The sequence below is a fragment of the Clytia hemisphaerica genome, unplaced genomic scaffold (genome assembly GCF_902728285.1).
Source record: "Clytia hemisphaerica strain Z4C2 unplaced genomic scaffold, Clytia hemisphaerica genome assembly, whole genome shotgun sequence".
NCBI lineage: Eukaryota > Metazoa > Cnidaria > Hydrozoa > Leptothecata > Clytiidae > Clytia > Clytia hemisphaerica.
This window is the reverse complement of record NW_027104031.1, coordinates 285,844-428,929: the sequence shown is the minus strand read 5'-3', so window position 1 is coordinate 428,929 and position 143,086 is coordinate 285,844. Positions and strand designations below refer to the sequence as shown.

The 143,086-nt window shown below is 34.7% G+C and overlaps 10 protein-coding genes across 10 annotated transcripts; 4 read left to right on the top strand and 6 right to left on the bottom strand.

The window, feature by feature from the left end:
* The first annotated feature begins 751 nt into the window (after positions 1-751).
* LOC136811673 (uncharacterized) lies at positions 752-10,473 on the top strand. The gene is made up of 4 exons (XM_067068300.1): positions 752-860; positions 8,372-8,539; positions 8,952-9,629; positions 10,154-10,473. The coding sequence occupies exons 1-4, from the start codon at positions 809-811 to the stop codon at positions 10,423-10,425; spliced, it is 1,170 nt and encodes a 389-aa protein (XP_066924401.1). The 5' UTR covers positions 752-808; the 3' UTR covers positions 10,426-10,473.
* LOC136811691 (cytochrome P450 4V2-like) lies at positions 6,115-7,659 on the bottom strand (the record flags this gene model as incomplete). Its single annotated transcript, XM_067068318.1, is given in 1 exon segment — positions 6,115-7,659. A coding segment is annotated over 1 exon segment (1,517 nt), but the record flags the coding sequence as incomplete, so codon positions are not given.
* A 5,211-nt stretch (positions 10,474-15,684) lies between the features above and the next one.
* On the bottom strand, positions 15,685-49,641 carry LOC136811689 (uncharacterized). The gene is made up of 33 exons (XM_067068316.1): positions 49,389-49,641; positions 48,647-48,743; positions 48,067-48,133; positions 47,378-47,418; positions 46,802-46,888; positions 41,008-41,099; positions 40,428-40,496; positions 40,188-40,267; positions 39,761-39,867; positions 39,387-39,439; positions 39,144-39,207; positions 38,779-38,869; positions 37,720-37,799; positions 37,132-37,199; positions 36,640-36,750; positions 36,223-36,316; positions 35,596-35,715; positions 35,064-35,149; positions 34,517-34,700; positions 34,087-34,147; positions 32,715-32,844; positions 32,392-32,477; positions 32,098-32,213; positions 31,694-31,795; positions 31,022-31,150; positions 30,561-30,622; positions 29,553-29,654; positions 28,500-28,685; positions 28,137-28,219; positions 27,161-27,244; positions 17,309-17,414; positions 16,764-16,905; positions 15,685-16,370 (listed from the first exon to the last, which is right to left on the bottom strand). Exons 1-33 carry the CDS (start codon positions 49,598-49,600, stop codon positions 15,852-15,854), a joined length of 3,711 nt encoding a protein of 1,236 aa, XP_066924417.1. The 5' UTR covers positions 49,601-49,641; the 3' UTR covers positions 15,685-15,851.
* On the bottom strand, positions 22,783-26,318 carry LOC136811690 (uncharacterized). Its single transcript, XM_067068317.1, has 2 exons — positions 24,734-26,318; positions 22,783-24,509 (listed from the first exon to the last, which is right to left on the bottom strand). Exons 1-2 carry the CDS (start codon positions 26,297-26,299, stop codon positions 22,902-22,904), a joined length of 3,174 nt encoding a protein of 1,057 aa, XP_066924418.1. The 5' UTR covers positions 26,300-26,318; the 3' UTR covers positions 22,783-22,901.
* Positions 49,642-57,307: 7,666 nt separating the features above from the next.
* On the top strand, positions 57,308-73,020 carry LOC136811687 (autophagy-related protein 16-1-like). Its single transcript, XM_067068315.1, has 21 exons — positions 57,308-57,475; positions 63,904-63,983; positions 64,411-64,448; positions 64,759-64,855; positions 65,107-65,180; positions 65,363-65,453; positions 65,784-65,873; positions 66,130-66,200; positions 66,440-66,508; positions 66,737-66,836; positions 67,043-67,151; positions 67,556-67,626; positions 67,945-68,016; positions 68,263-68,386; positions 68,985-69,045; positions 69,200-69,253; positions 69,522-69,586; positions 69,877-69,961; positions 70,364-70,411; positions 70,662-70,760; positions 71,356-73,020. Exons 1-21 carry the CDS (start codon positions 57,376-57,378, stop codon positions 71,447-71,449), a joined length of 1,692 nt encoding a protein of 563 aa, XP_066924416.1. The 5' UTR covers positions 57,308-57,375; the 3' UTR covers positions 71,450-73,020.
* A 2,677-nt stretch (positions 73,021-75,697) lies between these two features.
* Positions 75,698-105,566, bottom strand: LOC136811686 (mediator of RNA polymerase II transcription subunit 12-like). The gene is made up of 44 exons (XM_067068314.1): positions 105,301-105,566; positions 102,667-102,729; positions 102,444-102,488; positions 101,963-102,067; positions 101,576-101,659; positions 101,290-101,376; positions 100,772-100,847; positions 100,345-100,508; positions 99,965-100,078; positions 99,596-99,744; positions 98,937-99,198; positions 98,387-98,486; positions 98,009-98,133; positions 97,527-97,661; positions 97,080-97,182; positions 94,593-94,828; positions 93,960-94,065; positions 93,150-93,322; positions 92,528-92,700; positions 91,989-92,136; positions 91,139-91,344; positions 90,780-90,876; positions 89,778-89,908; positions 89,127-89,243; positions 88,547-88,691; positions 87,820-87,958; positions 87,187-87,384; positions 86,537-86,641; positions 85,511-85,674; positions 85,054-85,152; positions 84,473-84,544; positions 83,487-83,683; positions 82,801-82,933; positions 82,264-82,332; positions 81,680-81,955; positions 80,998-81,174; positions 80,354-80,600; positions 79,780-80,003; positions 78,858-79,435; positions 78,260-78,512; positions 77,767-77,842; positions 77,329-77,445; positions 76,470-76,604; positions 75,698-76,071 (listed from the first exon to the last, which is right to left on the bottom strand). The coding sequence occupies exons 1-44, from the start codon at positions 105,394-105,396 to the stop codon at positions 75,797-75,799; spliced, it is 6,774 nt and encodes a 2,257-aa protein (XP_066924415.1). The 5' UTR covers positions 105,397-105,566; the 3' UTR covers positions 75,698-75,796.
* Positions 105,567-106,951: 1,385 nt separating this feature from the next.
* LOC136811685 (tetraspanin-6-like) lies at positions 106,952-115,644 on the top strand. The gene is made up of 7 exons (XM_067068313.1): positions 106,952-107,150; positions 110,324-110,515; positions 110,705-110,779; positions 112,191-112,259; positions 112,813-113,046; positions 113,573-113,656; positions 114,708-115,644. The coding sequence occupies exons 1-7, from the start codon at positions 107,091-107,093 to the stop codon at positions 114,774-114,776; spliced, it is 783 nt and encodes a 260-aa protein (XP_066924414.1). The 5' UTR covers positions 106,952-107,090; the 3' UTR covers positions 114,777-115,644.
* A 960-nt stretch (positions 115,645-116,604) lies between these two features.
* On the top strand, positions 116,605-118,961 carry LOC136811669 (uncharacterized). The gene is made up of 4 exons (XM_067068297.1): positions 116,605-116,683; positions 117,031-117,334; positions 117,573-117,627; positions 118,510-118,961. Exons 2-4 carry the CDS (start codon positions 117,041-117,043, stop codon positions 118,959-118,961), a joined length of 801 nt encoding a protein of 266 aa, XP_066924398.1. The 5' UTR covers positions 116,605-116,683; positions 117,031-117,040.
* Positions 118,962-122,562: 3,601 nt separating this feature from the next.
* On the bottom strand, positions 122,563-128,710 carry LOC136811684 (non-structural maintenance of chromosomes element 3 homolog). The gene is made up of 6 exons (XM_067068312.1): positions 128,650-128,710; positions 127,605-127,684; positions 127,083-127,128; positions 126,645-126,704; positions 123,984-124,098; positions 122,563-123,084 (listed from the first exon to the last, which is right to left on the bottom strand). The coding sequence occupies exons 2-6, from the start codon at positions 127,663-127,665 to the stop codon at positions 122,980-122,982; spliced, it is 387 nt and encodes a 128-aa protein (XP_066924413.1). The 5' UTR covers positions 127,666-127,684; positions 128,650-128,710; the 3' UTR covers positions 122,563-122,979.
* Positions 128,711-129,453: 743 nt separating this feature from the next.
* LOC136811683 (non-structural maintenance of chromosomes element 3 homolog) lies at positions 129,454-140,292 on the bottom strand. The gene is made up of 6 exons (XM_067068311.1): positions 140,132-140,292; positions 133,587-133,672; positions 130,909-130,960; positions 130,680-130,743; positions 130,242-130,321; positions 129,454-129,615 (listed from the first exon to the last, which is right to left on the bottom strand). The coding sequence occupies exons 1-6, from the start codon at positions 140,153-140,155 to the stop codon at positions 129,493-129,495; spliced, it is 429 nt and encodes a 142-aa protein (XP_066924412.1). The 5' UTR covers positions 140,156-140,292; the 3' UTR covers positions 129,454-129,492.
* Positions 140,293-143,086: the final 2,794 nt, after the last annotated feature.

Here is a 143,086-nt window from a genome sequence, read left to right as displayed (position 1 = left end):
GATTGGTTTTAATGAAATCAATATAAAGATTAAGAATTTATGAGTAAAATGAGAATTATAAAGAGTTTCGCATTCCTAATTAGAAATAGGGATTGAGCCGGAACAGAATATGATGTGGAGATTTTCATCCTTTCATGTTTGACCAAAGATTGAATTTTGAGTCGAAGTGCATTGAAGTATAGTTCAATTATTGAGTAGATTGTTGATTTTGGAATCGGATAATGCAAGCAACCCAGAATCATTTGCACCGCTTTTTGATTTTATTAATTGAAGTATGAGTGAGCACTATCGAAATCATGAGAAAGAGGATGACAGAACTTGGTTCGAGTTCACGGACAATTGTTATTGCTAAAGCTCCTTAGGTTGACTGGATATGTGACAACTAGATGAGAATCTTATTACTTCTTACCGTCGTTTTGTATAAGATTCCCCTTTCCGTACTAAGATTCTTGTCACTTTTCCGGAACATTTCCGCTATTTTTCCTGGGATAACCAGCATGAAATTGGAAAAGGTCTGTTTCTAAAGGAACGGAAAATCTTATTGTGTTTGGCCACGAAACTACCTAACTTTCTGAAGCTTATATATATTTCAACTACCAGAAGTCCTGGTCTTTTTCCGCTAGAAAAGTGGCAAAGGAATCTTAGTGCGGAAAAAATAATCTTATACAAAACGATGGTACTACACAAATTCAATTCCAGCTAACTCCGATTCTCTGACTTTGCTTTACTCCTTGATATTTGTTTTAGAGAGAAGAATACTATAAGAAACTTTTCGGAGATTTGGTGTCCACGTTGGACGGAAGGGAGAATGCTAAAAATGGATTGTTTGATGTTAATACTTCTGGCTATTTTTACACCAGGTAAGATTTTTTTATAAATGTTTAATCTATTTCTAACCTAAATTTCTGGCGGGTTATTTCCTCATTCACTTTACCAAATGAAAATACCCGGCAGCCTTTGCAAACGTACATCCCTGAGCATGAAAATTACAAATTTCTTAGATGTTTCCCAGTTTTGGATAAACCATCTACACTACCGCGGGCGTCAAGAGAGTTTGCGTGACAAATAAAATTACAGATATGTTATGACGCGTGATAATGTGTCGTAATTACATACTTAACTAGAGAGAAAAAATCCACTTTCAATAATCTATTTAACATCGATTTTCCTCTTCTCCAAAATTTGAAAATTGATGATTGCAGTATATTGCAATTACAGTAGCGTAGACACAAAATTTGCGTTAGGGGGGCCCACATGTTCAGTATAAAGGAGGACCCACCATTGTTTAGCCCAACGGCCCCCCCGGTGCCTTTCCTTGTATTTTCGTTACTAGTCTCCACGTCGCCAAGGGTTGATAGGTGTGAAGAAAATCGTAGGAATAAAATGAAGCTGAAAATTCCAATGAGGATAGAGCTCAGGTTGTCTTGTTGAATTTGGAAGTTATAGTATTTTTTGGTAAAAAAAATCCAAATATTTCCTTTCCAAATGACGAGTTCGTTTTTCCAATGGGGATTAGTTTTGAGTTTGAAGACAAATTTACGACGAGTCTTTGATAGAAGCGTATTACGGTCAAACATTTCACGACACGTTGTCGCCCATTTTCAGTCTTTTGTAACAAAAAAAAACTTAAATTCTCATGACACGCGACCCTAGCACACGTAATGGAAAACAGTAAAGGGCTAATAAAACGAGCCGGGAAGTATCTTATCCATTTGGTGGACTAACTTTCTTGGGGTTTTTCTTGAACCTTATGGTAATAAGAATATTTTAAGCTTCTGGGCCACCTGGATTTCTCACCTGGGTATCCATAATGGCGGATTTTTGGTCATGTGACCCCCGTAGGCAAAACTGAAAATTCTTCCAACCCAAATATAGGCATATCATATATCAATCGATCGGAAATTTGATACTGGTTAATTTTGAGATACAAAGTTGGGTCTGAAAACTTTCCTATCTCGAGATATAAATCACTTTCGTTTTCTCAGGTTTGGCTGCAGTTGTAGGCGGGCTTTCATGGAGTGAGGCAATTCTTTTAGTCATATCTCAAGAAATATGCTTTTAAACATATCAAAATTTTATGTGCTCCTAGAAAAGGCATTAAAAATTGTTTGTGCAAATTTTCAAAAATTTTGCAGTAAAAATGTGTATTTTACAGACCAGAGTACAATTTTCTTACCGTCGAATAAAAGATCTTTTTCTCTCAAAATTGGTCTTTTTGTCTGAAATGAATTAGTGAAATGATGCTTAATAAGGTTTAGAGCCACTCGATTCTTCATATTATACTCAGAGAGGTACCCGGGGAATATATAAGGGCTAAGTGTGTCTGGTCAGCACTTTATAAGTATGATTTACGGTAAGACATGATCCCGAAAACGGTGAAATTTCCAAATAATTAATGAAAAATTCTCTCATTGCATCTCGACATTAAACGCGAACCTTCTGTTCTTTAGATTGATTAATGCAAAGAATTATGAATAATGTAAATTGTTACAGTGTGTATTTTACAGACAGGATTTAAGTGCTTCTAGGAGCTTGTCTTGTTCTAAAACGCTTTAGATTACTACAGAAATACCCGAACTTCAGAATTTACTGAGTTAATCCGTCAAAATTCGCCAATTCCTTAATCTTTATTGTTCATGCATGAAACGAGATTTAGAGGGCTTAGAATCTGTGTTGTCTGTAGGACCAAAAAACGTCGGCATAATATGGCTTCGAGAGGCGATAATCCTAGGCGATTGTAGGAAGCCTAGTGATGGAGCCATATTTGTGAACCTGCTTGGATCTATTCTGGTTACTGTTACAATTATAAGAGGCGTATAATGTTCCAATGCATCATTGTATATCCGCTTTAACTACATGAATGCAACACAAAGCCTTCAGCTAGTTGAAGAAGTCAGACTGTAGGAATTTTAACTTAAAGCGCTTTAAAGAAGTTATTGCCATATAAAATAATGGTTTAAGCTACATGTCCAAAATATCCCCGTTTTCTTACAAAAATCTAAGTATAATATTAAGAAATCTTGATTTTAAAATTCTTATTTGTTTTGGACATGGCTTGCTGATGGTGATCCCATTTTCCTTTCCCCTCATGAGGTTTTAAAGTTTTAGAATAATCTGGTCTCTGTGGCTTTGTCAGAACATTAACAAACGACTGGACATCCTTCTCCTTCGTAAGCACTGCTAGCTTCGTTGCCGCCTCGTTAAAACATAAAATGAAACAATAGGTTTTGATGATCTACCTTGGGAATACCTTGCTAACAACGTCAAAACTTACACAAAGTCCATGTTGTTCTACTCTTCTCCAGTCTTTTATCTATATCATAACAAAGATAACAGATGCGAAATCATCGTCATTTTTCAAAACTCCGATGAAATAATATCGAGTATATAGGATTGAGAGTATAGGATTCAAATTATGATATTCTTATGACACAGGCTCACAACTTTGGAATACTTTTTTTTTTCAAGTCAATAAAAAAACTAATAGCGCGTCGTCGTGCAAACGTCACGATTATTACTTCTCTCATTTGAGATTCCTTGGAGTTTTTACAAGATACTTCACTAATTGGTCATTTAAAGTGATATAGATGACGCTTTCTTTAAAAGTAATAAGATTCTTTTATTACATCTTAACGAACAACCAAATCAAATATGAGCTTGTAAAAACTCAGCTTGTCCCTCTCATTTGACCGAAATTCAATCCCACAATCCTTTTTAGTTTTAATTCAAGAGTCGTGAAATTTATTACTTTTTCTTTGTAACTGAGTGTAATTTGCGTGCAAGCATAATTGACGCAAAGGTTGACGGGATTGAATTTCGGTCAAACAGAAAAATCAATGTCTATTTTTAGATTCGCTACGGTATGCTATTGGAATGACAAAAGTGATTCAAAAGTATACACGCAGTTGAAATTCTCCATTTCAGCGTATAAAAAAAATTGAAAATAATTATTTTGTGACTTGAGAGTAACTAGCTGTATGCACAGCGTCGCACGCTGCGTGTCCCAATCCAGCAAATCACTATACATCTAAAAAAAACCCAACGGAAGAAACAGGCTCGGATACAGAGGGAGGCTATAACCAATGGAGGAGAGCGCACTTTATTATCGTATTACCTTATATGGAAACTAATTACTCTTCATGGATAAGATAGCCTACCTCCTGTATCCGACCCTGAAGAAAGATAGCTGCTGATTGATGATAAGATTTTGATTTTATAAAAGAAAGGAGAAAAAAGTTCAACGCCATGAAGAGGAGGCTTTGTAGAGCTTTGTTAGATTTTCGAAAACTTTTTATAAAACGTTGTAAACACACACGTTTTAGCATATTAATATATAGATTTTCAAACTATCAAGCTATCTATCAATCATTTTACCTAAGTAATTCAACGAAATAGCATTGTGACGGAATATCAACGGGTTTTTTATACCAATTTAAAAATACGGGCGGCAACGAAGCTCGCTTCAAAGACACAATGGAAGATAGACGTCCAGTTATGATTTATCCCATGTGAAGGCGCAGTAGTGTACCAAGTATTGACCGTCGTCTAGGAGATCAGGACTAACTCCAACTCGGTGCTGTGTTTCACTTAATGAAAAGTAAATGCTACTTTGCTAGGACCAACCCATACCATGAGATGGTCGTAGGGTGGACAGAAACTCTACAGGCCGTTCAGTGACTGTGCGAAAAATCTGTGCTAGTGTCTAGCAAGCTTGCAAGAAATAAAAACATTGGGGCTTTGTTCTTTTTTAGGAAAATAATTCAAAGTCTGACGTCTGGCGCATACAAAGCTATCATGGCTTAGTGGTCTCAAAGCCAGACTAATTTCACCAAAAATTTTATGCTTATGTAGCCACGCAGTTCTGGAAGTTCTAAGCACTTCTCGAAGTCTCAAAGACAGGCTAGACTATCTTCAATAATAAAGATATAGGAATTAGAGGATCTTGACGGATTTTACTCAGTAAAATTCTCCAGCTCGGGTTTTTCCGTGGTAAGTCTAAACATTTTAGGCCAATATAACCACCTAGAAGCACTTAATTCTGGTCTGTAAAATACACACAGCGATTTACATGTATTCTTGATTCTTTGCATGTGTCAAACTAAAGAATAAGGTTCAACTTTGTTTAATGTCGAGATACAATGAGAGACTTTGTCAAATATTTGAGTAACAGCTTGTAAGTTTTACCGTTTTTTGGATCAAATCTTACCAAAAAAACATGCTTGTAAAGTGCTGACCAGACACACTTAGCCCTTATATATTCCCCAGGTACCTCTCTGAGTATAATATGAGGAATTGAGTGGCTCTAAACCTTATTAAGCATCATTTCACTAATTCATTTCAGACAAAAAGACCAATTTTGAGAGAAAAAGATCTTTTATTCGACGGTAAGAAAATTGTACTCTGGTCTGTAAAATACACATTTTTACTGCAAAATTTTTGAAAATTTGCACAAACAATTTTTAATGCCTTTTCTAGGAGCACATAAAGTTTTGATATGTTTAAAAGCATATTTCTTGAGATATGACTAAAAGAATTGCCTCACTCCATGAAAGCCCGCCTACAACTGCAGCCAAACCTGAGAAAACGAAAGTGATTTATATCTCGAGATAGGAAAGTTTTCAGACCCAACTTTGTATCTCAAAATTAACCAGTATCAAATTTCCGATCGATTGATATATGATATGCCTATATTTGGGTTGGAAGAATTTTCAGTTTTGCCTACGGGGGTCACATGACCAAAAATCCGCCATTATGGATACCCAGGTGAGAAATCCAGGTGGCCCAGAAGCTTAAAATATTCTTATTACCATAAGGTTCAAGAAAAACCCCAAGAAAGTTAGTCCACCAAATGGATAAGATACTTCCCGGCTCGTACCTGTATATAAGGCGTTTTGGATGCGAGGCGTATCAGTGAAACTGGGGAGAGAAGTAGGCGGGTTTACTTTCGGTCAGTAAATTTACCTTTGGGCGCCAATCGTATCAGTCACTCTCACCCTGTAATGTCAACCTGATCCTAAATGTCTAAATATAGTGAAAATTCCAAATCCATAAGTGTAAAAGAGAGACTGTTATAAACTTTTGGTCTTCCAGCAACTAGGTAATATCATAAAAAATCATAAATTCCTTGGTTTCATTTCAATCTGAAGTCCTTCCTCATTCATCACTCCATGAATAACTCCAATAGTCTCCAATAAATCCTCCGCTCGCTGCTTGGCCACAATCTCGAAATTCAATAACAAATGATACAGGGTGCATTTCATCTCCATCATTGCAAAACGCTGACCTATGCAGTTTCTTGGTCCAGCTGAAAACGGTATAAAAGCGAACGGGTTCCAGTCGTGCTCGGGAGAAGCAAATCTTTCGGGTTTGAAAACCATCGGATCTGACCAGTTGTTTGGGTCACGCTGCATAGCTAATATGCAGATACTAAAAGTGGTTCCTTTAGGGAATTTCCAGGAATCAAAAACCATTTCTTCTTCGATTTCTCGGCTAACGATTGGTGCTGATGGGTGAATCCTCAATGTCTCCTTGATTACACATTCGACATACTTTAACTCCTTAACCAACTCATGTAGAGGGAGATTCAATTTTTCAACGTTTTTGACCTCCTCAAAAGCTTTTTGTTGGATTTCCGGATGTGAGCCAATCATGAAGAGACACCAACTAAGAGCTGTGGCTACTGTATCATAACCTGCGAACATAAAACCTTGCGTCTCGTTCAATACATCTTCGACATTTACTTCACCATTTTGTAATGATTTTAACAATCTATCTAACAAAATAATTTGCTTTTCATCTGACATGGGTTTCTCCTTTAGCTGCTCAATACGCTTCTCTATGATATTGGTACCAAACTTCTTCACGAAATCTAACGTCTCGTAAAATTCTTGACCGACTGGTGTGAACTGGAATGTTGTTTTATACCATTGCCAAGGGCGATCGTTGCGGTTTACAAGAATGACCAATAGGCGATCTATAGCTTTTAAGAATCTGAAAATGTTTGCTTGGTGTTCGCCTGGTGAATCCTTAACGGTTTCATTGTTTGCAACATCCAAAGCGATATCGATGAAGTCATTTTCCACACCCATGGATGTTTCCAATATGACACCGAGAGAGTAGGTTTTCATGACTTTAAACGCATTGAATGAATCTGGTTGTTTTTTCAAAGCTTTAACCAGGATTTGCGAATGTTTCGCCATAGTTGGTAGAAACTCTGTTAAAATGTTGAAATGAAATGAAGGCGTTAACAACTTTCTACGCCTTCTCCAAAACGCCCCAGTACTTGTGAATAAGTTCAATCCAAGCCAGTCATCAAACACCCAGTAATTAGAAGACTTTGTAAGAACTTTATTACTGGACATAATGGATTCGAATAGTTTAACATCCTTGCATAAAACATTCGGTCGAAGTCCGATCCAGAGAGCTGTGATTGGAGAACGGTCTAACCAATCCAAGCAAAGATGATGAAATTCGTTAGCTGTGAAGCCAATCACAGACGGTATATGTCCAAGAATGGGATATATTTGAAGTGGTATATTAGATATATGGCTCCACCGGCGTGTAACGTGCAACCAATAAAATTTCAATACCAGATATGCGAATAAGCCAAATGCAACCAGTTCAAATATCATACTTATTTTCTTTTAATTTTTTGGTAATTTTTTTAGCTGAAAAATATGAAAAAATAGATTATGAATACAGTGCACAGAAATGCCTAAAGATTTTTATTGACCTGAAACCAATAGATGGGAATTATATTGTGTTAGTTAACATAACAGCTCGAACTTGCACAAATTGCAAAAAAAAAAGGCAACTTGTTTTAAACCAACAAACACAAACTTTAAGAATATTAGTCAAATATTTTGTCATACAACAACTTCAATAGAAACATAAACACGGAATTTTATCATAAGATTTTAAAGATTTACATAAGAGCAAACCCAACAGTAATTTAGAAGGTTTGTGCTTTGACCACCAGCTTACCTGGGCTAGTTCGAATTAGCCCCGGGGAAAATAGGAAAATAGTTCCTCACAAAACCTAACTTACTTTACTCTCTACTTTCTGATTTCCAGACAATTCTATCTACGCCCAGCTGACACACAACGTTGTTTCAACGTTAATCTAACGTTAAATGGACGTTAAGAACATTAAATTGACGTTGAAAAAACCTTGTGTGCCAGCTGGGCGTTTTCTTAAAAGCTACCTGGTTATTCATATCTTAAACATATGCATACAAAAGAAATTCAAAATAGACAACTGTGAAGAATAAAGATTTTCATAATTTTCTTCCCCATATTTTTGATAAAAACCCTAGGAATCATGCAGCTATCTCGTATGAGGTATCTTAATTTCTCCTTTGTTACTTTTCAGCAAATGGTATGGGCAACGAATGGACACTTTGGGGTCCTTGGGGACCTTTCGACGCAACTTGTGGTCCACAGACAAGATTTCGATTGAGAAAATGTATCATTAAAATTCCATGGGACGAATGTATAGGAGATTCAATGTCGACACAAGTTATCAACAATATTCCATGCCGTAAGTAAAATCCGCAACTTTCAATTGGTAATCGAAGGAAGTCCTCCCTAGTACCCCTGAAGTTGAGGAAACGTGGAATATTGATCTGCGCTCGATATAGTAATAAACGCTTTTGCCTTGTCGGGGTTGGAGATTGTCGGGTATGTGCGGATTGAATCTCCAAAACGCTGACCTTTGCTTTATGGGGACTAAATTTTTGGTAAAAACGTGACTCTCAAAGAATCAATTTTGACCTTTTCTCTTCTTGATTTTTCGAGCCCCTAAAGAGACGGAAAATGTTAAAGAAAAACTTCACAAACACAGTACGTTTTCTAGCCTGGGTACCCCAGGGCGGGGGATATTTAAACTGCTATAAAATTAAAGCAAGAAATTCCATGACTTAATGACATCTACTTATTCTGTACTCGTTTAGCGACGACTGCTGTTCAAACCTCTTCACAAAAAGTTAAACCGTCAGAAGTCATCAGTGTCCCTCGACCTTTTACAGGTACAACAGCGGATCCCGTATTCAAAACAGAAGAGATCAAAACAACATTTAGACCTAGGACTACTTCAACAAAAACAACCCTAGAAACATCAACAACATTTGAAATCGTCGTACAAAAAACAGAAAGCAGCACAGTATCAATTACACCCTCGACTACTTCAACAAAAACAACCCCACAAAAATCAACAAGAGAATCAACGACTACAAACATGAGAAACAAGAGAAGCACTCTACCAACAACATTATCACTAATTACATCTACAGAAAGCCAATCAACGGAAACCAATTATCAAGATAAAGATATTTCAACGGAACAATTTCGAACTCTGATAACCACAAAAACGACAGTTCCATCAACAACTAAAATACAAACTTCGACTCCGACGGCTTCCACCGGTACTAGTACCCCAGCCAAACCTACTAAAGTTAAAACTCAACCAACAATCCGACCTTCGATTGAATCAACTGAGTGGTTTACATGGTCTTCCTGGAGTGAAAACAAAGGAAAACCTTGTGGCACATTGTTTAGAAGGCGTCACAGAGTCTGCAAGAAACCATGTGAAGAAGTACAAGAACAAGCAACGTTCAAACCTTGCAAAAAAGGTAAAACAGAAATTATTTATTCTCTGGATACACTCGAGTTAGTCAAGCAGAGGTAGAAGTAACCTTTTCAATAATGGGTCTATTATCTCCAGCTATAATCTGCAGCTTTATTTAAAATTTGAATGAAGAAAATTTTAAATGGGGCAAAAAATCGATGAGAAGTGGTATGTATCACTTGGTATATTTGAAAGGCTTTGCTATTACATATCGTCCCTCACATGACAAAAGGTTCAATCTCAAAATAAGTGTCTTGGAAAATTGGAAATCTTGTAATCCTGTTCTGCCTTTGAGATTGGCCTTTTTGTCATATGAAAACATCGACTATTCCTCTATATGAAAAAAGGGCAATCTCAATCTCAAAGATGACCACCACAGTAAAACTCTAAATTTCGTAAGGTATTAATTTTGAGATTAAACCTTAAGTCATGTGAGGGACGATATCCCTGTTGAAAGTCAAGGTTCCAGATCAAGAATTTGAATCTCTGGTATACGACGACCTTTCTTAAATTTCATTTGTCTTTCAGTTATCACTCAAAAGTTCAAGATCATTGAGCGAATCGTTTATCAAGATGAAATATCCGCAAGCAAGAAGATCAATGTTTGGTCTTTTATCCAATGTAAAATGAAATGTCAATTTGAGCCTTCGTGTAGGCAAGTCGCTATAAACAGATTAAAAGACTCTTCATGGGATTGTTATTTTATGAGAACTAAAAATGGGAACTATGGTATTGAAACATGGCGGAGAAAGAGAGCCTTCGATAATCCGGTGAAAGTGTTCACTAAAGTATTCAGGTGACAAAGGAGAACTAGAGAACAGAGATCATTCCAATGAGCCTTTTAACAATGTACTTCAAGAAACCAAAAGATGTACTTTTTTTAGCAATCGAAAGGATTTCATAGAAAAGTTGCGGTTGACGGTTTGCAATCGTTGAGTTTAAGGGCTAAAGTTGAAACTCTTGGATAGGAAATAAAGTCACTGACCGTATTATTTCCCATCTGAAACGCATCATTCACAAAAACGCCATGTTCATAATGAAATCCATCGCAAGATTTTCGAAAAATATGCTGTGTAAAAAAAACATGAAATTCAATTCTTTATTTTAAAAGTGGCGCTAATATCTAACGGCTCCATTTTTTTCTTGCTTGAGAAAGTTGAAGATCTTTCCAAACTCAATGACTGGCAACTTCCAACGAATTCGTACGTCCGAATTATTCACTCCATTGTCTTTCGTATCAATGTAAGGTTTTTTATTGTGATTCAGCAAGAGCAATAATTTTCATCTTCTATCCTCGATAGTGTGTCCCAAAAAAAGCTTATATAAAGTAAAATTATCAAAATTTATCATTTTAACTGGGCTTAGAATGGTTGAAATAAGAAGATGACAATTCTCTGTTCAATCAATAGAAATTCAATTCCCAAGATAATTTAACAGTTTTTGGAGATAAAATTTCGCAAAAATCATTAGGATTTTACTTTATATAAAATTTTATGGGACACACAGTATATCAGCAGACCAAGACAACTCTCACATTTTAGTGAGAGGCTAAACGCAACCTCTACTCTCGGGTACCTAATAGCCGTCCCCCTCGCTAATTAATTTTTCGAAAATTTTCCACCCAGGAGTCCTGGGTGGAAAATGTTTGAAAAGGAGGCTAATACAGCAGAATTAAGACAAAAAAGGGAACTTTCAAAAACATTTTCCCAAAAATTAATAAGCGGGGGGGTAGGAATAAGAATGTCCAGGACATTTTTATTCCAACCCCCCCGCTTATTAAATTTTGAAATTTTTTCCAACCCCCCTGCTTATTCCAACCCCCCCCCGGCTATTAGGTACCCGAGAGTAGTCATATAATGTCATGAGAGTATCGGTACACTTTAAATGTCGCGAATACACTACGAGATGCGAGGTTGGCTAAACTTTTCACATCTATAAACTTTGTTTGAGGGGACTGATAGCGAAAATACAAATCAAATCAAATCATGAAGAACGGTGAAGAAGATAGTGCTCAATAACAAGTAGAGCTAAATCATTTCATATATTTCTCTTCAAATATTAAAAAACAAACATTACACAGTGTTTCACGCACGAGGCGATCATCAGATGTGGATAAAAATTTTTCTACGAACAAATTCTACTTGTAGAAATCGAAATACCTAGTCCCAAAGGGAATATCTAAAATAAAGCGCTAAAATATAAAACATAATAGGATAGTGATTACATAATGTACATGATTAAAAAGTTGAAAAGGTGCAAATAAAAGCTATTTGTCCGGAGGGACTGGTTTATAGTTCTTTAGAATGAATCTGTTTGTATGCCTGCATTTAGAGACTAATTCAGTTTTTTTGTTCACTAGTTTGCGTTTGGAAGTGATAATGTGAAATTTTTCTGCCAAACAAAGGTTGCACGTTTTTGTTCCATTTTTGTAGGATGCAGCTTGATCAATAATTTCCCAGGAGAGAATTGGGTCAGTAACGCCTGATCTTTTTAAATCCCAATAGTAGTTTGAGAGCTGGGTGTGGCTTGTAGCATAAATCAGTCCCTCCGGACAAATAGCTTTTATTTGCACCTTTTCAACTTTTTAATCATGTACATTATGTAATCACTATCCTATTATGTTTTATATTTTAGCGCTTTATTTTAGATATTCCCTTTGGGACTAGGTATTTCGATTTCTACAAGTAGAATTTGTTCGTAGAAAAATTTTTATCCACATCTGATGATCGCCTCGTGCGTGAAACACTGTGTAATGTTTGTTTTTTAATATTTGAAGAGAAATATATGAAGCGAAAATACAAAGAAAATTTTCGTTTTAAATGAATCGACGACGGGCTCGAAAACACATTATGGGAGTCCTTTTGCGAAGAATTTAAGATATTCTTACATGAAATTTCACCGCAAGGAAATGCCTCTCATAGTCATATAGTTTTGACGGGAATTTTCTTGATTTGGTTTAGATGCAGTCTAAAAATGTCATGTAAAATTCATTACCAGTCTCCTTCAAGACCAATCGCGCAGCTGAGGGTTGATATGTGTATTATGTACGAACAATAATGTAACATCAAAATTATTTACATGAAAACAAACTGTTTATTTATTTTCATAGTTTTCATTTGTTTAGTGTTTTATGTACAAATTTTAAATTTTACTCATTTAAAACGAAAATTAATAAATGTTATTGAAAAAAAAACCATCTACATGCAATTGAAAAATTATAATCAACAATTTGCTTTTTTATAACACGAAATACTTTAGAAGCTGAAAAATACCCCAAACTGTTTAGAGTTTTGGTATCAAATCAAAATGGGGGGTATCAATTCCAAATTTAAAGACACTGAGATATAATCGATTCTGATATAATTACTAGTACTAACCAACCACTGAAATATTCTTTGCGTGTTTTTCACAAGACCGATATCCGCTTTCTTTAGCTCCATTGGTATAAATCACTCCAAACATACCACTAACATACGCAGCATGCTTTAATAACCACAAGTAATCAAAAACGGATCAACGTAAACACCTTCCGGTTGTTTCTCTCTTAAATCCAAAAGTTCGTTCTTCATACTCAAATAATCCATAGGTACATGAAAACTCACCAAATTCGAAAAGCACCCAACACATAAAATAGTTCGATCTTTAGATATTTCAACCAAGTCCATAAAATAGAAATCCATACCGTTCCGTTCTTTCCCTTGGTCTCGACACATGATACAGCCTTTAAGAGCAACGCTGACTTCCCCAATACACACATAGAAATACTCTGAAACAGTATCTGTAAACGGACAGCCCGGCTTTTTCAATTTCCGGACGGAACGGCGGTTCATGATTTCAAGAGCCATTCTAAACATACATTGTTTCGTTTCAACTGGAGTCTCAAGGGTGCAATTCACGTAATGCCGCCCGTGCCGCCCTTGTAAATGATATAAAGGCGCTTTGAAGCTTTTAGGTTTATTATTGGTCAAATCAATGTTGATCCTCTTCTTGACAGCTTTGGGTTGGATGGAGACACGTCTGCTTTGGTAGCGTTTCGAACTATTTTCACCGACGCCGTCCGATGATTTGTGTTTGTCGGATTTTTTATCATGGCGATCGTGACTGTAATGCGCTATGCTCGGCATAATGTAATGTCAGTACCTGACTATTTCGAAGATGTGCAAATAACAATGTATCTGGTTTTCGAGGTACTTTTAGGCAGGTACTGGCTATACCTGAATGATGTTAACACAAAACCAATGGAAATTGTCAGAAAACTTCTTGAGAATATCCCTTCTTGACGCTGTCTTTTTTACTACACACGCAAAACTTTAAATTCCAAAGAAACAAAAACGAAGTGTCTATAAAATTCGATTATCGAGGTATTTAAAATTCCTGTCATCCAAAAAGATTTAACCGTAGATAAACCACATCATGCAATTAAACACAATCTCAAAAATAAAGTTATTTTTGTTATTCCAAATACAGGATAATGTCATCAACTTTCATATAATACTTTTCTAATACCTTCAGTTACGATCACTATAATACTACCCAAATCTTTTATCATCAATGTTTTTTAAATCGTCACTGTGACGCTTTAGCGTTAATATTTTTACAGAAAACCACATTGGAGGAGAGCAATTTCTCCATGAAGTGATACCATATTTGCTAGTTCTGCGCTCCTTCACGTATGTTTCCGCTTGATTTGTTAGTAAACACGATATAAAAAAACCACATTTTTAAGTGGTCATCTGCTTAAAGAAAACAGGCGTGCTGTTTTAAGTGCTGTGTTTTTTATTTGGATTCTCATTACTATTGCCCTGGCAACAACAAGTATATCGTGCACGCAATTAATGGGATGCTCGATATGTAAGCATAATCAAAGTAGAAACCGGGAAGTTTCAAAGCATTAAGTTTCAAGCCCGAAGACGCTAGATTTCAAAAAATGTAATCCTTCAAAACAAAGGAACACTATATACAATCCGTCGTCATGATTTACGGCACGTTCTATGCGTGTTTTGGATGGGAAATAAGTGGCTTCAATTTCTCTTGCCTGAGAAGGGTTAAAGTTTCTCTTCGGGCTTGAAACTCAATGTTTCAAAACATCCGAATTCAAGTTATGCCAAGAGGCATCATGGTATTATCACTCCGAAATGAAAAACTCTACATTCAAGATTCTTTCCAATAAAAAGCAAACCTTGAATTACTTAAGTTCTTCCCTTGAGTAGAATTACATGAGAAAAAAGTCAATGTAATAGTAAGAATCTTACAGAAATCAATCAATTTCAAAGTGTTCTTATAGTGGCGTCAAAAATTACGATATCTTTGAATTCCGAGTTATAAGAGTTGTACTATTTTTAGATTGCCTTGTATGTCTAAACATGCCAGAAAATTAAAAATAATGAAATTATCGAATCATGAAAAATGAAATTCTATGTGAGTTAAACCTGTCGGTCAGGAAAGGAAGAAGTTCGAATCAAACGAGATGAGTTTTGTTACAACGACGTGAATAAAATAGTTCTTCTCTTGTTCAAAATAAACAGATCATAAATAACATCTAAAAACTATAAAAAATATCAAATGTGTTTGTATAAAGGTAAGGCCTCCTACGAGCCTATATTATGATACTAATAAACTGTAACACCCCCTTCTCACAGATCCACTGGGACCCCTTCCTATTGGAAAAATTTGCCAAAATATGGTCCCCGTTGGAATTTGTCCTCCAATTCTTGTCTCCACTGAAAATAATCAAATACAACAATCCTCATTGCAAAATATTTACAATTTTTCCCATTCTCACTGAACTTTCTGACTTAAAAACAAAATAATTGAAATCCCCAGCCATAAATAATATGGGAATATCGATCCCTTCGAGTTTCACTTCAGTCCGATAATTTTATCCCCACTGGCCGAAAAAATCCTACCGGGTCTGTGAGAAGGGGGTAAACTATACGTATAGCTGCAAAAATAACGTGGTGATAAGGTCTAAATTAATAACGTAAGGTCAGAGGGGAGTGTAAATTAGAGATTCAAGCTGGGTAACAAGCTATTGTAGGTTAAAAAAAAAACCATTTCCTGAGCTTGCAATAAGCTTCTTCGAGCTTGCAACATATGATCTTGAAAGGGTCTACTGTCTAGTTTAGATGTAGCAGGATGTACGGAAAGTCTCAAAAACGCATCAAAAACGAACGAAAGATCCTGGTATAAAATCAGGAGCGAGGGGGAATACAAGCCAACAATTTCTCTATTCAATAACACACGAATCAATATGCTTATTAACTTTTAGGTTATCCAATCCTTCCAAGTCTTTTTGACAAATGGGACAATTTTTCTTTCGTTTCTTCTGAGCACTATTAGACAAATTCTTGTTTGACATCATGGTGAAAATACTCTCTTGTTTACGAGGGCGTTTGTTTGGCGGTGTTTGGGTGGATGATAGGGCACGTTTGATCGCCCTCGAAGGAGTTTTGTTAGTTTCAGTTTCACCAGAGATGGGAGTATTTTCATTATTGTTCAATTCAGGCGTTTGTTTGTGAGATGATTTTGAATCTTTGTTTGATTCAGAAAGTTTACTATCGCAATTTGTTGAATTGGAACTATTTGGAATAGATGTATCGTCCTTGGTGTTAGAACACGTATTCTGTTTCAGTTTTGAAGTGCTGCCAAAGAACTTGTGTAATGTGACAGGTTTTGAAAGAGCTTTGTGACGTGCTTTCTTGTCGACGGGTGTGATTGGCTCCGTTGATGCGTTCGGATTGAATACCTGAAAAATTGAAAATATTTTGTTGATTCGAAATATGGGCTATAGGAAATGGGAGAACTCCAACAAAATCCATGTTAGTTAGGAATTTTAGGCAATGAAAAAAAGCAGTATGGAGGAAACAAGGCTTAAAAGTTTAAATATCTTTTTGAGGAGATTGCAATGAGGCGATGAGAGAGTGGAGTTAATTTGAACTGAATATTTGATTGAGGTTAACTCAAATCTAAACTCCCTCAAAAAAAAGGATGAGTGTATATGAAAATTCCTGGATATATACCCACTGGAATTAAAGGGACATAAAAGTACTGACGAACTTTGTAAACAAACTGTATGCAACGGGATACAAAATCAAAACAAATGTCACGTGTCGAATTAAAAAAATAAATTATTCCTTACCGTTCCTGCATTTCCGATTCTTTTCTGTTCCGTTAAATATTGTTCCGCTTCCGAAATCAAAGAATGCGGATACCGGAGTCCGACCAACCGTTGTCCGTTGTCTAGCTCGACACGGACTACCCTCAAATTCCGCAATTCACGACTAGATATAACGATAACATATAAAAATACTCGAAATACTCTCTTAGTCTGTCCTGCTAGTCATAAAGTTTCAGAACATATTGATTTATATTCTAAATTGAATTTGAATCCCGATCCCGATCCCGATCCCGATACACAGCGTCAATCCACAAATTCCTTTTCAAAAATGTACAGTGGAGTCTCCCTAACTCGAACAAAGAGAGGGAAGTGCAAATTTGATCGAGTTATGAAGAGTACGAGTTATAAAGGCTTGTTAATCGAAGGTGATCAGAATACTAAATAATTTTTGAGTTCCAGTTATAGAGGATTTCAGTTATAGGGGTTTGAAGAGTCGTCAAAATAAAAACTTTTATAATTTATCACTTCCTGGGATAGTTCAACTTTAAAAAACACTTGGCACTCACGGTAATTGTAAAGCATACGCGAATTTATTGACGGTCAATTCCAAAGCTGGTAGGATGGAGAGAATGCGACCAGTTATCAAGTGTACTTCACTGATCCTGGAACCGACTGAAAAAGATGAAAAGAAAAATGGTGATCAAACTTCCTAAGTTCTGAGGGAGAAAGGATACGATTGTTTTTCATAATAGCACACCATCATAATTATTACTCTTAACATTTGACCGAAATTCAATCCTACAATACTTTTCATCTTGATTCGTAATGCGTGCAAGTTATTACTTTTGTATTGTCAATTTAAGTGTAATTGACTTGCAACAGCAATTAATGCAAAGAGTGATGGGATAAAAACTCGGACAAACAGTAATTTTGATGTCTATTTTTAGAATCACTACGGTATGCTTTTCATTGAGTGGGTAACCCTCATTCAAGGGATGACACTTCATAGCACTTACATTAATGTACCATCATTGCGAATCTTAAGAAAGTTGAGAATACCAAAACTTTTAATGGCATAATTTTGACCAAACAATTAACCGTTTTTTCTCTTTCTACGTTTTTCAGTATTCGAACGTTTGAATTGAAGACAAATATATAAAAAAGCTTTCAAATAAAAAAGCATCTGACTTTACCATCATTTGTCATTACTTTAAAATAAAGAATTTCGTCATAGACCAAAAACGCTATCACAGTTTTGTGGTGCAAAAAAAATTGTTGCTTGAATCACAATGTTGTTAAAAATAACCCTCGGGTAGAAATTGGTCACTTTTCTTGAAGATTTCAACATTTATAATATATAAATTAAACTACAGTAGTGAATTATTGATTGCCGTGTTTGATAACAATTTTGAATTCCAAAACATCAATAAATATTTCATGAATGGTTTTTTTAGAGTAAAAGCAATATTTCTTTCAAAAAGGTTAGTTTGATTTTAATGTGTGATGAGGCTTTGAAGCAGGTTGTGAAATATGACGGAGAGTATCAAACAAAAACTGTTAGATTTAAAACCAAGACGTATCGATTCGACTAAATGTACTCAACAAAAATCCCTTTATGAGCAGATTCAAAGATCCAAACAAGCGAGACGCGATGACCAAGATAAACAATGGTTCAATCTTGGTAATGGCCAAACTTTCAACGATCCAATCAATGCTGCTGAATATCTCTTGGAAAGAGAATACGGCGATACTTTCCTTTTCAAAGCAGATTGTCATGATCCTGTCTTTATACCATCTGAATTCGTGTCCAAACAATATTTCAAAGATTCTCCTGTTCTGGATTTTGATATCGAAGAACAAGCAAGAAAAACCTTTGAGAATTTGAAACAAACTGAACCCAATCTTTGGTTTACAAAAGCACTTGAGGATTTTATCAAAACTCAAACCACTGGTGTTGACTTTAATGACAGAGACTTTGAAAAATGGAAGTTGAACTGTAAAGTTTTGTATCTGATGGTTAAAGAATTAAATGATGAAAATCTCAATTTATCATCAACAACTTCTGAACATTTCTTGGATAAATGTATTGATTTGTTAAATAACCGCACACCTAATTGTGATTTGAAAAGAAAACTCTCTGATAGGAAAGTCAAAGCCTTGGTAAATCAGAGCATCGAAAAGAATCCACCGACAGATCATCGCGTCCACTGGTTCTTTGGCTTACAATTATCAGAGCGCGGAGAAAAACTGGAAAGAGATTTCTTCGAAAAGCTTCTCGAGATAAAAACAAGTCCCGTCCTTAAAGAGACTGTCATTTTGAGCTCAATGGAGATCTTGACTCAAATTCCACGCAAAATGCACCAAGAATTTGACTATCTGATCATCTCCTACTCTAGGAAGTTAATTATAGGAATGGAGTTAAAAAGAAATTTGAACAGCAATACTGCTTTTGAACAGTTAATCAAGTATCAAGCTGTGTTTGAGGAAAGACTAGCTGATCAGCTTGGGAATGGATGGACATTTCACCCAGTTTTATGCGTCGAGAAGGATCAATTTTCATTTTCAAGTCGACATTACATAAACATGGACACTGATATCGAATCATGGCTAGAGAGAACTTTGAACCCATATCCAGAAGTTCAATATGGGTCTCCATTAAAGCTCCCTCTGGATCATATAAAGAGCTTGTTTCAAATTATAGTATTTACAGTTCACATATCGAAGAAAGACCAACTAAGACCAATCACTCCATCATATTGGAATGATTACGTCACAGAAGTGATCAACACCTTATCAACTGTTGACAACATTGTTTTCTATTCCTCAAATCAATTTCCTGTAATGACTAGCAATGATCCTAAGTATAATAATCTTTTAATCCTAGGGGGATTTGGTACAGGAAAAACATTCCTTCTCAAAGAAAAAGCCATCATGCTGAGTGAACAACCTGAATACCAAGGTCGTATTTTGTATATAGTTCAAATGGAGAGCACTTTACTTCACTGTGAGATGAAATCAGAACTTGAACCTTACGGTATAACCGTTGTCCCAAACAAATACTTGACAATTTTCGAGGAAAGATATGAGAAATGTTGGGTATTTTATGATTCTGATTCTGACGATGATGCAGAATACATTAAATATGTCGGTGATGAGGTAATGTAATGAGATTTACGAGTTCGAATGTACCTAACTTTCTCTCTTTCACTTTCTCGCTATACAGTCGATAACGCAGAAACAAAAAATAAATGCTGTTTCAATCTTAGAATGTTACAACTGTGAATACTTTAATCGGATTAAATTTAGCGAGATTAAATTTCGCGAGCGAAAAATATCGCGAAATTTTTCTGGATTTAATTTCGCGAGTCAGAGTTTTGAAAAATTTCGCGTGGATTTAATTTCGCGAAGAAGCTTGAAAACAGCTGAAAAATACCCATTTTTGCCACAAATGGTGACTTTAGACTGGTTTCTCAGCCAAAAATGCGATTTTCAAAATTTTGTGGTGGATTTAATTTCGCGAGTCAGGAATCTCATGCGTTTTCACGAGTTTTAATTTCGCGAAAATGGCAAATATTTGCGAAATCGCGAAATTTAATCTCGCGAAAGTTAATCCGATTAAAGTAGTTTTTCCAAAAGTATTTTCTTTTCGTCAAAGCATAAGATTTTTTCCCGACTATAAAAATGCTCTTTTTTTGTTGTGGTTCTTTTTGTTTCGGGTGCGGATCTATAAACAGGAGATTTTCCATTCTTTCATCTAGCTTTGATAAATTGCGCCTTGCCTTGCTTCATATATAGATTTTCTTTATTCAAAACTATTCTGAGTATATACATGATTGAGTTTTAAGTTGTCAAATAAGAGTGTTTTGATCTTTTCATGAGCATTCGAATCGTTTTCGAATGTTTTGATGTTGATTTCACCAAAATACAGGAAGTGAAATCAAAACAAAACATAGAGAAAGACAAATGGAGAGAGAAAGTTGTTATTTTTCAAGTTGACGATAAACCAGTTATCACACTTTCACTTGTACAATATTGGATATATTTTTCTCGTTTTCTCTTAGTTTTCTATATTTTCTTCGCCTAAAGGCTCGGAAAATATGACGAAAATTCTGAACTCGAAAAATATATCCCATATTGTACTCTGTACCGTGCGATACCTATTACTTATTTATGTTTATAGGGTGACGAAGATGAGTTTTTCAGAGCTGTCTTCATCGATGAATGGGACAAAGAGAATGAAACAATTATTGACGACCAACGTACAATGCTACAGAAGATTCTATCACAGAGCCGTATTTGTTGGCTAGCTCCTGACATACAATATCAAGGGGAATTGAAAGAAGAAAATCCAAAATTTAATATGATAACTTCTATTTTCGACGGTTATTTCAATTTTACTGTCATCAATCTATGTGCAAACCTCAGAAATACAAAAGAAATAGTAAAAACGTCGAAATCGATAGCTGAACAGCAAATCTACAAATATATCGAAGGATTGTCGGAGCCACCAGCGAATTTCCCAAACGGTTGTAGTCCAATATACGTAGACTCGATCGAAGAAGCTTTAGACAAAGAGAAGTTATGCAATGAAAGTAAAGGGATTCTAGTACTCTCAAACAATCCTTTTAATCGTAATCGCTTTAAATCGTCACAATCCAGAGCCGTTTCGTTATCAGGACCGGAAAATACTTACGAATCGCTAAAGAAAGGTTGCGTGGTTACTGCCATGCCATTTGAAGCGGCAGGCTTTGAATGGCCAGTTGTGATTTATGAAAAAGATAAAACACAAATAGAAAACGAATGTAATCTAGTTTTAAGATGCACAACTAAACTTTATATTGTAAATGGTAAGAAGAGCCCGGATAATATGAGCTACAGTTACATTGAAACTATGAAATTACTAGCTCATAATGTGGAAAACGAGCCACCTGGAGGGACATTCTTACTACATTTCAAAAATTATACCAAGATGTTGATACGTGATCATCTTAAGTTTTATGGAGATCGCCATTGGCTGGAGGAGATATTACCAGTCTTGAAAGAAACTCTGGAAAATATGGCACATATAGATGAACAAACAATAATGACACAAAAAGATTTCTTATTGATCAAAAACTTCTTGGTGCTTATACTACAAGACGCTTTAAAGCGAGCAGGTGTTGAATTACTATCAGAAGTTCACGAATCAATAACTTTAAACATCTACTATTTCGAAAAGGAATTTATCAAACATTCTTTCATCACTAACTTTCAAAATGGTTTATATTTTGAAAAACATTTTAATTTCAATCGGTTTTACGGACGCGATTTATCGGATGTCAGCAATTTTTAGCAACCCAGCAAAAATATATTGACCTATGCACCAGGTACAATCGCAAGGTTTTGGCCAATTTTTTTTTATATTTATGACGTAATCTTTTATACGGAAACACCTGAAAAACACCGGGCGTTTGCCACCAGTTTTGAATTTAAGTAATGAAACTGGTTGCAAACGCCCGGTATTTTTTGTGTGTTTTCGTATAAAATAACATTCCATAAATATCAAGAATTAATGAGAATCAATCGTGGCTGAATTTAGAATTTTAAAAACATCATCCAGGAAAATCTGTAATAAAATCGTTGAATAAATAAACTCACAAATTCACACGCAGTTCCGACTCAATTTATCATAACACCTAATTGTAGCTATTCTTGTGTGATTAATTGTAGGGGAAGGGGTCATTTTACAATTTTTGGAAAAAATCACCCCCATATCACTTTATGATGACCCTCCCATCTTATTATCTTTATTATCGAAGTGCCAAAATTGGCCATTTTCCTAGGGATTTTTAGCAAAATCAGGTCAATAGCACTTAATTATGACCCCCCCCCCATTTTGTTGATTTTTATCTGGAGTACCCAGCCCCTGCTTATTCCACCCCCTACAATTAAAAACACAAGAGTATTTCGGAAAAACTCCAGCCCAGATCCAAATATTTAAAGTCTTTGAAAAACACCCAAGGTAGTTATCCCAGGGAACGATTGTGAAAATCTTCAGCTGAATTAGACAGAAAGTCAATCAGTTATTTATTACTTGAGTAAAGAAGATACTGTTTACTCAAGATCAAGACAAGACAAGCTAGTAGAAAATGTAGATAATCTAGCCATATTTTCATTAAGTTATCCTTCATCGTGCTCGTTAACATACGAATCATTTTCCTCCGTCGCTGTTCCATTTAAAAATGGAAGATTGATATACTTTTCAAAGACGAAATACGTCGATTGTGAGACGGAGCTATAACGGTGAATAAAGTCAAGTCGCATATCTTCTATGATAGCCTCGCTCCTTTCATGGATCTCGTTAATATCCAATCCTTGCACCCGCAAATGAGACTCGATAATGTAAATGAAAAAAATTTCAACCAACTGAAAAATAACGTACTTTGATAAGGTTTTAGTTTCAATCTGACACGAGATATTATTGAAAACAATGCGTGTAAGGTTTTCAAAATCACCCTCTAACCCCAATTCGTCTGTATCACCTTCTCCGTCCATTAGGTCGATTATGTATTTAGCGATGCACATTTTTAGTGATACTAAAAACACACAGTCGTATTTCAAAGGTGACAGAAAACGAAAAGGAGACGGCATTAATGTTGCAAGTAATGAAGTCTTTCTATATAATTGCGTTAAAATGTAACCCAAGTCTTTTAAGGGTGAATTCGAAGAGAGAGAATTTTTATTTAGGAATTCCTTTTGAAGTATTCGCAATTCCAGAGCAATTTGCGTTTCAGTTTTTATTATTTCACCACTGGTTATAAAAAATATGAGGAACTTTTCAAGTGATCTTAATATTTCCTCCTTTGTTAATAAAAGGCATTCAGTACGAGTGAAGTTAGCCAGTGTTTCTTGTAAAACATCTGAAAGCTCATAGAGTCTTTCCCGTTCTTTACCATCCCAAAAATAATCAATAATCAATTTTCGAGTATGCTTTTTGAAGAGTAGCAAAAATTTATTATCGGAGTCATCATTTCTAGTATCGACCATCTTCATGATATCATTGTAAGGGAATGTTTGGTTTTTGGTACTCGGATGAGATTGCCCGGTCACGATGAAGAGTCTTGTCGTGCATCTCATAACTAGATTGCATTCATGATTTTCTACACCTATTTGTTGGTTTTCATCAAACTTATAAACAACAGTATGCCATTCAAAACCGGTCACCAATTGTGGGGCAGTTATCAATACGTTTCCTTGTCGCAAATATTCGACAGGATTTCTACTTCGAAAATCATTCTTCCCAAAATGAAAGAACTTGACATTGGTTATTGTTTGAAGCGATTCAAGGGTACTAACTATCACCAAAATCCCTCTATCTGGATTACCAAGACGTGCTAGAAAAACTGCCTCCTCAATAGATTCTGGATAAGCTGGCTGGCAACCGTTTGGGAAATTTGGTGCTGGTGGTAGTAATCCGTTAGTGTATCTATACAATGTCTCTTCAGCAATCAATTGAGATTTGTTTACAACTTCTTTTGAGTTTCTTAAATTAGTGGATAAGATAAGTTTCTCAAAATCACCCAAATGATCCAGTATTTTGAAATCCGGGTCATTTATTTTTTCTTGGAATTCTGCACCAGGAGCTATCCAACAAAGGTGGCTTTTAAAAAGAAGAGTGTTCATGATAGTTCCAGGTAATCCCATCTCAAGCAGCATTTGTTTGGAGCTCCATTCGTCAAAAAAAATGCACTTATATTTACCCTTAACAATCCGCCGCTTCAGATTTTCCTAAAGAAAATGAAAGAAAGTTTCAATACAATACTTTGTGTAGATGATAAACGAAATCCTTGATTCAATGACTTAGTAGCTTTAGAAAAGGATAAAGAGATAAATGAGGGATCAATAAAACAACCTTTTGACTTTGTCACAGGATATAATAAACTTGTTGGTCGATAATTTTGCATTTCCCTTCTTATCAAACAGCTAAACTGAAAAAGATTTATTGCATTTACCATTTTCGGTTTGGAATATCGGACTAATCCATCAAGCTCTTGTTGCTTTACTGGAAAGACCGTGATGCCTTCATGTCCAAGTTCTAAACTTCGTTCGTGGTATAGCAAACCATGGCCAGAACACACCATGTATAGAACACTGTTTTTAAATTCAGCTTTTTTACTCAGCAAAATGGCTTTTTCTTGGAGGAGAAATGTTTTTCCTGATCCAAATCCCCCTAGAATTAATAGTTTATTATACTTGGGATCATTGCTAGTCATTACAGGAAGTTGATTTGAGGAGTAGAAAACAATGTTGTCAACGGTTGATAAGGTGTTGATCACTTCTGTGACGTAATCATCCCAATAAGATGTAGTGATTGGTCTCAGTTGGTCTTTCTTCGATATGTGAACTGTAAATACTATGATTTGAAGGAGATATTTCATGTGAACAAGAGGGCGCTTTAATGGCACTTCAAGGTATCGGTTCGTAGTCTTCTCCAGCCATGATTCGATATCAGTGTCCGCTATGTTTATATAATGTCGACTTGAACATGAAAATTGATCCTTCTCGACGCATAAAACTGGGTGAAATGTCCATCCATTCCCAAGCTGATCAGCTAGTCGTTCCTCAAACACAGCTTGATACTTGATTAACTGTTCAAAAGCAGTATTGCTGTTCAAATTTCTTTTTAACTCCATTCCTATGATTAACTTCCTAGAGTAGGAGATGATCAGATAGTCAAATTCTTGGTGCATTTTGCGTGGAATGTGAGTCAAGATCTCCATTGAGCTCAGAATGACAATGTCTTTAAGGACGGGACTTGTTTTTATCTCGAGAAGCTTTTCGAAGAAATCTCTTTCCAGTTTTTCTCCACGCTCAGATAATTGTAAGTCAAAGAACCAGTGGACGCGAGGATCTGTCGGTGGATTCTTTTCGATGCTCTGATTTACCAAGGCTTTGACTTTCCTATCAGTGAGTTTTCTTTTCAAATCAGAATAAGGTGTGCAGTTATATAACAAATCAATACATTTATCCAAGAAATGTTCAGAAGTTGTTGATGATAAATTGAGATTTTCATCATTTAATTCTTTAACCATTAGATACAAAACTTTACAGTTCAACTTCCATTTTTCAAAGTCTTTATCATTAAAGACAGCACCAGTGGTTTGAGTTTTGATAAAATCCTCAAGTGCTTTTGTAAACCAAAGATTAGGTTCATTTTGTTTCAAATTCTCCAAGGTTATTCTTGCTTGCTCTTCGATATCAAAATCCAGAACAGGAGAGTCTTTGAAATATTGTTTGGACATGAATTCAGATGGTATAAAGACAGGATCATGACAATCTGCTTTGAAAAGGAAAGTATCACCGTATTCTCTTTCCAAGAGATATTCAGCAGCATTGATTGGATCGTTAAAAGTTTGGCCATTACCAAGATTGAACCATTGTTTATCTTGGTGATCGCGTCTCGCTTGTTTGGATCTTTGAATCTGCTCATAAAGGGATTTTTGTTGAGTACATTTAGTTGAATCGATTCTTCTTGGTTTCAAATCTAACAGTTTTTGCTTGATATTCTTTCCAGACATTTTTACACTCCTGATGATACGAATCGTCGAAAAAGAATTTTCTGCATATTATTTTCTTTTCCATTGACTTAATGAAATATTCATAGGAATATATAATAAATTTTCAGGAAATTTAAATGATATTTGTCAGACGATATCAATAATCAATTACTATAGCTAGAGCTAGTAACCCTAGTAAATTTGGAAACATCTAATATTAATATCATTGCTAAGTTATTTGAATGAAAGATACCATAGTTGATGTCGTCTCGTAAAATCTTTTTTAAGAATAATCCTTATAAGCATTATAAAGTTATCAAAAAGCCAAATTCCGAGTTATCATCATGTTATCATCAAATTTCTTAGGAAGACTTATCGCAAATCAAGGAAAAATCACATCGATAAAAATGTGAAAAAACAAACACAGACATAGAATTAGCGATATTTTGAGGTTGAAAATCTTAATTCTTTTCGAATGTCTTTAAATATTCTGCCTGCTCCAAATCGATTAAACAATTTCATTTTGAGAAAAGTTATACATACTTATATTCGACCGGAGGCGGGTTTTTCACATTGGTCTTCTAATCTCGTTGTGGTTTTAGGCTCACTACTTTGACGGCCATTATTCTTTGATTTCGATATACATTTTTCGTTTCAAAATGAATAATTGAGCTTTATCTATTTAAATTAAAATGGCAGCGTTGCTACGATCGATTTTTTTATTGAAATGGCAGCGTTGTTACGATCGATTTTTTATCAAAATGGTAGCGTTGTTACGATCAATTTGCCGGCGGTCGTTTCAGTGTGATTTCCACACTGTGACTTAGTTATATATCTTCAATATACCCTTCACCTTTCTGTACCTTTAAAACCATGACTTACTGAAACAAGAGCCTTTATGTTTACAAGTTTCTCCGTGTATACAGTGTTCTTTTGTATTGTTGTATTGCTCGGTCCAACCTTCCTCTAAAAAGTTAAAAGATGAATCATTGACTACTTTAATGGGATAAATTTTCGCGAGGATTGGATTTCGCGGATTTGGGTCATCATCGAAATGAAGTCCCAATGGAAATTTAGAAAAGCCTTATCCGTGAAATTGTTTTTGAGCAAAGCTCAAAAAATGTGAAATAACTATTGTAATAATGTTTAAGCTGGGTGTCCACTAGGAAAAATAAATTCAGACAGATATCTGGAATTGAAAACCTATTGTTTTATTTGCGATAGGGCGAAAAAAAATAAGCGATGAAAAATGAAAACGTTTTCATTCTACATCGTTTATTATTTTCTACTTCGTCGTAAAAAAGAACAATAGATTTTTAATTCCAGACGTATGTCGGGATTTATTTTTTGTCAACAGGTATTTGCGACGAACTTATTTTCTTTCAGTGGACACCCAGCTTTACTGACTGACATCAAGCGTCAATAATGCGTATTTCAACAACCAATAAATATAATTTTGCAGTAAAAAGACACAAATTATCAAAAGATTTTCTCCCAATAATGCCATCCGCGAAATTTAATCCCGGTGAAAATTTATCCCATTAAAGAAACTGACAAAGGCCGGTAAACGAGCGACCGCCAATATGTCATCAGAGTTAAACAAAACATGCAACGAAGTCGACCGTGCTCATCACAATCGGTCTCAAGTTCAGTATTGTTGCAACATTGCAACTCGTAAGCCCCTTAAATATTGACCCTAAAAATTCGTTCTGGTTATAAAGGCAGGAAAATCGTTCCTAGGCACAGCATCAAAATTGAAAGAGAATCTTGTAGTCTGAAATTCTGTGACACACATACACCCTTTACAGACATTGTCTGATTCTAGCTCAAAAAGAGTTGAGAATAACATCTTACTTACCAGCTTGCTCAGGTTCAATTTTTTCGTATTTGGAAAACAAATCGTTTCGATCTTCTTCGAATTGTGACATCCCTGTGTTGGGTCTATCGAAAGAGATTATAGCGGTCAAAACCTCCTCCTCCCTTCCACTACCAGTTATGTTAAAATAATAACATGTTTCGTAGTTTTAGTTCGTGAAAGTATACTCAATACCAAAGGGGTAGTTCAAAAGAGTCGGTTCGTATATTATATAATAAATTCGTGCAATAATTGGCCGTAGGGACAAGGAAATACTTCAAAAAGACAATAGCCATAGGTAAAAGAAAAGGCTCATTTTGAAATTGTACAAAGCATAATAAAGACTTATAAAGCGAAATTTTTCACCTTGTAACTGTAAATAAATGTTGCATTCGTTGTTTCTGGATAGCCAAGAGATAGAGCTTCTTCCCATATTGTTCACGACGCGACCGATAAAACCCACTCTCCGTTTGGTCACTACCCTCGTTAGCTTTCAGTATGTTGCATGCTTTCTCGAACGGGTATCCGCGGTCTACTAGTAGTTTAACGTGCCTAAAATTCAAAAAATAGCCATTATTAGTAACAGATGTTGTTTATAAAGGTGCTTATTCCTCATGTAAAAGTCCAAAGACTTGCTAAAACTTGTTTTTAAAAGAAATGTACTATTTAAAAAAAAAATAGTACATTTCTTTTAAAAACAAGTTTTAGCAAGTCTTTGGACTTTTAAATGAGGAATTTCCATTTTTTTAAATCTATCTTAAAACACCCCTGTCTCACAGCCCTGGTGAAAATTTTTCCCACAGTTGGGATAAAATTTTCTATTGAAAACCCAATGGGGATGATAAAAATTATATTGTTCCTAAGTCGAAAAAATCCAGTGGGATGGTATTGGAGTGCAATTTTTTACATTGAATTTTGGATGGGAATGAATCAAAGTCAATTCCCAGGGTATTTTCTCACCGGGGACGAGATTTGGCCAAATTTTCCAGCGGGGCTGGGGTCCCAGCGGGTCTGTGACACAGGGATTTACATCAAAGCAAGGGGGGTTAATGGAATCTCCAATAGAAATTTAGATCCTTGCTATATTCAATATTGTCTATCTTAAAAGATTATCTAAATTAATGAACATAGATTTATTTTGGATTTTGAATTTTCTTTGAAAGCATATGTCATTAACGAAGGCAATGCATATGGAAAGACCGACGCGTGAAAAATGTATTAAGTTAGTGACGGTTGCTACTATTCTATTACATTGAGTTAGTGACGGTTGCTACTATTCTATTGCATTAGGTTAGTGGCGGTTGCTACTATTCTATTACATTAAGTTAGTGACGGTTGCTACTATTCTATTGCATTAGGTTAGTGACGGTTGCTACTATTCTATTACATTCTCATCCGTTTGTTAAATATCATTCATACCTTGTTATGGAAGCACCAAGATCTGTTTCTTTGAAAACAATTTTCGGTTCTTCACCAATGACAATGGAATTACCTTTCAAATCTGATACCCCATCATTATATCTGTAAATTATCAATGAATAGTTCCTGATGAGAAATCCAGGTGGCCCAGAAGCTTAAAATTTTCTTATTACCATAAAGAACAAGAAAAACACCAAGAAAGTTAGTCCAATGGATAAGATACTTCCCGGCTCGTACCTGTTTATAATATTGAGATTTTAGTAATCAAAATATCGTTCTTAAAACTTTAACATCATCTGTGATTGTGGATTATAAATACTCCATCTCCATTTCTCAAAGGGCTAAAGCAAAAGGAGCCCAATCAAAATTAATTTGTGTGTTCAGTCTCTGTCCCACAAAAAAAGGGATTCTGCAGAATACAGGGTTTCAGTCGGCTATAAATTCACCCACTTCTCACAACCCACTAGGACCCCTTCTCAATGGAAAAATTGGCCGGAATATCGTCCCGGTGGAAAATTATCCTCCGATTTTTGTTCCCGCTGAAAATAATAAAATAAACCAATCCTCAAAGCAAAATATTAGGCTATTTTACCATCCCCACTGAATTTTCAAATTGAAAACAAAAGAATTGAAATCCCCATCGAGTTTCAGTCCGTTATTTTTATCCCCACTGGCTGAAAAAAATCCAACTGGGTCTGTGAGAAGGGGATTATAAATATCACGTCATTGAAAAAGGATTTCATTTTTCACGTAGGGCGAATTTTTAAGAAAGAGAGATAATTAAAAATTCAGTAACTGCCACAAATTCATTGATGGGCTATTTCACGGTCGAAAAGAATCATGAGTAACTAGGACCGCCGCGCTCTGATAACGACTTTCTATTGGTCTAAAACGTTGGATGTTTTTGCGTCTAACCAATAGAAAACCGTTATGGGGGCACGATCAGTCCTGTTGATTAATTTCGAACCATGAAATGGCCTATAGTATTTAAAATGAGAGCCATTGTACCTTCCTTCTCGTTTAGCTAACTCTGTTGTTGCGTCCAGACATTGACAAAAATATGAGAAAATCTATGGAAAGGAACATAAAAAGTCAGAGGCGTGATGGTGTGTCACGTGACAACGTGATGCCGTTACTGTATAGGGTTCATACAGAAATCAATTAAACATTTCAGAGTTTTGCTGAGTTTTGGAGCAAATTAAATAGGGCTTAATTTTCATTGCCCAGTTCGGCCTCCTCATGATTGCTACGAAAGACTTTTTGGTATAGTAATAAGCCCTGCCCCGAATTCCTCTAATCAGCAAACTTTACAAGCAAAAAGAAATTGGAACTAACGCTAATTGCAACAATTATGATTTCAAAAATAAGACTTGATTTTAAAAGGATCAAGTTCCTTGAAAAGATACAGTTTTCGTACAAAAATATCACTCTGAGATTTATCAATGGCAAAAATATACTGGAAGCCTCACCAGGTTCTGTTTGTGTACTTGTAAACCAAGAATGCGATTAAGGAATTTCCCGACATCCTTTGCGTGTCTATCAGCCACTGAGAATCCAACACCTTTTGATTCCAATATCTCCATATCAACTAGACAATCCTAAAAAATAAAAAAACATCTTATTAGATTTTGACGGGAAAAATATAATAGCCGCATTCTTTTTCACCGTTCAACATATTAGATTCTGATTGAATGACTTTTTGTCGTAGAATCTGAAATATATGAAAACGAAAACGGTTTAAAACAGGCGCTTTAATTAGCAATTATTTCAAGTTCATTTTTTGATACGCAGGTAAATTTTCAAATTTTCATCAGGTAATACACAAAAGCTTAGAAATATTCTCCAATTTTCAATATTCTAATCAAGCGAGGAGTACAAACAATGGAATCTCTACTACTGCAAATGTCGCTATGGGTATGATTCCACTTCCCGAACTAAGATTCAACTGCTACTTTTCTGGCCGAAAAGACAAAGAATGCGGGTAGTTGAAAAATGAACTTCGGAAACTTAGGCCGTTTTCCCTACAAGATTTCCCGTACCTTTAGAAAAAACCCCTTCCAATTTTATCCCGGAAAATACTCCAGAAAAGTCAGTGGAACCTTAGTCCGGGAAGTGGACCTCAAACAATTGTAGCCACGTACCTTCAATACGTCATGGAAATTCTGCGTTGTCAGTTGACCTGAAATACCTCCTGTACAGCTATGTAATACTTTAGCCATTGAAATCCGTAAACACATTTCCCCCTAAAAAAGAGTAATCATACTTTTTATGACATAGTAAAGGCGCGCGCCACTCATGCTGACAAAGGAGAATTTACGTCCCGAGAGAGGGACTTTTATTTGAAAATGCTGTAAAAGCAAACGTAAAAGATACGTTAAACATTCTTAAAGAGTTCTAAGAGAAATTTAACAAATTGTCAATTTGATTGCAATAAAGCCCAATGTAAAGGATTATCGTGATGTTTTCAGATCTATCAGCTCAAATCTTCTTTTAGAGGTCTTGAATCTTCTAGAAAAAATACGTAAATGAAGGATTTTGCCACTACCTTAACGATGGCTTCATACATGGTTTTGAGAGCTTGACGACCGTAATTTGTATCAAAATTGAATTGCGTCAAATCAGCACCTGTGGCTGCTCGTCGATCGCCTTTTGTGATTGCACCTGTGTGAAAAGTTAAATTGTGCAATAAACTCACAGATATCTTCTATAAGACACTGGATAGAGCTACTCTTTTTTATACAAGTAAAATTGTGCAATAAACTCACAGATATCTTCAATAAAACACTAGATAGAGCTCCAAAATGTTTCAAGTTGGACGAATCGTTAAAAAAAGCCTTACCAAGTGATTGTAAACGCCTGGCGACAGCGGATGCAAAACGTCGTTCTCCACCGAGATTGGATGTTAACAATTTGTAAATTGGTCCACTGGAACAAGTAAGGTTGACAATGCAGTGAAAGACTGACAATTATAGTACTTCTATAATAATATCGTAGAACAGAGGTTTTTGGTATTTTCGAAAATTATGTATGTTCTATCGAAAATTTTCATACTCTTGGGAGTGTTAAGGCTGGTGGGTTGATTGTTCACATATCCAGGTGATTGTAATCCCCATTGTTTTTTAAAAATTGTTTTTAATCTGAAGAAAATGTGTATTTCTTTACCTTTTTTGATTTGAGCGATGCGATCTACCCAATTGTTGCACAGCTTTATCTGCACTCCATGGCAGCTCTGCAGTGATGTGCATACGGCGTCTCTTATTTCCCGCTCGAATGTCCGCGTGTAAAGATATACCTGAATATGAATTTATCAGAAACAATTATTAGCGACAATAAGGTCGCATTCAAATGTTCCGAGACGAAAGGAAGAGAAAATATTGGCTTATTTTGGTACTAACATCATATCCCTAACCAAACAAACTGCGTGCTTACTTTTGAGTTCTTTTTGATGGTATTAAAACACAAAAGCCTGGAGTGTTTAAAAATTGTGTGTAGTAAAGTTCGAATGCTGAAAAAAGTTCATCAAAACTTTAAGCCTTTAAAGATGTCGGTTTTCGGAGGTCCAGTCAGCAAAACTCGACAAACCAAATAGATTGGCTTTTCATGTTTTCATGTTCAGATTTTAACAAACTTAGATCTTTTATTTGTAGTAAGTAAGTCTGCGACCGCAGTCGGAGGCAACCCGAATGGCCTTCTTTCGATAGCTATCTACCCGAAGGTAGGGGAGGGCGCCACTCTTTCCCCCTTAATTTCTCCACTTACCCTTGATCCTTCTCATAATTACTGAGCATCAAGCAGAGAGGCATCAAGTACCATTTTGAGAATCTTTGGTATGACCCGACTGGGGGTTGAACCCACAACCTTGCGATCCGTAGCCGGATGCTCTACCACTGCACTACGGTCGCTTTATTTGTACTTTTTTTCAATCATTTAAAGTCTTCTAGACTGAAATTCCAGCGCAGCTAGGGCTCGTGCGAAGTTTTCATGATTTTTTTCTTCGGCACAGTATGATCTATACCGTAAAACTTATACGGGTCCTCTCTCAAGCCCGACGCTAAGAACTTATACTTTAATGGGATAAAATTTCGCGGGGATTAAATTTCACGGATTTCGCGGATTTGGGTGTCATCCGCGAAAATCCGCGAAATTAAGTCCCATTGGAAATTTGGAAGGGCCTCATCCGCGAAATATTTTTAAACAAAAATCAAAATATGTCAAATAAATACTATTTGAATGGTTACTTGCATCAAAGAAGCGCAAATAATGTGTTTTTCAACAACCAACATGCATGATTTGACAGTAGAAGTCACAAAATCGTGAAAATATTACCACCCAATAGTGCCAGACGCGAAATTAAGTCCCCGCGAAATTTTTGAATTTCGCGGATAGGCCCAACCGCGAAATTTAATCCCCGCGAAAGTTTATCCCATTAAAGTAGTCTCTTAGCCTAGCTTCATTTCGTTTCCGAGCTATACGGAACTAAAAAGAAGCGTAAGGAATGAAATGTTAATGTAAAAAGCTCGATGAAGATACAAACCTGTACTGGCAGCATCGGAAATGATTGCCACAATTTTTTTACCATTCATAAATGCGTTTCTCTGAATTGATATTATAAGGATAAAGCATTATCAAAAATCTCAAAATATATGCAGTGGAAACAAGATGGAATGTCATTTTTGATAGAAATCGAAAGAGATGGCGGTTATTTTCTCGTTGAAAATATAGAGTGGACAGTGTCACATCATCTGGTCGACTTCTTAATATGGCAATATATGAAAGCCAGACTACATAATTAACAACATTGGACTTTGTACAAATTCAGCTTCTTACACATTTCGCCCATTTCCTTTCAATAGTTCAATTGTCCTCAAAAAGTACTGAACAAATTATATCTTCACTGACAATCTAAGATCAAAATAACAAATCGAATTTTAGAAGATTCAAAAACAATTTCAAAAGATACATACCTCCTTAACGTTAATACTTTCGGTTGCCGCATGATTTGCACCTCCATTGCCACTTGCCGTAGAAGCACGTGCTATGTACTGTGGTTTGCATTTACGATCGTGGCGCCCTATAAAGCCTTTACGACCGGTCATTTCAGCGATGCAAGAGGGTCCGCCAAGCTGATCGATCAACTCGTCTAAAGGACTGAAGAAAAAAAAATTGAGTTGAAAATTTTGGGGATATCGTATTTTTTCTATTTAACGCCGTCCTTCAATAAACACCACCACTACCCAAACTAAAAATCAAGGTCGATGTCCTCTAAAATGCACCACACCCCAGAGAGCAACGTTTATTAGAGTTTCACTTTCGATAGATTCTTTACTCAGTAGAGAGCTATCAAAAGAGAGCAAATACTAGCTTCATATATTGAGGGCTGCAAAAACCAAAATTATAGAAGTAACCTTTTTCACACCAAGAGGTCTTTCAAGGTCAAAAATTTTTATTTTTGGTGATATACAAAGCTCAGCAACCAAAATACAAGAACGTGATAGCCAAAACCTATGATACCTATTTGGAAGGGAAATCTTCTCAACAATACCAATTAAGACTGTTTTGGCTTGCACAGACCAATCATCGGGGCGTGGTTCCTCTCCCTATAGTGAGAAATTTATAAGTATTAAAAATAGTCGAACGTGCGCAACGCACTGGGCTCAACTTTAGTATTTTTCCAACTAACTCAAAGGCCCGATAGTAGATGCTCAAATAATAGTGTGGAAGAACTCGCACCCACAGATATTCACTCAAGGAACAAGTGTGCAAAATTTCAGCCAAATCGGACCAATTTTGAGGTCTCCAGGCTGCCCCAAAGTTTTGGGACATACACACAGACAGACATTCTCAGATCCTAGCTGAAAAAACGTGATCATTATTGGGTAACTAACGAAAAAGAATCAGGGTTTGATTGGTGTCCGTAACAATGGTATTTTCAGAAAGTTTTTGTTTAATTGCAAAGAGAAAGGTAAACCTAAAATTTGGTCTAACTTTTTAAATTTGGTTCAGTTGTTCAAAGTTTTTTGTTTAAAAAATTAGAAAATCCAACCTGCACATGAACGATTGTTGGGAAGAATTGTGTTATAAATCTTCGTAAGATTTCTCTGGTCAGTGAGATAAAGGATGATAAGTTGCCTTCGTTCTGATCAAGTTCTGAATCCATACTCGCCTGATTTAGATAACAAAAGTACACAATGATTCTTAATGACAATCAATAAGAACACACAAGTAAATTAAACCGTATTTCCTCTATTTAGCGCCTATAAAGAGCGCTGTACCTCAATTCAGAAATACAAGTCGAGCGTAACTAGAAACACTTCTTTACTCCCTCCAAAGGTCCAATTTATCAATCTACCGAAGGGAGGGGGAGGATCAATGCCAAAGTCGTTATAAAGATTATTATTTCTACCGAGATATACCAATTATAGGATAGGAAATATTTATTCAGAAAATCTGTTTCCCAATGAAAATAATCCCAAACAAAAATAGAAGCTTAGAAGTGCAATTCATGATATGCACCATTGAAGAGTCTTCGGAGAAATTTTCCACCCAATACGTCACTTATAAAAATAGAAAAAGTGACGTATTGGGTGGAAATTTTTGAAAATTCTTGGAAGGCTCTCTCCAGTGTTGCAAATCATGAATAAGTGCAACTAACAACAACAATGCTACTAACCTCCCCAGTAGTTTGAAGGCCAATAACCACAGCATAACCATTTTCTAAAGCTTCCTTGGACTGTCTCGCAATCTCTGGTATCTTCATACTCATACTAAAAACAAAATGAAGATTTGATCTCTTGGACTCTAGACATTTAGAATCACGGTTTACGTCTGATATAATGAAATCTCTAAATCGGAAAGAAAAAAGAGCTTTTTGCATCGTCAAAATTCCTTATTTGTTGCAACGGCCATTATAGCCTTGTAAATGAAGATCTTTTCTGATTACTATCAAAAACCTAGGAATATGAACCTCAGCATGAGCAGAAAATAGGTGCCATCAACTTGAGTAAGTTTCGTTGTTTCGATTAGAATAATAGTTCATTAGAGATGAGAAAAAGTTCCTTGAAAATTAGAATGGCTGCTAAACACTGACCAGAGTTGTTTGAAGAAGCGTTGGTGACATCCCCAATATTGGATCCATATTCGTGTGTTGGTACTTCCCGTTCGACCCAAAGCCACTGTTAAACAACGTTTCAACTCTTTCCTAAAAATTATTGACCATAATTTGATTATGTTATAGGAAGTTCAACTTTCAAACAGTGTCAAAATTTTTCGAATTCGAGCATTTGTTATTTCCAAGTTTTTCCTCTTATTGGAGCAAAACCTTTAGAACAAACAAAAAGACCTGCTAAATCATATCACTTTGGGTCCGGTTGACCCAACAATATTTCAACTCTTTCAAGATAACTATTATTGAACATAACTTAATAATGTTACAAGCATTTTGCTAACAGCTATAATGTCAATGAATTCTTTCGTATTCGAGCATTTTTTCCTCTTAGAAGAGAGTTACTGATTCCTTTGAAATTCATATCAGAGAGCGAGTTGGCTATATAAAATCATTATTTCCACTAGTTGAACTTACCAGACATCAACTGCTTTATTGTAAACTTTGATTTGTTCATCCGTTAGTGAAGTTTCTACTGTTTGAAACTGAAAAAAGTTCAAATAAAAAAAAGATTTTCACGGTGAAGTAGATGAAACGATCCAATAGGTTTACTTAAAAAACTAATTATGTTTCTATATCTAGGCTATGTGTAAAATTTACTAAAAATAACTTGTTGATAACGAGGCCTAAAAAACATTGATAGAGTCAATGAAATTTCTGAATCGTTATGAATCATGGGAAGTCAGTGAGAATATCAATTATTATTAGGAATGATTAGAAATTTCCCTATGTAGATCAGGTATTTACAAAAATAATTCGAATAGACCTTTTCATAAATTACGTCACAAACATCACCTGTCTCGTTTTGAGATTATTGTCATGGTGATTAACTTCCAGCGGATTTTATTAAAACTACTTTCTATTCATTAAAAAATCATTTAATGTCTCAAGGGACATAATCACTATGCAAATTTTGTTTGAATACGAGGCATATTAGTCATTATTTTTTTCAAATAATTATAGCGGTTATTCCTTATTTTCAGACCCCCTTAGTGGTCACCATACCTCTGCATCATGGTATGAAAGACCACGTGATACATACATCCCAGAAGCCTTCATTTCCATTGATAACATTTCCAATGCACCTTGGGTAGAAAATAAGAGTAATGAAAATGATAACGGTACAGTGCAAAAAACTTCAGAGTTCAAGCACTCTTTCTAAGAAGAAATTCAAGGCTTTTGGCCTAAAGTAAAATGTAGCATTTTTTGGTTCCAATCTCTTTAAAAGTCTTTGTATTTGCATGACCTGGCAAAGGATCATATCTACAACTTTTTAACCCTGGCACTTTATTTACCATTATCGTTGCCGTTACCGAAAGATTTTGTCACATTAATCAAAAAATTACTTAGTTGCTATCAATAAAATAAACAACTTCAAGAAGGTTTTCAATAAAACCACAATATCATATTTCTTTCACTAGGTAGGGTAACTGTCACATATTTCTCGTGAAAGTGAGTCCAGTTCTATGTTCTTAGTCCACCATGCCGCTTTCTGTTTCGAAAGTTTGAATTTCAAAGCATTCAAATCTCGCTGTTGACAACCATAGTCACCTCTTTTCCTGGACACACTTCCATTTATATGAACAGCCTGATTTATTCAAACCATCAGAGAACAATGAATACACTCATTTTGTTTTATAAGCATACGGTAAATTTCGGCTGAAGCTCACTATGCTTAAGTAAAGCTCAATTTTGAGCCTCGACTATGCTTAACTATATGCTTGATAAAAAAATTATGAAGGGGGGGTAAAAAATTTCGCGCATTTTCCCCTATCTTTAATCTTGAGAGAAATGAAGACATTCTATTGTTTTCGAATGTTGTTGTTATTATAAGTTGTGTTATTTATAAGAGATGAAACAAAAATAAAATCACCAATTTTGTTTGTAATTCTCTTCTTCATTCTTCTGTTATTTTCTGAAGTTTTGGAAATTATGATTCTAAAAATTTCTTTGGCTGAGCCTCAAGGTATGCTTAGCATATGCTTAATTTTTCTGGAAATTTGAGCTTCAGTATGCTTATAAACGTTATGCTTATAAAACAAAATGAGTGTGGAACACACTTACCAAGACCTCGTTTAGTGAGTGAGTCCAGGAAACTTTCAAAAGAAGTGAAAGTGGAGCCCATTCCCCATAGACCTAAACGTTCCATGAAAGCCTAAACAGAAAAAATAAATTAATTAGATTATAGCTATGACTTATTATTTCAAATCAGAAATCTATCGTCATTTATTTTTATCATTCTATATTTATTTTTGTGATTTTTTTCTCCCTATCTTAGAATCTGGTGGACTGTTTTACAGCCTAGCAAGGCTAGTGAATTTACCAAGCTAAAATTCAATAAAAAATATTATTTTAATGACAATGACTGAAGATTTTTACTGAAATGGTTTGATTATTAATGATCAAGACAATGTGTAATATTTACAAACCATATTTTTGACATCTGTGACACCGGTAGCACTGCAGTATACCACTCTCGCTTTTGGTAACAGCCTGAATTAAGAAAAAGTATCCGAATTATGATAGGCTTTGGGAAAGCTAGGAGCTGAAATGTTATTAGAGACATTGCTATCAAAAAGGGGAAACACATTTCATCTGATTGGAGCATTACTTTACTTTGGCTTACTTTATTAAAAAGTTTTATTATGTGTAAAAATTATGAGTCGACTTGCCTTTGAATATTAGTTACAGCTACTGCTACTTTTGTACTCGATTTCTCTTTACCCTATAAGAAAGATAATGTCAAAACTCTAGAAAAACAAAAGTCGAAAAAGTACCAAGAAAAGTTGGGGCTTTGTATGGCGGAATTTAAAAAATCCGTTAACAAGTAAATCAATGCTAACTAACAAAAATCGGGAAACGGGCTGTAAGAGAGGTTATAAAGTTAGTTATGGCTTGTAGGAGCGATTCTCTTGCGAGTATATAGGAAAAGTTAGTGATACTGGTAAACGATGTTATTTTTAAATTTCATCTCTAAATTTCCCAAAACGGTTTCTTGTTATTATTATAAACCAAAAGATTTGACAAGCTAAATCCTTCCGCTTACAGGCATAAAATGTTTCGCTTTATGTGATTCGTCAAAGATTAGACATCCATCGAAGTCTTTTCCACACCATTCAATTAGTTGGTCCAGACGACATGTTTTCTTGGAATCTAAACAAAAAGTTTCAATTTGTAAAAAAATGAAGGCCATAGAAATAGAGATGCGAGATAGTGAAAATAGCTTAACCAATTCTTAATATTTATGGTGTAATCTTTTATACAGAAACACCCAAAAAACAACGGGTGTTTGCCACGAGTTTTCATTTTTTAAATTCAAAACTGGTGGCAAACACCCGTTGTTTTTCGGGTGTTTCCGTATTAAAGATTACGTCATAAATATCAAGAATTTGACTAATGATGAAAATCAAGATTCATCAACTGCTAGATTGATACCTATTTTATGTTGTAAATATTTGTTAAGCTTTCAATACCTTTTTGACTAGAGGAGACCAGGGTGGAGTAAGTCGAGAATACAACCCCTTCTTTGTACTCTGAAGATAATCCAAATGTCCTGAAAAAGAATAAAACCCTCAATATACAGTAAATAATACCTACTCCCCCAAAAAGATCTCACAATAAACCAGCAAAAAAGCTCATAAGAGAATGTAAAAACTATTGAGCCTATTACTTAGGATTAAATGGATAGAGAAGGAAGGAAGTAGCATAAATACTTTGTTTTTTGGTCTAATTGCTGACATCCATCAATGACCTTAACATAACATCCGATATCTCGCAAATCTCTAAAAGACAAATGTTTTTACGATTCTTTGAAACGCTACAGTGATAAAAAGAATAACAAATTCAAACAAGGAGTATAAGAAATCCAGGCATATGCTCAAGATGTATATCTGCTCTACCAAATGAGTATGCTGTTTCTAAAAACGATTGTCATGAGATAAACTGTGACTCAAGTACTTAATTAGGTGGCTCACTTTTGAAATAACGTTGTTCCACGCTATAGCCAGTATTTGTACCATTTGCTATGTATTGAGTGAACATTTAAATTCCTTAAAGGTTTTGTTTTTAAATAAGAGTGATATCGTTTGCTATCTTCAGTTTTATTTTGCAAGCTTTTTCACATTTGATTGACACGGATGTGGAGCAAGTTTGCTCAGAAAGAGGAAAAGAAAAACATTTTTTTGCTTGTATCAGAATAATATAGCAATAGGCAGACACTGTCCTGATATGAAATATGTGTCTGATATGAAATGGGAACACTTATGTAAAAGAAAACCTTTAAAATCAAAATACCTTTCAGCATCGTGTTTTAGATCACTTGAGATGCTGAACCAAATATGTTTTGTCCTCTTTCGACAAACATTATCCAATATTATACCAGCAATCTAATGAAGTATCAAATCAAATGAATCAAAGGTTTATAGCTAAATTTTTTAGATTTCAAGGTAGAAGTAGTTAAAAATGAAAAAGAGCAAAGAGTGTCAGACATTGTTATTATACCGTAAATCCTCGAATAAGCGCCCCACTTGAATAAGCGCCCTGCTCGAATAAGACCCCCCCCCCCCAACAACAACGAAACTACGCAGCTCATGTTGTGAGAATGCCTTCTGGTCGCTTGAGTAAATTGTTAATGTTTAATGATGATAAAAATTGCAAACGTGGTAGAATTTCTTTGACTCTACTCGATCAAGTAATTAAAAATGAGAATTGTTCGATTGAAAAGTTTTGTGGACTGGCTATTGCAAAGAAAAATGCAAGATAGACAGAGAGTCTTCTTAAAGGGCTCTCTGTCCTTATTTTCTAGGAATAGGAAATAGTAAAATTTTATATATATATATTAGTTAAAATAATATTATAAGCGCCCCGCTCGAATAAGCGCCCCCTTTGAATAAGTGCCCCCCTCCAGGGAGGGGCGCTTATTCGAATATTGTTATTGATTGAATAAGATATTGAGTAGATACTTGTGTCTTAAAAAGAAAGAAAGCGATTAAGAATAAAATGATAGAAATTGACAATTGGATTTTTCCAATTTTTCTTTTATTCATCCTTTTTTGAAAAATCAACCCTTTGAAACAGTTAAGTTTAAGCAGATTCCGAATTTATTGATATACGAATTTCTGAAATAAAAAAATAAGCGCCCCGCTTGAAAAAGCACCCCGCTTGAATAAGCGCCCCCCTTAGAGCCCGAAAAATTAAATAAGCGCCCGGGCGCTTATTCGAGGATTTACGGTATCTAAATAAAAATCTATTTTGAAACAGGACGTGAGTAATATCTTTCTACAAAAACCTAACCATCATTTCAACCATTTTTGACGATCATACTCTACAGACATAAATGGAACATTTACTTCACAAAAGTACATAGATACAAAACAAAAGAAGAAGGCGCAGATAGATAATAGACAATCAACATATCAAAGATACAAATAATTAAAAGAATGGCAAGATGAAGACAGAGCCTAGAGTCAGGTGTGGCATTGAGTAGCATTCTCTACTATACTCGCGAGTCAACCGTCATCTTTACTAGAAATAATACTGCAGACATTATTTCAAAGAAGGGGAAAAATTGTAGTTGAATAAAAGAGAGACACGGTTAGAAAAGTTGACCGAGAATCCGGGTCGGAGTCCCATGTTCATGCGGCCGCACGGAAAAGAAGAGAAAAAGAAGAAATAAAGCAAACAAACACTTTCAAAAAAAACAAGTGATACTTATATGGACATACCTAGTTATGCATTTATAATTGATATCTACGTGAGCATGACCTAAACAATCATTCAGAACACAAATAGTGACGATCTATTAAAATTAGTCGTTTGTTTCTTATAAAAAAACGTTTAGAAACCAAAATTTCATGCTCTTGAAATATTCTTTCATATTCAAGACTTTGTGAGCAAAAAAAACATCTATCTCATAAAAAAATTGAGTAATTTGACTAAGAACATTGATGTATGCTTATTATTTCATGCAAAAAATTAGAAAAAATTAATTATCCAATTTTTCACAAAGTCCAAAAGCCGTTTTTTGGCCCAAATTTGCCCAAAAACATTTTTTTTAGAAAATCGGGCTCCGTCACATTCAAGGGTTTATAGTTATGCATCTATGTGCAAAAAATCATAAAGAATGAAAGAGCCAATCTCGAGAAAAGCTAATACCTAAGTAATTGATAATGTGCTTATAAAAAAATAACGAATTTGGCCAGTTTTTCTATAAAAACACGCCAAGCAACCAAAATTTCCTGTCTAAACACACATATTCTTCAAAAGTAAGCCCTCAAGAGCAAAAAAAACATATATCTCATAAAAAAATTGAGTAATTTGACTAAGAACATTGATGTATGCTTATTAATAGTGGTTCTTATAGATAAACATGCGTTTTTTGAGCCAACTAATTTTTTTTGCAAAAGTCTGCTTAATCCATCTTTTACCTATGATGGTACCCTACTTTCATGCAAAAAATCAGAAAAAATTAATGATCCATTTTTTCACAAAGTCCAAAAAACCCGTTTTTTAGCCGTTTTTTGGCCCAAATTGGCCCAAAAAATTTTTTTTGAAAATCGGGCTCCGTCACATTTTGGCCACTACCATTTTGCACCTTTGTACCAAAAATCAAAAGATTCCTATGATTCAATCCCGAAAAAGTTGGTAACAGTCGAACGGACGGACGAACAAACGAACACAGGTTAATTTATAGGACCTCCACCCCACCGGGGTAGCAACAGTGTTTTAGAAGATGAGAGGTATTTTGAAGGGTCTAGCTTGCTTAAAGCTAATTTGTAAAAATGTATGAGGCTGTGTGCTGAAATTGCAAAATCAATGCCAAATATTTATTTTTTCATTAGATGTAGACATATTCGTTTCTATTTCTTTCTCGACACTCTCGGCGACGTCAAGGCGTTCTAAATTATATTTCTGCAAGCTTTTTATACTGTCAATCTGACTGTAAACTCTCTTATGAATAGGAGCGACAATAAATTTTTTACCAGTCTAAGGGTGAATAGCATATGAATTATTCCATTTCATCTCATCCGGCCTTAGAGGCTTCTTCTGTAATTGAATCAATTCAAGAAGCCTTTCCAATTTTCATGTTATTGTTGTCTTTTCTAATTTCGTTTGGATTGATTGGTTCAGGATTAATTATTGGTTCTCGTTTCATAGTTATGCTATGCTATTCATTTTTCTCTGATTAGAATTTAAGTTTAAACCCATACAGACATGAGAAAAAAAGGTTTCTAAAAGTAGAAAAACAATGTTGAAAACAATATTTATTAGACATGTTATACATCTAATTAAAATCTGTTTGCTTCTATACAATATTTTCATCAGATAATATTATTTAAACTAATTGATATTTTGATACATCATAAATAAAAGCCCAAAACACATTATTTTAATTTTTATTTCAATATTAATTTCATTTTCAGAATTGGAAAAATAAGACCTTGATAGCTTGACTTTACCAATTCTTATCAAAAAGGTAACGGAGAACTTAAATATTTTGTTACAAGGATTCAATTATGAATCTGATTACTTGTCTAAAGTTTATCATAATGGCCAATGTTTTGCCAACGCTGAAAGGTCATTATATACCTGAATATGTAAAAGCAGATTTGAATGCATTCACTGCAGTTGGGTTTTACTCTAACTGCACTAATGCTAGCCACAGAACAGCCATGAACCTTCAAGCTGAGGTTGTCCATAAGACACTGAATACATCTTTCACGAAATCAAATCTACTTAACTATACAGTGCTTGATGTCTGTAACAATACACAGTTATTGATCAAGTATTTGGTGGATGTTCTGCTGGATGAGAAATATATTTTACCATCAACAAAGAAATCGAATATCATAAATATTGCTGCTTATGTTCCAGAGGAAATGTCAAAATTGATTAAAGAAATTGTGAGTTTCACAAACACACCAAAAGTTTGCATGCCGTCGTATTGCGATAACAGAATGATACCAGAAGATCTTGAAACTGATGCTAAGTGGTTGCTGACACTTCTGGAGACATTCAAATGGGAGAAAGTCAATCTCTTATCCATTTTGATGATAAAAAACTATTTCCATACCACGCATACTTTGAAAAAACCTACAGCTTACTTGAATCTCAGGAAAGATTTTGCTTGACTGGAAAAGTGATCAATACAAGTTTGTATTGGGACGAGTCAGTTTACACGAGTAAATATGATATTCAATTTTACGACACGATCTATATTAAAGCATTGATTCCTTACTTAAGAGAGATTGAGCCAGATTCTGTAACGATTATTTTCGGTGATGAAACATTTATCAATACTGGTTTATTAAGTCGTATTACAACACCTGAATTTAGAAATTTGAAATTCATAGTTCACGAGTTTTCTCTTTTTTTACCAGAATATCCAGATACTTGGATCACTTTTACATCTTTCCACCGGCCTATCATGGATATCGATCCTTTGATGAGCTATTTTAACCATGCCTCATCATTGGTATCATCTTTAAGAGAAACAAAGCTTTACTACAGTATGTCAGATGATCAAACATTGAAAAAGTCTATTCAATTGATTGTTCATGGTTTCAGTTTTTCATATACACTTCCACTTTCTTCAAAAATATTTCATCAATATGGATTACCATTAAATTTAACCTTTTTTGAGATAAAAACTAAAGAGTTCCTTAAACATCACAAATACAAGGAAGTTAAATGCCCTGACATTACCTGCCCACCTAGCTACTTCAAACTTTATGGTGAAATTAAAAACACAACTTTTGATTTTCAACATGGATCATATTGCCTTATTTGTCCAAAAAACACAATCAAAAAAGACTTTGGTGATGGGCCTTGCAAACCATGTACTGGATTATTCAGCATTGACAATGGTAAACGTACAAAGTGTATTGATCCATACAGAAATGTATACCTGAAACATGGTCAACAACAAATCTACATTACTCTTGGACTAAGTTCAGTTGGAACTCTTTTATCATTCATCATTATGTTAATCTTTATTGCAAAGAAGGATACACCAACAGTTCGAGTTTCAGATTTTGCGCTCTCCATCATTCACTTATTGGCAATGTTTTTTACATTTATAGGAATTCTTTACACCTACTCAGAGTATCATATTAGATTTGAATTCAAATGCATTTTACGTAATCTAATTGTAACTATATTATACGCGTTGAATGTTGCATTTGTGTACACTAAATCAGAGAAATTGCTCAATGCTTTCTTATCAACAGTAAGGCTCACACAAAATGAGATGAGGCGAACAATAGCAACACAAGTTTTTATTGTTATCATATTCGTTTTGTCATTAAATGCAATATTATATCTGCTGTATTTCCAAACCCCTCCAAAATTTGAATTCTTCAAACAAACAGACAGTCTGGAGCGAGTTCATTACTGCAATACAGGAAATCATCAAAATATTTTAATAGCTATTTTAACACTTTCTCAAATGGTTTGTTTGGTGCAAGCTTTTAGGGGACGTCATTTGCCTGGCCCAATGAACAATGCTATGACAATGGTTTATGCTATTTTGATTACCACTATCACTTTTGGAATCAGCTTTCCAATCAATATTTTCCAAGGTCCAAAGGAGAAAGAATTTGTTCATATAATGGTTATTCTGGTAAATACTTTAACATTCCTATTATTCTTGTATGGGAAGAAAAGCTTTATAATCATTTTTCAGCCACACAAAAATACAAGAACCTACTTCAACCAAAAGCGTTTACTTGAAATGTCTACTAATAATGGATTCAGCAATAATTGAAAGCTTATAAAAAACATTGCTTAATGCTTATATTGGAAGTTTATCGGGCATGGATCATGAGATTTACATTTGGCTGGGTTTCAAGAGATTCTTCTTCAATCTTCAGGCCTTATTTAGATTACATTATGACGTATTCATACTATCAGTAATTTTAGTATACTATGATTTAAAACCTTAAGAAAACTATTTTATTTCAATCAATTATGACCTTATCAGAGTTAATGATTTTTCTAAACAAGAGATTTCTATTGTAATACCCCCAAAACAATCCCACAGTGCATCGCTTTTTTAGAAAAAGTGTTTCATATCACAATAGCGGTATACCTGTCTCCCTTTTCCAACTCCTGTTCCATCAGCCAGAAAAAATCCACTGCGTTTTCCGTCTGGTAGAATAAGTTGATGTCTTTGACACTAAAAATATATGACAGAAAAACTTATCTGATTATTCTGAGATAACATGTTTTTATTATGTTTTGTATGGTATAATGGAGATGGTCTTAAACCAGCCGAGGAATGGCAGCTAAAGCATGAAAGGCTTAGATTCAGCCTAAACATATCATAGATTTTTTTTTCTACTCAGTAATGCCTATTCCACTTTGCGACTTTTTTTGACGGACAAAAAATATGAAATTCTTTTAATATAGTAAGAAACTGGATACATTACGTTATATGGTACATAGAATACCCTGAATATGGGGAGATAGCAAGATACCAAGACCTACAGCCCATGTTTTTGGGCTCCAAACATTAAATCTTCATTTTAAAGTTTAATAAGAAAGTTATTTATTGGATTCTGTAAACCTGAAAAAAGCCTGGAAAAAGCCTATTTAAATCTTGGTATGACCTATGTAAACTCTACTGAAGCAAATACAACAAAACAACGCTTTTATTTATACTTACAGCATACAATATTCCTTCAAGCTGTAAGTCACTAAGTTTTCCTGAAAAAATGGGATTTGGATGGGTTTCAACTGTGATTCTTTGAACTAGATATATTAGAAAAGAGATCCCACTTCCAATGAGAGGTACAGACAGCATTAACTATCCTTGGATAGAGAAGTCACTACGCTTACCTGACTCTACCATCGTTTATCATAGTGGTGGTACCCGCGAACCCCTCACATGGCAAGAGCAAAGGTAAATTCATTACATTCATGTGCCATAGTATAATGGATGGGATGGAAAAATGTAAATAAGATTTACATCTACAATCGGCGCCAAAATATTTGGCACAAAAGTGGAATTCCCTCAAAACTTTAAAACCGCCAGTGATTTTTTTAAAAGTGCTTTGAAGTACAGTTTGGAAGTAGAGTTTTAACATTAGACTTAAGACTTAGGATCTTAGGGTCTCAGGATCTAAAAGCTCAAAAATGTTCCAATAAAGTTGAGAATATAGCCTGGGAGCCACTTAACCCCTCACAACTCGAAAAATCCAATGAAGCAAAGTGGAAGTACTGAAACTGCAATTCTCGCTAGACCTTTAAATTCTGAAAAACGTTAAAATACCCAAAATTGCAAATATATTTCAGCGCTGATTGTAGATATATAAAATTCAAATTATTGCTTGAATAATCATATGGAATGGATACCTTCTTTAAGTATTTCTTTTGGTAAACTGGCCTTTAAATCGTATGTAGATTGTGGAAGGGCTTGGGCCTAAAGAAAGTAGATGTAAAATGTTATAAAATGGGGAATCTGCACGTGAAAAAGGTTACTTTCCAGGATATTCAGACAAAGTAATTAGATGTTGTGTAATTAGCTTTTTCGAAAAGTTTAAACAACCCAATGGCAAGGAAGGAATATCTAAGCATGAGAAGCTTTCTGTATGGCTTTTGTCGTTTTTCACATTAGAATAAAGGTATTACAAATTCACACACAAGCTGATAATAAACAAGCTTTAAGAATTGAGAATGTCAACAAGATTAAAGAAGAAAAGGGAAATTATTTCTAACAAGAAAACTCAAAAGCGTAGTATTCAACATATACAGCTAATGCAACAATGTTTTAGCCTTTCTCTTTGTTAGGCTTTTTCCATTCACCATCATTCACATAGAAATAGGTACTCACACATAGTAAAAAAGCTTCAAAGGAAAATAAGAAAATAGATGAGATAAAAAAGAAAAGGGAATTTTCAAGAGGGAAAGTCCAAAAAGAATGTGCTTAACATACAGCCAGTGCACCAGCTTCAACAATACTTCCTGGATGACGTATACAATCTAAATCCTCTGGTAATGATGAACATTTATATTTCGAAAAAACTTCTTCACTGTAAAATGAAAGAAAATTTTTATTGCTAAGAAAATTTACTGATCATTACCTGATCTATAAATAGTAAGGTTTAATTTGGGTTCAGAAAAATTGTGGACAAAGAAAAATTTCTACTGATAAGGTATCTGTTAATATTGGTTGCGTCTCGAGAAGCTAGTACCATATGTAGTATGAATATAATTGAATTAAGGAATTGCTTTCTAAAAGCAAACAAAGAAAAGCAAATAAAACAGGTGGCAAGATTTTTCTCTTTCCCTATTTTCATTGTATTTCTACAATATACCTGAAGTCATAGTGGCAAAAAAAAAGAGATCTGGGAAACGCCAAAAGAGACTTAGTAAATTACCAAAATATTTTATCATAATTAGCATAATTACGCATAAATTAACATATTTTATGGATTACGGATTGAGCATCATGAATCGCTAGATCAAGCATCTTAGATTACACCAACCTTGAGTGATTAGTTTTTAAAGATTTCACTTTTCACGATACTGTATAAATTATTTGACTCAAATTCAAATTGAAATGAGCATGAATAAAAGAGATGCATATAATAATGGAATTATGCTTATGTAGATTTAAAAGTATTAAAATAAATTTATTTTGATAATTGCAATTTTTCAGTTAAAATAATAGTTACCTTTGAGATTCTTCAATGGCACTTGAAGCCATTTTGGAGACTTCTTGTTGTTCTTCTGTTTCAATGGGAACATGTTCTTGACTTTTGTTAACTATTTGATTTCCTTGTTTCTGTATTCTTGTGACAACTGCTTTCCCTCCAATGATTTTGACTTCAATATCACTAGACAAGATTTGATTTGGCTTGACACCAACACGTGGTTTGTTATTCATGACTTTTCTTTATATCATTTAAGATTGAATATTCTCTATACAAGAAAAAAGGACGATAATTTTATGCATATTAAAGAATATCCTCAGGTAATTATTGGGATCATTACCATCTTGAATTTTCTTAATTTTGATGCATGGAACAACAGTTTTGTGAGGTTGCTATGTTTCTTATACCGGGTGTAGTTTCTCTCTTTCGAGTTCTATGAATTTTTTAAAGAATGAATACCGGGTGACCCACGAAAAAGTTCGGACCTTTCTCGGCGTCTTGAGGCCGAACAAATGTCCCAAAGTGCTCGGAGTTTTGGTATTTAAAAAGTAGATATCCTAACTTAAAATTTGAGCTATCACTTTTTAAATTTGACCAACTAGTTCTCTACTTATGACCTTTTAAACTCAAAATTCACTTTTCGGAAAGTGTAAAAAACACGTAAAAAAGAGGTATTAAATTAATGCAATCAATTAGAAAATCACTTATAAATTGACTTATTTAACGAGTTTTATGACATTAATAATTATTAAAAACACCTTTGAAAGTAGTTTTTGTTTAAAACAAGACTAGTTTTTATCAAAATTGGCACTTTCAAGGAATTTTCTCAAAAACTGTATATCAAAAACGTCTAAAAATACCTAATTTGATACCCCTTTTTTACCTGTTTTTTACACTTTCCGAAAAGTGAATTTTGAGTTTAAAAGCTCATAACTAGGGAACTTGTGCGTCAAATTTAAAAAGTAATGGCTCGGATTTTAAGTTAGGATATCTACTTTCTAAATAATAAAACTCCAAGCACTTTGGGACATTTGTTCGGCCTCAAGAAGCCGAGAAACGTCCGAACTTTTTCGTGGGTCACCCGGTACTTTTCTATTTGAAAGAAGAAAGATGAATTGAATTTTATAGGTCATTTATCATATCTGGTTGATTAGATTATGCTATAAAGATGAATAAAAACAACCCTCGAACCCCACGAAAAAGGTCACCCCCTTACATAGGGTTAGCCCACCTGCAACTTCTCATCAGTCCACCCCCCCCCCCCACCTTAACCGCAACCACCCAAATTTGTAAAATCTTCAAATCCCCATCACCTCAAAAGTCAAACTGGAATCTTTTAAGTCCCAAGGACTACTGGAGAAAAAGAGACGAGAGAAAAAACGAACATTTAAAACTTAACTTGCAGAATACTTTACATGAAAATTTATCATATTTTAACAATAAAAGTAGGAAGGAAAGTATTTCAAGCTGAAATTCAAGAAATGAGCTTCCAATACAATAAAATGATAAATTTGTAACACAGGAAATGGGCAATTTTATGAATCCATTGTTATGGAAGGATTTACTGTTTTTAATAAAAAACTCACCGTAGCATCATTATCAACTCATCATCAGCATTCTGCGTATCAAAGGTCAACCAGGTTTATATTTTCCTTATCAACAGGAAAACAAAAGAAACTAACAACAAACCTAGCATCATTGACAGCTTAATTTTAAGAAACATTATTAAATTGGTTTTTATCAAAAAGCAAAAATCTATCCTTAAATCTCAAAGATTTTGATAAAACACATGAAAATCTCGGGAGCTTTTCACTAATTGAAAGTTACCCTAGAGAAATTTTATACTGAAATTAACTGATATTATATTACTGATATTATATACACTACTGAAAGTAGTGTATATAATATCCATCTATACTTTATTCCTTGAAATAGTATGAATCCTGAAAACTTGATAAAACTGTAACAAATATATCATGAAAACTTGACAAATATTGTTACATATCACTAATGTCACTTAAAAAGCTCCTACAATTTTTTTGTGTGATTGAACTCAATTCATATCACTACCATTCTTTTAATTCTGAATATGTATCATAAAAAACTTTGAAACACAGGTTAAAATCACTTTTCTGAAAGAAAATGTTGTGTTTTTATCAAGAGCTTGAATTCTACATACACAGTGGCCTGAGCACACTACCGCTATCTTCATAAGTAATTCCAACTAATTAACTGAATTATTTTTTAAGAGCTAATCGCAAATTTTGACATATTGACACATTTTTGTCACCATAAAGAGATTAAATCTGAAAATTTCAGAACCTAATGTCAACAAATGTCAATTTGGTAGCAAAAAACTTAATTTTGAGATATCCAATCCATTGTCTTATATTTGCGACTCTCTAAGTGCCTCAAAGTCAGTTTTTAGAAGGTCTTTTATTAAGAGTTGGTAAATGAATGGTAAAACTTTACCAAAAGCAAAAGGCTGCTATGTGTCCAGTTACATAGTGTCCCCCCTTTAGGAGATTCTGATTTTGCCCTGTCTTTTGAGGTATAAGGGAACATGAAAAATTTGAAATTTGATGGGGGAAAATAAAGAGGGGGGAAACCATAAATTTTGGAAATTTTGGATTGGGGAACTTTACTGATCTCAAGGTCTCGTAATATCTGTTTAAGCAATTAAATCAGCAAACCTTATATACTTGAACCAAACAAATCTTTCAATAAAACTCTATTTTCAAGCAGTTTCAAGGCTATATTTTCAAGCTTTCCAAAACTTTAAATTTGATTTAAGGCATTATGTTGACCATATAGGGGAACAGCAAAATTGTCAAATAACTGGGGCAAATAAAAAAAGAGGGGGGAATTGAGAAAAATTTGGATTTTTAGTAGGGGGAACCAACCCAGGAAGACACTATGAGTTAATTTAGCAACCATTTTGATGTGCTTGGTCCAAGAAATTTGGATTTCGCTTCATTGTATTGGTATTTATTAATTGTTATTATTTAGATATTGCAAATTTTTATTTATCTACCGGGTGCAGCAGAAAAAACTTTGGACGTTTGGCGAGCCACTGAGGCCGAACAAAGTCTTGTTTAGACTCAAAACCTTTTTACAAGAGGACATGCTAACTTAATTTTGGGTATACTTTTAAGTTTGGTCAAGAGTTGTCACGTATAAGCGTTTGAAGTTAAAATTCACTTTCGAAAAGGGAAAAACAGTAAAAAAGGGTATTAATTAAGCATTTTTTAGCGTTTCGATAGATTTTTTTCAATATTTCTAAAAACTGACTTTTACTACTAAGGTTGTAACGAGAACTGCTTTAAAAAATAATTAACAATTAATTATTCGTAAAGTCGTTAAATAAGTCAAATACGAGCTATTTTTTCATATTTGCATAAATTATAACTTTTTTACGTGTTTTTTACACTTTTCGAAAAGTGAATTTTGACTTCAAAAGCTATACTTGACACTCTGACCAAACTTAAAATTATACCGCAAAATTTAAGTTAGCATGTCCTCTTTCTAATAAAAGTGGTTTTGAGTCTAAACAAGACTTTGTTCGGCCTCAGTGGCTCGCCAAACGTCCAAAGTTTTTTCTGCTGCACCCGGTAAAGAAATTATTGATGGACAAAGTTTTACTTTTTGGATTAACAGTGTGGCTGAAACTTTGATATTTGAGGATTATGATTTTACCAGCTTTTTAGCGATTTTTGCCTTGCTAACCCAAATCTTGCAACCTCTTTACCTTATTAAAGGAAGATGGAAATTAGAGTTTTTCAGCGTTCCGAAAAAAACGCATAGCAGAAATTTTTTCATCTGCATAGGATTGATTTTTAATAACAAAATACATCTTTTGGTTAATGGTTTTTTTTCTGACGTTATTTCCTTGGAAGAATATTGATCAGTTTCGTTTCCCCTTGAGCGCGTGAAAAACTGATTAGCTCGAGCTCTCGCGCGGGCGAATAAAGATGAGGCGGTAATCTAGCGCCATTATTGGCACTACTTAGTCTTCTCCTTATTTTACGCCAAAGATAGAATGGTCCAAATGCGGGGGTGTTACAAGTGCTTGCGTGCAGCATAGGCTGCAAAGTCCAAATATACGTTTCCTATTATTTTTGTATGAAGAGTTAGGTCTATACTGAAGGAGAGAGCACTTTTTGTGCAATGCTGATGACTTCACATAATTTACATAGTTGCTTGGGAGAACGCGACAGCCTTAATAACTAATTACTCCAGCAGAAATTTTATTAATGATAGCGTCATCTTATCTTATTGATTTGTCTTTCACAACACATCAGTTTATACTTAGGAACAAGATCATTTGGCTGGGCCCAATTGATAGTTTGGTTTGTGTCTTCTGATGGACTCTAAATCTTTGAGAAAAAGTGTTTCACTTTGAGTCGGAAAAATCAAAAAAAATTACTTCATTTTCACACGATAACTAAACTCTGTGGTTCTTTTTTAACTGACTGCTTTGATTCTTCTATAAACAACATCCACTTCTCGCACAGTAAATGTCCCGGTGTAACCTGTACTTAAAAACAAATATTACGCACCTAAAAGCAGAGAGTCACAGCTGTATTCCTTTGGGCACACCCTGCGAACGCCCTAATCTCCAACTAGAAGTTATCTTGCGATCGCGGCGAGTGCCTTTTTCGATCCTGACTTAAGGCTATTTCTTTACATTTGCAGGTTGGATACAGGATTGCGCGATTGCTTAGATTGAGAAAAATTGAGGTTTTTGGTGGGAAAATGAAAAAAAAAGGTTCCAATTTTAGCTACCGACTGACCGACCAACCGACCCATTTTTCAAAGCTTCTAGGACACGAACCAAACAATCAATTTGGCCTGACCTTTATCAATTTTTTATTTGTTGGTTCTCTGGCTCATTTCAAGTTTTAATCAATTGTCTTGGGATCTTGAGCTTGATTCAGGTAACTCTCATCCTTGTTGCTGCGAATACATCCTGTAGATGACTGATCTTGTTTTACTGAAAGCTTGATTTCCTCCTAGTGTAGTGTGACTACCGTGAGTGGTCTTAAATCTAACAGCCCTGCCTAAATCCGATGGGGTCTTTCAAAGATACAAACTAAAATAAAAACAAACCTTTTGCTGTAATGCAATGAAGATACTAAAGTGGCAACTAAACTGAGAGATTTGATACACTGAACCCAATTGAACTAAATAACAATAATTGCTTAATACAAAACATAATTTTTTATTACAAAATTTAATATTTTAAACACGAGCAATCGATTCAGAATAATAATGGAGGTAATTATTTTTACAACTCACACTGTACCAAATGGAACAAATTTGAATGTGGAAAGTCTATACTATTTCTCGCGTTTGGACAAAGGAGGCATATGATCACATTAATAATTGAAATCTTGCTGAATCTTGACATTATAGTCATCTTGTTAGATGTTTTATTTCGATAGTTATTGCAATAGTTTATTGTTCAGGTCGATTTTTAACGTTTTTGAGCATTTTCCGAAAGTAACTTTTTTATTCAATTGAGCATAACTTTTGATCTAATGAATCGAATTCAATAAATGACCCATCAAAATTTAAGTCTATCTTTCTTCTTTCCAATGAAATAAGAATGGTTCTTTTAAAACTTTTAGATTTCGAGAAAATTAGTTTTAAAGAGAGAAACTTTTTTGTGGCGCACCCGGTACATACTAAGACGCCCCCGTCTTATACTCTTGTTTAATTTCTGATCTCGGAACATGAAAAACGCCCGTCCGCCCAATATCCACCCAATCAGCTTAAATTCACTTTAATTTGTCCTTTGACTTTCAAAAAATAGTATTTAAAAATTATGAATTTATAATAATTACAAAAAACAAAAAGTTTGATACATTAGTGAAATAATTCAATAAATTCCTAGTTTCAATTTTCAGTGGGCGTTTTTCTAGGGCTTCGTTTATCGCGCAATTTTTGCGTCACACAAACTTTTTCCGCCACTCGTAATAATTATGCATTGCCAAATTTGGTTCTCCATTGTCAAGACAGGATCGATGGTGACGTCACCTAAGCATAAAAAAGAAAGGATTCCATCAGGTTTATGCATATATTAATTTGCGAGATATTCTATTCGCCGCACGAGCGCATTTTTCGTAGACTAGTCGGAATACTTTCTTTTACTCGTGGGATTGATGGTAACTTTTCATCTTCGTTATTTTTAAAATGAAGCACAACCGAAAAAAAAAAAGAAACTTCAGAAAGTTGCGTATTTCCAGTGAGTAAACGATTCTGACAATTAACAAAATTGATGATGATGATTTTTTTCAGTCAGGCAAATGTCTCGTATTGGGGGTTCTAGGCTTGACCCTTAAGCCTACGCAAGATTGAATCGTTTGGGTAAACGAGACAAAACTTAAAAAAAGCTAGTGTTTTGAAGCGCTTCCGTGCGTTCGAAATATCACTGTTTGTGATGCACTGTTTCTTTAAAAATTTAATACCGTGAGATTGGGTAACTTGCATCAGTGGAGGCTAACATGCATAGCCCTCAAATGAAAGACCTGGCTGGTCATTAAAATACAACTACGCAGCTACGCTCGCAGCTCTACTCTACCATTTTTGTTTTGATTTAATTTTGTATTTTAATGACCAGCCAGGTCTTTCATTTGAGGGCTATGCATGTTAGCCTCCACTGATGCAAGTTACCCAATCTCAAAGTATTTTATCAAATATCTTGGGATTTCCAGGGTTTATTCTAGAGCTATTTGGGAGTAGAGAGCCTTTTACAGATCTTAAAAAGGTTTACTAATTCTTTAGATATAGTCAAAAGTTTAGACATTGGTGAAAACTTATTTCTCCAATCGAACATTAACACACGCATTTCCAAATTAGACACGCGTGCTGAAAACAAAGATGGCATCTTCAGTTACGATAACCAGAGACTGGGTAGAAAATGTTATCTAAAAGAGGTGAACATAAGGCAAAAAAAACATAAGGAGAGACTCCCTGTCAGAATAAGGTCCCAGACTATTTAGTGTCCTCCCACAATCCATCCGTAACTTCAAAAACTACTCCAAAACTAATTTTAAACATCAATTGGACCATTTTCTCAATACATTGTTAAGGAGTCTCGCTATCTCTACCGTGTTCCACCGTGAAAACGGTAGGTAAAAATGCGCACTTTAGTACTGTGGAAGGTTAGAGGAATGTAAACATTGCCAATTTTTTTCTTTCCTTTAAAGAGAATGTTTTAGAGATTTGAACATGATATCAATGATAATTTTATGAATCTCTCCTGAAAATTTCACAAAAATTCATCTGGAGGAAAAGAAGTTATGATTAAAAGGAGTTCTTTACCTACCGTTTCTCTGCTAGGTTTTCTTACGAGAACCGGAATTTTACCTACCGTTTTTTTACGCGGGAAAGAGCGGTCACTGAAATCAAAACAATGGAAAATTGTTTGGAACCGTGCGCAGTCGACACTCCTAAACGGTGTATTCACTACCGGGCGAGCCACTGACTGCTGCCAAATTACCTTCCTCTAAGGAGAGCTGATTCAAATAGCATCAAAGTCATGGTCCACCATCGGATTTCTCAAATTGGATGATTGAGACAAACAAAGAAGCCTTCAAAAAGTATCAAAAAGTAAAGTAACTTACTGGACTGCTAAAGCAAAAACTATTACAGGGCATCTCAATACAAGAGTCTTTTTAAAAAGAACCTAATATCATATCACATAAATACTTTGATTAAAGTAATATATCATGGAATATACCTGACTTTAGCCTTGTTTTGAGTACAATCATATCATACACCCAAATTCCCTCTCCCCTCAGACATCCCTCAGCCGTCCTCAGCCATCTTTTACACATGTTTTCAATCTTCCCGCCGAAGTTACGTCATAACAGGCAATATTACTTTCCGTGGTCACTTGAGCTAAATTTTTCTATATCAGAAGCGATACGCTTCATACAAAGTAAGTTTGACCAAGATTCGAAAAACAAAATCAAAACATAAACATGAAGAAGACAAATTAAAGATGGCGGCAGAGCTGCAAGGTTGGAGAAAAAATATTCTTCAGCAACTAGAGACTCGAAAAGCTGTTGAAATTCGCCCATTTCAAGAACTGATTGAATCCCGTAAGTTTATTTTTGTGTTAAAGCAACCTTGAAGATCAATCGTTAATATTTTCAATGGCTTTTAAATTTTCAGAATCAATCAGTTCTGGGGTTTTATAGACCTTTTGCTAGTCTAGACTAGACAAACACTTACTCTAGACTGCCGGGGCATGTTCGGGGCCCAAACACATGATGTTCAAGCCATGTTTGGGCCTAAAAAAGAGTATCTTTGTTGATGTTAGGGCCATATTTGAATAGTGTTATGGCGCAAAGGTGAAGACTAGGGCACGGTCTCAAATAAAAGTTGTGTTTGCGTCGTCCTCCGACCGACTCACTTTTTGTCTTAAAAATCCGACCCTTTTCTAGTCGGAAAGTCAGAAAATTTGTAGGATTTTGGCGGCAATCAAAAATATGTTCCATTCGGGTCGTCCGACCGACTGTTTATTTACAAGAAATCGTTGGGTTTTTTTGGGCGCTGCATGCTGTTCGCGGGTTCGGATAGGACCCTGCCGACGCACCGGACTTAACGAACACCGGACACGCGAAAGTCCGGTGTAAAATGAGAATTTTTTTTACCACCGGACTTAAGGAAGTCGGATGTCCGGTGTCAGAAAAGGATATTTTTTTCCCACCGGACAATAAAAAACACCGGACATGACCAGTTTGGTGCGTCCGGTGTTTCTTAATTTTTTGTTTCATAAATGTCCGGCGTCCAAAATTCCCTGTATGCAACACCGGACTGACACCGTACTTATTGCGTGCGGTGTAGCGAAACGATACTTTTTGCCACCGGACAAATACACCGGACAGTCCGGTGCGTCGGCAGGGTCCTGTTCGGATCTTTCCCATAATAGACCTTTTTTCAAAGAGGCCACCCTGTTGAATAATTATGTAGTCCAGCAGAAAAACAATGATAAAACCATGCATAATTATTACAATATGCATGATACAGTAATTATGCATGGCTCTATCATTGCTTTTATGGCTGGACTACATAATTATTCAACAGGACGTCCTCTTTGAAAAAAGGTCTATGGCAGGCACGTGCAAACGGAGCATGTCTTTGAATCATTATTTTTTGTTTACTTAACCCACACATTGAGTCCCATTCAAGTTTTTTCATGTACCCTTATTGAAATTTTCATGTCAAAATTCAGCAACGCGGTAGGGCCAATACCCTGGGGGCCAAAAATAAGGGCCGCTTTAAGGTTAACACATGTGCGCGCACATTTAGTTTGGCAAATTAAAGATGGCGGCATAAGATTCTGTTGATTGCTGACTTGATTCATCGGGATTTACTAGATCTTAAAAATCTGACAAGATTTACTACCGGCCAACCAACCGAACTGGATTTGAAGATGTTTTAGGACCCAAATGGAACATATTTTTGATTGTCGCCTTTTTAGATTTTTTTATTTTTTATATTAATTAAGGAATTTTGTAGATTCAGCTTAGCCAGCGTTTTGATCATCGAGTGTTTTTAAGATTTTTATCCCCAATTTTTCAAAGACTTTTTGCATTCAAAATTAAAAAGCGCTACGCAACTGCTTTTTGCGCGCTTGCAATATACAAAATAATCACATCACAGCTCGCGCGCTTGATGATTCTTGTCGCCTGAACAAACCTATGCTCAGAGCGCATTCTCCTGATGATTTTAGCACTGCCCAATCGCCTATATTCAGAGCGCGTTTTTCCAATGATTTAAGATGCCGAGCAACCGACAGACTCGCATTTTGGGTCTGGAAATAACGCAAACACAACTTATTGGTGACCCAGGCCTATTTCGATTGGCAATTCTGGAAAATGTAATAAAATTTAATGAAGCATTTAAAATCTATTTACAATCTATAATTTCAAAGACAAATTAAATAGTTTAATTTAATATTTAACCATAATGAAAAAGTTATATTTAATTTCTAATGTTAGAAATCTGGGGGTAGGTAATAAACTTGAGAAAAAAAGTGTTTAAAATTTCACCTAAGAGCATGAGGCTGGTAATGTCACCCAAATAGGTGAAAAATTTTGGAAAAAATAAAGTTTTGAATTTCACTTTTATTCCTGGATAATTCTTTTATTAATGACTTCAATTTTCAGAAAACATAAGTATCAGGGCTTAATCAAACTGGCTAGGTCCATAAATTTAACCTAGAGTAGTTATAATCAGACAAATTTGGCAAAAAACTCTTTGTAGTTTACACTTTATTTGAGATAAAATATGCATTATCTAATACTTGTCTTAGATTTCAGTTCATGGCTAATATATTAAGCTGCATTGAAAAGCAATTTTTACCCTCCAGTATGGCATATTTTTCAAATTCTGACACTTTTTTCAAAATAAAAATCTAAAATACAAAAAATTCCCATAAAGTTTGACTTCATGAAAAGAAAACTGGCTATGGTCAGGTAATTTCATTCTAGATTTGAAGGACTCATCACATAGCTTCCAAAAAACCAAAAGTTTGCTATATTTCAGTTAGCCAATAAAAATTAGAAAATGAAATTTGTTTTTGCAGACATAACTTTTTGTTAAATTTGATTTAAAACAGCAATAACATTAAATTGAGTTATTATTTGGCTTTTAATACTTTGCTGTACTTGAACCAAACTTAATCATTGAAATTTGTTGTCTTGAAAGGTCTTTGTAACTATGATTTCCTGAAAATTGAAGATTTATTTGTAAAAGAGAATCCAATCATACATAATTTTTTGTTAAAATCTAATCTTAAAAGTTAAGATTTGAGCTTGACATCAACTGTTGTACATTTTCATAATCATTAAATATGATTTTTACTTGAGAGTCACTAAACTTTTTCAATAGAAAGGGTTAAATGTATAATAATGCTGTGTTGCGGACATAAACTTTTCTTCTTAGGGTAGAACCATAGAACATTATACATCATTAATTAAAGATTTTGGAGTGTCTTTTTCTATTGCCAAAATTTAAGGAATATTATAGAGACTAAATCAATATAAAACCAAAAGATTTGGTTTGGTTTGATTTCAGTTTTATTACATGTTTTTCTTTGAAAAGAATAAAAGAAGACTTATCAATGATATTAGAACTTTCTCATATTTCTATAGAAGAACGACCCTCTAGAGGACACAAAAAATTAAAAAAACAAGGAAATGCATGGTTTTTACAAATGTTACTCTTTAGTATTGTCAAAGTGTTAGCATAACTGCTTAAGGGGGTCAAAAATCTGATAAAATACTTTAATAGTTATGTCCGCAACATACAATTTGACAGAATATGACTCTGTTTTGAACTATTGGAGCAATTCTAACCAGTCTGTAAGTGAATGTGTAGTAGATTATGTTGTGTGAACACTACACAATGAATTTAATATGCAAATTAATGCATGATTTATCCTTCATTCAAGCTCGCAGGCTCAGAACCATCATTTTCAAAGAAACAAAAAGTTATTTTTCTGTTAAAATTTTAATTTTGGACCTCAACTTGGCATCAGAGTATTTGTTTTTTATTTCTAATAGCCTAAGCATTACTTCCATATAATAAAACATCATGCCAGCTTGCAAATACACTTTATCAGCAACATTTTAGATGAAATAGTTATGTCCGCAACATGAAATACATAGATATGAGGTGAAAAAACTGAAATCTTGCCAATGGAAAATTATCAGACTTTTTTCTGGTTTTAACCAACTTATAATGACCTCAAATGCAATAATTTGTCAAAGAAACCTAAAAATGGTGTTTGGGGGCTGAGAAAACTTCATGATTTGTTGCGGACATAACTTTTTGTTGCGGACATAACTAATTTTTGGAGAAACCTATTTGTTTCCACCGTTCCCACAAATAGCCTTTGGGACTTCAAATTTGTATAAAATGACCCCAAAGATGACCCTTGATATAGAAAAATGATTCAGTTGAGTAAAAATAACTCCTTTGAAAATTTAAAGGATAAAATAATGTGCAGACATAACTCAAAATTGTGAACGGAAATCGTACCCTGTTCACTTCAAAATCGAATATTTTTCAATGAAGGACAACTGGTATTTTAGTGTTACTTGGTTTGGTTCTCTAATGGATGGGAAGGGTTAAAAATCAAATAACTATAGATATTAACACTTCCACTTCTCTAGCAAATCAATTGTGTGCGGACATAACTTTGTGAACGAAAAAAGTTATGTCCACAACTTTTTGCATTTATTCTGGGAAAAACTTCATTTTGAAAAATCTTTTTGTAGATTTTGTTTTTCATATCCCTTGGCTGTAATAAAAAGAAAAATTAAGTATGATCAGACATGATTGGCCTAGATTATTAAATAATGAACTTAGACAATTTGCTAAAAACCTCATTTTCCGTTCACATTCTGATGTAAAAAGCTGTCCTGAAAAAATTGTGTACTTTGTAAAGTGAAAAAAATGACTGTTTAAGCTTGCCAGTATCAAGACTGATAAAAAACATCAGCTGGTATCATTATTGCATGCACCTAGATTTTTCACTGGAGCCTTAAAGTTGAAAAGTTAAAAAAAACGGAAAATGGGTGACATTCATTAGCAGACTCATGCTCCTAAATCAAAATGATAATTAAAATCTTATTAGATTTTATTAGATTTTAAATATTTTTTTTGGTTTGTAGTGTATGTTCAATAGTTTGTAGTTCAATTTATAGGGGTATTCCAATAGTAAGTAGTCTAATTCCAAAGCTGATTCATTTCCAGTATAAAGATACATAGAATTAAAAGTGGATATCAGACAGTTACAAGATAAACAGAAAAATTAAACTGAAAAGTCAAAAGTTCAGTGCTCGAACGCTTGGTTGCCAGAAACCGCTTGCAAAAGACAAATAAAATCCAGTCTAACAAGTTGCAAAAACTAAAGAACTTTTATTTAAAAAGAAACACAGACATTGTCAATCAGTGTCAATTCTCAATTTTCACAAGCACACTGAAAAATAATCATTAATCATTTTTGACGTCAATTTACTCAAAAACTTAAGAATAAATTTACTAAATAAAATGGGTCTGTACTTTACACGGGCTTCAATTTTCGGGCACAAATTAAGCGACCTGAACACGACCCAAACTCCAGGATGGAAACAAGCTAGCTGTGATATCTGGTGAAATTTGGGAACCCTAGCCCAGGGTATTTCCAAGCACTTTTGTAAAGAAAAAAATGTTTATTAAGGTAAATACACATTGTTTTTTTTTAAGAAACTAGTTTTACCAAGCAGCCTCAATGTTTCTTAAGAAATCGGCCTTTTTGAGCCTTAATAAATGTTTTTTAGATGTTTCTAAACTTTTTGACATAATCAGCCTATTTTTCATGCAAAGAAAAAAAAAATACTTACGATTGGAAGGTTCTTAAAAAAACCGAATTAAAAAATGTTATTATCTAATTCTCAGCCTCAGCATGTTTCTTAGATGTTTCTTAGTTTTTAGGCATTCTGAGCCTCATGTTTCTTAAAAGTGTGTTTCTTAAAGATAGAAGAAATGAAGTTTTCGATTTTATGATTTATTGCTAAGCAAATTATTTGATATATACATCAAAAAAAGGTTTGTGGTGATAGAAAGTATAGTCCTTATTTCAAATTTACCTTCTTTAACGATATGGAAATGAGATTAGTTTATTTAGTTCAAAAATAAAAGTAATGTTTTTATAAATCAAAAGATAAGGCAAATTAAGGTTGTTTTTTCATAATCAAGCTAGAATTTTTAGGCTACCAAGAAATCACCTATTTAGGACGTTTAGAGAGCAAATTTTCTTTGTCGCCCATCCACACCACTGCATTGAAACTCAATTTTTAAAACCAGAACGGTGGTAAGGAAAGTGCTTGGAAATTACCCTGCTAGCATGACTAAATCCATATACAGGAACCTGTATTTCAAATATTTTAAGGATTTTGGACACCAATACATTTCTGGGCCTGAAAATGCCCTTTTTTGACATTTTTGAGTGAATTTTATTTCATTTTTTTCATTTTAACAAATTTCAGTTATTCAACCATCAGTTTTTAACATCCAAACTTTTTCCTTTCGATTTCTATGGTCTTTTTCCTTCAGGAATCGCAAAATTTCTAAAATTCCAATTTTTAGGGAAAAACCCTAAAAAATTTTCTTGTTTCCTTCATAAAACCTTCTAATTTAACCAAAAAATTTGGTTTTGAGTGCTTTATTTCTACCTGACCCCTTAATCCTGCCCACTGTGCTGTTGACATTGAATCAACCTAAGTTTTACCATCAAACTTATGCTAATATTATAGTCAAGAGCTGATTGAAATGCCTATGATATTAGTAACCCTTGAAGTCACAGACCCAGTAAAAACCTTAGTGAAAATGGGAGTGCGAGACTAAGAAAATATACATCCTAAGTCATTTTTTATTTTTATGAATGTAATTTATACAAAATAATCGGTTTCAATGGGCCTGAAGAAAAGCAAGTGAAAAATGTAAAGTTACCTGTATACAAAAACTTTCTGTTTAGATAACAAGCTTATCACTGCTGGAAGTGCAACTAAGATTCGGAACCAAGAATTAGAGCATCAGTCGTACCAATTAAAGCAGGTATTCTTCACTATGAAATGTCTTGTTGATTTTTGAAAGTCTGCATTTTCAATTATAATATGAGGATGGTTATATTCTATCAAACCCAAGAGGCATTATGATTAGTATTTCAAGGAAATTGCAAGGGCACATTATTTTAATTTGTTCTAATTGGAACTCCAAGTCTCCCTTAAATTCAAAAGAGGCCTCAGTCAATTGCCATTTTAGAGCTTGACATTTTCCATGATCTCTGGTATTTCCATATATCATATTACTAAATTCTGTGGTTGCAAAGTCGAAAAAATAATTGACATTAAAAAACTTCGCCTTAAAAAAGCCTAAGAATAAGGGAAAACTTTTTTATTGCAATTTTTTCAAAATGTCTTAAATTGTAAAGATACAATTACAATTGTTTGAGCTGTAAATACACACTACATTTGAACTTTAGGAAATTCATGAACTTCAAGGAAAAGTTGCTGTCGGAAAGTATGTAATTTTAAATGCTTATTCATTTAGTTTGTGTTCTTATTAAATTGTTGTGGAAGACAATGGAAATTTTTCATTAAAATTATATAGCCTCCATCATTATCGAATGAATGTATCTAGAAAATTAATTTCCATTTGATAAATAGTAGTATGAAATGATATGATGTCATCATGTTACGTTTGACCCAAATGAATTTGTATTGTATTAATGAACGATATTTCATTTTAAGAGATCTGTAAAAAACTCTTAGAATAACAGTGTCTTGTCTTGTCTTTCTTTACTGGCTACCCTGTATATTTTCACGTTTAGCACTGGGTCCCCATTATCTGGCAATGAAAAATATCTTGAACAGAAAATCTTCAAGTTGCAGGAAGAAGTAACAGAACTTCATAGAAACAAAGGAGAAGTAAGAATTCAAATTATTATTTTTCTCACAGATACTTTATTACATTTGAGTAGCTATCATGTCATTCATTTAAACAACAAGCACAAAACGTTTGTAATCTTGTCTATACTTGCTATATTTGCTCACTTTCTCGTGGCTTTACTTGACACACTCTATTTCTGAATTATTTTATCTTACTTGAACGTTTTTTCTGCTATTTAATTATATCTTAAATTTATTTTATTGTTCATGTATTGAATTTTCCAATTTAGAATGCACAGAAAATTATTCAGCTGACAGCAGAGCTAAAAGAAAAAGATGAAATTATTTCCTCAAAGGAAGCACAGTAAGATATATTAGAGATATTTAGATGGACATCTTCAACTAATTCTCAAATCACATCCAGACTACGACTAGATTCTTTAAAAAAAAACGATCTCTTTAAGGACTGATGGAGGTTGCTGGCTTTGAGGTAGAGCAAGGCAGAGGGTACCCAGAGGGTTAAAAATGTTTCTGATTCTTTTGTAGTATTTTGGACGCCCAAAACAACCAAGATGCATTGGCTTTCGAATCTAGAAAATTACAATTAACGATATCAGAATTAGAATCTACTAATCAGGTATTTATGTTATTATTTTCTTAAGTCAATGTGTTAAAGGCATCAACAATTTTTGCTAATGTACCTTCTTTTTATCTTAATTAGTACCACTACTGGTAATTTGCTAGTCATAATCTTCGTCATCTGATTAGGTCTCTGAGTTTGAATCCCACCTTTACCTTATCCAACTAAATGAACTAATTTTTGCAGCAGGAGAATTCATTTTACTATGATGGGGTTTAAAAAAGATTATTTCCCAAACACTAATTACTGCCAAAGACCCTTTAAGGTATGATTGTTACTTTTCTCCTTTATCTCTCTAAGAATATCTAGGATCACTTTTTTTCTTAGATGCTGAAAGATGAACACCAAGCGTTACAAATGTTACACTCATCATTAGAAACTAAAATAAATAAATTACAAGAAGATAATATGCAACTGGTACTTTGTTTTTATTGTGCTTTTGATATTTCTTTTATATGCTCGAGGTAGATTTGTTTGTACTTAATTTGATAATTTGGGAGTTTCAAAGCATTTTTTATTGGAACATGTCCATCATAAGAATGAAGTAAGTAAATAATTATTGTTATGGGATAAAAAATAGAATAATAATTAACATGAAGTATTGATAAGTAAGAAATAACTCACTGTACTGCTACAAATATTTGTTGATTATTAGAATGTTTTTTTGTTTTAGGTTGAACGTTGGATGCAAGAAAAAGCAAAAGTAGCAGACCAAATCAATTTTGAAAATGAAATGGTTGCAAGGTTTGTTTAGTTTACTTCGCATAAAATCATTATTTGTTTTACTTGCCACCTAAAGTTCATTCTCTTTAAGTTTTCCCTCTTATTTACTACTATGTGGACACCACGCCAGCATGATTAGATTTACTTTCGTGAGACTGAGAGTGACATTCATAAGGCTTTTCCATTGACATGTTATTAGAATTGTTATGTTTGACTTTGACTTATAAATTTTACAAGATATTTTGGCCTTTTTATCACAGCTTAAGACAAAAGAAACTTCAGCAGCAATTACAAGATGCTGCAAATGAACCCATACAAATCAAAGCTACGTATGTAATACATTATATTGAAGTATACCCTATTGACAGTTTTGTCCTTTATGTACTAATATTTGTAATTTAGGTCAACTTTGAAATGCTAAAATGCTCAAAATGTTAATGACCTTCAAAAACGCTGTCTTTAATTGATACACAGTGATTTGTATTTAATGATATGATAATGTGGAATAAATTATAAATTTATAACTTTCAAAACGTTTAATTTGTTCTTAATTTCAGGTCATACTCAAAGTCACCGGACAGGACGGGCAGTTTTCATTTACCAGTCCCTGCATATGTTTGTATCACATCAGTTCCTGATCGTGCAAGACACACTATGGTATGTTAAAATGTCTTATCGAATCTGATAGAATTATTAAGAACACTCCCCCTCCCCGATTCTAGCAGTTAGTCAGATCGAATTTGTGAACAGATCACATACCAATTACGCTGATAAGAGATGAAAAATGAATGACACTTTAGTCTTATTCGTGTTCAAGCTGATATCATTTTCAAGGTCTCTGCTTATATTTCACCCTACCATAGGATAATGCACATGATGGGGAGGTGTCGTCATTACGGTTCAGTATTTCTGGCAAATATTTTGTATCAGGGGGTGCAGATCGAAAAGTCAAAGTTTGGGAAGTTGGTAGAGGTATGTTGTTGAATTATGTTTTTTGGATAGGGAAATCAAATAATTTCAACCCAATGGTCTAATTCTCATCAAACAGAATAATGAAAGAAAAAGATACTTCTGACGGAACTTTGCTTTCTGATAATTTTTGATGACGCCGAGTAGAGGAGTAATTTTGAAACGTTTTCTGAGGAAACACAAAAACAAAAAAAACTATTGATAAATCCTATTATACTAAAATCGAACAAACGGTATAAAAACGAAAAAATCTCCCATTTTGAATAAATTGGTCAATTGAATTTGCCACATGCTCATGTGGTTCTGCCATGTCACGCATCAGATTTCTGTATTAGATCACTTTCGATTTCGAACTAGAAGGAAAGACTTTTTCCAAAATTGTAGATATTTAATTTCCTACACCATAGGTAGTTGTACGCCTCATGGAACACTAATGGGTTGCAATCAATCAGTCACGTGTGTCAGGTTTGATTCTACTGTAAGTTTTGTTCAACTCTCATCTCGTGCCCAAACTTCTCTAAGCGGACAAACTTTCACAAATAGAAATTTTCGGGAGGTTGAAAAAACGCGAAATTCACGATGTAATAAAAAATGTCATTAATGTAAAAGATGGTTGCCATTGAAATATTTAAGACTGACGGCTGAAATCTTCAGAATTGTTGCAGTCATAATTTCGAAGTGCCATATCTTTCAGCTTTTTAAAGAGACATTATTAGAGACATTTACCACTGTGAAAAATGCCAAAGTTTCAAATGTGTGCAAAATCATTATTCCATAATCTTTTGTCTGCTTTCAGGAAAAAATGATCCTTGCCGCATCAAATGACAATGCTTGTAGGATATGGGGACTTCACGACCAAAGACTTAAAGTAAAATTATTATCTTTATGTTTCAACAAATTTGATTTTCCCCACTATCCATTTCATTAATTCTATAGTTTTATGAACAGCCTTCCTAAATGCTATTAGTTAAAATCATTTCATGGCAAAAAAAACTAATTCCCAAATTTAGCAGTAACCGGATTATCATTTATTAATTCGTTCTTTTTATTATAATAAACTATTATCAGAGAAAAGTCAGATTTCAGATTTTGAATAGTTTGATTATTGTTTTAGCACACATTAACAGGTCACACGGGGAAAGTATTATCAGCCAAATTCCTTGGTGAAGATTCCAGTAAAATCGTTTCTGGGAGCCACGATCGAACTTTAAAGATCTGGGATCTTAGGAGCAAAGCTTGTAAGTTTTAAAAATATTCTTTTGTAAGTTCTACAGCGGAGTCTCAATAACTCGAACACGCACGGGGAACGCAAATTTCTTCGTATTATGGAAATTTCGAGTTATGGTTTTTAAGCCAAACCTAGATATTATGCCATGTTTTTAAGGCATTGTAACCTGAATGGACCAGAAAACTTGTTCGAGTAAAGGACAGGAGACATTCGAGTTATGGAGGTTCGAGTTATGGAGACATCACTGTATTTTGTTTTTGTGTTATCGTTGCTAATAACATCTTTGTCCATGAAGCTTACCTACTTATAACACTACAAAGTAGTATGAAAACTTTTTTCTGTTGAATGAAGTGGAATCTGCCACTTATCAAAGTAGTCTTTCCACCCTGTTCTGCTTCAGTTCATCGTTTGGTGAATAATTGTGTCTTTAAGTTGGTAAGTCCATAAGCTATGAGGGTCCTTTAATTGCTCCACTAACTCTTCATCCTTCTCTTTAATTTTTGAGCACAAAGACTTCGTTTCTCATTTTTTGAGTGTTCTTATTGACACGTAACCGAATGTTACCGAATGTTCTTTTCTAAGGAATTCCTTCTTCTTCTTGTCCTCAGGTACTAAAACGATATTTGCTGGCTCAAGCTGTAATGATCTTTTGACGGCAGACGTGGCAGGGTAGGTATAATTGATAATGTTAAGTCTTCATCGTAAGTATATGTTTGTAACCATTTGTGTGGATTCTTATCAAAAAGTTTTTTGTTAAGCTCTGATTACAGTTAAGTTAACTGTTAAAATTTTGAATGATTATTTTTTCTTTTTTATTCCACAGCACAACAATTATAAGCGGTCACTTCGATAAAAAGATTCGATTTTGGGATGTCAGGTTTGTAAAGATTTTAACCATGATTTTTAAAAGTCCAATAGATTTATAGGGTTTAGATATTATAAATTAATTAATTAATTAATTTTTTGAAGTTTTCGAACTGCCTGCTAAATGGATGCCAACAACAGTTTTACCGAGAAGGTTTCAGTCTGTCCTGTATTTTCTGTAAGAAACAGTTCTTACGTTTTGATCCGATTTAATGGTCTATCGCCGAATTTGCCAGTCCTTCTTAAAATCTGTTTTAAGATATTTGCTTTCTTTTCTATAGGCAAGACCAAAATATTAACGAAATACAATTACAAGGACGTGTGACGTCACTAGACCTTTCACAAGGTAAAATACTCGCTTTTATTTTGATTGATTGAAAACTGAAATTAGCTCTAGATGGGGTGAAAACTTTAACTTAAACTGATAGCTAGGGCTGAAATAATGTAGAATTTCCTCGGTGGAAATCAGGACAATATAATATGACTACTTATCCAAAAACTGATGAGTGGGGAGGGTTAGATGAGAATGTGCCGTGTGGAGATTAAATAAATATAGCAGAGCGACGCTTTTATCAGTATTAATATAATGTATCCTTTCTATGTAGAATTTGAATCTGTTTTTCTTCTTGTTTTCAGATATGAACTTTTTACTAGCAGTAACCAGGGATGACGCATTAAAACTCATAGATATGCGAAATAATCAAATTATCTCGACGTACAGGTAAAAAAAGGCATTTTGTAACAATGTGTACTCTCGTCAGGTTTACAAAAAAGGGCGTGTTGAAAAATCACTTCGGCTACGGCACGATGCTTTTTTTCAGAGATTTTTGGTGGTTTTTCAAGTCTCGGTATTTTGATAGAGCACCTTAAAAGCCTTCTTGGCGCCCCTTTTCAATGGGTATCCTCATAGAAAGGGGGTCTCTGTCATCACGTCATAGTTTTGGTAATAATAGCGTGCCGTTGACTTTATTTTGAGAGATACGAGGCAAAGCAAAGCTTGTAAGCGAAACAAAAACGTTTGTAGACATCGTTTTGGTAATGGACTTCTTTTGGGTAGACAGCCCTGGGGTAACTTAATGGATCTCTTTCTACTATAAACAAACGATAATTTTTTGATTTCTAGATGTGAAGGCTTCAAAGTTGCATTCGATTACACTCGAGCTTGCTTCAGGTAGGACAATAATAATTTTTATTATTGTAGAAAAGATAGAAGAGGGGGGATGCCTACTTTGTAACATTAAAAGAACGACAAATTTCACCATCCACAACCTCGACCGAAAGTGATTATTCCAACCTTACGTATTCATTCCTATTTGTGTATTGCGTATAATAACGATTAACATATATTTCAAGCATGTATGCATCTTGTTTAACTTCAACTAAACCCTATTCATTCTTATTTTGGATCCTCTTGATTTCAGTCCGGACGCGCAATTCGTGATGTGTGGGTCATACGATGGTGGTGTGTACGTTTGGAATGCGAAAACCAACCAATTAGAAAAAGTACTTCGTGAACACAAGTGAGTATTCCACTCTTAAAATCTTCTACTGATAATCGGTGAAGTTAGGTATCTAAATTGAACGTTCTCATAATGAGAGGTTAGTATGTAAGTCTGCGACCGCAGTCGGAGGCGACCCGAAGGCTCCTCTTTCGATAGCTATCCACCCGAAGGTTGGTGAGGACACCACTCTTTCTTCCTGGATTGCTCAACTTACCCTTGATCCTTCTCTTAATTGCTGAGCATCAAGCAGAGAGGCATCAAGTACCATTTTGAGAATCTTTGGTATGACCCGGCTGAACCCACAACCTTGCGAACCGTAGCCGGATGCTCTACCACTGCACTACGGTCGCTGCGAGGTTATTGGAAATCAATATCTTTTTGAGCAAAATTTACTTAAAAGATTAGAAAAACTTGACCTCCTGGTATAATTAAACTTGAATGGGAAGTGATCAGCTTCTATACAGATTCTGTTTAAAAATGTAAATTTTTCTCTTGAACTCTATAAAAGACACACCTGACTAGTAAGTGATCTAGTAAATATTTTTCTTACAGTTCTTTTTTCATTGCAGCTTCTAGGTAGAAATCTTACTCGTTCTTTCTCTACTTTTTCTAGGAGTGCTGTAGTAGCGACGGCATGGCACCCAAACGGTACATGCATGTTATCGTGTGACAAAAATAAACACATCGTTCTGTGGACTGATATTTGAGAATTCATTTCTTCATCGGTTTGAGAGTTATGTTGAGCGAATGATACTGGAAGAATCGCTATCTTTTTCAGATGATTAAATACCACATGGAATGAAAAGCTGTAGTTGACCAGACTCAGACTAGTTAAAGTTACAACTTCCTGACAATCCATGTACTAGACTATGCGTGAAAAAATCTATTGATGTTTGGGCAAAATAATGGGCAGCTGACTAATTTTTAAAAACCTCTGGACCCTACAAACTATTTCTGAGATTGTAACTCATTTGGAACCTTCTTGTCGGAATAGTAGTCCTGTATATTTGCGAGGATCATAAATTCATTGCGCCGTATCAATTAAGATTAAAAGAAGACAGCAGTCTAGTATTTTTGAAAATTTAGATACCTTTTGAAGCTATCTATATGTCATGTCATCCAAAAATCTTCAAGCCCAATGTAATATTTTAGACTCGGGTCTTGAATTTTAACAATGAGAAACTTTCCATAGGTAATAAATTTCTGTTTATTGTTAACGTTAGTCTTTGACCAACTTTTTTATCAGAATGATGTGTAAAATAAGGGATTTTTTATATTCACTCCTATTAGTCAATAGAATTTTCAAATTTATTTGCCAGACTCAACACCAGGCCCGGCGAGAGCGGGGAGACTGGGGAGACTTCAGCCTCCCTTCTTTTGAGAAAATGAGAATTTTTTCTCAAATAGACCTTTTAATTAATTACGTCACGAACATCACTTGCCTCGTATTCAAACAATTACCATGGTGATTATGTCTCTTGAGACATTAAATGATTTTTTTATGAATAGGAAGTAGTTTTAATAAAATCGGCTGGAAGTTAATCACCATGGTAATAATTTCAAAACGAGGCAAGTGATGTTCGTAAAGTAATTTATGAAAAGGTCTATTCCTAGTGAATTTTATCCCATTTGAGCGTTCAGCCTGGGCTTCAGCCTCCCCACTTTTACGGTTGTTCTGCCGGGTATAAACAACCAACTAGTTGGCTCTGACTTTGCAGTTTTGTGTACCGCAGTCAAAACGTGAAAGATTGGCATTTTCAAGAAAAATTGATTCTCCTATTATAACGCGTACCACTCAGAATTGTTTTCGCTTTCTTTAAAAGTATGGCCAAAGTACAACACAAATTTGTCAATAATTGTTAAATTTGAAAAGCGTGATCGAAGCATTATCCAATTTGTCATCATAAAACAAAAGTCTCACTTTGCTTGACTGTCACTTTACAGAACTGTAACAGTTGAACCGGTCTTGAATTAGCTCTGGATTTGGTTCCATATGAAAAATTTCAAATAAACCAAATTTCTGATTCGATATAATGCTAATGGCACAATTTTTAGTCAAACGGCGAGTTTGTTAACTTGATATTTTTTTTCCAGAGGATTAATTCGAAACCCTGGTATTGTATTTTTTGTAATAAAACTAAAGAGTATTTTTCATTTTTCTTTTCAAGACTTTTTTTTTTGTTGTTTTTTTTGTTATTTTTTCTTTTATTTTTTAAAAGTATAAAACGAACAAAATTTATTTAAAATTTATGAAAATAAGATACACTTTAAATCATTGCACTATTGTATTTTGACTTACTTAAAATTCCCAAGGATTCACAGGTCAGAGCTTCCCAGCCTATCTTTGAGCCGGAACAGTGAACACCGTCTGATTTACCTCGGTTTTTAAGTGAAATCTTGACCTGATTAGAGTCTTAAAGTTCTCAACTTCAGTTGAGCTAGAATCTGAGAATGTCTGTCTGTCTGTGTGTATGTCCCAAAACTTTGGGGCAGCCTGGAGACTTCAAAAATTGTTCGATTTGGCTGAAATTTGGCACACTTGTTCCTTGGGTGAATATCTGGGAGCATTTTTTAATTTTTCAAAAATTTTGATTTTTGGGGCCTGGGGATGAGTTTTTCGCCAAAACGTTCGCAATAAAAGTGATGAATAATAAGCCTTGTAAACTTTCCCGCCCACAGTTTGCTAATTTTTTTCTCAACCTTCTGGACCTTATTAGGACAAGTGAGTTTAAAGCAGATAACTTTTGGATATAAATGTAGCCACTTATCTCCCATCCGATACGTGTGATCTGCTTGGTTTTCACACAAACGCCGGATGCCATCTTTTACCTACTTCCGTGCAAAAAATCAGGAAAAATTATTAATGATCCAGTTTTCTACATAGTTCAAAAAAACTTTGTTTAGCGTATTTTTGGCTGGAATTTACCCCCTAAAGTCTTTTACGAAAATTGGGCTCCGTCACATTCGAGGGTTTATAGTTATGCATCTTTGTGGAAAAAATCATAAAGAACGAATGAGCAAATCTCAAGAAAAGCTAATAACTAAGTAATTGGTAATGCTTGTAAAAAATACCAACCACTCACGTGACTAAATTGAAATTTTGCACACTTTCTTAGATAATCAATACAGGGTTGCCACAGGTTTGCCAAGTTCAAAATTCCAGACTTTTAGTCTAAAAAGCCATGTTTTTCCAGATTTTTTACCTGAAAATATCAGAGAATTTCCAGATATTTTGACAGACTTTTCTAGACGGGTATGCCAATTCTATTTCCAGACTTTAACCTAATTCCAGACATTTCTGGAAGACGTGGCAACCCTGTCAATATCTATTACTGGGGAAAATCAAAAAGCTAAAGTAGTTCCAGAGCGACCGTAGTGCAGTGGTAGAGCATCCGGCTACGGTTCGCAAGGTTGTGGGTTCAACCCCCAGCCGGGTCATACCAAAGATTCTCAAAATTGTACTTGATGCCTCTCTGCTTGGTGCTCAGCAATTAAGAGAAGGATCAAGGGTAAGTGGAGCAATCCAGGGAGAAAGAGTGGCGCCCTCCGCTACCTTCGGGTAGATAGCTATCGAAAGAGGAGCCTCCGGGTCGCCTCCTACTGCAGTCGCATACTTACTTAAAGTAGTTCCGGCAGGTGGTCAACGTGTATTTTACAGACTGATCTGCAAAGTACCAAATACTCATGGAAACGGTTTCTTTTTCTGTTACTACTGTAGTCTCTTTTATTTTACAAATCAGCCTTCAGAACAAATTTCAATTAAATCGAACGAGTTAATCAGTCAATACACGATTTTGATCAAGTTTACATTCTGGTCTGGCCGAACCAAAATTTTGCAAATCATGTTCCATTACCCATATCTACAAAATTTCAAGGTTATAGCACTTGTGAATCTTGAGATTTTAAGGGGGACTCAACCCCCCCCCCCAAGATGCTAGTTAAATTAAAAAAAAATAGGAAGATGCTCCGAAGGGTTAAAAGCTCATTTTTCTTTAATTTGAGGCCAGAGGAGTGAATATGACAAATATTGACAAAAAATGAATTAATTAAGATTAAATTGTCAATATATTTGACTATTAAAAAACAGAAAATTATACAATTTATCAGTTAAAAAATAAAAATTCTAAAATCTTTAAATCTAAGCAAATAACTTTACCATATTCCAAGAAGAATCTACCTTTTAAAGCTGAAACCGTTTGACTGGCCCATCAAATTCAGATGAGATGGAGTTTTTATAAGATACTTTAATAATTGGTCATTTGAAGTAATAAAAATGACGCGTTCTTTAGAAAAAGTAACAAAATTGTTTTATTACTGGTTAACGACCAACCAAATCAATAAGCTTGTAAAAACTCCATTCCGTCCCATCAAATTAGGAGCGTATGCTTAGACTAAAAACAGGCACTGCATTCCTTTTTTATAATACATAGCAACTTCCAGAGCTTTTAAAATATAATCTGAGGCTCAATTTTGAGAGATTGTTGATAAATAGATGAGGCTCCGCCAAAATTCACTAGTCTAAATACAAAATAAATCGTGTCGATATATCGTATTATCTTATGAAACCACTACTTACAAAGGGGTATTTAGTCTCACAATCACATTAGATACTCTCCTCGCATGGTCTGTCGCAAACAGAGTTCTGAATTATGTTTTCAAGACAGGAATTAATTATCTATTAAAGTTATTGTGTCGTTAACAAAAGCTCTCCATAAAGCATTACTACGATTAATTGGGGAGCGGGTTGCTCGAGCAAAGAAGTGGAAACTCGTTGCTAGGGCGTAAAACGGGGCGTAAAACGGGGTTTCCACCAATGAGTAACACCGCCTCAGATGTGGTCCGATTGTGGGTCATTAATCTCCAAGAGCTTGAACATCGAACAGTACAATGCCAGTAAATGTCCCTTGTCGACAAAAGCTTCACAATGAGAAAGCTTAAGTAAAATAGTCGTTTTGTGGAAAAGGGACTCTTATTTTCCGAACAACGATAGCTGTTATCAAGCCATCTATTACCATATACATCATGAACGACAGCAATTATTTCCTTGAATAGTTTTACATTGAGAAAGGGTTTTGTCCACCAGGGTTGAATTGATTATTATTAGTATTTTGTTGTTGCTGGTTAAATTGTTGTTGCATCATTTGTATTTGTTGAGGGTTTTGTTGTTGTTGTTGTTGTTGTTGTTGTTGGAAGTTATTCATCATATTGTTACCACCCTGTTGCTGGTTCGTGAAATCATTTCCGGCCATCATGGGAGCACCACCGCCCGAACTATTTGAAGCATTGCTACCTGATGATAGTTGCCGTTGCATATTCGATGCATTCATACCTGTAGGTGAGAAAAAGGATTGAGCATTAGTTTCAAAGTCCTTTTGTATTCTTGCCTTTGAGAGCATCATTTTATAAGTCAGGTTTGTCACTATTATCCGTCAACAAAATGCATCGGGGAGTTTATCTGTAGTTTCAAGGATGCCGGGTTGAGAGATTTTTTGGTAAGGTAGAAGTGTGTCAAGCAGAGAGTTTGGGAGTATATGATCGATCAGAGGGGTTTTCAGACATATCACATTGGAGGTGCTCATAAACAAGGGAGTTTAAAGATTCGATTGGATGTACGAAACGCAAGAACTAGGGTGCGAGGGGAAACGGGAAAATGATAAAAGGAATTTAGGGGGAAAATTGGGAACTGGCAAACTGGGAAAGGAGGGGAAATGGGAATTGGGAATTTACGGTTTTTGATATGTTGTTGAAGGAATTGTTGTTGACGACTTCGTTGTAACTGTTGTTGTAATTGAATGTTACTGTTGTTCAACTGTTGTATGGAAGGTGGAAAGTTGTTGGGTCGTTGTTGCATCATGTTATTCCCTATGGTTGTTATGGTAACGAAGGAATGTGTAATAAAGAGTTTTTCAAAAAGTTTAAAGTAAACAAGTTACCAACCAACTCACATTCATATTGGGAGTTTACCGTGGCTTTGCTCAAAAGTTTTTTTTTACCTTTGGTCTTACGCAAAACTCGTGTTTCCAGCCACGATGAAGTACAGCTGACTCCCTCTAATTCGATCTTCATGGGACTATAAAATTTTCTTTGAATTATAGAAAGATTCGAATTACAGAGAGTAATTTAAACCATTTTCCAGCTAAGGGGACCACCATTTTTTTACAGAAAGGTTCGAATTAGAGTGTGTTGACTCTAATTATAAACTTTACTACAAGGGGAATGGGTTTGAGTTTACTAGGATGGAACGGCGTCAATTCATAACCATTGCAATGTCTTCCACGGACACAACAGCTGATTGGTTGAAAGTGGCTTATTGACTTATTTTACGTCACTTACAACCAATCAGCAATTGGGTCTGTGATGTGATGTCAGAAGACATTGCAGTGGTGCATATCATGAATTATGTAGTAAATTCGAGAACGGGCCTTTCTTTTGGAACAGAAATTCTTTTGGGAGATATTTGGAAAGGTTGAAAGACCTTGAAACAACTATGTTATATGAATCACTAGCCATCGGACAATACATAAAAGGAACCAATCAAATTTCACTATTTGTGAGTATGAGGTAACAAAACTGTGACAGTTCTTACTCATATTCTGCATGTCATTGCCAGCTTGCTGTTGTTGTGGATTGTTTTGCTGCATGGAACGTTGTTGTTGTTGTTGTTGCTGGCTGATCATTTGTTGCAACATTTGTTGTTGATTGTCTGAATGAGAAAAAATAAAATGAAATGGAAGAGATTTGGGGTGGAGGATATAGTGTCCGGGGGTAGTGAAAAATCTACAAAATTTGCCTTGTCCGGGGGTAAACCTGCTCTGTTTAGGGGTAATTTGCTCTGTTTGAGGGTAATTTCATTAGATCAACTTGTCCGGAGGGTTAGACATGCTGTCCAGGGGTCAAAAGTCCAATGTCCGGGGGGGGGGGGATTTCCAAAAAAATGTTATATCCTCCACCCTCCATATTCAATTTTTTTCTGGAAAAGCCCAATGTTAAATTCATTTGCACCAGTGTAAATTATTATTCTTACTTGGTAGATTATTTTGCATCTGCTGACTCATCATATTTTGTTGGTTATTCATTGTCATCATGTCCGAAATATTCATCTGAAACAAAAGTACGAAAATTAGTTTCAAGAATAATTAGAAAGTATAGTCCATCCACTATTTAAGTAGAAGTTAAGTCTTGATGACAAGTTTTTTCGCTACTGTCAAAGTTTTGAAAGTTTAAGGTGATTTAAAAATTCGAATGTTTAGAGCCCAGAAAACTTTGACTCCAAACATCTGAGAAAGTCGCAAAGTGGAACAGATGTAGGAAAAGGGCTGTGGCATGTGGTGTAGGCTAGGAAATAAAGTTCTTGTAAAAAAATATCGCAGTGAAGCTGGACGGACAAGTGAGTAAGACTTCCTTTTTCGCAAAACTTTAGCTGAACAAATCCATCGACCATCGTTTATTATAAAGTCAATAAAATGTCAAGGAGTATAAAAACACTTTAGTAGTAAGTAAAGTATAACAACACTCACGTTCGGTGCAACTTGTTGATTGAAAGGGCGCTGCTGTTGTTGTTGTTGTTGATGATTCATCGCTATGTTTGATTGTTGCATATTTGGCGCCCTATTGAAGTTCTGTTGCTGTAGTTGCATCAGTGGGTTACTTTGGCTGACTGTGGTGGCTCCTCCACTTATCACTGGGTTATTAACACTTTTACGAGCCAACATGTTTTGTAGTGCTGACTTGGTTTGTTGGGGATTATTGTTGGCCATAACACTGTTACTCCTTCAAAAGTAGTTGAGATAAAAACAAAAAAATATTTCAATCGAATTCATAAAATAGTTTCAAATAGTTTCAAAAAGTTTCAAAAAGATAGTATCAAAATGAAAAGAAAGGATGCTTTCGAAAACATGGTAAAACTCGGAAAAATCACCATACTTAGAGTAGCGTTTTGTTGTGGTGAAAGATATTAATATTTTACAACATGGCATCAAAATGAACTACTCTTATAAAATTTCACTGGGGATTTCCCTTACCGAAAGGATTTTTCCCTAATAATACTCAATTACTTTTACATATATATTATCTAGCAAATTCCAAGCCTAGTGATATAGTGAAATTTATCAGTACCTGATATTTGGTAAACCCCCTCCTTGCATTATCGAGTTAACATTCATGTTTGGAGGTAACTGTTGTTGTTGGAAGTTGTTCATCATGTTGTTACTGTTGCCAACTTGTTGATTTTGATTCTGTTGCAACATCTGTTGCTGTTGCTGCTGTTGTTGTTGTTGTTGTTGTTGGTTTGACATCATGCTTTGTTGCATCTGTGGGTTGTTTTGTTGTAACTGTTGTTGTGGATTATTTTGTTGTTGAAGCTGTTGTTGTGGATTCTGTTGCATTTGTGATTGTTGTTGATTAGATTGAAACTGTTGTTGATTGTTTTGCATTTGTTGTTGAGTGTTTTGTTGTTGTATCTGTTGCGCGTTTTGTTGAATCTGCTGGACGTTCTGTTGCATTTGGTTTTGATTTTGTTGCAACTGTTGTGTTTGTTGATTGGATTGAAACTGTTGTTGTGGATTCTGTTGTAATTGCTGATTTTGCATTTGGATTTGTTGTGGATTGGATTGAATTTGTTGAGGATTGGGTTTATTTTGCAGTTGCTGGTTCTGTTGGTTTTGCAGCTGCTGCTGCATGGATAAAGCGACGTTCTAAGGAAGCAAAGATTTTGTTGTCTAGTTTTGTTTCTTTAAAAAGACTAGTGTTCAGCAGAGAGTGATACATCATAAAAGAGCTACTTAGACTACACAATATATTGGAGAAAAATATTTGACAATATAGTTTGCAGACCGTGATGTACGAAGCGAGCAATAAGAATTTCCTGTCTGTAAACAACTCCCTATATTGTTGGAATAAAGTTGGCAATAAATATTGTAGACATATTTTCAATATAATATGAGCACTTTCTTTAAAGCCACTTTCTATCCTTCACTGAGATTGAAGATCTTTGATATCTGCATAAAGAAGAAACAGAGATAAATGACCTAACACGCACCTGTGGCAGTTGTTGTTGATTAGACATATCTTGTTGATTATTTTGTTGAAGCATTTGTTTTGATTTCAACTTGTTCGCTTGTTGCTGCTGAAGTTGTTGAGCGTTCATTTGCATCATCTGTTTAGCACGTTGCAATTCGAATTTCTGTTTTTGTTGTAAAGCTAAATCGCTGTTCATGTTGCTCAAATTAACGTTGGGGTCCACCAATGGGGTCGCTGGACCACCTTAAACGACATGATATAATACAAAACACCTATCAAACCTTATGGTGGGTGGCCCACGAAAAAGATATAAGGGATTAAACGTGCATTTCCGCAAGTTTCATTGTACAGAATAAAGACAAACGTAAAATATTTGGGATAACTTTTTGAATTTCTATAAGTTAAATTTGGCTAGTTTTGGCGGGAATGTGCTTGGTTTGTTTTGTAGTTTTAAAAATGCTTACACCTAGAAAATTTTCCTTGTAAATTCCTTACAAGCCTCCTCAAAACCCGACTGCAACGTTAAGGGCTGATAGGCGATGAAAAACAAATTCGTAAAAAGGATTCACGTAAAACGAAAAAGCCGAACATACCACTGGGCGTGGAAGGAGTGGCCGGGTTTTCATCTTCCTCTGGTAAAGCGTCCGACAAAAAATACGACAACGGTTTACGTTTCTGATGGCTGTGATGGATCAAACGTAGAGACTCTTCTACGTAACGTAATGGCCGTTTCTCCACCCTTACGGCACCGAACATAGCAAGATTCAACGGACCAGAATTTTTACTGTCTTCTAAAAGGTCCCATGCGTTTATTGATTGGACGTGTGTACGTTTTCGTATCTACAAGAGAATGAAAAATTTTTTTTTTTCAACATCTCAAATTTCACAACTCAATTGTGGGTCAGACAATGTGGGTTGCAAACTTATGCTTATTGTGGGTTGCAAAGCTTATGGCACTGTTTGAATAGTCGTAGTCTGTAAGGTGTTCTGGCAAAAAGTGAAGTGGTCCTATGACATGTTGACAAAAGGTCGTAAGATGGTGCAAACTGAATATTTTAAGAGTTAATTAAAAACATCTTTAAAGGCAGTCTAAAGATATATGTTCCCTTCGAAGGCTTCCAATCCTCAGGGAAGACCCCTTCTTAAATTGGGATTAAAATTCATCCTGTCCAACTTCAGTCAATCAAAAATAAGATTAAAAAATCTTGAAATTAAAATCAAATTTCACTCCACGAACCTGTTCTGGTTGGTTGCTCGATTCTGGTTTGTTTGGTTTCTCCTTATTGATGGTTTGCAATGTCTCCAGACTGTATGTCGGTTCACTACAGATGATCTCACATGGCCCTGTAAGTAGTGGAAGCAGCTCCTCGCACAATGTGCCAATCTCTGTACTTGGACGCTGACTGAGCTCTTTCTATCAATTTAAAGAAATATTTTAACGATTAGAAAAGCGAAGAAATTCAAAAGACAATTCACTTCTTACTTTCACATTCAGCTTTTCAGAAGAGATCAGACGATTAAAGAAAGATCTTCTAGCAACAGAAAGAAAGACTAATTTTATTGATCAAGCGATCATCAAAACTTTCTTCCTGTACCGTGTCTTTCTGCAAATAAATACCAAACGCAAGTAAGCGAGGAAAATGCCTTTCGTTCTCCCACTTCCTGCGGTTATGTAGGGTTTTCCGATTCAGACAGATGAGTCAGATGGGACCTTAATGAATGACCTAGAAAAGTATAGCGCATTAAACACAGTAGCCTGTATCATTTTTTTTTAATTGTCCGTCGGTGTTCAGGTTGGTAAGGCTATGAGCACAGCCCTCTCTCTGCTAAGCACACGCAACAAAGGTATTCATTAAAATTCGGCAAGTATCTTTATTTTGTAAGTGTGTTCAAAAATCGGGAACTTTACAAGGTCTTACCCTCATTTTTCGAACCACTAAGTTGAACCTTAGAATTTCGTTGTTCGGTAGCGGTTGAGTTTGAAGCTGGCCACTGGCTTGTTGTTGAGACATTTGTGCTATCTCATTCATGTGGATCTTTTGTAAGAGTATCACAACCATGTCCGTAACGTTGGTGAATAATACGGTATTCTCAGTATAAGGAATGATCCCGGACAAGAGTAAACTGAACAATGTGATAGCCCAGTCACCAAGAACGGAGGGCGATTTTAGTAAGTTGTCAAATAGCATGCCAACCTGAAAACGACAAGGGAGAGTAGATTCATAAAGTAAGGGGACAAGACTGGAGCACCTTGACCATTTTTATCTATTCCAAAGAACAGTTAAAAGGGATGACGCGAATTAGGACCGGATAAATGTGCTTAACAAAAGAATTCCGGTGTCGCAAGGGGAAATCGTTTTTCTTCTGCTTAAGAATGCTTTCTAAGAAAAGGGTAGGAGGTATGTTAATTGATGTGCTTTAAATTGGAAGTTTTTGAAACTTTCAGATAGCCCCGTTCATGTTAAAATTTTAACAAACACGTGCAGAAAGCAGGGTAGCTTACCAGATTAAGTCGTAATCTAACGGCGTCCACCAAACCACTGAACTGTGACGAGAAAAGATCGATTTTGTCCTGAAAATGAAATATATGGTACATATCAATAATTGGGTTGCTGGGCAATGTGATTTTAACTTTTCTAAGAAATATATTATTTCTACGGTACTTTATGTGAAGTAACTGTTTTTGAAAAATGGTTCAAATTTAAGGCGCCTTTATTTAAGATATTTAGAAATAAAAAAAAGGATTTCTACGACCAAAATTACTATCAGAAAGAAATTGTAATAACGCATTTTCAATTCGGAAGAGAGCATTGTTGCATCAACATGTTTTCTTGCAAACAAAATACATTTTGATCGTAACTGCCTGTTTAGTCCAAATCTGCATAAGGTACTACAGCTTTGACCACCCAATTCAGTGCCGGTACTTAGTTGATTTTAACTTGCTAAGCTTGACCCACCTACATCCACCCGACAGTGGTCCTTACATCTTAGTACAGACCCCCCTATTGCGACCAAAGATATCTCATCCATATAAACATACCTCTTTTTGAGCAGTCACAAGAGCTTGCAATTGTTTTTGAAGCGATCCCAAGAACATGTTCTTATTCTCTTCTTGGTTTTGCAAGCAGCTCGAAATCAACGCGAACAGTATGGATTGAGAATCCGCTGATAACCTTTAAAAATTGAAGGATGGTGAATTTGAAAGCAGACGATCGAGTTCTCTAACTAGTAAAACGCAAAACCAAGCAGTTTAAAGGGGCGAGTGCAAATGACCTCTTTTCATTGGTTTTAAAGACTTTCCATCGGACCAACAGGAGATTGTTATTAGAGCGCAGCTACTCCCGATTGCCCATGATTAATTTCAACTGTGAGATGCCCTTTAAACTAGAGGCTTTCTATGTCCCTATGTTTCCTCAACAGGGTAGACTGACGAAAAGCGCGGGGCTAATTAAAACCATGAAAATCGAATCCCCCTACTATATTGACATATTAGAAATATATCGTGGTTTGGACCACGATATTTACGTTTGGTTACGTTTCGAGAGATTCTTCTCCAATCATCGGGCAAGCTGGAGGATGGTTTCTCCACTATTATTAGGGCATGGAAACGTAGCAAAAGGTAAGCTTTGTGATCCAACCACGATAAATTTCCCATATGAATATCAATGGGTCGGCTATCTCAAAGTTTGAATCAAATTAAGGAATTGAGGGTTGATATTCACTTACTTGTTGTTTCCACCCGGAATCCACCATTTTCCTTTCTCCAATGTTTCCGAAGCTGACTTCAAAATTCTCCCTTGTATAGAAATAGACAACTTGCTTATCAAGGGGCCAACCAATGACCTTCGATGACCCACATCGCTCGTCTCAGTCAAAGTGGATAATATTGAACGTCCGATGGCGGTTAAAATGGATTGGTGTTCCTAAACATTGAATTGGAAATCGTTTACAAAGTTACAGTGTTATTTATTTTAGATTTTGAAAAAAAGACATCAGAAATTACGTGAAGAGGCGACGCTTAGTTACCTGAATTGATTCTACACCAAATAAAGGTCAAGCCATCAGAACGGTACAATTCTACATCGGGCTTACGCTTGCAGAGCTATTTTAGAGTTTACAAATATCTCGAAATTGAAAGCTTTTTTGTTGAATTTTGTTGTCCTTTTTTGGTGAATAGTCATAGCCTCATCTACGATAACTGTTACTGCCGTTGAGCAGTAGTTTTATTTAGATTAATTTTATGTTTCCTTTGTATCATAACATTTGTATTAAGTATAAACTAATTGGTTATATTATTATATGTATTAATTGTCTTAGGAATTGTATGTCCTTTGTGTATTGTTAGCGTTTGTAAGTCTCGTGGGAGCTATGTGTAAGTCTATTGTTTTATGTGTTATAAATGTTTGTGTGTAAAACTTGTGATCAAACTTATTGTAAGCTGTCTCAATGTACGTTACGGTGTGAGGTGACAGTGTTTTTAGTAAGTAATATTTTGTACATATTTTTCTGTTTACCTTGCTTGTCAAGCCTTAAACTTGTACCTTTTCTTGAGTTACTATATTTTTACGAGCTCGTTCTCAACTTTGTATTTGTGTTTATTTCTTTCTAGCCGTTACTTTATTGGAAGAACGCGTTTGAAAACCAAATCACCCTAAACGTCTCTGTCCACGAGTTCGGCCATTGGCATTTATAATAGCGCAAGGGCTACCCACCTCTTTACTAGCCATTTTCAACAACAGTTGTAATTCTAAAGATGCATTGTGAAGTGACCATTTGTCCAAGGTCTAAAAGAGAAAGAAGAAAGATGAATCCCTTGTCAGACAACCCAATGGTAGGATAATCTTTTTTACGTCACGTCAGTTGCCGTCAACTAGGTCTTGTACACAGGATGAAACGCCATTACATTCAGTCAGTAAAATCCGTTTTGCGTGACTTTAAGGGATTCTATAAATGAACTAATATATGCGCTGACCAAAATTGTGAGCTGATTTAGGTTGGATAAACAGTACGAAGAATTTGGAATGGAAATACCTTGACGAGTAGTAAAATGTGGACTATTAATGATTGGAGAAAAATACACGCTTTTTTGTTTGTAAGAAATATTTTATAAAAACACCGACCTTAGATTTAGGCCCTCAGAACAATAGCTCTATTGTTTGGAAATCTCAGAGTCAGCCAAAATTTACTGGTTCTTATAAAAAACCAAGCGTTTAGTTAATTTCAGCAATTTGATGATTCTCCAAGTAAACCAGAGATTGCAGAAAAAAGTTGACAAATGAACAAGCAACCTTACCATGCAAATTCTATTGGTAATTTGTTGGATATTTGAGACGTTCACAGCCGGTGAACTTTTCGTTTCTTGGTTCAAAATCAATGATATGAAATGACGACTCTAAAAAGACAAAGAAATATTCGATGCACTTCTCCATGAAATAATACTAAAGGTGATGACCCATCATCATTAAGTGCTAATGTTATCGTTAATCTTTGTGAACCATTTAATATTTGCGCCTTTTGTAATTTCTGGGATTTTTTTTGAGCATTTGTATTTTTGGTGCAAAATATAGGCAAAGAGGGCAAAAAAGACAGGTCCGGATTTTATACATCCAAAAATTCATAATTAAATTGAAAAAGCTCTAATATTTCGACACATTTACTACTTCACAGATCATTTAATTTTTCGCGCAGCCGAGTGTGGGTCCCCTTCCTTCAGTTTGCAGGATGGATACCAAATCATTGGTAAAACCCACCTGGTGTGATTTGAGTTCAGAATCGAGAACAGCTTTCATGATGGTGTTCTTATTTTCATTGGAAAGAACTTTGTCTTGTAGCCAACTCTGATTAATGATCAACTGAAGCGATCGTTTGATGACGTCACTGATAGAGTTCGACGGTGATTTGTTGTCTGATTTACCTTTAAAAGCACAAAAATGTAGTCATTCTAAGTATATAAGACTTTTAAAACTCGCAGATTTAGCGGGGTATGGGTCCCATTCGCGAATATTGGAAAAAAAACACCGGAACATTTGAAAAAAAAAAAAAAAAAAAAAAAAAACAAAAAAAAAAAAAAAAAAAACAAAAAAAAAAAAAAAAAAAAAAAAAAAAAAAAAAAAAAAAAAAAAAAAAAAAAAAAAGAAAAAAAAAGAAAAAAAAAAAAACAAAAACAAAAAAAAAAAAAAAAAAAAAAAAAAAAAAAAAAAAAAAAGAAAAAAAAAAAAAAAAAAAAAAAAAAAAGAAAAAAAAAAAAAAAAAAAAAAAAAAAAAAAAACAAAAAAAAAAAAAGAAAAAAAAAAAAAAAAAAAAAAAAGAAAAAAAAAAAAAAAAAACAAAAAAAAAAAAAAAAAAAAAAAAAAAAAAAAAAAAAGAAAAAAAAAAAACAAAAAAAAAAAAAAAAAAAAAAGAAAAAAAAAAAAAAAAAAAAAAAACAAAAAAAAAAAAAAAAAAAAAGAAAAAAACAAACCCGAACTGTGTCTACTACCAGCTGTACTTATAATATCCCAGTCACCTGCGACAACTGTTTAAAGTTCTGTTTCTTTTTCTTATGTATCAAAGGATGTCTGTTATAAAAAGCTTACTCAATCAAGTTCTTAAGTTCTTCTTTTACTCACATGTAGAACCTCAGCAATGTAAAGTTGTTGAGAGTGGGTTCCACATGTAAGGGGAGGACACTGTTTTTAGCAACACTCCGTCCAAATTTCTTTTGAAAAAAGATAGAGGCGCTGAAGCAAGGGCCTTTATCAATTAGAGCATTAAAAAGTTACTGTCAAATAAAATACCTTTGCTGTATGCACTATCAAAGGAGTCGCCACTGTCAGCATTAAAAAGTGTACTGAATAAGTTATCCCTATCTTCTGTCTTTTGACGATCAACACTTGAGTTACCTGGCAATGCAACAAGATAAAAGTCAAATGTCAATTTGACACCAAAGATTTTGCAAGCGAATACAAAATACATTCAGGTCAAGATGAAGTTGAAAATTCGGCAACGTAAATCACAAATCTACAGATATCTTATAATGATACAGAGATAGAGTCTCAGGCTGAAGCAAAATAAGGCACCATCTTTATAATTAGACCTCATCTAATTGAACAAATTGCCGGTACCGAACTGTGGTCTACTACCGTAGTGTACTCAGTAAATATGGCGCATGATTATACTTTAATTACCGTTTAAGAAAGACAGAGTAGCACTATCTACCGTTTCATGTATATAATATATGTGCACAGTCACCTGCGACATGATATAAATTTTTTTTAAATATTTGAAATTCTAGTGTCAAGCAATTTTTCCCTGAAATTAAGAAAGCAACAAGCTTAGCTAGGAACGTTGTGAGTTCATTGGGTCCAACAGATACAATACAAAGGTAGAATAATATGAAAAATCATATACTGTAAGAAAAAAACCTCAGAAGAAAAGAAAAACAAACCCTTTTCTGCTTGCAAGTATAATCGTTTCAGTACAGACAGAACACTGCTCAAATTGGCTTTATTCATTTCACCACGCAGTAAACCAGCATCAAAGACATCTAACGCAAAAGGGTGAGTTTGACCAAGCTTCAATTTCGGTGCAGGAAATGGATTCAAAACAAATATTTGCTCCAATATTCGACATACTAGTTGTAAACCTGTAAATTTAAGTGATTCAATAGAAAGGAAGTCATGAGACCTCTAATTAATTTCATACTGTGCTTTTTTATTGCACCTCGTTGGGAAGGCGGCTGAACATAAGTTCGAAAACGAGACAGGAGTTGTTTGCGAGGATATTTTCGAAAAAGTTTATTGCTAACTGAGTAAGGCTAACCACGTGAGAAATAATGAGTTAAACTATACCTCAAGCAATTTCAAAAGGTCTTCAGGGTTTGGCAGTGGAGGACTTTTGCCGAGAGTTAATGACAGAGAATGTTTGCTTTTAATATTTGGTATATATGGAAATTAACTCTTACTGTATTGAAATTCCAGTCAGAACTGCCACTTATTGTTAGGGTTTGGAGTTTTAGAATTAACTTTGGAAGCGGACTTCCTAAAGAAGACGTTATAAAATGAGTAGTCAACCAACTTACCCTTAGTGCTCTTCTTGGAGGTGACTTTGAGTGCCGGGTAGAGGACCTCTGAGAGGAGATCGTTCAATTTGATGATCTGACGAGCCACAAGTACTGATGTAAAGAAAGCCAACGCTTGTACCGTTGATTTCTCCTTCAACTGAACACAAAAGCAAGAGGAAAGTCTTTCAATGATGGAAAGAAATTCAGTGGTTTATGAAAGTTGCCCCTATGAGCAGCCCCTATTTTGGGCTCCGAAAATGATAAAAATGTCATAAAAATTTACTAGGCCGGTGGATGTATGTTAAGTGTTTCTTAGCGAGAGTCCACTCAAAATAGTCGATAGTGTAATGTTATACTATTCTCATAGTGTCCCAGGGGGGGGTTCATTCTAGGCATGGGGGGGGACTCACCAAAATCAATTCAAAATTGAAAAACATCTGGTTTTATGAGATGATGTTGTGATGAAGAATATCAAGACCATAGACGGTTTGAGTAGGTTTCAAAACAACCATCCTTTCCATTTATTCTTGAACTAGAACTACCTTAGGGAAAACAATAAGCGTTAAATTCATCAAATTACAGCTTTTTATGCTTGAGGGGGGGGGATAGAGACATTTTTGGAGGCAGGGTGGGGAAAAATGAGGGGAATGGAAAATTTTCATTCCAGGCATGGGGGGGAGACCCTGTAGGACACTATGATTCTACATCGTAAAAGGCTTAATAATAATAAGGCTCAAAGACTTACGTTAACAGATTGAGTAGTTTGTTCGTATCCCAACCCACTGGTTGTCAGTGAAGAACAGAATGCGTTGATGATACCAAGAAATTCAGTGCACATGTTACTGAAATGAGAAGCTACCTCACAGCAGAACGACGATAAGGCATACAACCTGGATGAAAAAGAAGAGAATTGTATATTAAAGCTACAATTCATTATCATAAAACGGCAGTCGTGGACAACTAAGATGTAAGAACGAAGAGAGAGAAAACATGTAACAGTTTTCCCTTTCATACGCCTACCTCAAGATCAAAATTAAAAATAAGAACAGTTCTGTCTAAGAACTGTTCAAGGAGCGTTCTCAAAGGCATTTAACTCTTAGTCTGTGCACTGTATATGGTATTAAGGAAAAGTCTGAGTACAGTAAACTCTCGCTTAATCGAACTTCTATTATTCGAATCTTAGTACAATTCGCACTTGTTTCCAGTCCCCGTCGACAAGAATCCCTCTTAAAATACTTTCTATTATTCGAATCTCACTGTGATTCGAACAAATAAGATTCCCCGTTCGACTTCGGATTAGCGAAGGTCAAATGTTATTCTCTCACCGTTGCTGGTTGGTTGTTTTACAGACAGCCAGGAGTGCATTGCAAACAAAACTGTAAATTTCCGCTGGTCGTTCGTTGGTCAATTTGCTCTCCCAAATAAACTCCAAAGGAAAGTTTCTATAAAATGAAAATGACACGAATTTTAATATAAGGTTCAAATTATTAAATTAGTTACCATATACGGCAGACTTTCGAGGTTCCAAAAGAGAAAGTAATTTATTTTAAATAAACCTTAGTTCGAATTCAGTCTGATAGCGAATTCAAAAACAGCAAGGTCAGGTATGAGATAGTCTAATGACACATTCTCACTGCTAGTAACACTCTAGCCATTCAGTCCATATCAGGGTTCAGATTTGATTATTTTCAATGCAGGGTTTCGGACTCAATCACTTAATCAAAACTTGTTAGACGCACAGGAGACGTAGCTCGCATGTAAATGAGATTACATTATACAGTTGACTCTCTCTAATTCGATCTTCATAGAACCAAAAATTTTCTTCGAATTAGAGAAAAATTCGTATTACAGAGGGTAATTTAACTACTTTTCAGCTGTTGGGACCAATATATTAGTTCGAATTAGAGAGAGTTTACTGTATTTCTGGAGGTAAAGAATGATATAATGTTTATCAGTGAAATATGAAAATGTCTTACCCAGGCTTCTCGAAATGTTCTTTCAGGAATTGCTGTTCCCAAAGTAGATTAGTATTGGAAGGTTTATGAGAGCTCAGTATCCCGGATTCAATTTTCAACGAGAACGAAGCAAACCTCTTTTCAAAACGCTCCTAAAAAGCAATATTACAATAAATTGAAATACACAATGAAACCAGCAAATTTTGTCTCTACAAGCTCGACTGCTTTAAATTTGTCGAAATCATTAGGCTTACATTTTTCTAAGATGTTCTTAAAAGTTAATGTTCAGAATAAATTGAAATCAGAAAAAATCACTTCTCAGACATGGATTTGTTCTTAATTTGTTCTTAGGTTTTCAAATCATCTTATCAAAACGTCTCTATGCAAAAAATGATTTTCTCTACAAAATTAGGTTCACTATAAATCCTTGAAACATGTATTGTTTGCCGCTGGCCTATATTTTGATATGTTTTAATTTTATGTTACGTCATTAGTCACTTGGGATTGCGTCACTTATTGTCTTCAGTGTATTCGATTTTATTGCGTCTTTTGTATGTCATCTTAGTATTGTTTATAATGTATATAATTAGGTCATTAGGGAATTGTAGAATTTTGAGGCGTAGGAATTAAATTGTAAACGTATTTTCTACATTTATGTAACAGTAGTAATGTTGTGTATGTGATGTGAAGTCCAATTTTTGGTGTGCTTGTTTTGGTGTCGTGGAAAACTTTTTTAGTTAGTATCTATTTTGGTTTGTATTTAGTCAGTAAACTTTTATTTCTATCCTATCTATGTTCTAATGTGTTTGCTTGTATAGCCCTAGGTTAAGATAGCTTTAGGATAAAGTTTTTCGTTTGTACATATTCTAAGAGTTTGTATTTTTTGTGTTTTAGCGTTTGGAATAGCAATCCAATCAGTGAAAATTATCGCACACCTTTCGTATCCTCCCAACGTCCCCTGTGGCCGTTACATGTATAAAACTCTCGTTTGATATTAGAAAAATACATCACAATCAAACTTACCGATAGGACAGGAGAGGTATTATACATGGAATGCAGAAGCACCAAAGCACAACGTTGTCCTGAACTGCAATTGCTTGATTGTGCTGCTTGTAAAAGTCTGTGTAGAAATCGAGAATCATTTTTTTTCACAGCACAAGTTAAACAAAAATGGTTTAGGATTAAGTTTTCAAGACTGTTTTTAAAGACGTTTCATTATTGTATTTAAGGCATGTAAAGAGAGTGATATAACCTAGGTTTTGGACCAACCATGTGGTAAGTTTTTTGTTTGCAGAGTTCAAAGGGGGATTTACCCGCAGAGAACGAGGACACAATTGAACAATGGACAGCTTTCAAAAACACCTTTTTGAAAAAGCTCTTACCCTTGGAAGATGCTAGAAATTAATTCAGGGTCCATCAAAAAGCTTTGAAGGTTGTTTCGAATGGCAGCAGATACGAGGTATAATTTGGAAGGAATGTGGACATCGGTTTTGGTGTTGGCGATTTTTGGTTCCATATTGTCTTGTTGGACCAGCAAGGATTCGGTTAAGGTAATAATTCCTTGGATGTTGAAGCTCAGAGAAAGAAGCTGGAAAAGTAGTGAGCAAGTAGTAAACGTAGTAAGCAAATTGCTTTGCGAATTGTATATGTATTGATTCAAAATTTCCACTTTTCTCCGGACACGATTCTAGTTTTAACGGTAATACCTGGGTCTAACTTTCATCAAGACTTTTAAGAGAGTAGTGAATGTCAATTCAACGCAAATTGCAAAACCTAACGAAGTTACATTTACGATTTACGTAGGGCTGAAAACCCACAACCTTCTAATGATGCTTCTTCTGTTTTAATTTGAGGAATTTTGATAACAGACCTAGCCACGCTATAAAAATAGCCCCCTCCTAGACCATATTAGCGAGTTTATGTATGTGTGTTTTCAGCGACGGAGACGGTAAGGTTCTAATTTGATTAGATCCTGACCAGTTGAGGACGACGGTAAATCAGCACTTTTACCGTCCTCGATTTTGCGGGGCGGAATTGCGGGTTTTTCCAAATCGCTTCAGTCACTCTACCGTCCTCAAAAGTGCAAATACATAAACTCGCTATTGTTGAGAATCGAGAAGAATGTGGAACTATAGGAACCTTTATTAAAAGTCTAATAAAAAAATAGGTTGTGACTCTTGACCATGACCATGACGAGTGGTCGAACTTTAAATGAATGAAAGCAATTATTACCTCGTAAAGAAGGTACAGTGATGACGCAGTCGGGAGTTCACTGCAAGCTCCATAACGGTCAATTGTTGTGTGCTTTTTACCGATCATTTGATGTAAGAATTTAGTGGATAAATTATGTCGCTCGTATACTGGTAAAGCTGTGAATTTTCTGGAAGGATAGAAAAAAAGAATAGATAGTTTGTAAATTAGCAAAGTTGCATTTGAGAAAAAAGTTCTAATTTGTTTAGAATGCTACTGAAAAGAATAATATATCGCCTAGCAAACATACGCAAATTGGGGCAATTCTCCCCTAACGAAGATTTTTAATTAATTAAAAAAAGCAATTTTCGAAAAAAAACGACTTTGCAAGTTTAAATTTACTTCATTTGGTGGGTTTTATGCTTCCTTCTGAAAACAGATCTCAAATATATCATCATTGTTTAGACGGAATTCTTAAGTTGATCTATAAGGCATTGTGATTACGCGTATCACGTCTTATTGATGAAGAAAAAATAACAAAGGATCTGCTTTCCAAAGTAACAAATCTAATGGTGACATACATTAGTACAGCATTTATTTTCTCTTTCATCTTGCCAGAATTCTTTTTCAAGTCTTCTTCTTTTCCATTTGCAGTAGTGAAGACCCCATTGAAACATTGAGATAGTTCGTTCTTGATTTCTTTCAGCTTCTTTAAGAATTCTTGGCGGCGTCCACCGAAACCAAACAGAAGTACCTGTTGATATAAAGAAAACCAAAGGTTATTAGAACCCGAATTTTATGTGTATTAATGAGTTTTAGGAGTGCGACTCTAGCCTGAAATATCTCTAGTAAAAAAAGCCACAGTCAAAGATTCAAAAAAACATCCACAAACATTCTACAGAATCAATCAGACCCTTGGTTTGTAATTTAATAGCTAACACAGTAGATTTGAGTCGTTTATAATCTGTGTAATACAGTAATGTGGGTTCTATACAATTATACGATTATTGTTACGGAATAATACTAGTTTGTATTAAGTACAGTTTGTCCCATTTTTGTCTGGATTAGCCGACTTGCATACTAGACTTCTAACACAGTGACAAATTGACATAATGACACAAGATTATTAGACATTTTGCAGGTAAAAATACTTGCGAAACCCTTATAAATAAAAAAAGATAGATAGATGTCTCTATAATTTACCATTCTTTGGTTGTTATCATGCGAGTCTTTATTGATGCTTGGGTGAGGGAAATGGAGGACGTAGAACAAATGAACACCAGCACGGTGTTCTTTCTTCGCAGTATCTGCATCTTCTTCTGATGGATGGCTGGATGAACTGTTCTCTGTGAAATCCATGCTGAATAGAGGTAGTGCTGAGATGTAAAAGAGCGTAAAGTGAGATCAATAAAGGCTTACTCAAATTACTGAAAATGATCTTTCCTAACACCATTACACCTCTTTTTGGAAAGTATTACCCCTGTTGCGAGTACCTCACCATAAAACAATAATTGTAATAGTGGTGAGTTATACTTAGAAGATTTTCGGAAAAAAAGAAGCCTTACAAGTGATTTTTGAAGTAAATTTTACTTTTCACTGCTTCAACATCTACGAAAGTTTAAAGTCACGCCAATTCTAATGTTTAGTGTCCTAAAACCATACAATGAGTTGAATTCTAATGTTTAGAGCTTGAAACCAGATATATCATATTCATTTACAAACTGGATAGGCTAACTACAGATCTACCGTGATAGTGTTTAACAATAATGTCGAATATTGTCCGCCATGTTGTTTTCTGTTAACATTAGATTTCCCAACGTTCGAATTTCAAAATATTGGAGTCCCGCTGTGTACAAACCGAAATAGAAAAACAACATGGCGGACCAATCAGCTCAAAAGCTGGACACACTTGCGTTATTATAGGAAGTCCGATCCAATCAAGTAGCTATAGATCAGTGCCCGAAAACCAAGAAAGAAAAAAAACTCAACAAGGTTCTGACAATTGTCACCCACCATTATCATCACCACCAAGGATGAATTCAGATGCGAATTCACCCGATTGATAGTCATGGTCTGATGATGTCTTGCCAGTACTTTCTTTCTTGTTGTTTGATTTTCCCTGGTAATAAAAGAAGAAGTTTTAATTGGACTTTCGATCAACGATTTTAGAAAACGTATTTGCAGTACGGTTATACCAGTCTATTTTAAAAGTTAGGGGGCTCAATTAACAGAAAATGTTATATATTGATGAACTATAAGCTTTAATAGACTTTATTATTCCCTTCCGATGTGAGGGAAAGCAGAGATGAAGATTTGGTACAGTTTACTCTCGCTAATTCGAACTCGAAAGGGGAATCTTATTTTTTCGAGTAACAGAGAGATTCAAATTATAGAAAGTATTTTAAGAGGGTTTCTCCTTGAAGGGGACTAGGAATAATTTCTAATTAAAGAAAGATTCGCAGAATAGAAGTTCGAATAAGCGAAAGTTTACTGTCGTTTCAAATTTTTGATAACAGTATTGGAGGAGGTCATAATATTGGCATCAAAAACTAGCCAACTCACTACTGAATGGTAATAGTTATCAAAAGGCGCTCGAAAATTAATGGTTAAAGGCTAAAGAGCCTTCTTATTGGAGCTTAATGGTACCTTAGCCTTCTTATTGGAGCTGGTAGATCCAGAACTAGAGGATACGTTTCCACCAGCACCATCATCAGTGGAAGGGAACATAAAATCCAACTTCTTGAGGACAGATGATGAAAGATCGTTCCTTGCAATCAACGTGCATAAATATTGATCATGACTGAATGTATTACTATTGATAAGTTCACCGAAAAAGATAATCAGTGATTGGAATTGTGCATCTTGGTTGACGTCAATTGATTCTATGAAAAAATATTTTCGAAAGGTTATAATATAAACATCGATCACCAACTAAATATTTTTACTAAATTTGTTAAACTAGCCGGTACCCGGCGTCGCACGCCGGTTTAGCTGTTTGCTGAACGCATTTAAAGTCCTTTGAGATGTTGGGAAGGTGGCTTAAACACGATGAAATCAAAATTAAAGGGAAGAATTCTCTTCAAAGTTTGACTCTATCCCTCCCGGGTGACGTATCTTTTAACCATATTTTGAAAAATGATCAGAAAACAGAAAGGGGTCATTCCCAAATTACACCATACCGGCGATCAGCGACGTCTGAGACGGCTCTGCAATTAGATTTTTTTTCTCGCTTCGCTCGCGTTATATTTGCCGTAGTTCTTGATGTTTAGGAAAACTTTGATGTCAAGATAAGCGGAGTGAAATAATAGACATGACACGCGATTCGTGGAAAAAAAGGTAGCCCGGGGGAGGGGGTATTTAGGCAAGAGAAGGGTATGGGTATGGGTATGTGCCGGCCTTAAGGGTGCCTTTTTTGAAACATGGCAGTTTGAAAGATCGGAAAATCAAACTTCAGGACTTCAGTCCCACTAAGAATTGGAAAAATAGGAAAATTTCAACTTTTTGCCCCCAGAAAGATAGAAATTTGGCCAAATTAGTTCCAAAAAGTGATTTAAAATTCTCGTCAGCTCGCAACCATAGTCCCCCCGGAAGGCAGGTAGGACACGCAGACAAAAAAGCGTGATAGATAGCGCAATTTTATGTTGCTTTTTATAAAATAACTTCGTCATAACTTCAATAATTTTTCAAATTCAACAATGACTTAGATTGGTCGTGTTCAGACCAAGGTTTAAAGTAATTAAGTCTACATGTTTCTTTTATATTCCTTTTTGTATTTAACTGCAGACTCCTCATAATAAAAAGGAATCACCCTCTGGTTTAAAAAAAAAGTTTTTACGATATTATCACAGTTTTCTGAATAGACGAAATCAGAGTTTGCAAGTGAAAAGCATGCTCCTTTTGTGAATTATGAAAGGAGAACGTGAAATTTATGACTTAGAGACACTCGGAGCGTCTCTAGCAATTTAGGCAGCTAATGGGCTTTTAATGAGAATATCATGGATCGAAGTATGAAGATTCCAATACTCCGCAACAAAACTGTTTGCGATCTCCTCTATCAAAAACGAAGCCTCACTCAAACATCCAAAAGGGGATTCCTTTTTCCTCTCTTATGTAATCCATCTAAAAGATGAAATAGCAATTAAGTCGTTGCATTTCTTAATTCCCATATCAACTTAGTACTACTTACGCCTTAATGCTTAAACTTAAACTTTCATGTCTGAACACGACCTTTTACAGCAAAATAATTATCGACATAAATGTTTAAAGGTCCCTTTTTACGAAGAAAGAATTCTAATTTTTACCGCCTTTTGAATGTACTTGTTATGTGATTCTTGTCTTTAACAGATTCTGTTTAAAAGATTTCTTTTGTTTTGAAAAGAATTCGTCTCAAATCAAATAAGGTCGTTAATTACATTCGAAAACATAAAACAAAAGAAAAGAATGAAAAAAAAAGAAAAAGTCTAATCTATCAATCAAAACAAAGTCTTTTTAAAACGGCGCGAATCTGATTTAACACATTTGTGGAGCAAGAACAAAATAAAAGTCATCTTTTGGAAGAACAAAAACATTGCGTGCGAAAACGAAAGTAGCACAGACAGAAAGAAAGAAAGACGACAAAACGACATACAGACCACCACTATTAATATATAGATGTGAAACAACGCTTTTCGTCTGAGAGATAGTTACAAGCCAAATCGTTAAAAATTGAAACAATAGCAGGGATAACAGAAACGAATTTTTTGTAAACCTCCCAATTAGGAGTGCGAAGAAACCATTCATATCATTTTATGACTTTTGAAGATATTCCTTTTTTTTCAAATAGCTTCTAATTTCTTTTAGAATTTTGAATACAAAAGTAAGATCGTGAATTAGCACTGATCGTATTGAAATTATTCGATTTTACTAAAAAGATATATAGTGGAGTATCCATAACAAAAACACGTGGAAAGCAAACTTCCCAGACTTCCACAAAAGATCCTACGTATCCTGAGAGTTAGTCCCGACTATTAAGGAAATTTCGCGTTATTGAGATTGGTTTATAAGGCATTGGTAATATCGGAGGAACCAGACATGTGATTTATGGTTAAGGTTAATCATCTCCACTGTATAATTATTACAAGATTCAAATAATACCTGGTGTCGGTGCTGCTTCGTCAAGGAATTGAAAAAGAAGCTGTTGAAAAGGATAGTTTGATGTCATCTCAACCTCCTCCTCCGTCATAGACTCACCAGATTGCTGGAACAGGAAATGAAGAATGTTTTTTCAATCTGTTTTAGAAAATATTCTTTTTATGGGCTTCTTTAAAGTATATGGTGGTTAAGTATATATCTTCAATATGTGACTGGGAAAGGGGTCTAACCATACAATTGTCGTAATACAAGAATTAACAACAATCATATCCTGAAAGCCAAAAAGGGGTCTCTCTTTTGTATATAATTTCATCAATTAATAATCGCTTTTTGGGTGCATTTTCAGCCGATGTAGATATAGCTCTAAATTCCAAACAAGATTGTCAGATCCTCTATTAAGTCATGACCCTTAGAGTATCAAAATCTGCTGAGAGATAAAAAAATCCTTACCAATTCAAGAAGATATTTGTTTCTCTTTTTGATGACATCCGCACAAACTATTGCTCTATGTTGACCATGCCGTTTCCTTGATGTCGCCCATTGACAAAGTAGTAAAATACTTTGCTTGTCTATTGCTACTTGTTCCTGAAGTTTTGAAATAGAAAAAGTTATTGTATCAGTTTGAAACAAAACATATATGGTATACGTGACTTGTTTTCTGATTTTTTCACATCTATTTTTTTATTTCAAAACTTTTTATGAAATGATCTTGTATTCTGAATTTCATTCAAAAAGAGCAACTAGATCAAAAGTTAAAATTTGGTACGTGGCTCCAGTCCCTCCAGCTCCCTAAAAGTCGTATATAAAAAGGGGTGACTTGTCTCTTAACTTTTTGTAATAATTCAATATAGAAATCACATAGACAATATGAGAATAAACACCTTCTAAAATGATGCTAATGTGCCAAGAAAATGGAAACAAAACAAACTTACATCATAATCAGAAACATTTTTATCCTTGAAAATCAAATCGTAAATGACGTCACTTTTGAACTTTCCATCACATTTTGTGAAGTCCATTTGATCCAAAAAGTCCAATAGGAAATAATTCTCATCAGCTGAAAGTTAAAATCAAAAACTCGATTTTAGAAAGTGAATTTTTACAATTATTGCTGATGATAACGTTAACTTTCACTTAACGTTCAACTTTATCAGAGAGTCATGTTTGCTTAACACGTTGCCTGGAAGTGTTGGAGATTCGAACAAAGTCCATTGTGGTGCAAGTCTGTGAACGGATTTTTCACACTACCGATTGGCAGATGCTTTTTTTTTGAGAAACAAAGAGAGGGAATTTTCCTTCTCGTTTTGTACCTTTCTTGGTACTTTGATTTTCAGGACAAAGCCATCTATTTTCCACCGCAATACTTCTTTGGCGGATTTCCATCTCTTTCTCTTTGAGTGCGTTCATAATCTGAAATTACACAGTGCAAATTGATTATAAATCTACATGTCATTGTAGTATGTAACCACACCATTGCATTGGCAAGAATAACAGCCAAAGTGAAAACATTAAAAGAAAAAGAGTGCAAAATATAGAGTACAATGTGGAGTAAAATAATATAGATCGTCAGTCACACTCTCGTAGGGACGCTAATAGTTTGCGAGATTAAAGATTTAAAGAAAGTTCGATGTTGCTTTCCTTTAGCTCTTTTTTGTAGAATGTGTTAATCTAATTTCGAAAAGAGCAAAAAAGGAAAATGAGAGTTAAGTCCATCGTGTGAGTAGTTTGTAATCAGATGATAACTCCTTAAATTTGAAAAGTGTACTCGTGAAATATTTGTTTAGAATTATTTTCATCATTTTGAATTAATTGCACTTGTTACCACATTATCATAAATTAAACTAAAAGACGTAGGCGCACCTCTTCAGAATCGTTTTTATCTGCTTCATCTTCATTGGAGCCAATGATTAACTCACTGGGTGGACATGGTAATTTGTCTAATGGTGAGCCCAAAACTTGATTCTTGTTTGGGTCATTACTAGATGCATTAACCTTGGTGATGCTCCAGATGAGAGCTGCTGGACAACGCAATGTGATCGCTTGCACGATACCCGACAAAATGGTGACCAGAGATGCATGCTGTTGACATTCTTTAAACTCTGTAAACATCGGCTGTAATGGGCTGTAATGAAAAATAAAGTGGAATCCAAAAAATCATTTAGAAAAACCGTTTTTTCGCAGTTGGGAATGTAAAATTTTTTGCATGGATTAAAGCAAATCATCCGGGCCTTGGCCCGACCACATTTTTTCAAAGTAAAAAGAATATTTTACTAATCAAGCCAAATTTTGTTTAATAACGATGAAACAAACCTGTTTTAGGCAATCTAAAAGGGCTAAAATTCAAAAATTTTCGCCCGTCGGCGCCAACCATAGTGGCGCCTACTTCGTCAGTATATCATGGCCCTATCACTTTCAAAGTGGAGCCGCGGCCTCTGATTGAAAGATTACACTAAATTAGTTGGCACTTTCACATGGTTTACTAAAGATTATTGCGATCAACTCTTTTACGATTCACTTACAAGGAACGTTCTGTGTTTAATTTGAGATCATTTTCAGCTTCCTCCTTTTGCATGCTTTCTGCTGACGCATTCAAAGCGTTCAACTTCTTAATAGCATTGTTTGCAAGAGATCTTGATAATATTTGACTTTGAAGAATTGAGTCCAAATGCTATGAAAAAAGAAAAGTATTGAATTTGGTATTGTAATTGAAGCACAAAGGGGTTGCAGTGAAAGATATTTGGAAAGTTCCAGCTGTTTAGCTTAGATTTCCTGCCTGGTAGTGTCCAAAAAGGTATGCTTTTAGAATTAAGATAAAAAATTTCTATCTTATTAAAGACCATAAAAACAATGCTTACTGATCCAACTGAATCGAGAGGAAAGATAAGTACCTGCAACACTAAAGGTAAAACATGTTTCAGAAGAGCTTCATCATGGTTGAATTTTTGTTTGTCAATCAAATCAATGATTTGTGCCAGGAACTCATGTTTGTCAAGAAGAATTTGCTGAAAAATATTTGAAAGAAAAAACATTTCATTAATGAAGTGTATCTTTTGAAAAACTTTGACAAAAAAAAACTTAAAAGGTTGAAAAATAGTTTGAAGAAAAAAATGTGGTTTATTCTATTTCGAAACAATTTGATGTTGAATTCAATGTAAGAAAAACACATCATTTTGTTTTAATAGCGTTGAAGGAATGAATCAAGAAAAATTAACAGATTAAAACATATCTAAAAAATTTCCAGCGACATTTATCTGAAAGGTTTCATTACTCGCATTAAACATTCTGTCAACTGAACAGCATAGTTCCAATAAGAGGTAGCATTTTCTATTTCCATGGGTGATCTTTGGTTCAAACTTGTGTATGGTCTTCCGTAATATTCTGATAATTTCAGTAACTGCTCCCGCATGAACTTTAAAAAAGTGTTGGTCCATTCTGTACAAGAAAAGAAACAATCAATTACAAGGATTTTCAGTGTTAGGTTTTTTGGTTGAAAATTGATCTGGAAAGGTGAAAACAAGTCTAATTTTAAAGTTTTTTGAATATCTCAGAAGGGAAAAATGAAAGTAATAAGTGGTTCAGAATAAAAAAAACTAAAAAATGAAATATCCTCAAAGACTGAAATTTTAAAAGCATCTATATTTCAAAAAGAATTATTACTTCAGAATAATCCAAATTTTTTGAAAATAACAAAGTACCACTGTGAGAGTCGAAGCTCTGTCTCTTCTTGGTTTTACTTTCAGCAATGCTACTTTGATATGCTGCATTGATCATCTGAAAAATTAAGATAAAAATTATTATCTATTATGCCTGAGGAGTGGCAGTCTATAGAATACAATATCAATTGTTTTCAACCTGTGAAGATTTAAAATGTGTGGGAATGAAAAAAAAAAGTTGCCATACATTACAATATGGCAAGCAAGGCAACGAATATACTTTTTATGCAGAAGCATTTTATATCTTTTTTTTCTATATAATTCGAAAAAAAAAGTATTTGAGCTTAAACTAAACCACTAACCTTTCAAATCCAAGAATAAATTCAACAGTAAAATTAATTAATAAGTTATTTTGAAAGGTAAACTTGAATCAGTGTACAACAAAAGGTTGAAGAGCGCTTAGGAGGGCTTAGTGGATAAAAATTTATGTTGAGGGTCTGAAGTTTGTTGAACAAAAGATGTCTTGCATGAAAGCAAATCATCCCTCACAAAGGTAGTACCTTTAGAAACCACGTTGCCCTGTATAGGGAAACATTATTTGATGCCAGGCAAGTTGGGATTTCTTCTTTTTTGTTGAAAAACGGGATCTGAATAACAATGAATTTGAAACATTGAATAAAAAGAAGCATAGTTGTAGTGAGTTTAAATTTCATTAGTAAATTTCTTAATAGCCAAGAATGTGGACAGGATGTCGCTTTTCCAAAAAAATGCCTGTCAGAGTTAAATAGATTGAAAACTTATTTCTGTAAATGAAACACTTTTTATGGAAATATATAAATTAGATACCTTCTTTCCTAGTTGACTCAAAGGTTTATTACTTGCCAAATCTTGCATCCATTTGGTAACCTGACCCTTTGATTTCCCTGTAACCTGAAGATTATGTGGTACTAGAAAAGTATGCCTAAGAAATTATAAAGGTATTGAAAAATCGCTAGAGGTCCATTCATCAGGTTTGCAGCAATGGCATAAATCAATGCTTCTTTAGAAAGATCATAAACAGAGCTTTTGCCTGAAAGTCATAAAGGGCTAAGTAAGGGTTGGCAGTTTGAATGACTTTTCGTTGAGGTTGGAAAAAAATACCATTCTGAAAGGACATCGAGAATGTGAGTTAAGGAAATACTTTACACAACATAAGCGCTCAAATACAACTACAGAGATTTCTTGATGACTTACATGCCAAAATGTTTCTTTCACGTTGACTTGAACTTTCTTCTTGTTATCTTGTAAGGTATTGACTTTTTGTTTCTGGTACAATATTTTGTTAAACTGGTTGACATACTATAAAAATTAAAAGCAGGAAGAATTAAGAAAATATATTCAGTTATTGGTGATGATTAAATTGACTCATTTCAAGTGGGTTTGATCAAATGTTCGTTCAGTGTTGCTTCAGCTTAAAAATTACTATTTTTTGGTAAGACAAGGAGCAATTTGAAAATATCCAATATCCGACTGTATTTCAAGCTTAATTTAAATCAATTAAGATAAAAAGGAACTAAAACAATTAAAAATGGTTCATATTTAAACAAACATAAATTATACTAAATACAATTATTTTTTTGCGTTTTTTGGTTAAAAATGTTTTTTCATTTTCTAAGATTTGAAAAATCAGGGTAGCCATTAATTGCAAAAGGTTGGAAATATATTTTTGACAAACCTTAGACAGATGGATTGAAAATGCAGTATCTCTTGCTGTACCATACTAAAATGTAAAAAAATTCAATTCATAATCAAGAAAATATTTCTTGAATTCAAAGATATACTTTGTTAGATGGATGGCCTTCATCAAACACGATTCATAAATTGACAACCAATACAAAATCAGTTTGAAAAATTAAAGAGACGTGAAAATTTCTTCAATTCAAAAGGAAATTATATACCTCATTGTTAACAGCTGGCTTGTAATTGAATCCTCTTTTAACATTTGCCTCACTCAAATCATCCTGGAATATGAAGAAAAATCTCAAACTGAAAATCTTGACCAAAACGATGAGAAAGTAACTATTTTATGATTTTCAGGAGTTGTTTTTTTTAGTATAAAAGTATAAACTTTAATATATATTTCAAACATATATCTATGAGGATAGTCATAATTATGTTTGAGACTAAGACAATTTTGAAATAAAACTGAAAGTTAAAAGTTAGGCATAGTTAGTTTTACAATTCTTTTTCATATTGAAACCTTTTGATCATTTTTATTGCCAACTTGACATCTGACTCTTTCTTTAAATCACTTACTCATCATTTTCTTAAAAATCAGCAAAATTTTGCTCTTTTATTCTTTAGTTAAACCCATTGGCAAAAGAAATTTTAAGTTTTCAAAATCTATTTTGAATCACTATTTTGAGCCTTAATTTTAAAAAGTTGAAACTGGCAAGTTAATTCAGTGGTACAGTATACAATAGTTCTTGATACAAACTAAAAATGTAGAAGAGCTTAAAATAAAACATATCGCATTTGGAGTTTGAAAAATGCTGATTTAAAACCAGCAACAGCCTAGAAAATGTGTATAAGGTCGTTGTGTTCCCCAAGTCGGACGACGTGCATTTTTAATTTTTTTCTAGCCTCAGAAATAATTTTTCTTTTTCAGTGGTGGTTGGAAATTCTGATGAAAATCCATGTACTTCTGCAAAATGCATCGGAAATTCCACTATTTTTTGCCTTTTTTAATTCAATTGCCTTGGAAATTCATACATTTTCTTCTCTCTCCTTAGAAATTTCAAATTTTGGTGAAAAATTTTACAGACATTATATATATTCTGTAATGGCCCAGTATAATCAGGTGAAATTCCCAGGAAAAGTACCTATTTTATTAAAGTTTGTTCATCAAAAAAGTTCTGCTAAAAAAGCAGGCAAAATAAAATTGTTTATTTCCCTTTCATCATAAGCTGGCTAGTTTTAAACACGGGTCACGGGGCACGAGTTACAGGGCATGGGGTACGGCTCACGCGGCACGGGGCATGGGGCATACAATTTACAGACCGGAAAAAATATAACGATATCATGACGTATAATTCATAACACGTACTACATAACACATATAATAGTACTAATACTACTAAAAAAATATTGTCAAAATCATGAAATATAAGGCCTCTGAACCAATTTACAGCAAAATGTTTTTTCATACTCAATAGGATGCTGATCATGTGACTGGATATAGATTGATATGTTTTAAAACGATTAAATGCTGCAAGATAGTGGTTTTAGAGATATGAGTATAATTACGTCATTTTTATTAAAAATTCATAATGGTAGGTGGAAAATATTAACACATTTATAAAATACCATCATTTCTACGTTATTATCCATTAAAATTATATTCATACTCAAGGTGATGGAGGGGATATAATGAGATATGATTTAACAATAGCCGTACTATCATTTTCTTGAGAAAGGCCGCTTTTCAGGCGATGGGAATTGTAATATGTATATTACTTTACGTATAACATATAACATGCATATAACACTAAAAGTGTATTATTGATAATATAAGCTTATTGTATGTATGTAATATGTTGCGATGTTTTCTGGTCTGCATTATACACGACGCAAACTTCGAAAGCACGTGGAAAGCACGTGGTTAGGTTTTAACATTTTAAATAGTCATACGTGGATAAAATACCTTGAGATTGATTTTTTCGATAATTTTTAGTGTTTTTAAAACATTTTCTGTTTGAACTAATTTGATCTGAGCTGCCCCGTCACCCCGTGCTGTGACCCGTGCCCCGTAACCTGTGCCAGGACCCTGCGGACTTAACGAACACCGGACACGCGAAAGTCTGGTGTAAAATGAGATTTTTTTTTACCACCGGACAATTTCTACACCGGACTTAAGGAAGTCAGATGTCCGGTGTGTCGGAGAAGGATATTTTTTCCCACTGGACAATCAAAACACCGGACAAGACCAGTCCGGTGCGTCCGGTGTTTCTTAATTTTTTGTTTCATAAATGTCTGACGTCCAAAATTCCCTGTATGCAACACCGAACTGACACCGGACTTATTGCGTCCGGTGTAGCGAAAGGATACTTTTTGCCACCCGACAAATACACCGGACAGTCCGGTGCGTCGACAGAGTCCTCCCTGTGCCCTGTGACCTGGACCTGTGCCCTGTGACCCGGACCCGTGACACGTGACCCGTGTTTCAAACTAGCCGCTCATAAGCTGGCATCAACAGTTCTTAGATAGAAAATCTAATTGGAATATAAATTGGGCCATTCCAGAAAATTTTTGTTACCCCCCGTCGAACGACGTGCATTTTTTAATTTTTTCTAGCCTCGGAAATAATTTTTCTTTTCCAGTGGTGGTCGGCAATTCCGATAAAAATCCATGTATATACTTTTGCAATATGGATCGGAAATTCCACTCTTTTTTGCCTTTTTTAATTCAATTAATTGCCTTGGAAATTCATACATTTTCTTCTCTCACCTTTCAACTTTTGCCCTCGGAAATCCTGTGTTGTCCGCCCCCCTGTTACAGACAAATTCTGGAAAGGCCCATTACTGATACAATACCTCTTCCTGTTTTTGGGACTGTGGATAAAGATCAGGAATTCCAAGTTTTTGTCTTTTCAATGGACGACTGTGAACATCCATCAGTGTTGTGGCCATTTTTCTCTTGGAATGAATTCATTAAGAGCAAATCTTCTTTGTAGTAAAACAAAATACTGAACGAATATATTAGAAAAAGCTAAAAAATTCCATTTTTGCAGGTGATGAAAATGTGTCTTGTCTGTCTGTATGTCTGGCGTCCTCAGTCCTGGAGAACGATTTTGCTTTTACGCCCGTCACAAAAATAGGCGCAGCGGCGATAGGATAGCCTGATCTCCGATTATCTGATATTCCGATGGCGTATTGGCGGCCGCCCACGCTAAAGCTCTAAAGGAGCGGGCCAATATACCATCGGAGAGAAATAGTAGTCATCCATTGATGTGCCGACATAAGTTTAGCCCTCATTTTCGGGGCCGTGCTGAACGCTCAAAAATTGTTTCTTTGAGATCTGGCGCCTCAAAAAGACCATCAAATCACTGTCGTTAGTTACCACGTCATGAGTATGTCGGCAAAAATTACAAACAACATGGCTGATGTAATTTTCAAAAAATGTGTGCTGTTATGGTTGTTTTTGGTTTCTTTTGATGGATTTTTTTGTAGTTTAACTGTACTTGTCACTCCCTGAATATTATTTTTAGTATCCAGTGTAATTTCTGTATGTGCACCAACCCAAAAAATGTGTTTCTACCACAGAAAAGTTGATAATCATAACTTTTGTTTTTGTTTGTTTTGATGGCTGATTTTTTCTGCACTTTCTCAAATTTTATACCATTCAAAGACCAAAGAAACTAAAGCAGGTATGTTCCTATGGGCTTAGGCTTTTATCATTAACTTTCATGTTGTTATCTATCTTAGGCCGTCCTCCAAATATAACTGTTGTCCACTGGACTGGTGACAGGCCGACAACCGACAAACCGACTTCAGTTAGAACTGAAGTTCTTTGGATAAAATCTTTATTAAACTTCACAAAAGTGTTCATTGAGGGTTAGTATTCATTTTCTATAGCTTTAGTTTTTCTTTTAGTGTTAGTATAGATGCTGATTATGACTTTTCTCTTCTTTCAGGCTTTTTTGTGTACAATGTTATTTCTATTTTGTTTTTGCTTCTGTGATCAGTTTAAAGAAGGAAAAATACTTATTTGAGTATTTCTACATGCCCTCCTTGTGAAAAGAATGATAATATTTTGCATGATTCCTTCTCCAAAAAGTTTTGTATTTGAATTTATTTCGTGAAACCTTTTGAAGTTTTTTCTGACCCAAATTTTGTCGGCCATGACACCTTCCCTGTCCAAATTGCACTCGGACCCATTTTTCTAGAAAATTACGCGGTCAGGCGAAATTCCGTAATGTATTTCTTCCAGATGTTGAAAATTTTCCCGACCTTCAGAGCTTTAGCGTGTCGGAAGAAAATTTCTACATCGGGTGCCAGATAAGATCTCCGAACACCTTCTCTATTTAGAAAGCAGCATCTATAGTCATTTTAAAATTTTTCAGATTGAAAATGAGATTGAGGTAGACTAGGTTAGTAAGGAAATTCTTTTACTTGATTGGTCAAGTAGGCGATTTATTACGTCATACAACAATAGTAATAAAAACTCGTGATTTTAAAAGATTTCATTCTACAAAAACTTTCGAGGAAAGAGAAGCCAGTGAATTTTAAAGAAAAATATACTAGCTGGAAAGCAAACATAAATCTTTAAACAAAAAGATTTTATTTTCTTGCTCAGTCTGTTCAAACGTTAAATTATTATAAACATGGCTATCGTAACGTCTTGCACTAAAGGTTTATTCCTTATCTTCAACTTTGTTTTTTGGGTAAGATTCATTTTTATATTCATTCGCCTATTTTTGAGTGATCTTTTGAGCCTGATGCTATATGTCCCATATTAATTAGGATAGGTATTTTGTGAAACAAAAAAATGGTCTAACTATTAGGTAGTGAGCCATTAGCCTGTTAGCATCAAATTCTATCAAATAGAATTGGACAATAGGGACATGCCACTGCACTGGATGGAGTTTGCTGACACGCCCAACACCGGACGCAAAATGAGAAAAACCAGACAGGTTCTTGAATCAATCCGGTGCATCCGGTGGTGCGCAATAAAACACTAAAGAATTCCTATTTCTATTTCTGCAATCCAAAGCTCCTGAAAGAAGATAGTTGGACAGAAATTCTTTGAACTTCTTCACATATATGTGCATAAATTCATTATGGAATTACTTTCGCAAATATTTACCTCCAACAACTGCTCTAACTTGGGAGTACCGTAAGTTGGTCTAATCCCTCGTCTAATTTCGACACCCTTCTTTAGAGACAGGAATAAATATGAAAGCTTGAATCACTGATTGAAAAAGGATTATTCCTCTCTGACCACTAAGCAAAGAAAAACATTTTTAACCTTTCTATCAATTTCAGGTGATAAAAAGGGTGTTGGAATCAGAGAAGGGATGTCGACATTAGGCCAAGTTACGGTATATATCTGACAAAACATGGGATGGCAATTCGGCCACCATTTCACCGAACCTCCAAAGTCATTTGATTTGAGTTTATGAATGGCGTATTAAAAAATACACAATTTCTCTTTCGCACCGAGTAGCCTTTTAAATCGAAATATGAAAAAAATCTGTAGTGGAACGCAAAACGATGGAGTGTTTGACGTCACTTGCGCAGCAAGTTACACTCTTTATTTGTTAATCCCATATCGGGCGATGGGCAGTTAGGTGGCGGGCGTTCTCTAATTATCTAAATCGGCATCCGGTCATTTTGAATGAAAACCAACATGACAGAAAGTATAAGTTATCAAAACAAATTTGTTGTCAATGAGACTTAAAAGAAAGTGAAAATACAGGCCAGATATCAACCAGTCCCATGTTTCGACCAATCGTCCCAAGTTAGAGCAGTTGGCAGTAATAAAGATTGTTATAAAAATTTAAAAGGTTAAGCCTTTACAAATATTTATCGGCAATCCAAAAAATATCTGCAGTCTGATTGGTTGAAAAGAGTACAATATATCTTGTATTTTACATGTAAAGATATAAATTGACGAAAAGATGGTGTTACATTGTAGCAATAGAGATAATCTAACATCACTCTGCTACAAAAGTGCCCTGTGCTTTTTTCCAACACAAAAAAAAAAGTGCATTTTTTGTGTCACCGATAAACAACTTATCAGACATTTTCTCGTATAATATGGCAATATTTCACCCGTCCCAGATTTTTTCCGTATATTGTATGCAAAAATCTAGAAACTCTGTGGTCTATTGAATAAATAATTACAATGCTAATTTATCCGATTTGTACTAGCCAGTCAGGACTTCCTTTCACTTTTTTGCACATAGGTGCCCGACGGTCTCTAGCTATATATTTTGGTTTTGATTTCAAGCAAAAGTCTTCACAACATGATGTAGGGCAATGGGATGATTGTTGATAAATATAAAAATTAAATTAAAAGAAAATCCCGATCATTGTATTCAGCACTAAAAAAAACCCTTTTCAATGTTGAGTTTATTCTACCTTAGATCATAATTGTTACCTTTCTAGATTTATTAGCGTTAAAATACAGTAAATTTTCATGAAAAATATTTTGTGATGGCCGTACACCCAATCACATCTATGGTTATTTTCTATCTAAAATAAATAATATCAAAAGACTAAGGAAGCCCTGACTGGTTACTGGCTGAGGTCTTGAGATGAAGCGAGGCTAAACATTATTCTGTCAATAACAAACTACATTAAAATTGTAACTGCCTTAGTTTGAATTGATGTGTGACATAATTAAGTCTCCTGTGAGTTGATAAATTTGAAAAAAATTGTTGGAAGGGTAATTTTTAAAAAGTTTTAATAGTCTAATCAAGAATTTTGTTGTTGCTGAGTTCTCTTTAATAAGATTAATATTGGCTTTAGTTTGACAAAGATGTTTTATTTTCAGGTATTATAGACAATTCCACTATATGGCTGTATGTAGCAATAAAAGGGAAAACAGCACCGTTTTGATGTTTTCAATTTTTGAAGTTGATATTAGATAGCTAGAATATTTTTGAACAACCAATGAAATTTTGATATGTGTAAAATCATTGGTTTTCAAAGCACAAAAAAAAGAGTTTCGATTCATCATTTAATAATCACTTCTCTCTCAGTTGGAACAAAATAGAAACCCATCTAATAAAGGAATATATATAAAAGGAACTTGTTACAATACAGATTTTTTATTAAAAAATTAGAAAGGAAGAAAAGAGATACCTTGGGATATTAATTTATGATGGCTTGATAGGATGTTTAATCTGTTTTCTCTCCTCCTTTAATCATTTTTCTCAAAAGTTTTCTCAATATTAGAGAATTGTTTTGAATATTATTTTGAAGGATGCTCACAAAAGAAAATCTAAACAGCATGAATAGTCCCTTTTGTATATACCCTTTATCTGAACTAACTTCTTCCCTTTTAGATTTTAGTTATAATGCAAAAATAGGAATTTCTCTTATGCATTGATTATGGTCCTTTCAGAACTAATTTGTTTGTTATGATAAAATTCAATGATAACCTTTTGCTATGTCTGATTGAGACTCTGACATTATCATTTTAAAAGAATGCAAACCTTATTATGGGAAATAAGGAAATGAAAATCTCATTATGAGAAACTTTTCTCTCAAAGTTTACTACTAATGACGTATTAAAAAATGAAGAATTTTGGTAAACCAATATTTATAAAATGGCTTTTGAAAACTAATATTATTCGATCTATTTAGCACATAAAATAAAGCCAAATTAAAGGAAATCCTAAAATGAAATGATATTGACTAAGCTACAGCATTGATGAATATTGATTTTCCTGTCATTTCCAAGTACGCACCAGAACTTTAATCTTGTGATGTCCTCAAATGCATTAATAAGCAATGTAATAATGTGATTGAATTTCAAATCCAAGAAAAAATACTTAAAGCCTTTCTCATTCTTACTTTTCATCACCTTTTTTCGACATTTTATTTTCAGTTAACTGGTCTTGGTTTATTAGTCCTTGGTATCTTGTCTAAATATGCGTTCAGCTACATGCTCAAGTTGTCATCTGACATCAACTATAATTTGGCTCCTTACATCATGATTGGATGTGGTGTGTTCATTGTGTTAGTGGGCTTCATCGGCTGTTGGGCTGCTGTTAAAGAACATGGTTGGGCCCTCAAATTGGTAAGAGAAATCATTATTTGACAAAGCACAAGGCAAAATTCTAAGCATTTCACCCACTGGCTGTTTTTTGAGACCCCCCCATGATACATGGAAAGAAATGCTACAAGTTTTCTGGCTTATAACGGCCACAGTGTTTGGAATTTTCACTGAGTTTCAAAGGATGATAATTTTTTGCTTTTCTTTTTATAGTATATGTTTGTGCTGGTCATCTTGGTAGTAGTCGAAATTGCAGGTGGAATCACTGGATATGTCATGAGAAATAAGGTATTGTATAAAGTATTGTAATGTTTGGAGGCTTAATTCTTATACTTTAATGGGATAAACTTTCGCGGGGATTAAATTTCGCAGATTTCGCGGGTTTGGGTGTCCCAATGGAAATTTACAAGGGCCTCACCCGCGAAACATTTCTAAACAAAACTCAAAATATGTCAAACAAATACTATTTGAATGTTTACTGGCATCGAAGAAGCGCTAATAATGTGTATTTCAACAACCAAAATGCATGATTTGACAGTAAAAGTCTCAAAATGATAAAAATATTGCCACCCAATAGTGCCACCCGCGAAATTAGGACCGCGCGAAATTTTTGAATTTCGCGGATAGGCCCAACCGCGAAATTTAATCCCCGCGAAAGTTTATCCCATTAAAGTAGTAAATAGGGGAATTGTCTCAATTTAGAAGTTGAACTTTTTAAAGACTATCTATTTATGACCTTGCCAAAAAAACGAACTATAACAGAGCCTTTAATATTATTGCTTCACATAATTTCAGAAATATATTGTTTTGAATTGATTATGTTATAACACATCATGTTCTTTAATTCGGAAAGGGGTCTTGTTATATTGATTGTATCGCTTTACCTCTTATGTAATTGTTTGTAAGAGGCCCTTGATGAGATGAGTGGATTTTAGCTGCAGAAAAATAGACTGGCAGAATATCAACCTTTGAACTTGATTACACGTTGCCCTAGTTTGGATCCTTTTGACCTCAGTGTTTATTTAAAACAGTGTTATTTATTACTGAAGGGCCTTTTTTAAACAAGCCTTGACAACCAAGTTATTGGCTTATTTGTTTGCCTTTCTTTTGACAATTTGGTGTTTAGGTGTTTTAATAACCATATTTTAAAAGCAAATAGACATAAGATATAATAAATTACTGAGTAACACGATTCATGGCTCAGTGTATACAATCGATTATTGTGCTTATAAAAAAGATAATAGACATAAGAATTAATTGAAAGCTGAGTATGCAAACAGATAAAATCACAAATATAAAGCAACAAAGTTAATGATTACTTTGACATTAATCCATTTTAATGCCCTTCCGCCTAATCATTCTTATTCGTCATGCCCTACCATCATAACACACGTATTCGGCATAAAAAAATACGAAATGCGGTCAAGCCTCTAATTTTAGGTCACCATGAAGAATTTTACAAAATGTGCGTTTGGGAAAACTTGGGAACTAAAATGCCTCATTTTCCCGAATAAAAGCGGTCAGTTTTCAATTGTTTGTATAAAAATGATCTCGATAACCATAATTTACGTAACAACGTGTTGATTGCGACGACTCACTTTTTTCGAGGGTTTGCAACGATCAGTTGCCCAAAAAGAGATTTTTAAGTATTGATAGTTTTTTTTTCGAATTCTAGCATTTTTTATTTAATATCTTATAGCTGTCTAATGGATTGAAGTCTGGTTTGGATAATGCTGTCAAGAATTATTATCAAGACGAAGATTTAAAGGTACAGTCCTTTTCATGTAAAAACAGCAGAAAGATTTCTCTTCGCTTGTTGTCTTGCTAGAATTTTCCCTTAACCTTAAAAACTTAAAGAAAACTTTGGGGCAGATTGGAGTATTCAAAAACGGTCGGATTTGGCTGAAATTTGGCACACTTTTTCTTTGAGCTAATATCTGGGGTGTTTTTCATTTTTCAAACATTTTGATTTTTTGGGCCCAGAGACGAGTTTTTTAGCCAAAACGAGGCTTAAACTTTGAGGCAGCCTGGAGACTTCAAAAATGGTCGGATTTGGCTTGGGTGAATATCTGGAGGTAGTTTTTTCACTTTTCGAAAATATTTGTTTGGGGCCTTGGTACTGATCTTCTGGTTTGCTTTGCTACAATCAGGCTACTGAAGTTGAGCCCAGTGCGTTGCGCACGTTCGTCGGTTATAGTTACAGCTAACAATACACTTTGTGCTCAAGCTGACCTTGCTTTAGTCAAGGAACTTCAGTTCTTTTTCCACAGTCCTTATTACTAAGCCGAACTTTAAAGACCTATTTTTGCTATAACAAACAGGAAGCAATGGACAAAGTTCAAGGATCTGTCATCAAGTGCTGCGGTGAAAACGGATACAAAGATTACGTCACAGCGAGCGGTAACGCCACTGTTGGAAATGCCACCGTTGGAAATGCCACCACTGTCACTCACTACAAAGTTCCAAAATCATGTTGTAAAGATGGGGTTACTGATGGATGCAAGTATGATCAAGTGATTACTGATACTACAACTGATACTGGATTTTATACTGATGTACGTGGACTCTTGTTTCTTGATTATTTACCCTTTGATCTCTTTTTTTATTCTTGCGTTGATTTTTTAAATACACTAAAATGGGAGTGTTATATGATGATTGATCTACTATGTTTTTAACTTCTGAACTTCAACTTCAGCAGTCTAAAATCTTTGCAAATTCTAACGTGCTTTAAAACGGAAAATAACACGGATTTAAGTCACCAAAAAAAGAGAGAGAAAGAGGCCAAGTAGCGTAAAAAATATAACATGATGATAGTTTATGTCTTGTAAATGGGCCTTGGTATTAGTGTCTACTTTTACTCAATATTGGCTTCTTTTATGTAAATTACAGAAAAAACAAAAAAACAATGTTATAATATAATTTGAAGCCATTTTTTAAAAGTTCAAATTTTAAAAAGAATAAAGTGAAATATTTTGAGCAATGGGTTTTTAAAGTTTTTTCAAGGGACCTGTGTATCTGTAGTAAAGCAGGGTTTATTTTATACTATACCTGACCCCTAACATTTTTACTTGTTTTACATAGGGATGTTACAGCGAGCTCTTAACAAAGACCAAGAAGAACTTTTTGATCGTCGGTGGATGCGCCCTTGGTATTGCTGTTTTCCAAGTAAGCGAAATTCATATCTCTGAACACACTTGTCACGGATATTTTCAAGAGGCTCCCAGTCACCTTTCAAATCACGCAATCGAATCACACAAAAAGAATTTCCAAATCACCTTATCACGAGTTAAATTTCCTTTCTATCACGATCACGTTGATCACCTTCGTTCCTCCGTTCACGCAATCGCACACTTTAAAATCTAAATCACGAAATTACCAAAGCCGCTGGGGGGGCTCTTTCAAAAATCTAGACCGACCAAAATACCTAATGCAGTAAATATGAGTTTGAATCTAATGCCTGTATTCATATCAATCAGATTGGGTCTGAGTAGGCTAGGGTGAAATTACGTCGATATCTACGCACCTGTGAACGTATCTACGCCGCAATGACTTCAGATATTTGACGTGTCTTGGCCCTCTGATAATCAAACCCAGGTTTTTTGACGCTTTAGGGTTCTGTGGTGGGTGTATTTACGAATATGAATTTGTTCTAAAAAAAATGTATTCCCTTTAGGAGGGCTTTACCTCTTGAGCTTCCGATGAGATTTATCATTTTCAAATCTAAAGAACTGAAAACGACTTTAGTTGAGAGTGGAGAGTGAAAAACTGCTGCCTCTCCATACTTGCAGCCTCTTTCTAGCCTCGTGAAAATTAAAAGTTGAGCAGGAAATAGTCTAGCAAGCTAGACGACTAATTCAGACATGAAATAAAGAAAAAAGTAATGGGGGAATAAATTTTAGTCTATACTTTAGTTTATACAAACTAAATTCCGTAACAATAATCGTATTATCATATAATGCCTATACTACTGTATTACACGCATTATAAATGATTCCAGTCTATACAGGAAACGGAAATATTTACGATCTGATGTATCGCTGCTAGGAAACAGTTTGTCTTAACTAAAGCGATATCATTCTCTATGGAAAAATGGAAAAAATCGCATTGCCTGAAATGAAAATCAAGTTTTTTAAAGTGTCTCTTCGACACTTTAAAAACATAAGGCATCTTTCCCAAAAGTGTTTTCATATTTTTTATGATTTTCTTCCTCCTTTAGATTCTTGGTATCTTATGCGCATGGGCATTGACAAGACAATTCAATAGCGATAGCTACCAACAAATGTAGATTCTGAAATCTCATAGCTGCAAAGGAAACTCATAGGGCTCATAGAGATGGTTAGAATATCTTTTGAGTATTTCTCATCAGCTTCTAGTCTGTGTACCCTCTTCTTGTTTCTCTTTTCCATTTTCTATTTGCACGCTCCATTTTATTTTGGTTTAATTCTTCTGTGGGAAGGGAGAAATACTGATAATCTTGTAGAAAGCTCTCTCAAGATATAGAATTTCAATCTTGAAACGTGAACTTGTAGATTGTAGGAATTGTAAAAGTCTTTTGTTTTGAATCTTTGAATGCTTAGTCTTGCTATTTTTATTTTGACAAAAATTACCATATCTTATTTGAAATTTTCAATAATTGTAGAAATTAGATTTTCGACATTATTTAGGTGTGTTTGTTGTTGACGAATTTTATGTGGATACTAAATGGTTGCTATTCTATATTTTTAACATTTGGGAATTATCAGTTTTGTTCAAAAAAATAATATCTTTGCGAATATGTACAACAAGAGTTTTGAGGATAACTCCTACCCACTTATAGCTTTATATAAACCTTATAAAAAGGTAGTTTTTCAATCCCGGCCAAGCGGTAATGGTAGCACTACTCAATAGCGGTGTTATGCATCTACTTTTTCCTCGGACACTTGTGATGCCGCTTACGTTTCATGTTAGGCAAAGATTTGATACTGCTTGGCTTCTTTGCGGGTACAACTCCGATCAACGTGTTCTTAACTCTCAGACTCAGTCGTAGGAAATCTTATCAGATTATTCGCATAAATTTTAATTTTTTGCCTTTTTTTTTTTTACTTGTCAGATATTTTGTTAGGGGATAGTTATACTTATGTTTTGATTTAAAGAAAATTAATTTATATGATTCATTATCATGCGATATCAGTTTACTTGTATATTTTCTATAGCCACCCTAGAACGTTTTAGGCTCGAAATTGAAAAGGTTTTCAGCTCCAAAGAGCCACTCTTCGCTACTGATTTAATTTTTGAGATTTTAGATATTTCCTGATTCCGATGGTTCCTATTTCCATAATATTATCGAAACAGAAGTAATGTTTTTAACTGAAACTTTCTTTGAGACGATAGATGTTATGTTCGAATTTTAATTCCTTTTTCCATGTTTTGGACTTACAAAATATAAGTAGTATGTTATAAAGTTTACCTGAACCTTTTTCATAAAATTCTGCAAATCCGAAGGCAAATAAACCCACCAATTATTTTTTTGACTTTTAGTTATTTGCTAGTTAGATGACTTTTTTGGAAATTATATGACCAAAGGCTTAGCTTAAGGGAACTAACTTGAGGACTGCAAACAGATTCAAAGCACCATTGATAATTGAGGTAATGAAAATTGCAGCATTAAGTGTTCAATGAAAAGAAGACTAGACACCGCACGATCAACTCGTTTCAGTCTCCTTTCAATTATGCAACGTCAATCATCAGGTCAATGACATTGCCAATCAGGGCTGATCACAGTTTCAATGAGGATTTCCATTATACAGTCTCCATTACTCGAACGTCCAGCAGGTGGGGAAGGAAGCCGTTCGAGTTATATGGAGACTCGTGTATATCATGAAAATGAAACACGATCTCAGCAATACTAATGATGTTTCCAAATGTTGTTTCTTTTGGAGTTCCATCACTTAGGTGTTTAATTAGATTCTTTATAAAATTTCACCTCGCAACTATTTGCGATTTCTATTTGTAATATAGTTACTCCATTCAACACCCCTTTTTTGGTCCCCTTTCCATGTAATTTTCATCTGTGAGGTATCTCTCACTTTTCAGAATAACATTTTGGGAGTTCTTTGGGATTGAAGATGGTGTACAAAGATTTTTAACTCAAATAAGATTATTTTCAGCGTTTTGCCGTTGGATTTGTGTTCCGACGAGATACAGTGGACTATGGTTAGTTCGAGATTCTATTACTCGAATATTTCTATAATTCGAACTTGTTTTCAGGGAGGATCCTTCGTAAAATTGCTTTCTATAATTCAAATCTCTCCTTTATTCGAACAAATTAGATTCCCTGTTTGAGTTCGAATTAGCGAAAGTCAACTGTATTGTATTTTCTGAATCATCGATAATACACCGTGTCATCACTAAAGCTGGTTGTAGACTTTTTTTGTTGGATAAAATATAAAATCTAAATCAAACGTGAATATTTTTATATTTACAAAATTTTGTTTTCGATTTTAACGAATTCAAGGCTCCATAAAAATCTAATCTGAATAAAGGAATTAAATCACTTTCAGATCTGAAAAAATGGAGTTGATCAAAATGTTGCAGAAAATTTTAATAATGGCCTTGACCAAACCGATTTCATTGTTTGCGTACAACGGAGTACACAAGACAACATTTTACACCAATGTCAAATTAGACGAGGCGATGGAACAGCCGCACGTATTTTCTGAGGTTGAATGCATTTTTAAATGTCAACATGTATATTTGGATGCTAAAGATGCTTTTTATACTGTTCATCACGAGTGTTTTTGTATCAACGGAATATTGCTGGAAAATCAAATTGGGTCAAAATATTCAGGAGAAATGCTGACCAAGGTGGATATGCATTAAAATTCATGGGTGGTACATTTCCCTAAGACTCGCACTAGATGTATTTTTTTGTGTGAAAACGGTGAAAACCAGACCTGCGTTGGCCACGTTTTAACTCTAAACCCATATGTAACAAAAGTGTACACACCTTACTGCAAATAAGTCCATTTTAGGTGTCATGAGCATAATGAACACCTTTGCCCATTAATTGACTTAATACTTTGCTTTCTCGATTAATTTTTAGATTGACAAGACAGAAAAGAAGACCGAAATAAATCTTATTTTGAATCCTAATACAGGTATTCAGGTTTGAATATATTGAGTACCTTATCGGCCAAAACTTAGTCGAGTAAGTGACTAAATTTTGGCTTATCGACTTAAATTAGGGCCAACTAAAAATTTGGGCCGACTAAAAATTTGGACCAAATTAAAAGTTTATAATTAAGCTTTCCTTATATTCCCGTATTTTAAGCTTTCTCCTATTTTCCATCTGCTTGTAAATTTAGAAATGGCCCAAATTTTTAGTCGGCTCTTAGTGACTAAATTTTGACGAGATGACTAAAATTAGGGCCGACTAATAATTAAGGCCGACTAAGTTTTGGCCGATAAGGTATACTTTATTCGCGAGATTTGATTTCGCAAGCAAACAGAGTCGCGAATTTTTTAAATCTATTTTCGCTAATCAGTGTATTCAAATATTTCACGTATAAGTATTTTCGCGAATAAGCCAAACGTCAGTTGAAAATGTCTATAAAAATCTTTTGTCAAAAATAACATATTTACAGTATATTCTAAGCCGATAATCTTAACAAAGAAAATTTTCCGTGTATCTAACATCACGAGTTTTATTTTCGCTAAAAAGAAAAAAGACAAAGATTCGCAAAACGCGAAATTAAATCTCACAAAAACTAATCCAATTAATGCAATCGCATTAAAATCCGAAAATTATTGAAAATTCAGACTTTTTGCTTTTTTCAATATCCCATCCTACATTCATTCGTCTCATTTTTTTACGCCGATACTCAATTAATCTATTGAAAAAATCTTTATAAGACTACTTTTTGATTTTACAGATGGACATGATACATTTTCGCGAGGGCTATCAGAATCATAAAAAAGGAACTTAGGGACCGGTTTCGAGTTTGCCATTTTTATCATTTGATTATTTTTTAAATTTTCAGATCCTTACTCTATCAATGGTGCTTTGAATCTGTTTGCAGTCCTCAATGATAAAGAAGCTTACGAAACATACGGCGAGATAAAGATAAGTATTGGCGAGGAGTCTCAAAATCAGAATCTGATATTATGGCAACGCTCTACCGACGATCCGGCCCACGGCACTAACTCTTCAATTTTGACTGCTTACGTCAGTAAAAAATTCAATGCGTCAATGGATCTAATGACACCAGAAGCAGAGCAGATGGTCAAATTCTCAGGAGCTGTCTACGAAAAGCAATATGGGATAGCTATTGCACGATTCGATGGTGGTGTTTCGATACCCGTCACTCAGTTTTTGACCAGCCATACTGAAAGATTTTATGGTGATGGTGAAAATTATGGAGCCTTGATTCTGAGGATTGTGCCCGACACCTTTCCAACACCTGAACCAGGAGTTCCACCGAATGCCGGTTAAAATATAAACTTATTACATTTACATCAGTATCGACGACGTAAATCTTTATTTCAATTTGGAACAACAATCAAGATCAATTAACCTTTGGGATAAAAAATGGCGAGAATTTATGAGAAGATTTTTGAGAAAAAGATAAAAATTGTTGGTCACATCCACTTCAATAAAAAATTGCGTATTAACCATTACTAGCCGGTACCCGGCGTCGCACACCGGTTTAGCTGTTGCTGAACGCATTTTAAAGTCCTTTGGATGTTGGGAAGCTGGCTTAAAATACGATGAAGTCAAAATTAAAGGGAAAAATTATCTTCAAAGTTTGACTCTGTCCCTCCCAGGTCACGTATCTTTTAACCATATTTTGAAAAAGATTTTTAAATTGTTGCAAAAATGATCAGAAAGGGCGTTATTCAAACTATACCATTTAGACCATTGCAATTAGATTTTTTTCTCGTTTCGCTCGCTTTACATTTGCCGTACTTGTTGATGATTAGGAAAACTTTGATGTCAAGATAAGAGGAGTGAAATCATAGACATGACACGAGATTCGTCGAAAAAAGGCAGCCCGTGGGTACTTAGGCAAGAGAAGGATACGGGCATGAGCCGTTCTTAAGGATGCCTTTTTAAAAATGGCAGTCCCTGTAAGGGTTGGAAAAATCAGAAAATCAAACTTCAGTCCCACTAAGAGTCGGTAAAAATAGGGAAAAAAATTCAACTTTTTACCCCCAGGAATATAGAAATTTAATCAAATTAGTCCCAATAAGGGAAGTAAACTTCACAAAATTTCGCTTGTTTCTTCTTCTCTCTAGTCTCGCTAAGGGTCAAAGGGCCAAAAGTCAGGCAGCTAGGCACCTTCGTCATAACTTTTCGAATTCAACAATGAATGACTTAGATTTACAGCAATATAATTATCGACTTAGATGTTTATAACTATAAGTCCCTTTTTACGAAGAAAGATCTCTTGTTTTACCGCCTTTCGAATGTATTGTTAATGTTGCTGTTTAGTTGTTCCAACAAACTTGTCTTGTGATTCTTATGTTTTAAATGTTTTAAATTTGTTCTTTTCTAAAACAGATTTTGTTTGAAAGATTTTCTTTTGTTTTGTTTTGAAACGAATTCGAATGTCTCAAATCAAACAAGACGACTTGAAGTCGAAAATTTCGCCTAGAATTTGAACTACATGGGAAAACAAGAAGTAGATGAAGCTAATCTGAAATCTACTTTACATCGAGCCTTGATGAAACAATTTTACAACAAGAACAACGAGGCTTAAAATCGCTAAAAAAATAAGACCAATTTAAGAACAATTGTCGTTTAATTTTTAAAAACTCTCATAAAGTATATGCTTATAAAAAATAGATATGCTCTTATTACACGCCATCTCTTGTTTACTTTGTAAGAACTAATTACCGAAAGGTTTATCACCGTCTATCAAGAGTTATGATTTGATTCTTATAAAGTAATGCTTATAAAAAAAATAAAAAATTGTACATCAACCCTTGTTAAAGAAACTTTACCGGAAGGTATCTTACCGTCTATAAGAGTTATGATTTGATCTTATCAAGTAAATGCTTATAAGAAAAATAAATATCACCCATCCCTTGTTTACTTGTAAGAACTAATTACCGAAAGGTATATCAAAAACCGGAGTTATTGATTTGATTCTTATAAAGTATATGCTTATAAGAAAAATAAATATGCTCATATTGTGCGCCGTCCCTTGTTTACTTTGTAAGAACTAATTACCGAAAGGTATATCACCATCTTTCAGGAGCTATTGATTTGATTCTTATAAAATAAATGCTTATAAGAAAAATCAATATGCTCATATTGTGCGCCGTCCCTTGTTTACTTTGTAAGAACTAATTACCGAAAGGTTTGTCACCGTATATCAAGAGTTATTGATTTGATTCTTATAAAGTAAATGCTTATAAGAAAAATAAATATGCTCATTTTGTGCCCCATCCCTTGTTTACTTTGTAAGAACTAATTACCGAAAGGTATATCACCGTCTATCAAGAGTTATTGATTTGATTCTTATAAAGTAAATGCTTATAAGAAAAATAAATATGCTCATATTGTGCCCCATCCCTTGTTTACTTTGTAAGAACTAATTACCGAAAGGTATATCAACCGTCTATCAAGAGTTATGATTTGATTCTTATAAAGTATAAATCTTATAAGAAAAATAAAAGGCTCATATTGTGCGCCGTCCCTTGTTACTTTTTGTAAGAACTAATTACCGAAAGGTTATCACCATCTTTCAGGAGCTATTGATTTGATTCTTATAAAATAAATGCTTATAAGAAAAATAAATATGCTCATATTGTGCGCCGTCCCTTGTTTACTTTGTAAGAACTAATTACCGAAAGGTTTTCCACCGTATATCAAGAGTTTGATTTGATTCTTATAAGTAAATGCTTATAAGAAAAAAATATGCTCATATTGTGCCCCAGCTCGTGTTTTACTTTGTAAGAACTAATTACCGAAGGTATATCACCGTCTATCAAGAGTTATTGATTTGATTCTTTAAAGTATATGCTTATAAGAAAAATAAATATGCTCTTATTTTGCGTCATCCCTTGTTTACTTTGTAAGAACTAATTACCGAAAGGTATGTCAACCGTCTATCAAGAGTTATTTTTGATTCTTAAAAGTATATGCTTATAAGAAAAATAAATATGCTCATATTGTGTGCCCCACCTTGTTTACTTCTAAGAACTAATTACCGAAAGGTATATCACGGTCTATCAAGAGTTATTGATTTGATTCTTATAAAGTATATGCTTATAAGAAAATAAAGAAAAATCAAAACTGTGAATCTAAAGAGACGCAAAGATATAATGACGTAATCCAAAGAAAACCTGCGAAGATCTTCCGTGGTTATACGAGCGTGTAATTTGTAAATTGATTTTAGTGAGTTTGTCCACCGTATCAAGTACTTTCGTTTTCTAAATTTTCGTCCGATATCACACCATGCCTATCGTAATACTTTCGCTAAGGCGAAATTAATAAGGTCGTTAATTACATTCGAAAACATAAAACAAAAGAATAGAGAGAAAAAAAGAAAAAAACATAAGAGGCGGGCTCGGGCACGTCTGGGCAGATATTATAATCTATCAATCAAAACAAACTTATCGAACAACTCAAAGTCTTTATAAAACGGCGCGAATCTGATTTAGCACATTTGTGGAGCAAGAAGCAAAAGTCATCTTTTAAAAGAACAAAACATTGCGTTAGAAAACGAAAGTAGAAAACACAGAAAAACACACATACAGACTACCACTATTAATATATAGATGAGACAAATATATTTTTAGTTCGGCTAAGAAACGCCATCTAACCTGATCCAACGCAAAATGTTTCCAATTTATTGAAACAACATATATGTATGTTCTTTCTTTGCAGAAAATTCTATGATGTTTAAAAAGTAAAGCCCCCTATTAATGTCAAATCCCGCAAAACGTTTTAAAGGAATCTTAAATATCTCCCTGTATAATCCATCCAAATTATTTCTACATGATTACATAATTAGTCAGCAGTCAGGGCAGCAGTTGGGACATGCAGAGTGTTGTTTAATCCTAAAAATTATTTCGACAAATCTGTTTCATCTTTAAAATCTTTTTTCAACATGAATGGTAGAAATATATATTTACAACCAGAATTTTTACCAGAGAAGTTAAAATAAATAGTCCTTTAAAAAGCCGCAATTAGAAATACTTCATTGTAACGTACTCCAAGTATAAGAAAAAATGTAAAAAACTCTCCAAGTTGACGAGGATGGGATAGTGTCATGAAGAATCGAATGTTTCATTTAACAACTTCGTGACTCTCTCCTTCTGAAGTTTATAGGGTGTGAATCAATATCAATTTTGAAATATCTTCGTCGAATGAATATCAAAACGAAATTCACCTTCTAGTGTATTCACCAAATAACTAGTGTTCAATAACAAGAGACCTTTCAAGGGATGAATCGATCGTGTGGCTTCGTGACAAAGGTCACCAAATACTTTCATTTGATTGGTTAATCACTATCCACATCCATTTGTGATTGGTTAGCATGCGTTTCTTCTTCTTCAACGATTTCGTATTGGTTTTTCCATTTCTTGATGTCGTCATATCCGTACACCTTTTGAAAATAAAGAACACAACTTTAAACGCATTAAAGGAAGTCACTTTCGCAGTTTTCAGTAGCCTATACTAGACGTTGCGTTTGTTTTTTTTTTCGCAGTAATCTCTATTCCACTTTGCAGCTTTTTCGAATGTTTGGAGCCCAGGTTTTTGGGCTCTGAAAAGGCTTCTTTTTTTTAGTTTAAGTTGATATTTTGATATTTTACGTGGACAGCCCAGTAGTCTAGGACTTTTAAAAGTCGTTCGATTGTTTTCACAGGTCCCACGGCCAGCCGGCTCGGCTATCTGTGAACTGAACGGAACATTGGAAGGAGTGGGGGTTTGATCCGGGAACCGCTGGTATGTACCACTAACACCTTTTATTTAAAGCTGCGTGTTTGTTCCGTAGGTGTTTATTGGCCTAATCCCTACCGTTACCGCATTCTATGAAAGCCGGGAACGGTCACTATGTGAGGTCTTCCAAAACGTGTCGAAATTGGTTTCAGACTTTCGAAATTTGTTTATGATTGTCGAGCTTCCAGCAGAAAAAAATCGGATAAAGTGAATAAATCTCTTTTGGAAGAGCCGGCATAATCACCCTTCTCGACGAAAGACAGATAGACAGTTTTTAAAGCCTTTAGATCGAAGTAATATCTTAGTAACTCCAGTTTTGGAAGAGCCGGCATAATAACCGTTCTCGGCTTCGATATTTACTCTTTGAAAAAACACCTTGAACACCCCGCCGGTTGCAACAAAAATGATAAAATTTAATTAAAAATTAAAAAGTATAGATAACCAAACTTAAAGCACTCTAGGATATTTTATTCGGTCTGGGGACATCAAAACCTGTTCCGAGTTTCGCGTGGGTCACCCGGTATTAGACCCATATTCTCAAGAGATGAATAGAATGAATGATACCTGTGAAACAAAAGTCAGGATTTTTCGTTTACTGATTTCTTTTGCGGCACGAGGACCTATCGAATAAGTGAACGATGGTCCATCAGCACTTATCTCTTTGTGTCTCGTCAAATAACTGAAAAAATACAAAGTTGAATTTTCAAAATCAAATTTAATCTTCTCAATCTGAATCAGTATGAGAGAAATACACGCTTTCTTAACGAGAACCAGGAAATTTTGACCGAGGCTATTCTTCGTGATTCTACTGGATTTTTAACTGGTATGTTCTTAAGATTTTTTATTTTTTTTATTTTTTTTATATGATTTGAGAAGCTACATTACACTTACGAACATATACTACTTACAAAAACAAACACAGAAAAAATAAATAGCTCATCCCCCCGCAAGGCACTAAGTGATATCGCCAAGGGTACTAAGCTATTGAATAAAATAAAAAACTTAAAGGGAAAACCATCACTAAAAGGATAAACACAAATATTAAAAAATATTATAGAGCTGTGGAAGAAGATCATTAAACTAAAATAAGGCACCACTAAACCTTTCAGAGTCGAGAATGAATTCAATGACAAGATTAATTATTATGTTATTTATGTTGAAAGGTAATTCTGGATCACCGTACAACAAAAGGTTGAAGAGCTTAGGAGGGCTTAGTGGATAAATATTTATGTCTTGGTTCAGAAGTTTGTTGAACAAAAGATGTCTTGCCTGAGAGTAAATAGAGCAGTGCAAAAGAAAGTGTTGAGAGTTTTCGATGGAATTTGTTCTACACGGACAAAAAGGATCTAAGGTGTCACGAAAACCGTGCCTAAATTTATGTTCATTGAGGTGACTAAATCCTACTCGAAGACGATTGAGAAGGATCACACCCTGGTTGTCACGAGCTCCAAAAACAGGAGAAGGTTTGGGCCTTAGAAACTCGAGGATTGCTTTTTTGAAGGTAGATACTGAAGGCATATCTCTTATACGACCAGCTAGAATATTCCACTGTGTTATGCAGTATGGGTAAAAAGAATTCCGGAAACGCTCAGTTCGAATATTAAGTTGATAAATAGGATTTCTTGTTCTTAGATTACCCAGTGCCGCAAGTCTTGCTGGTAAATAGTTACGTAAACAAGAGGGGGCTAAATTGTTTAAGATTTTGTAGAAGAAGATCATTCTCCTACTAAATCGACGATCAGCAAGACTCTCGAGACCAAGTTCAGAATAAAGTTTTTCTTGAGACGTTCCACGAAAGCAGCCTGTTATAGCAAGGCAGGCATTATATTGGATGGATTCAAGCTTACGAACAAAAGTCGAATTTCCAGGATGGTCGTATATAATATCCCCATAGTCTAAATGTGGTCTAATGTAAGATTTGTATAAAGTAAGCAGAGATTTTCTTGGTACATGTTTGCGAAGTCTGTTAATGAGGCCAATACCTTTGTTGGCCTTTTTTATTTTTTCCTCTAAATGGTGACTGAATGAGAGTTTGGAATCCAAGATAAGACCTAGATGCTTCTGATGACATTCACTAGTTCTTATGTCAGTATTATTGAAAGATAAAACAGGAGCATTAGCTGGTAAGAGCTTTTTGGAAAAGTAAACTTCCACAGCTTGTTTTGTGGGATCAGGATTAAAAGACATCTTCCATTGACGAGCCCACTCATTTATTCTTGCAAGATCTCTGTTTAATTCCTCACTGCTCAAAAGTTGGTTGGTCAATCACTAATGAAAATAAAGAGAATCTTAAGATTCTCTTAATATGCTTGCTAAACTGAAATTTTGGCTTAAAAAAGGAGATTAAAATCAGCTTTTTAATTGCTGAGACTGAGATTGTTCTTTCATTTTTGATTTGTTTTTGGGCTTTAAAAAACTTCATGTCCTAATAAAATTCTTCTTCTTATTGTGTATTGTGTATCTTCTTATTGTGTATTGTGTCTTATTAAAATTGTGTAAATTCATTAAGCTAAAAAAAGTAACTTAAGTAAATTATTCTTCCTATAAAAAAGTGTGTAAACTTATTCAGAAGTGTGTATTTCATTCAAAAAGAAGTGGACAGAGGTCCAGTATAGAGCGAAGTAAAACAAGCTAGATGCTAAATGGACCAACCTGATGATGAAAGCTAGATAGCAATAAGGAGAAAAATAAAAACAATCAGTTTTAAATAAAGCGTTTAGCGAAAATGCATAACAAATTAAATTTCACCATTGATTGTTGATAGGGGGAGAGGGAAGGGGAGTAGAGAAAAAAATAAATAGAAAGTTCTGGTCGCAAAAATCAGTTTTATTGACATATGAATCACGCTTGATGGTGGGCATTGTTATCAATAATGTTTTTGTGTGAAAAAAACAAAGAAATATAAGGAAAAAATCCAATGAAAATTTGCAAAAACGGGGATTCCCGGCATATTTCCGGCATTTTCGACCGGAAAAAACTTTTCCTTGAAGATTTGACTCGGTCATATTTTTGGCATTGCTAATACGCATCACTGTGCAAAAAATCAGAAAAACTAATGAGCCAATCTTGAGAAAAGCTTGTAACAGACGAACAAATGAACGAACGAACAAAGGAATTTATTATAGGACCTCGACCGGGGTAAGTCCAAAAATAAACTCACGGAATCATCATCATACAAGCAGAAACAGGAGTGACTTTAAATATTCAATAAATTTTCAAACTTACAAGACCTTGATGAAATCATTATTGACCAACTTATTGACATCTCCAAACACACGATGTTTTCTGAAAAACAAATTCACTCTTTTGACCACCTTCCAATCAGCACGAGTTTAGACGGTCGACTTTCTGCCTTGCCTTCTCTAGTTTTGACGAAAGTCGGCAGAAAGTCGACTGTCTAAAGTCAATGCGATGCCTTCTTTTGACGTCAATGCAATGACTTCGTTCAATCTTTTTCAAGCAAAGATTTGAACTACCACTTTCCATTGACTTTTTGCCGTCTCTCACTTCGAATTAGGTCTCAAGTACTTAAAAGGGAACTAACTTTTCGTCGAGGTATGATAATCAATCATTATCCCAAAGCAATAAAATTGTTTCTTAAAGCAAAATCAAGCCCATTAAATATACGTCGTTAAATATACGTAGTTGTTTTAACCAACGTACCTTTCTTTGTATACACCAATCTTCTTCAGGGTGAACCATAACGATGCTGGAGAAAAAAATATGACTACGTGATATTTTATACGGGAACATCGAAGAAAGAAAACGCATAGGCTTCTGCTCATCCTCTAGCGAAAAGAGTTTCTTATATATAGGAAGTATGTCTATAGAGGTCTGCGATTCAGACTACTTTATAGCATGAAAATTTTGCGGCATGAAAATTTCGCAGTTTCGCGATCGAGGCCGAAAAACCGCAAAATTTTCATACCACGAAATTTTCATACAATAAAGTAGAAAACGCACAGGGTAGCATGCTCACTAGAATACATACCACCATTTCACATGACACCAAAATCTTTACCACACTATCACGCCAAAAAAAAAATTATGATTACGCGATCACGTACGAAAGGGGCACACAAACTTGTCGAGACCTCTTTTAAGAATCCGCATAGAGTAAATGCTTCTTTTTTATTTGATATTTTTTGGCAAATATTTTAATTTAGAACCAAAGCACACACCAACCTTCGGTAAGTGGGCCATCGTTCATGAAAATTAAACTCAAGATGATCAGAAGTAACGCCATCTCTTGTGACTCCTCGCCCCTGGAAGAAAAAAGGAAACAAATTGATTACACAAAGTAGTACCATTCTTTTTATTTTATAACAAGCGGTAACACCACTGACTTTTATATAACCCTGGACCAAGCTATATCTGCCATCTTTGATTGGAGTTTTTTTAGAATTGGTACCCAAGGAGAAGCCATTGCAATGCCAAAAATTAACGTCTAACGCCGCTACATCATCAAAAGAATTTGAGGGAAAGTAGACCTAGCGCTCTCGATGCATTTACACCGCTATCGAGTAGTGCCGACATTAGGGTACCAATTTTCAAAAAACTCCGATCAAAGATTTTGCTTGGCTGGGATTGAGAAGCTTTGTCCAGGGTATATAAAGGTCAGTGGGTAACACTTTGGCAACACACTAATGCTCATACATAAAATTTCATCTAATTTTGGTTTGTAGAGAGCATCGTAGGCTCCCGGCTATTGGAGTCCCCTCTTATTCGAAATTTTCAACTATTTGAAGTTAATGGCTTTCCCCTTAGATTTGATTTTATGACTCACTCAGTTATCGAACCTTAATTTAAAATTTCGAGTATTCGAAGCGATTCGTAATCCCTGAGGAGCCGTATATGGGCGTAATCACACTAAGCTATTCGAAGCTATGCTTTACGGCAAATCATCGACTGAAAACAAAATGTTTCGTGGTGGAGTAGTACCATTCCCTTATTTGGAAAATACCTTTCCTTTAAATGGGTTATGCAAAACTTTGTGTTTATGACGTTCAATTTAAACCACATAATCTAATTCTTTTGGTGAACATCAAAACCTAAACCCAAAAGAGGGTTTAGTTTAACTTTCAGCAGAAAAAATAGGTAATCAAACTCCGGTTATTCGAAGTAAGTCTCAATCCCCTTTTGAATTACAAATGAACGGTAAGTTATTTTGGTACAAGGACCTTTGGCCTGAAAACGTTTTAGTAGAGCTATCAAAAGGCTAAATGCCTACCAGCTTACGACAGTACTATCACTTTGTATGATATCATCATCCAAAGCGCTGATCAAAGTGTATCCTTAGAGTTATCAAAAGGCTGATCACCTACCAGCTTACGACATTATTCATCACTTTGTATGATATCATCTCCAGAGCGCTGATCAAAGTGTATCCTTAGAGTTATCAAAAGGCTGATCAACTATCCAGCTTACGACAGTACTATCACTTTGTATGATATCATCATCCAGAGCGCTGATCAAAGTGTATCCTTAGAGTTATCAAAAGGCTGATCACCTACCAGCTTACGACATACTACTATCACTTTGTATGATATCATCATCCAGAGCGCTGATCAAAGTGTATCCTTAGAGTTATCAAAAGGCTGATCACCTACCAGCTTACGACAGTACTATCACTTTGTATGATATCATCATCCAGAGCGCTGATCAAAGTGTATCCTTAGAGTTATCAAAAGGCTGATCACCTACCAGCTTACGACAGTACTATCACTTTGTATGATATCATCATCCAGAGCGCTGATCAAAGTGTATCCTTAGAGTTATCAAAGGCTGATCACCTACCAGCTTACGACAGTACTATCACTTTTATGATATCATCATCCAGAGCGCTGATCAAAGTGTATCCTTAGAGTTATCAAAGGCTGATCACCTACCAGCTTACGACAGTACTATCACTTTGTATGATATCAATCATCCAGAGCGCTGATCAAAGTGTATCCTTAGAGTTATCAAAAGGCTGATCACCTACCAGCTTACGACAGTACTATCACTTTGTATGATATCATCATCCAGAGCGCTGATCAAAGTGTATCCTTAGAGTTATCAAAAGGCTGATCACCTACCAGCTTACGACAGTACTATCACTTTGTATGATATCATCATCCAGAGCGCTGATCAAAGTGTATCCTTTTGATTTGTCTTTTTTCTCCGTCTCTAACGAAACCACATCGAGACCAAAGACCTGAATAAAGTGGAAATTTGTAGAGATTTATTGTAGATACACGTTTTTTTTTTATAAGAACGTCAAAAATTTTCGGAGCCTTTGGGTGTTCTTAGTTTTTTTGATTTGAAACCTAAAAATGTTCTTATTTTCAGTATTTTTTGAGCATTTTGATGTAATTTCTTAAGAAATTGCATGTTTTTAAGTCTCCAAAGCCTTAGTATGTTCTTAGAATGTTCTTAAATTTTTGGGCCTCAAAGCCTTATGTTCTTATATAGTTTGTTCTTATAAAAAAAACGTGTAGTTTGTTGGCTAATTTTAAGAAAACAAAAAAAATTAAGGTAACTTCTTTGTCTATATAAAGGTTTGAAGCCTGAAAAGTTTTGGAAGAAGTCTAATCAGGAAAATCATGTTCGAAGGGACATACCTAACTTGTTATCTCTTTTTTTAGGGGAAATTTTCTTCCTCTGTTTTTCGGAAGGTGTCATTAGAAAGAAGGCTTCAAACTTTGTCTTTTTCAGGTAAGTTTTTAAATTTCACATAACAACATACATACAGGTACGAAAATAGAGTAAAAAACAACAGCAGTGTACAAATTAACTAATAAGTATAGATCAAATAAGAACAAGAAAGTGATTAAAAAGAACCTGATTAATCTTGAGTGATGCTTCTTCGAAGACTTTGGCAAACCATTTTGGGTTTTCCTTCAAAACATTTTTGATGATGTCTGCAAGATGAAAAATGAAAATGAAGCAGAGCTTATCTATCACCATCACTATCACTTGTGAAAGATTAAAAAACAAGAAAACAATAACTAATTAGCTTATTTGAACACAAGCAAAAATTTTAATACACCTTTTCGACCGTAGCCGCCAATTGCCGCGCGGGCATCTATTTGTCCACTTTATCCCACTAAAACCGTCCCAGTCCTTTTTTCGCACCTATAGACAATAGAAAAATGTGTCAAAAAAGGATTGGATCGAGTTTAGGGGGATAATTAAATAATTAAGTGGCACGCGCCAGACCGCGCAAATACGGTCGAAAAGGTGTATTTTTTAAAAATAATTGTGCAAAGATGATGTCACCTGCTCTTTTGATGCCATTCTTTTTACGGTCTGCAAAGAGGAGATATCTCACCATTTCCGATACCTAAAAAAGAGCAAAACTTTCCAGGGTAGAAATCAGAAAGAGACCAAATTTTGCTGAAAATCTACATCAGACGGGGTGTAATCCCCAATACCAACTCCCTGTAGTCAAGATTGAATTGATTTGAAAGTATTTTTTCTGTTGTGGCTGGTACTTTAAATACTTTACCTTTCTTTTAAAATCTGGGTTATTGACATTCACTTTTTCTGAAGCATTTGATCTAAAATAAATTACCATAATAAAATTGTATAAATCATTGTCATGAAATTATATTGAATAGTGCTCGATGATAAACAAACAAGATACCAGAGCCAAGTAAAACTTAAAAGTTTTCTTTCAATAAAATAAAATTGTATAATAAAAATTTCTAACAATGAAAAATATGGCCCCTTAAATAATAATAATAACAACGTATCCGGAACAAAGATGACAGCTAATTCACAAAAGGTAAAAAGTCCATTCCTGGCTGGGAGTGCTTGTGCTGTGGTTTGAACAAAGTATATCGCACGAGTCTTCTAATTTTTGCGCGCCTTATAATTTTTGCGCGTCTTATAATTTTTTACACGTTAATCCAGTTACAAACTTTTAAAGAAAAAAATTCATATTTGAAAATGTATAAAAACACGTCAAAAAGCAGAATAAATTAGGCCTTTTTTAAAGCTTTTGACAATTTGTTTTTTGAAAAATTGTCGAATTTTTCTGGATTTCCTTTTTTTTAATTTCTATTTTACGAATAAAATGCTTGAAATGTAACCATTGTTAAAGTTGAAAAAATTTCTATTTTTGAAAAAAATGCTTAAATTTGAGCCCCCTTTTTTCTTTGTTAATGTGTTTTTACACATTTTCAAAAGTTAATTAAAAAAAAAGCTTTTAACTTGGTAAATACTGAACCAAATTTTAAAAGTTATACCTCAAAATTTAAGTTAGACTTTCCTCTTTCTAATGAAATGAAAAACAATTCTTAGAACATCAACTGTTTGGCTCCAAGAGGCCGCCAAACCTGAAAATCTTTTGTGAGACACCCGGTAGAAAAGAACTAAATGGTTCCGAGTAACTTGTGTTATTTTTTCGACTAGTCATTTTAATTTTTAAAGCAAACCTCGGTGCTGTCATTTCTTTTGTATTTCGATCTTGTTATTGATTTTGTAAATGTCATAAGAAATATTTTGATTCAGACTTTACGAGTTAGTATTTTATTATTTGTTCAAATTTGATTCTATTCTTTGATTTACAATTTTGATATGCAAAACTGCATGCAGCATTATCTATAAGCACGCCAGAATTTAAATACCTTAAGGGGATTAATTTTCGCGGCAACTTATTTTCGCGAGACAATTTTTTCGCGAAATAATTTAATTTTCGCGGGACTTATTTTCGCGAAGACGGGAATTCTAAATTTTTGCGAGGATTAAATTTCGCGAGTTTCGCGAGAAGTGGGCTTTTTCGAAAGCTCAAAACTAAAAAATCGAACAGTAGACTAATAAAAAACTTGCTTTTGTCTAAAGATATAACAAGCTTTGTTGGTGAAAACTCTCTGTCGTACCGATTGATATGTCTTTAATAGGTATAATTTTTCTGAAAACAAAGGGAAATTATGTCTAAAAAACTTAATTTTCGCGAGGATTATATTTTGCGAATTTCGCGAATCCAAAGGTTTTTAAAATTTTCGCGGGGATTATATTTCGCGAATTTCGGAAAAACTCGCGAAATTCGCGAAATATAATCCCCGCGAAAATTAATCCCCTTAAGGGTGAAAACATTTTAACCCTTTGTGCGCCAGGGCCCCTTTTTGGGGGCTTTTTTGGTAAAATGAGCTAGACCAAACTTTAAACGTCATAATTTCCTGAACCAGAAGGAATTAGAGGTTTGTTTATAGCTCCTGCTCCTGGATACCCAACCTTATTGTAATTTCGTTAAAATTTTTTAAATGAAAATTTAGCACATTATTTCCAATGATTTGGAGAAAAGTCTAAAATTTATCCCCAAAAGTATGTCCAATTTTTTCCATTCAAATAACCAAGAAAAAGCAACAAATTATACTGGCATTTAGAAACTTTTCAAGACAGGGGGGGTTCGGTCTTAGACATATATATGAGTATTAAAAGGATTTTTACAAATTTTTACATACCACCACCCAGACTCTTGGAAGAGGTATTTTGCTACCCTGGTAGTAAAAGTTTTTGGGACAATTTGTCATTTGTCATCTCTTTTTGGTTGCTTTTCCGACTGATTTTACAAAAAAAGCTAAAAAATGATTATTTCTGTGACACATTTTTCACTTAGTGCAAAAATTAATGTTTTGCCCTTAGAAGTAAAGTCTTTTTTATATTGACAAAAAATTTCGAGAATTTTTTGTTTGTAGCAAACAACTTTCCAACAGAAAATTTTTTCAAAAATATAAAAAATTTCAGATTTTTTCAGAAAAGTCACCCAAAAAATTAAAAGAATTACAAAAATATCTAAAATTTGCTAATTTTACCAGTTTTAACTACCCAGGTAGTAAAATCTTTTCAACATTTAACACATAGATACCACTCATTTTAGTATTTAACTACCCTGGGGAGTAAAATTTTTTTTCGATTTTTCATCACACCACCACCGTAGTAAACGTCATTATGTCTGAGATTTTACTACCGACCCCCCCCCCTGTTCAAGACACTTGTTAAATCAGAGACGGGTAAAAAAATAAAGGCGCAGAAAAAGATTAAGGAGTGCAGGCGCGCTGGAGCGCCACTTTTTAGAAGGCATACAAGCGCGCAATTTAACAGACTCCCATTGCAGTACAAGTCTTTTTGATCCAAAACAATGAAATAATGACTGAAGATATAATCATGACTGATTCTTACATTCTCTTTTTGGGTTGGCTTTGACTCTTTGGTATTGATTGACTTTGTGATGATGGACCTGCTTCAGACATGTCTAAAATTCCTTCCTATAAAACGAAAGATCAAATAGAAGTAGAATAGAAAAAATAGAAGAAATAGAAGAAGAAGAAAGGCTTTTTTATTGGGATTTTCATTAATTACCTTCTCATGTCCTGCAATTTTTCTATTGTTTATTATTCAAAGCATTTTATTGATTTTATTGTTTTATTCTCTAGTGAACATTTTCTAATTTTAATTGTTTTAACTAGCAAGATTTTTATGTAAAATGCATCAACATGTTTGTAAGAGAACTTTTTACCTGAATGATGTACTAGTTATTTTCCATGTATTGAGAACATTTTCGGACTTTCTGCGATTCGACAAGATTAGATCGAATGTGGTATCAGTCGGACTCATCAACAGTTGGAAGCAGGTACTTGCTGAACTAGCGGAAGAGGCCAACAATGAAACCATTAGAAACTGCATCAGACTTTACGATCCAGAAAAGCCAACAAAAGACAGCATAAAATTATTGAAATCACAGTGCTGCAAATAAGGAAATTTCAGTTGGCCGGTAATTTTTCGAGTGTAACGAGCAGGGGGTCTGGTGGAACCATCTTAGAAAATTTTGTAGTATGTGATGACTTAGATTGGTTAAACACCTATTTTAGTTTGAAAACTGTTCCTTTTTTAATTAGAAGCGCTATATATTAAGTATTTATCTAAGCCTCTAATCTTCAAATTTTAACCGGACAAAATGAAAAACTGAGCCTCAGAATGACCGGTAGAAACTACAAAATGACCGGTAATTACCGGTCACCGGCCGTTATTTACAGCACTGAATCATACCGAAAGGATCCCATTATGGAAACATTGAATTTCCTGTCGAAAACCATCAATATTACGAAAAAAGACGAAGCAATTGAAAAATTATGTGTGGTTATACAGAGCTTTTTTCAGATATATGCCAAATATGCAACCAGTCATACAGAATTAAAATACATGACAGCTCACTCCTAATATGCGGCTCCTACGGACAAGAAGTCCACCAACCGTGCTATCTAAACTTATTAAAGAGCATGAACTTGATTGAACAAGATGAAGTATTGAGAGACTTGATATATCAGATACCTGGTATGATTTACCTTTGTTAACAGTGTCAAGAAAATACAATCCACTTTCTACACAAAAGAACCAAAGCTTCAAATACCAGCGTCAATAATGTCAAAAGTAGCTCCGAAACACCTACACAAACCATCACAACACCTGACACCACAATTGTCATGATCTCTCCCAAACAAACACCTGCACCCTCACCTACCAAAAGTATTACTGACCTCTCATCAGTCAGTTCACTACCCTCTCAACGGCGACGGCGAAGGTCCCTCCCTGCAATTCCAAGGGACTGCTCAATGCCACGAATCCCACTTTCACCAAATGTTATTCTCAACGACAACCCAACCAAGCAGAAAACTCGTTGATGTTGATCTAGGAAGAACAGATTTCACGAAGAAAAGATTTCTTAGAGAGCTTGAAAACAATACAAAGCTCACATCAGAATCTACAGGGGCCCCTCAAGCCTCTGACAAATCTAAAGATCCAAACCAGACACTGAAAATATCTTCAACCTACCGATTTTATGTTAAAGGTGAATGCAAGCACGGTATTCGAGGTAAAAACTGCCAGTGCAACCACCCAAAAGCTTGCACCAAACTCATGAAATATGGAAACAAGGGCCCAAGGGGGTGTAATGCTGGAACTAAATGCTCCGAATTCCACCCAAGAATGTGCTCCTCTTCAATCAAAAGCGGTACATGCTTCAACACCCATTGCACTTTTGCTCATGTCAAAGGAACGCAAAAAAGACCAGAACCTTGAACAAAGAATCAAGGTGAAACAAATGATTCCTTGGATTTTCTCAAAGTCCTGGACAACTTTCGTCTACAAGTGATCTCGTTTATCAACGAAAGTCTCAAACCACCACGACACACCCTTCTCTCCAAAACGTTCCAACAAACACAAGAAAAGTCCAGGCTACACAACAAACAACATCTACTACAGCAAAACCTTCCCCCAATAGACCAACCAGCAGCTCACCTGCACTGAAGAAGGTTTTGCTGTAGTAGATGTTGTTTGTTGTGTAGCCTGGACATTTCTTTTCTTTCTTTCTTTCTTTCTTTCTTTCTTTTTTTTTTTTTGGGGGGGGGCTAAGAAATATTTAGCCTTTAAAGAGCCTGGGGGCTAAAATTACCAAAATATTTGGGGGACCTAGATTGTTGGGGGCAGCCTAATGATCTGACTGAGACTCTGGGGGCTGTTCAGCTAATTTCAAAAGATCTCTTATCTTACTATTAAATCAAATATAACAAGCTACATGCTGAATGGACCTACCTGAAGATTGATGTAATGAGACAATTGAAAAATAAGAACAATAGTATGAAAATGCAGAATAAGACGAGAACAACTCGAGAAATTCATGGAATCCAGCGATTCTCGGCTGTTCTGGCGATTTTTAGAAAGTTCCTGTACCAAAATCAGTTTCATTGAAAATTGAACCATGCTTAATCGTGGACATTCTTATAAATGATGTTTTTGTTTGAAAAAAAACAAAGACATGAAACGAAAAAATCCAATGAAAAAATCCAATGAAAATCTGCAAAAATGGAAATTTCCGGCTTTTTTGGCCGGAAAAAACATCTTCTCAAAAATCGAACTTGGTCATGTTTTGAGCATTGCGTCTACGCATCATTCTGCAAAAAATCAGAGAAAATTAAGGACGAAAATTTGAGAAAATGTCAAAAAAACGGTTTTTTCGGCATATTTCCAGCATTTTCGGCCGGAAAAAATGTTTTCCAAAAATCTAGCTCCGTCACATTTTAGGTATTGCCATTTTGTATCAGTGTACAGAATTTCATAAAAAAATATAAAGTACAGCTCGAGAAACTCAAGAAATACTGTCTTTCCGGCGAAAATAGGTTGTTCCGGCGATTTTTGAATAGTTCCGGCTTCAAAAATCTATTTTATTGAAAATTGAAACATGCTTGATGGTGGGCATTGCTATTAATAATGTTTTTGAATGTAAAAACAACCAATTATAAGGAGAAAGTCCAATGAAAATCCAAAAAAAGGGCAATTTCCGGCATTTTCGAAAATCTGTCACATTTTGGGCATTGCCATTTTGCATCATTGTGCAAAAAATCAGAAAAAACTATTGAGCCAATCCTGAGAAAAGCTGGCAACAGACGAACGGACAAATGGACATGGGTTAATTTAAAGGACCTCCACCAGGGTACCCGGAGGTAGGTCCAAAAAGCAAAAGATTTGTATATAAACATAAATATTAAAACAAGTAAAATTTAGTTTTCATTTATCAGTACTGTACTCGCATATATTTTTTATTGACTTCTCTCTACGGGGGCGGGAGAATAATGTTTTTGTTTTAGTTTATTTTGGGACCTGAAGTGTTAGGAGACCTAGCACAAGGCAATTTTTTGGGGGGAGCTAAATTGTTGGGGGAACCTTAATTTGTTGGGGGGAGCTAGAAACCTGGCTGAAGCTATGTGTATTCATCAAGAAATGCATTGACGTTATCACCTCAAACAGCATTCCACTTCGAAAGCCATTAAAGAAAAAGATTGTTCCACGCGATTGTCGTATTCTTATGCGAAAAAGAAAGAAACTGAAGAAAAGAAAGCCCAACAAGGACACAAGGTCAAAACTGATCGATATTGAGCTAAAATTAAAACCAGTTATACAAACGAAAGGCGCAATCAAGAGCTAGATGCAATCTCAAAAAATCAAAGTGAACCCCAAGTTCTTCTACTCTTATGCAAAAAGATTTTCTCAAACCAAACCTAAAATTGGACCGTCATTGGATCCTGCTACAAATAAGCTAACAGACAACAATCTTCAGATGGCCAATATACTTCAAGACCAATATACATCTATACATCTGTATTCACACCACCAAAACCCCAATATAACAACCCCAATCTCAACCCTTCACAGAGGAAGATTTCATTAGAGAAATACAAACCCTCTCTCCTAACTCAGCTGCTGGTCCAGATGGCTTTCAAGCTATGTTTCTCCTTAAAAGCAAGTCACAGCTTGCAAAACGACTCAAGCTGATATGGCAGAATATTCTCGATAAAGGATTCACCCAAAGATACTTAAAACAAGTTATATCACCCCAATATTTAAAAAAAGAAATCGAGGATTACCAGAAAACTACCGCCATGTTGCTCTTACATCACATGTAACCAAAGTTTTTGAAAAGATCGTAAGAAAAAACATGCAAGACCACCTGGAAAGAAACAACCTATGTAATACTAACCAACACGGATTTAGGTCAGGAAGATCTTGCCCACACTGAACGATCGTTTCATCATATAGAAAATGGCGAGAACGTAGATGTTGTTATCTACCTTGACTTTAGTAAAGCAGTCGATCTGGTTGACCACTCAATACTTCTGCATAAACTTGAAAGAAATGGTATTTGTGGAAAACTTCTCTGCTGGATTAAATCTTTCCTAACAAAGAGAACACAGAGAGTCTCAGTCAACACAAGGGTTTCCAAAAGTGCAGATGTTTTATCTGGGGTGCCACAAGGTTCTGTACTGGGTCCCCTCCTGTTTCTTGTGATGATTCAGGATATTGATGAAGATATTTATCATGCAGTGCTGTCCTCATTTGCGGACGATACAAGACTGCTGAAAGAAGTGTCCAGTCAAGATGATGTTCAGCTTCTTCAAAATGACCTCGATAGAGTATACAAATGGTCAGAGATTAATAGCATGCAACTCAATGGACTGATATTCGAACGTATGTGTTAAATGGGAAAGATGAAGAGCTGAAACCAAATTCAGTTTATTATTCTGATACCCAGGACCAAATTGAAACCAAAAACCAAGTCAAAGACCTTGGAGTCACTTTGGATGTGGATATGAGCTACAGTCAACATATCCAAAATCAAATCAGCAAAGTCAAAGCCATCAGCTCATGGATATTCCGAACCTTCAAGACACGGGACACTGATGTAATGCTAACCCTTTGGAAGTCACTTGCTATTCTGTACTTTGACTACTGCTCCAAAGCGATGCTTCATCCAACAATTGGAGCTGCTGCAAAAATCATTTTTGAACAGGATTTCCTTCAACTTGAATTACAGTATTGGGAAAAATCGAGTCAACTAAAAATGTACAGCCTTTAAAGAATAAGAGAAAGGTACAGAATAATCTAAACATGGTGCATACTATAGGTGCCGTGGTATTGTGGTAGTTGACCTTGGCTTCTGTGCAGGAGGCCAGGGTACGATTCCCACTCACGACAGTTCACTTGGCAAGTGAACGCTCCTTTGCCCGGGTCAACCCATGCCATGTGAGGGGAATTGGGTAGTCAGTTCAAGGTGCTGATGGTACGCTCATTAGTAAGCGTCTATAGTTGCGAGAATAGGCCTCTAAAGCCTCCTGCAACTCAACCAAATAGAAATAGAAATACTAGAAGATATCACCCCAAACTTCAACTAAGCAATGACGCAGGCGATGTGCATTCCTACACAAACCAGAGACTGGGTAGAAAATGTAATTTAAAAGCTGTTAATGTCAAGCATAAATATATTTGGAGGGATTGTCTCTCACAGGAAGGACCAAGACTTTTTAATGCTCTGCCAAAATCCCTTCGAAACCTCACAAAATGTACCAAACAAACTTTTAAACAACATCTTGACCAATTCCTCAATACACTGCCAAACGAACCACTGCTTCCTAATTATTTCAACTTCAGAGAGCTGATTCCACAACAGTGTATCAGTAATGGCCAATAATCGAATTCCACGAATTGGATGAACCATAAAGTACAAAATCAAAAACGAAGTAAGTATCACTAAAAGACAGTAATGTAATATTAATTCATCATATTTTTATTTTTATTTTTCACGATAACGAATGCAAAATGAATTTTTGATGATTTTATAATTAAGGAATATAATGTAATATATTATATCTGATTGTCAATGCCAATAGATATTTCTTTACTTTACGAATAATCTGCAGTGTTGCTTCTCTACTTACCCCCGAATTGTTTTAGAGTTTTGAAAGAGCAATTATATATATACATAAATTATTGTGAACACTTGAAACAAATGTTTGGGAAATCAAAAAGACAGCTTTTGTAAGGATGTTAAAGTTTAGGCTTTATTTATGTTACTGATTGACGCCAGAGAATACCCTGGTGCTGGCTGATGTGAGTTCCCCCTCTCAGAGCCAGAGGAGGGACTTCTCTCAAAACAATATATACGTCATAAAAAAATCTGACGTTACAAAACTACACTGCAATGCAATGGTTCCAAATCCAGGAACAAATCAAATTATGTAAGCTTATGCGTTCGAAAATCAGACAATGCCGGGCATTATCAAGCACTATCAGTTTACATAAAAAAAAGCTGATAATACGACGCAGGGAACGGAGTCAAGGTTTGCCTCCAGTTCAGTATGATAAATTATATGTGAAGAAAAGAGAAGAATAGCTACCTGTGGAACTTTCTTTCGTGGCATCGTTGCGGTGTAACGCTTGTGATTCTTGATTTTGATTGCTTTATATGAATGCTTAAAAGTAATGTCAGGATTTGGGAAAGTTTCGTGGTGAAATGAAGAAGCATGTGCTTTCGAAAAAATTGTCACAACTTTCCCGCCATTTTGACATCTTTTATTAACTTTTCCGCAGTTGAATTTCCGTGATTTCTCTAGCCCGAGCTGAAAAAAACTTTTTTTCACACCGCTTGTCCAGCAAAAATCACTCTCTCGCTGATACTGATGGGCAGAAACCATTACAAAGGAGGCCCGGAATTCCCGAGTTATTTTTTCCGAGTTAAAAAAACCGAGTTAAAAAAAACCGAGTTATCCCGAGTTATGACGTCATTTTTGGAATTTAGTGACGTCATTTTTTATTTTTTAACTCGGGAATTTTTGCTTCCTTTAACTTTCCGAGTTATTTTTCACTTTTTAACTCGGGAATTTTTTCTTCCTTTAACTTTCCGAGTTATTTTTCATTTTTTAACTCGGGAATTTTTTCTTCCTTTAGCTTTCCGAGTTATTTTTGAATTTTCAACTCGGGAATTTTTGCTTCCTTTAGCTTTCCGAGTTATTTTTCTTCATAAAAAAACACCAGCTTTAATCTATTGATCCCATATACCAACCTAAATCAAAGACATAACCATCCATTACCAACTAGAAAAACCTTAACCTGCTTAATAAAATGAATAATCAACAAACAAGTGAATAATTGAAAAGCAAGAACTGAAGTTAAAACCTGCTAGATAAACAAAGTGTAAGCCTTTCAAAAATATTACAGCATAAATACTGTGTAAATCTCAAAAAATACAGCAGGTAAGTGATGAGATAAAGCTATTTCAAAATTTATATTTCCTCCCTATTTCATTAAAGAATACTGTAAGTGACATGACAAGATTCTCAGAAAAATTCACTGAGTCCTTCCCCCTTCGCTGTAAAAATTTTGAATGAATCACCAACAACGATTATTGAATCAATTATTTCACAGACTATTCGTAGATTTTTATGAGAGATGTTAAAATATAAACAAATAAAACTGTCCAGAGTGCACACACTCACCAAATCAACTTACAGAAAAACATTCGAAAGTTTCCCGCGCGCGTGTGACCTTTGCGAAACATTCGAATTATGAATCGAATCTTTTTGTGTCATAAGGCTCTAATTAGACTTGCGGTTAAAAAACGTTCCGGGGGTCAAATACGCTACTTTTTCAAAGTGGAAAGTCTTTAAATGTTGACCTGAGGGTATATTGTTATTCGAATGTTTGCCCCCGTCTTTTTATAAAAACAATTCGAGCGTCAAACCCCATTCTGCGCAATGTGAAGTGAAAGATACTGGACACTTGTTCGAAACTGAAAAACGTGCGATGCAAAAATAAGAAGAGAAAACGTGTTGTGTTCATTTCATAATCTTGACTTAAAGTTTGTCGCCATTACGCCATAAAGTTTGCCATGTCGATTGAAAAGAAATTTAAAGAGAGATGAAAAATAACTCGGAAAGCTAAAGGAAGCAAAAATCCCGAGTTAAAAATGAAAAATAACTCGGAAAGCTAAGGAAGCAAAAAAATTCCCGAGTTAAAAAAATGAAAAAAATAACTCGGAAAGTTAAAGGAAGAAAAAACTCCCGAGTTAAAAAATGGAAAATAACTCGGAATGTTAAAGGAAGCAAAAATTCCCGAGTTAAAAAATGAAAAATAACTCGGAAAGTTAAAGGAAGAAAAAATTCCCGAGTTAAAAAATGGAAAATAACTCGGAAAGTTAAAGGAAGCAAAAATTCCCGAGTTAAAAAATGAAAAATGACGTCACTAGATTCCAAAAATGACGTCATAACTCGGGATAACTCGGTTATTTTTTAACTCGGTTTTTTTTAACTCGGAAAAAATAACTCGGGAATTCCGGGCCTCATTACCAAGTTGATCAAATCCCTTGAGTCTTCAATCAGGTGTCAATCAATCATCTAAAAATCACCACATACCTATTATAGCGCAGTATTTTGCGAAAACGGGGTAAGCGCGCGCAACCTCGTTCCCTGCGTATTATCAGCTTTTTTATGCTTACTGGATAGCGCTAGCTAATATTCTCTGGCGTCAATCAGTAACGTATATAAAGCCTGGGATACACGGGGACGAGGTTGGGGTAAGCGTTGCTGCGTGACGTAATTTATGAAAAGGTCTTTGTTAGCGTTCAGAATCATCTAAAAAAGGGAAATCAGAGACTGGAAACGAGTTTCAGTTTGGACAGCAATGTAATCTACCTACAACAGTCTCCATAAACGGTCTCATCCAAAACTTTACCAAAAACATCTTTGAACATCGATCTTCAATGGAACTGGACTGATCAACAATTCACCAGATCAGTTAGTACGTTCTCGGGTAACTTAATGCATGTCCCAGAATTGCATTAATTTTTCCGCCCCAGTTCCAGTCCCTAAACCATAACAAACTATACATTTTTGGAAGCGTATTTGGATGTAGAATACCGTATTCGGTGTAACTTAAATTCTTTCTCAGTATAATTAGAGATATCTTAAAAAAACCTGATTATGACGTCATGATTGATGACGTCATAAATACAAAAAGTTGAATATCTCGAGAAATATAAATCAAAACTTTATGAAATTTGGACCAGTGATAAAGTACATTGAGATGTTTCAAAAAGTTTCGAAAGTATTTCCCAAAAATGATGACGTCAGCAGAAACTGCAAGAATTCAAATTTTTGCGATAAAATGCTGAAATCAGCAAATTTTCAAATTTTTTAAAAAATATTCTCCTCCTCTTGTTGAGTTCTATCATTGATCCAAATTTCATAAAGTTTTGAGTATTACTTCTTGAGATATTGAACTTTTTAAAATTATGACGTCATAAATAATGACGTCATAATCACGTTTTCTTAAAAAAACTCAAATTCAGCTGAGAA

What these genes read in the sequence shown, in the direction of transcription:
- LOC136811673 (XM_067068300.1), top strand. Translation starts at nt 809, where the DNA reads ATGCTAAAAATGGATTGTTTGATGTTAATACTTCTGGCTATTTTTACA. An exon ending in TATCAACAATATTCCATGCC is followed by an intron (nt 8,540 to 8,951) that starts GTAAGTAAAATC and finishes GTACTCGTTTAG; the next exon opens with CGACGACTGCTGTTCAAACC. An exon ending in GTTCAAACCTTGCAAAAAAG is followed by an intron (nt 9,630 to 10,153) that starts GTAAAACAGAAA and finishes TTTGTCTTTCAG; the next exon opens with TTATCACTCAAAAGTTCAAG.
- LOC136811690 (XM_067068317.1), bottom strand. Translation starts at nt 26,299, where the DNA reads ATGTCTGGAAAGAATATCAAGCAAAAACTGTTAGATTTGAAACCAAGA. An exon ending in GATATTCCAAACCGAAAATG is followed by an intron (nt 24,510 to 24,733) that starts GTAAATGCAATA and finishes CATTTTCTTTAG; the next exon opens with GAAAATCTGAAGCGGCGGAT.
- LOC136811689 (XM_067068316.1), bottom strand. Translation starts at nt 49,600, where the DNA reads ATGAATAACAAACCACGTGTTGGTGTCAAGCCAAATCAAATCTTGTCT. An exon ending in TTAGCTAAACGAGAAGGAAG is followed by an intron (nt 29,655 to 30,560) that starts GTACAATGGCTC and finishes GATAATTTACAG; the next exon opens with ATATAATGATGGGGTATCAG. An exon ending in AATTGAACCTGAGCAAGCTG is followed by an intron (nt 27,245 to 28,136) that starts GTAAGTAAGATG and finishes TTAACTTTTTAG; the next exon opens with AGGAAGGTTGGACCGAGCAA.
- LOC136811687 (XM_067068315.1), top strand. Translation starts at nt 57,376, where the DNA reads ATGGCGGCAGAGCTGCAAGGTTGGAGAAAAAATATTCTTCAGCAACTA. An exon ending in GTCACTAGACCTTTCACAAG is followed by an intron (nt 69,587 to 69,876) that starts GTAAAATACTCG and finishes TCTTGTTTTCAG; the next exon opens with ATATGAACTTTTTACTAGCA. An exon ending in CAAATTATCTCGACGTACAG is followed by an intron (nt 69,962 to 70,363) that starts GTAAAAAAAGGC and finishes TTTGATTTCTAG; the next exon opens with ATGTGAAGGCTTCAAAGTTG.
- LOC136811686 (XM_067068314.1), bottom strand. Translation starts at nt 105,396, where the DNA reads ATGGCCACAACACTGATGGATGTTCACAGTCGTCCATTGAAAAGACAA. An exon ending in TTTCAATCCATCTGTCTAAG is followed by an intron (nt 102,068 to 102,443) that starts GTTTGTCAAAAA and finishes TAATTTTTATAG; the next exon opens with TATGTCAACCAGTTTAACAA. An exon ending in CTGAACTCAAATCACACCAG is followed by an intron (nt 85,153 to 85,510) that starts GTGGGTTTTACC and finishes TTGTCTTTTTAG; the next exon opens with AGTCGTCATTTCATATCATT.
- LOC136811685 (XM_067068313.1), top strand. Translation starts at nt 107,091, where the DNA reads ATGGCTATCGTAACGTCTTGCACTAAAGGTTTATTCCTTATCTTCAAC. An exon ending in ATGGTTGGGCCCTCAAATTG is followed by an intron (nt 110,516 to 110,704) that starts GTAAGAGAAATC and finishes TTCTTTTTATAG; the next exon opens with TATATGTTTGTGCTGGTCAT. An exon ending in ATACTGGATTTTATACTGAT is followed by an intron (nt 113,047 to 113,572) that starts GTACGTGGACTC and finishes TGTTTTACATAG; the next exon opens with GGATGTTACAGCGAGCTCTT.
- LOC136811669 (XM_067068297.1), top strand. Translation starts at nt 117,041, where the DNA reads ATGGAGTTGATCAAAATGTTGCAGAAAATTTTAATAATGGCCTTGACC. An exon ending in CAGGAGAAATGCTGACCAAG is followed by an intron (nt 117,335 to 117,572) that starts GTGGATATGCAT and finishes ATTAATTTTTAG; the next exon opens with ATTGACAAGACAGAAAAGAA. An exon ending in TATTTTGAATCCTAATACAG is followed by an intron (nt 117,628 to 118,509) that starts GTATTCAGGTTT and finishes TTAAATTTTCAG; the next exon opens with ATCCTTACTCTATCAATGGT.
- LOC136811684 (XM_067068312.1), bottom strand. Translation starts at nt 127,665, where the DNA reads ATGGCGTTACTTCTGATCATCTTGAGTTTAATTTTCATGAACGATGGC. An exon ending in CGATGGCCCACTTACCGAAG is followed by an intron (nt 127,129 to 127,604) that starts GTTGGTGTGTGC and finishes TTTTTTCTCCAG; the next exon opens with CATCGTTATGGTTCACCCTG. An exon ending in ATTGGTGTATACAAAGAAAG is followed by an intron (nt 126,705 to 127,082) that starts GTACGTTGGTTA and finishes TTTGTTTTTCAG; the next exon opens with AAAACATCGTGTGTTTGGAG.
- LOC136811683 (XM_067068311.1), bottom strand. Translation starts at nt 140,155, where the DNA reads ATGCCACGAAAGAAAGTTCCACAG. An exon ending in CACGAAAGAAAGTTCCACAG is followed by an intron (nt 133,673 to 140,131) that starts GTAGCTATTCTT and finishes TTCGTTTTATAG; the next exon opens with GAAGGAATTTTAGACATGTC. An exon ending in CATCACTCAAGATTAATCAG is followed by an intron (nt 129,616 to 130,241) that starts GTTCTTTTTAAT and finishes CACTTTATTCAG; the next exon opens with GTCTTTGGTCTCGATGTGGT.